Below are 144,179 nucleotides of genomic sequence, written 5' to 3'. Positions count from 1 at the left end.
TGAGAGAGAGAGAGACAAACAGTAACTATACATGTCTGAGAGAGAGAGAGAGACAAACAGTAACTATACATGTCTGAGAGAGAGAGAGAGACAAACAGTAACTATACATGTCTGAGAGAGAGAGACAAACAGTAACTATACATGTCTGAGAGAGAGAGACAAACAGTAACTATACATGTCTGAGAGAGAGAGAGAGAGAGATAAACAGTAACTATACATGTCTGAGAGAGAGAGAGACAAACAGTAACTATACATGTCTGAGAGAGAGAGACAAACAGTAACTATACATGTCTGAGAGAGAGAGACAAACAGTAACTATACATGTCTGAGAGAGAGAGAGAGATAAACAGTAACTATACATGTCTGAGAGAGAGAGAGACAAACAGTAACTATACATGTCTGAGAGAGAGAGAGACAAACAGTAACTATACATGTCTGAGAGAGAGAGAGACAAACAGTAACTTTACATGTCTGAGAGAGAGAGAGACAAACAGTAACTATACATGTCTGAGAGAGAGAGAGACAAACATTAACTATACATGTCTGAGAGAGAGAGACAAACAGTAACTATACATGTCTGAGAGAGAGAGAGAGACAAACATTAACTATACATGTCTGAGAGAGAGAGAGACAAACATTAACTATACATGTCTGAGAGAGAGAGACAAACATTAACTATACATGTCTGAGAGAGAGAGAGACAAACAGTAACTATACATGTCTGAGAGAGAGAGAGACAAACAGTAACTATACATGTCTGAGAGAGAGAGACAAACATTAACTATACATGTCTGAGAGAGAGAGACAAACAGTAACTATACATTTCTGAGAGAGAGAGAGAGACAAACAGTAACTATACATGTCTGAGAGAGAGAGAGACAAACAGTAACTATACATGTCTGAGAGAGAGAGAGAGAGAGAGAGAGACAAACAGTAACTATACATGTCTGAGAGAGAGAGACAAACAGTAACTATACATGTCTGAGAGAGAGAGAGAGAGAGAGACAAACAGTAACTATACATGTCTGAGAGAGAGAGAGACAAACAGTAACTATACATGTCTGAGAGAGAGAGAGACAAACATTAACTATACATGTCTGAGAGAGAGAGACAAACAGTAACTATACATGTCTGAGAGAGAGAGAGAGAGACAAACAGTAACTATACATGTCTGAGAGAGAGAGAGACAAACAGTAACTATACATGTCTGAGAGAGAGACACAAACAGTAACTATTCATGTCTGAGAGAGAGAGAGACAAACAGTAACTATACATGTCTGAGAGAGAGAGAGACAAACATTAACTATACATGTCTGAGAGAGAGAGACAAACAGTAACTATACATGTCTGAGAGAGAGAGAGAGAGACAAACAGTAACTATACATGTCTGAGAGAGAGAGAGACAAACAGTAACTATACATGTCTGAGAGAGAGAGACAAACATTAACTATACATGTCTGAGAGAGAGAGACAAACAGTAACTATACATGTCTGAGAGAGAGAGAGAGATAAACAGTAACTATACATGTCTGAGAGAGAGAGAGACAAACAGTAACTATACATGTCTGAGAGAGAGAGAGACAAACAGTAACTATACATGTCTGAGAGAGAGAGAGACAAACAGTAACTATACATGTCTGAGAGAGAGAGAGATAAACAGTAACTATACATGTCTGAGAGAGAGAGAGAGACAAACATTAACTATACATGTCTGAGAGAGAGAGAGAGACAAACAGTAACTATACATGTCTGAGAGAGAGAGAGACAAACAGTAACTATACATGTCTGAGAGAGAGAGAGACAAACAGTAACTATACATGTCTGAGAGAGAGAGAGACAAACAGTAACTATACATGTCTGAGAGAGAGAGAGAGACAAACAGTAACTATACATGTCTGAGAGAGAGAGACAAACAGTAACTATACATGTCTGAGAGAGAGAGAGAGACAAACAGTAACTATACATGTCTGAGAGAGAGAGAGACAAACAGTAACTATACATGTCTGAGAGAGAGAGAGACAAACAGTAACTATACATGTCTGAGAGAGAGAGAGAGACAAACAGTAACTATACATGTCTGAGAGAGAGAGAGAGACAAACAGTAACTATACATGTCTGAGAGAGAGAGACAAACAGTAACTATACATGTCTGAGAGAGAGAGACAAACAGTAACTATACATGTCTGAGAGAGAGAGAGAGATAAACAGTAACTATACATGTCTGAGAGAGAGAGAGACAAACAGTAACTATACATGTCTGAGAGAGAGAGAGACAAACAGTAACTATACATGTCTGAGAGAGAGAGAGACAAACAGTAACTTTACATGTCTGAGAGAGAGAGAGACAAACAGTAACTATACATGTCTGAGAGAGAGAGAGAGATAAACAGTAACTATACATGTCTGAGAGAGAGAGAGAGACAAACAGTAACTTTACATGTCTGAGAGAGAGAGAGAGATAAACAGTAACTATACATGTCTGAGAGAGAGAGAGACAAACAGTAACTATACATGTCTGAGAGAGAGAGACAAACAGTAACTATACATGTCTGAGAGAGAGAGAGACAAACAGTAACTATACATGTCTGAGAGAGAGAGAGAGACAAACAGTAACTATACAGGTCTGAGAGAGAGAGAGACAAACAGTAACTATACATGTCTGAGAGAGAGAGACAAACAGTAACTATACATGTCTGAGAGAGAGAGAGACAAACAGTAACTATACATGTCTGAGAGAGAGAGAGATAAACAGTAACTATACATGTCTGAGAGAGAGAGACAAACAGTAACTATACATGTCTGAGAGAGAGAGAGAGACAAACAGTAACTATACATGTCTGAGAGAGAGAGAGATAAACAGTAACTATACATGTCTGAGAGAGAGAGACAAACAGTAACTATACATGTCTGAGAGAGAGAGAGACAAACAGTAACTATACATGTCTGAGAGAGAGAGAGACAAACAGTAACTATACATGTCTGAGAGAGAGAGAGACAAACAGTAACTATACATGTCTGAGAGAGAGAGAGAGACAAACAGTAACTATACATGTCTGAGAGAGAGAGACAAACAGTAACTATACATGTCTGAGAGAGAGAGAGACAAACAGTAACTATACATGTCTGAGAGAGAGAGAGAGACAAACAGTAACTATACAGGTCTGAGAGAGAGAGAGACAAACAGTAACTATACATGTCTGAGAGAGAGAGACAAACAGTAACTATACATGTCTGAGAGAGAGAGAGACAAACAGTAACTATACATGTCTGAGAGAGAGAGAGACAAACAGTAACTATACATGTCTGAGAGAGAGAGAGACAAACAGTAACTATACATGTCTGAGAGAGAGAGAGAGACAAACAGTAACTATACATGTCTGAGAGAGAGAGACAAACAGTAACTATACATGTCTGAGAGAGAGAGAGAGATAAACAGTAACTATACATGTCTGAGAGAGAGAGAGACAAACAGTAACTATACATGTCTGAGAGAGAGAGACAAACAGTAACTATACATGTCTGAGAGAGAGAGAGACAAACAGTAACTATACATGTCTGAGAGAGAGAGAGACAAACAGTAACTATACATGTCTGAGAGAGAGAGAGAGACAAACAGTAACTATACATGTCTGAGAGAGAGAGAGACAAACAGTAACTATACATGTCTGAGAGAGAGAGAGACAAACAGTAACTATACATGTCTGAGAGAGAGAGAGAGACAAACAGTAACTATACATGTCTGAGAGAGAGAGACAAACAGTAACTATACATGTCTGAGAGAGAGAGAGATAAACAGTAACTATACATGTCTGAGAGAGAGAGACACCCCGCCCTGACTAGTGAGACACTCTCCCAGACCTACACCTAGAGGACCTACTGTACATCCAGACCACAGCACCACCAGACCCCCCCCCCCCAGACCTACACCTAGAGGACCTACTGTACATCCAGACCACAGCACCACCAGACCCCCCCCCCCCCCCCCCCCCCCCAGACCTACACCTAGAGGACCTACTGTACATCCAGACCACAGCACCACCAGACCCCCCCAGACCTACACCTAGAGGACCTACTGTACATCCAGACCACAGCACCACTAGACACATCCCCATCCACATCCCCACCCCCACCAATCAATACCCTCCAAATCAACCATGCCTACTCCCCATATAGGCCCCCTCAGATCAGACCTTTGCCCGTCCTGCCCACCCCATGCTCCCAACTCCTGCAAAGAGGGCATCAACATGAAAGTTACACATACGCCCAGGCCGTGAGCAGGCAAACAGGTCCAACCCCACTCTTACATTAGCCCAAGCCAATGTTATGTACCAGATGATCAGCAGGCTCTGCTCACACTTACTGGTCTGAGGCAAAACCACACAACTAACAACATTGGATATTTTATGGAACACAAAGCCTTCACTATCTCATCCTGGAATATCCAAGGCCTGAGGTCATCTGCCTTTGGCCTAAAGAGCAGGAACCTGGACTTCACTAAAGAAATTAGAAATACAGACGTTGTCATCCTACAAGAAACATGGTATAAAGGAGACAGACCCACTGGTTGCCCTCTAGGTTACAGAGAGCTGGTAGTCCCATCCATCAAACTACCAGGTGTGAAACAGGGAAGGGACTCAGGGGGTATGCTAATTTGGTATAAGGTAGACCTAATTCAATATATTCAATTAATCAAAACAGGAACATTTTACATTTGGCTAGAAATTCAAAAGGAAATGATCTCATCAGAGAAACATGTCCTCCTGTGGTCTACCTATATACCCCCACTAGAATCCCCATACAGTACATTAATGAAGACAGCTTCTCCATCCTAGAGGGGGAGAGCAATCATTTCCAGGCCCAGGGGCATGTACTAGTCTGGGGCAATCTAAATGCCAGAACTGGACAAGAACCTGAAACCCTCAGCACACAGTGGGACAAACACCTACCTGGAGGTGACAACATTCCCTCCCACATATGCCCCCCCCCCCCAGGCACAACTACGATAACATAACCAACATAAACAGGTCACAACTCCTGCAGCTCTGTCGGATGCTGGATATGTACATAGTCAATGGTAGGCTTTGAGGGGACTCCTACGGTAGGTGAAACACTAAAACGATACAGAAATACACTAAGAAAAAAGAAGGAACAGCATGACAGAAAACAGCTCATTGTGATAAAAGAATTCCTAGAATCAGATAAACCACTTCTCCAACCTTTTCGACCATATAACAAAGAACCAAGAGCAAAAACACATGATCATATACTAAACTTAGAATCAACTATTAAAGACTACCAGAACCCACTGGATGGATTCTCCAATTACAAAACACAAACCCTCCAACCCAAAAAGGCCTGTGGTGTTGATGTTATACTAAACAAAATGATAAAATAAGCAGACCACCAATTCAAATAGGCTATTCTTAAACTCTTCAGCATTATATTCAGCTTTGGCATCTTCCTAATATTTGGAACCAAGGCCTGATCACCCCAATCCACTTGAAACCAATACAGAGTAATATGAGCCAGCACAATCTCTGAAAAATCCTCAACAGCAGACTCCAACATTTCCTCTGTGAAAACAATGTCCTGAGCACATGTCAAATTGGCTTCTTACCAAAATACCGTACGACAGACCATGTATACACCCTGCACACCCTTATTGACAAACAAATAAAACAAAAGCAAAGTCTTCTAATGTTTAGTTGATTTCAAAAAAGCTTTATGTCTCAATTTGGCATGAGGGTCTGCTATACAAATTGATGCGGTGTTGGGGGAAAGCATATGACATTATAAAATCAATGTACACAAACAACAAGTGTGCAGTTAAAATTGGCAATAAACACGCATATTTCTTTCCTCAGGGCCATGGGGTGAGACAGGGATGGAGCTTGAGCCCCATCCTCTTCAACATTTATATCAATGAATTGGTGAGGGCACTAGAACAGTCTGCAACACCAGGCCTCACCCTACTAGAATCCGAAGTCAAATGTCTACTGTTTGCAGATGACCTGGTGCTTCTGTCCCCAACCAAGGAGGGACTAGATCTTCTGCACAGATTCTGTCAGACCTGGGCCCTGACAGTAAATCTCAGTAAGACACAAATAATGGTGTTCCAAAAAAGGTCCAGTAGCCAAGAAAAAACTACACATTTTATCAAGACACTGTGGCCCTAGAGAACACAAAGAATACCTACCTCGCCCTTAACATCAACACCACAGGTAACAGCCACAAGGCTGTGAACGATCTAAGAGACAAGGTAAGAAGGGCCTTCTATGCCATCAAAAGGAACATTGAACTCAACATCCTAATTAGGATCTGGCTAAAAATACTTAAATCAGTTATCAAACCCATTTCCCTTTATGGTTGTGAGGTCTGGGGTCCACTCACCAACCAAGAATTCACAAAATGGAGCAAACACCAAATAAAGACTCTGCAGAATTCTGCAAAAATATATTTGTGAACAATGCAAAACCCCTAACAATGCATGCAGAGTATAATTAGGAATGTACCCGCTAGTTAACAAAATCCAGAAAAGAGTAGTTCAATTCTACAACCACCTAAAAGGAAGCAATGCCCACACATTCCACCACAAAGCCATCACCTACAGAGAGATGAACCAAGAGAAGAGTCCCTTCAGCCAGCTGGTTCTGGGGCTCTGTTCACAAATACAAACAGACCCCACAGAGCCCCAGGTCAGAAACACATTTAGACCCAACCAAATTATGAGAAAGCAAAAACACAGTGGAAAGAATCAACCAAAAAACAGAGCAAATTGGAACACTATTTGGCCCTAAACAGAGAGTACACAGTGGCAGAATGCCTGACCACTGTGACTGACCCTAAATTAAGAAAATCCTCAGTGAGCATAGCCTTTCCATTGAGAGAGGCCGCCGTAGGCAGACCTGGCTCTCGAGAGATGACAGGCTACAGTATGTGCACACTTCCCACAAAATGAGGTGGAAACTAAGCTACACTTCCTAACTTCCTGCCAAATGTATGACCACATTAGATACACATATTTCCCACAGATCACACTGATCCACAAAGAATTTGAAAACAAATCAAACATTGCTAAACTCCCATATCTGTAAGGCAAAATACCACAGTGTGCAGTCACTGCAGCAACATGTGTGGCTTGTTGCCATGACAAAAGGCCAACCTGTAGAGCACAAACAACAGTGTAAATACAACCTATATTTATCTATTCATTTATTTTACCTTTCATACTCCAACTATTTGCACATTGATACAACACTGTACATTTGAAATGTCAATATTCTTTTAAAACCTTTGTGAGTTTAATGTTTACTAATATTTCCCTTGTTTATTTAGATTTTGTTTATTGTCTATTCCATTGGAACTTATGTGAGTGCAATGTTTACTGTACATTTTTTATTGTTTATATCTATTTCACTTGCTTTGGCAATGTAAACATATATTTCCCCTGCCAATAAAGCCCTTTGAATTGTGAGAGAGAGAGAGAGAGAGAGAGAGAGAGAGAGAGCGAGAGAGAGAGAGAGAGAGAGAGAGAGAAAGAGAAAGAGAGAAAGAGAGAGAGAGAAAAAGGAAGGTTAGAGAGAGAGAGAGAGAGAGAGAGAGAGAGAGAGAAGATGGGTTATTTTATTTATTTCATTTTTTATTTAACTTTTTTTAACTAGGCAGGTCAGTTAAGAACAAATTCTTATTTTCAATGATGGCCTACCTGTCATTAGAGAGAGAGAGAGAGAGAGAGAGAGAGAGAGAGAGAGAGAGAGAGAGAGAGAAACAGAGAATGGAGAGAGACAGAGAAACTACTGCAAGGAAGAGAGAAAGAGATGGGAGATGTTTCCCCCTCAGTCAGAGCAGAGCAGAGTGACATTGGCCTCTGTGAAAAGAGCATGTTGTTGTGGAGCCAGAATGTGATGAGTCAGAACTATGGGCCCTGGTCAAAAGTAGTGCACTACATCATGAATAGGGTGCCATTTGGGACGCACACTAACAGATCTCTAGTCTGACAAGCACAGCGGTAGACATTTCTAGAAAGACAACCTATCCGGAAATGTTTGCATACAGGCCTATAAATCCATCCAGGTTACTTTTGCTTGCTTGGCTTGTTACTTGACATGACCCTGCTTGACATGACCCCCATGACCCTGTCGCTGACCCTGTTGGCAGCTTATCTGTTCAAGAAAGAATGACAGACCCTGAATGGGAAGTCAACAATTGTCTCCTTCATGACATGCATTCGCCTTCCTTCACATACAATGGTAACGTCCCAAATGGCACCCTATTCCCTTTATAGTGCACTACTTTTGACCAGGGCCCATAGGGCTCTGTACAGGGAATAGGGTGCCATTTGGAAGGCATGCAATGTGTGGGCAGGAGGGGCATACATTCTCCATGCTAACAAAAGCGCCATGGTTGTTAAGGCACTAACTACTATAATGTGTCTCTTCAATCCATACGCCCTCTCAAATCCCATGTTATTCATTAGGCTAGTTAGAATGACTGGGTTGGTTGCCTGATAGATTGTGAGCTACACTGACAATATCATGGAAACTGTCATAGAGAATTTCAACCATTCCATCATTCCTTCACTCAGTTGACCACAGTAGCTCACTTGAACATTGTATACTGTGCAACATACTGTATTGTATGTGTTTTTAACTTTTCACGTGTTGGCCTCAGAGAATCTCTGATGCATTAGTGTCTGAACCACAACAGGCGAGAGAACGGAGTGAGATGGCAGTAACACTGTTAGCTGGGTGGCTCTGCACAACACTGAACACTGTGTCACTGTTAAGAGGCCTCCTAGGTTCAGTCCCAAACAGCACCCCATTCCCTACGTAGTGCACTAGGGAATAGGGTGCAATTTGGGATACTACTCTGGTGTTCTGTAAGAACAGGGCATCGGGACAATACGAAGCGCTCTGCCTCTGTGAGAGGACGGTGAAGTCACAGGAGGGGACCAGAGGCGACTGATACAGACCTCTCTACACATCATCGACCAACAACTGACGACGGACTGGGCAGGAGGCCTCCATAACCACAGGCCTCGGCTCAGGTTTCCTGGATAGTTACAAATGTAACGCCAGAGAGTTGGGTGTCACCGAAACAAGCAAACAAAAACACCACAACATGAATAATACACACAGAGGGATAAACAGTGCAGTCGGAAAGTATTCAGACCCCTTGACTTTTCCTCATTTTATCAGGTTACAGCCTTATTCTGTTTTTTTCCCCTCATCAATCTACACACAACACCTCAGAAATGTTCGCTAATTTATTTAAAAATAAAATATTTACATAAGTATTCAGACCCTTTACTCAGTATTTTGTTGAAGAACCTTTGGCAGCGATTACAGACTCAAGTCTTCTTGGGTATGACGCTACAAGCTTGGCACACCTGCATTTGGGGAGTTTCTCCCATTCCTCTCTGCAGATCCTCTCAAGCTCTGTCAGGTTGGATGCGGAGCGTTGCTGCACAGCTATTTTCAGGTCTCTCCAGAGATGATCAATCAGGTTTAAGTCTGGGCTCTGGCTGGGCCACTCAAAGAAATTCAGAGACTTGTCCCGAAGCCACTCTTGCATTGTCTTGACTGTGTGCTTAGGGTTGTTGTCCTGTTGGAAGGTGAACCTTCGCCCCAGTCTGAGGTCCTGAGCACTCTGGAGCAGGTTTTCATCAAGGATCTCTCTGTACTTTGACCTGTTCATCTTTGCCTCGATCCTGACGAGTCTCCCCGTCCTTGCCACTGAAAAACATCCCCACTGCAAGATTCTGCCAACACCCTGCTTCACTGTAGGGATGGTGCCAGGTTTCCTCCAGACGTGACGCTTGGCATTAAGGCCAAAGAGTTCAATCTTAGTTTCATTATACGAAAGAATCTTGTTTCTCATGGTCTGAGTCTTTAGGTGCATTTTGACAAACTCCAAGCGGGCTGTTATGTGCCTTTTACTGAGGAGTGCCTTCCGTCTGGCCACTCTACCATAAAGGCCTGATTGGTGTAGTGCTGCAGAGTTGGACCTTTCTGGAAGGTTCTCCCATCTCCACAGAGGAACTCTAGACCCCATTTAGAGTGACCATCGGGTTCTTGGTCACCTCCCTGACCAAGGCCCTTCTCCCCTGATTGCTCAGTTTGGTGGTTCCAAGCTTCTTCCATTTAAGCATGATGGAGGCCACTGTGTTCACCTTCAATGCTGCAAAACATTTTTTGGTACCCTTCTGTGCCTCGACACAATCCTGTTTCAGCGCTCTACGGACAATTCCTTCGATCTCATGGCTTGGTTTTTGCTCTGACATGCATTGTCAACTGTGGGACCTTATAGACAGGTGTGTGCCTTTCCAAATCATGTCCAATCAATTTCATTTACCACAGGTGGACTCCAGTCAAATTGTAGAAATATCTCAAGGACGATCAATGGAAACACGATGCATCTGAGCTCAATTTCAAGTCTCATAGCAAAGGGTCTGAATAGTTATGCAAATAAGGTCTTTCTGTTTAAAATATTTTATACATTTGCTAAACTTTCTAAAAATCTGTTTTTACTTTGTCATTATGGGGTATTGTGTGTAGATTGCTGAGGATCATTTGTTAATTTAATCAATTTTAAAATGCTGTAACGTAACAAAATGTGGAAAAATACAGATTACATTACAGACCAACACAGATTACAAATTCAGCCTCATTACAGACCAACACAGATTACATGTTCAGCCTCATCACAGACCAACACAGATTACATGTTCAGCCTCATTACAGACCAACACAGATTACATGTTCAGCCTCATTACAGACCAACACAGATTACATGTTCAGTCTCATTACAGCCCAACACAGATTACATGTTCAGCCTCATTACAGACCAACACAGATTACATGTTCAACCTCATAACAGACCAACACATATTACAAGTTCAGTCTCATTACTGACCAACACAGATTACATGTTTAGTCTCATTACAGACCAACACAGATTACATGTTTAGTCTCATTACAGACCAACACAGATTACATGTTTAGTCTCATTACAGACCAACACAGATTACATGTTTAGTCACATTACAGACCAACACAGATTACATATTCAGTCTCATTACAGACCAACACAGATTACATATTCAGTCTCATTACAGACCAACACAGATTACATATTCAGTCTCATTACAGCCCAACACAGATTACATGTTCAGTCTCATTACAGACCAACACAGATTACATATTCAGTCTCATTACAGACCAACACAGATTACATGGTCGGTCTCATTACAGCCCAACACAGATTACATGTTCAGTCTCATTACAGCCCAACACAGATTACATGTTCAGTCTCATTACAGCCCAACACAGATTACATATTCAGTCTCATTACAGCCCAACACAGATTACATATTCAGTCTCATTACAGCCCAACACAGATTACATGTTCAGTCTCATTACAGCCCAACACAGATTACATATTCAGTCTCATTACAGCCCAACACAGATTACAGATTGTTCAGTCTGACGGGAGGGAGTCACACTGCTTCACTGAGTTCAGTCAGAGGGAGGGTGGGGATGGAGAAAGAGAGAGAGGGAGAGAGAGACATTGTCATAGACCTGTATGCGATGGTTTTGTTTACACAAGAATATCACCAAAATCTCTCTGAATATTTAGAAGGGAAAACAACCTCTCAACTGTATATGAACCAAATCCTCTGTCTCTCTGTCCAAGTGAATATCAGCCTCTTCCGGAGGCTCTTTAGCCCCTATGCTATAGCCTTGTCCAGATGTGCTTTAGACAATTAATCCTCGGACTACCTTTGATAGTCTGCATTGTTGGCTCAAGTACAAACAGATCTGTAGCCAGCCTAAAGGACCTAATCCTGTTGAAAGGCTACAGTGAGGGTGCCTCCCGTGAGGGTGCCTCCCGAGTGGCACAGTGGTCTAAGGCACTGCATCACAGTGCTAGTTGTGCCACTAGAGATCCTAGTTCAAGTCCAGACTCTGTCGCAGCTGTCTGTGCCCGGGAGACCCACAATTGGCCCAGCATCGTCCAGGTTAGGGGAGGGTTTGGGCGGCAGGGTTGTTCCTGTGCCATCACGCTCTAGTGACTCTTGTGGCGGGTCAGGTGCAATGCATGCTGACATGGTCGCCAGGTGTGTGGTGTCCCTTCTGACACATTGGTGTGTCTACCTTCTGGGTTATGTGAGCAGTGTGGCTTGGCTGGGTTGTGTTACGGAGGACGCACAGCTCTCGACCTTTGCCTCTCCTGAGTCTGTACGGGAGTTGCAGCGATGGAACAAGACTGTAACTGCCAATTGCAGGGGTTAACATTAGATTTACCAAAGGTGACATTTTCAGATGATGATGTTATTTCATGGACTGTCAAATCATGTAGAGAGAGAGAGAGATAGAAAACATATTTGGTTTGAGGTGGTTGGATTCATTTGTATAGGAACGCACACTAACACCCTAAATAGACAATTCCAACCCTTTATCAGAGTCAAATGAAAACAAAGGTAGAGTACAACATAAAACTGTCCATACTCTCCGTAATGCTGACTGGTCAATAAATTCAGCCCCTCTCAGAATAGACCTACTCCTCTCCACATTGATTTAATATGCCTTTGGTTCTTCAGAGCTACATTCTTCACTACTCAGCATGTAACTGATTGAGTACAGTAGGCTAAACGGTGAGCAAAAACCCTAACGGACTAAACGCTAGCCTATTTGATGTAAGTGCAGCACAGAGAGGATACAATTACACAATCACTTCAATGTTGATTCACTAGTGCCTCTGCCAACCAGTCAGTCCTTCACATGTGCTTCATTCCATTAGAAAATCAACATGTCACAGCTGAGGCAAAAACGACTTTTCAATATTAGACACAAACGTTTCATTACAGCTGCTATAAACGCCATTCAAGTGGAGGAAGAGAGGAGGAGAGGGAAGGAATCAGAGAAAGCGAGGGACTATGTGTCCCGCACAACAGTAGGTGTGACCCACTGGGGTTGAACCAGAGTCTCCGTCAGACCACATGACTGTGGTAGCCCACTGAGCTAAAGCCTCTGTGATAGCTTGGAGATCTAACATAAGTTTCTAGGTCTCAGGCAAGGAATCTGTCACAAGAGCCAGTATTTACTAAAGGCAATAAAGAGGAGAGGGGACAGTGACAGGAAGAGAATCTCAGAAAGAGGTGGTAGAGGCCCCTGTTTGGATTACCAGTATCCTGAACAAGAGTAAATGACCATTCAATTAGAACAGACAGTTAGTTGCTACGGGTAATGTTGAAAAGTCCTTGGTGCAAAGGCACACAGTACTGTAGTTCTCTGTGTACGTATTCTGCTATTCCCCAGAATGATTAAGGGTGGATTAAGGGTGAGCTATATAGATCAAAGAATCCTAAAGCATCCCATTTTTCATGTTCTGTATTGACCATTCTAATCCTATATGATATGAACAGTGACTGTAGAACCTGGTAGCTACAGAGGGAGCTGCACAGTAACACACCAGCACAGCAGAGTCTTGAGATGTGACGTAGCCTGGCCATGTCTCCGCCCTAAATGGCACCCTATTCACATTATAGTGCACTACTGGCACCCTATTCTCTTTATAGTGCACTACTTTTGACCAAAGCCCAATGGGCCCTGGTCATAAGTAGTGCACTAAGTAGGCAAAAGGCTGACTTTTTGGATGCAGACAATGACTAGCTGAGGAGGCCATGATGCCAAGGATAAGCTGAGTGGCTGTAATGACCAGTAAGACTGATGTCCTATGTGTCAGACCCAGACCCTCCAGGAAAAGAGCCAAGCAATGTCCCTCCACACACTGACAGATAAATGGGTGTATGGAGATCGTAAGTCGGGAGGGGAAAACATCTCATCTGGTGCCTAGATATATACAATAAAAATCAATTAGTTAAACAAGCATTCTGTTTGTATAGAGCAGTATACCGGCATAAATAGATATTTCTGCATCTGTGTGCATCAATGCAGAAAGGAATAGACAAAGTGTGTTTTTATATCGCCAGCCGCCACAAGCTTACGTACCAGATTTCCCCAAGCCGCCAGCAGCCTCCAAATTGATTTTCAGATCTATTAAAGCGGGAATCAGAGGTTGAAACAACAGAAAAGCTGAGGACTGGAGCACGAGAAATGTAACCACTCTCAAACGATTAGACATGAAAAGGACTGAAAGTGAATGAAAGGACTGACCATCCATTATATCAAGATTATAGTTTTAACCATGTTTATAGTCTATATAGTGCTTGTTTACATTTACTTTGTTTACAAACATTGGCGTAAACATTTTGGGTTCTGATGGGGTATGACATGTTTTGTGTGGACCCCAGGAAGAATAGCTGCTGCTTTCACAACATCTAATGGGGATCCTAATAAAATACCAATATTAAGTAGTACTTTAAGCTCCTGAGTTATTCATAAGTTAAATTCTTCAAGAATCAATAGGTAAATATAATTCATTTATAACTCCAAAAATGAATGTAGCAACTGCAGATTGTCCCTTTAATGTTTAGAAACGGGATGTCAAGATAGATTTATCCACTTTGAGAGAGATCAAGACATATTACAAGAAGGATATATTTTTTAAAGTAAGATTAACTGACTACATCTATTCTTTTCAATGTTCTTCATTGTAAGTTTGCCTGCCTCGGGGTCAAGCGGGTCTCCTGCGTGGTCAGCCCCAGTGAAGGGCCAAGCTCAGGGAGAAATATCTTGTTCTCTTTCATGAGCCTGAACAAAAGACAGAACACTGTTTGTTCGCTGTGTGCCGAGTTGAGCGAGAGAAGGAGAGGGGAGAGAGAGAGAAGAAGAGGGGGGAGAGAGAAAAGGAGATGGGAGAGAGAGAAAAGGAGATGAGAGAGAGAGATAGAGAGGGAGAGGAGAGGGAAGAGAGAGGGAGAGGAGAGGGAAGAGAGAGAGGAGAGGGGGAAGAGAGAGAGGGGGAAGAGAGAGAGGGGGAAGAGAGAGAGGGGTAAGAGAGAGAAGGAGAGGGGAGAGAGAGGGAGAGGAGAGGGAAGAGAGAGAGGGGGAAGAGAGAGAGGGGGAAGAGAGAGAAGGAGAGGGGAGAGAGAGAGAGGAGAGGGAAGAGAGAGAGGGGGAAGAGAGAGAGGGGTGAGAGAGAGAAGGAGAGGGGAGAGAGAGGGAGAGGAGAGGGAAGAGAGAGAGGGGGAAGAGAGAGAGGGGGAAGAGAGAGAAGGAGAGGGGAGAGAGAGAGGGGGAAGAGAGAGAGGGGTAAGAGAGAGAAGGAGAGGGGAGAGAGAGAGAGGAGAGGAAGAGAGAGAGGGGGAAGAGAGAGAGGGGTGAGAGAGAGAAGGAGAGGGGAAAGAGAGAGAAGGAGAAAGAAACACTGCCTTGGTTTAATATTATATATGATTAAAGAGCAAGAGGTAATACCTTCTCTGGGAGAACAGATGTCTGGAGCTGCTTAACATTTCAACTCAACACACACACGTTTGACCATGATTGATTTTAGAGTCTCAAAACTCAATTTGAATGTTCCACAATGTGTAGTTTTTGTATTTTCTATTATTGTATCACACACTGTCTTGGAACAATAACCTCTTTGGAAATGTTTTGAGTTCTTATATTGTATATTAATAGGAGCAGTAGGAGCATGTGCCCCCCCCAAAAAAAATCTTGGTGTTTCTGTGGTCGCGGTCCCCGGCGTCGTCGCTGTCCTTCCTGCATCCTCTGCGACTCCCGCCAAGGAAGGGTCTTGTGTCCTCCCATGATCTCCTCCCATGTCCAAAACTCCTTTCCCTCATGAACACGCTGCTTGGTCCTTGTGTGGTGGGATATTCTGTCACGGTTGTTGTAAGAGACGGACCAAGGTGCAGCGTTTGTTGAGTTCCACATATTTATTTAAAGTGAAACTTTTTTAACAATAACCAAGCAACACAACGCGACTACGTGGTGACACAAACACCAACACAAACAATATCCCACAAACACAGGTGGGAAAAACGGCTACCTAAATATGATCCCCAATTAGAGCCAACGATTACCAGCTGCCTCTAATTGGGAACCATACAAAACACCAACATAGAAATATTGAACTAGAACACCCCCTAGTTACGCCCTGACCTACTACACCATAGAGAACCATGGGCTCTCTATGATCAGGGCGTGACATAACCCAATATTCATGATTTAAAAGCAGTCAATGTTTCATATTGTGATGGCTGGTTATGGTTTATTTGCATCATTATTATACATTGGGCAGCACGGCTGGCAGACCTATATACAGTATCACGTTTACAATTAGCTGGCTTATCTGAGAATAACATTTTTGCGTAGTGTGGGGATGTGATCTGATAATGGAATTCAAAGAATATGATATACTTCATACTGTACAGAAAAGTAAACCTCGCTGATCCTATCCTCTTCGGTAAGGGAAAAGCCACAGCACACACGTGTGTATATATGTGTGTGTGCTGGTGTGTGCGTTTATGTGCCTCCATTAGTGTGTGTTCCGGCTGCTCCTGTGTGTGTGTGTGTAAGATTAGCGGTCCAACATCACATATAACTGGGGTAATTGTTCTACTCCGTTACAGCATGTTAATAGGATCGATCCCCAACCTGTGGAATGTTTGTCTTAGCTAGCCTCTGATCTTGATACACACTCCCTTTACACACACACACACACACACACACACACACACACACACACACACACACACCTCCCTTCACACACACACAGTTCTTGATCAGTGTTATTGTTCATATCAGTAGCAATAACACAGACAGGGAAGTCATTGTTTTTGCAGAGAGTCAACAGATCTTCAAGAACAAGGAAATAAACCAACTGGAGGAATTTGAATCGAGACGCACCCATTATAAACTGGATGTAATCCTTTGAAAAAAGAACTGTAATAACATGAAGTTTTATATATTCTGAATAAATTTGCTGAATTCATCTCACCTGCTATGGATAAATGTGATGAAAACATATTCTAAAAATCTACATCAACGTAATTCCTTGTCCTGTTTCATATTCTCAGAAATGTACTTAACATGACTCAGCAGGATACACACGTCTAATGCACAGCTCACAATGTTACCCAATCAATCCACACCATTTCCCACTTGGAGACCTGGGTCGTATTCATTAGTGCAAACCGTAGCAAAACATTTGCAACCTAAAACCCAAAACAAGTTCAGGTAGCCCCTGCCCACTTCAGCCACTTTGCTTCCGTTTTGTGGCTAGTGAATAATACCAAGAACATTGATGAACTGACTGACTGATGGAATGGAGGTTAAAACACATCAAGGTGTCTGCCGGTGTGAAGACCGACTGGGCGCTGAGCCAGAATGATGACGAATATACGGTTAGCTTTTCATGCACACATTACCCAGAAGGCAGCAGTGTGACCCCGAATACCACATTGCTACCAGACCCCCAGGCTTTGTCTAGATAGTTCAATAAGTCTATGGCTGCTACGCTCTACTGCTCATCATCATCATCATCATCTTCATCAGAGAGGCATAGCTACTGTTGGTACTGTAGGTTGAGGAGTGTTCTATTTTCAAATCTCCAAATACAAGTTACCTGACTAATGGTATTACCTGACTAATGGTATCACCTGACTAATGGTATCACCTGACTAATGGTATCACCTGACTAATGGTATTACCTGACTAATGGTATCACCTGACTAATGGTATCACCTGACTAATGGTATCACCTGACTAATGGTATTACCTGACTAATGGTATTACCTGACTAATTGTATCACCTGACTAATGGTATCACCTGACTAATGGTATCACCTGACTAATGGTATTACCTGACTAATGGTATTACCTGACTAATTGTATCACCTGACTAATGGTATCACCTGACTAATGGTATTACCTGACTAATGGTATCACCTGACTAATGGTATCACCTGACTAATGGTATCACCTGACTAATGGTATTACCTGACTAATGGTATCACCTGACTAATGGTATCACCTGACTAATGGTATTACCTGACTAATGGTATTACCTGACTAATGGTATCACCTGACTAATGGTATCACCTGACTAATGGTATCACCTGACTAATGATATTACCTGACTAATGGTATTACCTGACTAATGGTATCACCTGACTAATGGTATCACCTGACTAATGGTATTACCTGACTAATGGTATCACCTGACTAATGGTATTACCTGACTAATGGTATCACCTGACTAATGGTATCACCTGACTAATGGTATTACCTGACTAATTGTATCACCTGACTAATGGTATCACCTGACTGATGGTATTACCTGACTAATGGTATCACCTGACTAATGGTATCACCTGACTAATGGTATCACCTGACTGATGGTATCACCTGACTGATGGTATCACCTGACTAATGGTATTACCTGACTAATGGTATCACCTGACTAATGGTATCACCTGACTAATGGTATCACCTGACTAATGGTATCACCTGACTAATGGTATCACCTGACTGATGGTATTACCTGACTAATGGTATCACCTGACTAATGGTATCACCTGACTAATGGTATCACCTGACTAATGGTATCACCTGACTAATGGTATCACCTGACTAATGGTATTACCTGACTGATGGTATTACCTGACTAATGGTATCACCTGACTAATGGTATCACCTGACTGATGGTATCACCTGACTGATGGTATCACCTGACTAATGGTATTACCTGACTAATGGTATTACCTGACTGATGGTATCACCTGACTAATGGTATCACCTGACTAATGGTATCACCTGACTAATGGTATCACCTGACTAATGGTATTACCTGACTAATGGTATCACCTGACTAATGGTATCACCTGACTAATGGTATCACCTGACTAATGGTATCACCTGACTAATGGTATCACCTGACTAATGGTATCACCTGACTGATGGTATCACCTGACTGATGGTATCACCTGACTAATGGTATCACCTGACTAATGGTATCACCTGACTGATGGTATCACCTGACTAATGGTATCACCTGACTGATGGTATTACCTGACTAATGGTATCACCTGACTAATGGTATCACCTGACTAATGGTATCACCTGACTGATGGTATCACCTGACTAATGGTATTACCTGACTAATGGTATCACCTGACTAATGGTATCACCTGACTAATGGTATTACCTGACTAATGGTATCACCTGACTAATGGTATCACCTGACTAATGGTATCACCTGACTGATGGTATCACCTGACTAATGGTATCACCTGACTAATGGTATCACCTGACTGATGGTATCACCTGACTAATGGTATCACCTGACTAATGGTATCACCTGACTAATGGTATCACCTGACTAATGGTATTACCTGACTGATGGTATCACCTGACTAATGGTATCACCTGACTAATGGTATTACCTGACTAATGGTATCACCTGACTAATTGTATCACCTGACTAATGGTATCACCTGACTGATGGTATCACCTGACTAATGGTATCACCTGACTAATGGTATCACCTGACTAATGGTATTACCTGACTAATGGTATCACCTGACTAATGGTATCACCTGACTAATGGTATCACCTGACTGATGGTATCACCTGACTAATGGTATCACCTGACTAATGGTATCACCTGACTAATGGTATCACCTGACTAATGGTATCACCTGACTAATGGTATCACCTGACTAATGGTATCACCTGACTAATGGTATCACCTGACTAATGGTATCACCTGACTAATGGTATCACCTGACTAATGGTATTACCTGACTGATGGTATCACCTGACTAATGGTATCACCTGACTAATTGTATCACCTGACTAATGGTATCACCTGACTAATGGTATCACCTGACTAATTGTATCACTTGACTAATGGTATCACCTGACTAATTGTATCACCTGACTAATGGTATTACCTGACTGATGGTATCACCTGACTAATGGTATCACCTGACTAATGGTATCACCTGACTAATTGTATCACCTGACTAATGGTATTACCTGACTGATGGTATCACCTGACTAATGGTATCACCTGACTGATGGTATTATAAATGGTATTTTGGGACATGAAGGGTGTCGGCTAAACTCAGATTATCTCATCATAATTATATGACCCAAAAAACATTCAATGTTAACAGATCTAGGATCACATTTTCCTCCATCAATCCTAACCTTAAGCATTAGTGGGGGAAATATGAAACTGACCCAGCACCTTACACCCGGAAATATTACCCAACACTGATGAGGTCAAAGGCCACAACATGAAAAAACAGACTTACCATCATGGGTTTGGTGCTGAAGCGTAGTTTCCTCTTCGGAGGGATATCCTCCTTCTCTTCCTCTGGTAGACCAGGGATCTCAGTAAGATCATTCCCGGGGTCATAGATGACGTCATCATCACCGTAAAGGTCATCCTCAGGGTCAGTACAGCTCTCCCCCCAGCCTTGGTAGCAAGCGTCTCCGTCCGCGTTAAAAATCACCCTCTCGTTCCCACTGTATTCCTCATTGGGCTCTTCTGCCTGGTCCTCTGGAGAGACCCTGGGCCTGGAGGAGGCCTTCTCCACCTCCACCTCCTCCCCACGGGCTTCTGCCTCGTCCTGGGCTTCATCCTGGGCTGGGGTAGCTGGGGTATCATAGGTGTCCTCGGAAGTCTTGTCCCCGACGGTGGCATCATTTGTGGGCCTTGAGTCCGTGCAGACTCCCGACGTCTCTCTGGAGGTGTCGGTTTCCTCTGCCTGCTTCTCCTCATACGATCCGTTCACTTCCCCTCCATTGGTGGTGGCCCCTACAGGATGTCTCTCCCTGTCCCTCTGTCCTAACTCCCCCGCTGTCTCCTCTCTCTCCTGGGGCTCCTCCTCATGCAGGAAGGGTTTTAGCTCCACCGTCTCCGACAGCGGGCTAGGGCTGAGGAGGTCTTCTGAGGATGAGGACATGGGAAGTTTGCCCCCCACGCGGTTTCTGTACCCTCCACCACGCACCGGGGATTGGCGCGAGTCATCTTCGCTGAGGTCGCCGTGCCGGTGGAAGTTATCAGGGGAGTAGAGTGCCCGGCCTCCATAGCCTCGCCGGAATGGGCCCCCTCCTCCCCCTCCCTGGTGGTCGACGTTCTCAAACACAGCGCTCAGCTGGCTTACGGTGGGTGACTGGGCTTCCGTCCTGGAACACAGCGAGTCCAGGGAGTCTGTGCTGCCCCTGTTGGAGCGCGACCCTCGCCAGTCGTCCAGGTGCTCATGGGAACCCCTCTTCTCCCGGCCATAGGAGTAGACAGGCGACTGGGACGCGTCACGTGACTGCTGCTCAAACAGCTTCCTGGTCTCTACGACCTTTGACCCTGCGCTGGTCTGGTCTGCTATAGGGTGCTGTGTGAGCTTGATGACTGAGCCGTCCACCTTGTTGATGAAGTTGGTGGGCTTGGTCATCTTCTGAGGCGACGGGTCTTCCCGCCTGGTGGAAGTACCGGAGCTCTCTGTGCCCTGCATCTGCATGAACATGTCCTTGATGCGGCTGACATGGGCACCATACTGTCGTCCCCGGCGCTGGGTGACCCGCTCGGTGTCCTTGAGCTGGGGCTCCTTGCTGTCCTGCCGGGGTGGCTGGTCGAAGGCCTTCTTTAGGGCCTGGAACTCCGTCCTGTAGGCGTTGCGGTGGGGGGAGGCGCTCCGGAGATTGCTCCTCTCCCCCGAGGCCTCCGTCTTCAGCATGATGGCGTCAGAGGTGAGGAGGCGGAGAGGATCTCAGCAGCATCGCTGGGCCTTCATCTCACATATACTACTGTAGTATCCAGCGAGCTCCCTGCCTGTGTGATTATCACTGTGATTTGATTTCACACGTCATTAGGGGCCATGGACACCTGGGAAAGAAAAGGCGATGCCTGTTAGATACAAGAGATACCAACCAAACTGTCATAATTATACTTTACACTACAATATGAGGTGGAGATCAATTGCAATCCAGCATTAGAACATTTCATAAACACCATTCCTAGCATGAATGAATCTTAACTTAAAGTGCAACGTAATCACAGACGATGCTCTATCTGTTAAAAGCTCTTAGCACAAGAAATGCACTGAATATAAAATATATTTGCCCTCTAAAAGCTAGGGCTGGGAATTGCCAGGGACCTTACGATACGTTATTATCGTGATACTTAGGTGCCAATACGATATGTATTGAGATTCTCACAATTCTATATGTATTGCAATTCAATACTGTGATTTTATTGCGATTCCGTAGACCAAACATATTGATCACCATATGTCTGCTGCAGAGGGACAAGAGAGAGCCATGAGAAAACTATTTTTTGATCAGTCATGGAAATAAAAGTGCTGAAAACAAATTGGCTCCCTATTTAAAAAGAAGATGGAGAACAATCTACGATGGAAAAAGACTGGAGTTTTGGTACAGCCAACTAGTGCCCCAAAAAATATTGCAATACTGTCAAAACGATACAATACGATATATTGTCAAAAACAATATCCCGGTATTCAACTGAATGGATTTATCCCCATCAATACTAAAACACATCCTGAAGGTAATGATGCCTCTGTTTAGAAAGCAGTGAGTTGACCCATTTATCTAATCAATACTCACTTACTCACGTGTCAGCTAAAACAAGCATTGATCAATATGGGTGATTGACATCATATGTGGGCCATCTGAAGATAGGGACTCAACTAAACATGAAACATCTTGAACATTGTTGAATACATGAATAAATGTGAACTATAGCACCTTGCAACATAAATTCTATGTTTGTGTGATAGAGACATGCCTTCTCTCTATTATGTCCCTAATGTTAATCTTTTCAGTGTAGGATAGTAGCCCATCCTAAACCTGAGGTCTGAGGCCATGTAGTTTACTGTCTCACCACCGCCCCGTCCCGAGGCATTCTGCATGATCATCTCGATTAATACAAGGACTGGAGGACAGTTCAGCTCATAAAGACAGGCAGGCAGAAAAATGCAGGCTAGACGGTTTTTGGGAAAGGGTGCAAGGGGGAGTTGTTTACACACAACACACATAACTGTGATATAATCCATTGATAAAAACGATCCAAATACACTGTGGATTCCATGTGTTTACATAATGTTTATATAATTTAGTATGAACAACGCAATTTTCATTTCAATATAAAATGCCCTTATTTCAAATGTGTTTGTATGTGTTATTACTATTACATTAATGTCATTTCATCATACCACCCTGTTTGTGAAATTCACATTTGCTAATAAAAAAAAATCCCACATGGGCTACGTAGGGTATCAGGTGGAAAACACTTAAGACACACGAGAACAAAGATACATTTTTAAATGTTACAAAGTGAAAACATATCGGATAAATTTTACAAAATGTTTTCATCATCAGCTGGTCAACAAAAATGCAAAATTGCAACGTTCTGCAAATGCACCCGTTGCTGCTATGATAAACGAGATAAACGTGCTGGAATCATTTTCGGAAAGCAGTATCCCATCCACCCAGCCATTTTATCAACGTCGGACATAAATGGTAAACTTCTAGATGCAGAAGATAAAACTCGAACGTGTAACATTGTATCAGCTCGAGCTTTATCCTACGTCGAACAGATAGACGCGCATCACCCACACAGGCATGGTTGTCAGCTCCATATGAACTCTATATATTATAATACATTCTTTCATTTCAGTAGCCCATGAAAAAGGAAAACGATAACCCTACTGCATAGTGTTGTTTATCATGTATAGAAAAAGCAGAAGTTAACTGTTTCCACCAGGCTACTCTCGATGTTTCACAAAGCACAAAACAAAAGAGTGACTTACGTTCATTGCTTCATGTGATAAATGACCGCGACATAAAATAGTCCCGTAAAAATTCACATGAAATACTCTGCTATCGTTATAAATCCCCTCCAATACGACATTTCCATTCAAGCACGTCGATAGTCCAGTATTATGTCGCCTTATTGACACTTTGACACACAAGCCGTGGTCTACACACCGATAGACAACGCCATTGCAGGCAGTGGGTGATGCTGCCGTGTGCACAATGTGGGAGCCGACGCTATTAAATATTCAATCTCAATGAAGGGTGCGCAACTGGATGTTTTCTAAGGTGAAAACATCTTATATATCTTAATCAACTAGTAACAAAAACATATTTACATTTAAGAAATATGATGTTTTGCAAATGGCATACACATGTGGCAGGTGTTTAACCTTATCGCAGTAATGGTTTGGTCCAGTAAAGTGCAGTCTGGCAGAAATACCACCACAAATAACTTCACTGGCTTTACTATGGTTGTCACTAGTTACCACAGCCGCAAAGTCAAAGTTGACTTTATCATAAAAATGAATGAAAACAAAAATGTGCTTTTTGGTCTTCATTTAAGGTTAGGGTTAGACTTAAGGTTAGCAGTGTCGTTAGGGTTAGTGTTAGGGTTAGGTTCAACTTACTTATCCTACCATTTACAGTATCTAAGGGGTTAAATGTACCACCACACACCATATGAATCTAAGAACACAATGCCATACTAGAATAAAAGTATTGCGTCAAAGGTGCCAGCCTATAGTATATGCAGCTGACTGGGCCATGTGATTAAGAATCTAGGCATCTTTGGGATCTGAAAGGGCCTCATTATTCATTTTTTAAGGTGGGGATGCCGTTTTAATAATATCAACATCATGGACACTTCACTATCACAACAAGTACTCACTGTGGTATTATTATAGCCATATTTTGTATTTAGTACACTATTAACTTGACATGATCATATTTGGGATGCAATGAAGAAAGGGGAGAGGATCAGGTTTGATGCAGTTCATTATGAGATAAATAGATTTCACATTGGCATGATGATCACCTGGATCAAAGGCTTGTCTGTTTAGAAAATGAGATCCAGGGCAGAGTAAAGGCATGTGCTAATACAGCAGAATTCTAGAAGGCTTGTATTGACCAACATGGTTTCCCCCACTGAATACAGTGTTTAGTCCTTAACTGGCCAATGAATGGGAATCCCCATATGGACTACAGTATATAGGCTATATTATGAAATACACTCACCATCTCCACCCACAATTACTAGCACCTCAAATCTCTACATGTTGCTAAGCAACCTAAAAAAAAATCTTTGAAATTGAGAGAGAAAAACATCCTGGCACTGCAGAGAATAGGAGATGCTATGCTATTCTTCACAGTGCATTGAATGCACCCAATCAAGATCATTATAAAAAAGCTCCACACATTTAATATACTACCGTATCGTTAATAACACCCAAATATATGCCGGAACAGAACCTTTCTAAAGACTTGTGGTGGAAAAAGCATTACCAGTGTGTCCTGCTGTATCTGTGCCCAGCATAATAAACTCCAAGGGAACAAGATGGAGACTTAAAGGCCCAATGCAGCTGTTTTTATATCAATAACAAATCATTTCTCGGTAACAATTAAATACCTTACTGTAATAGATTTCCATTAAAATGGGCAAAAAAAATAATTGTTGGACTGTCTGGGAGTGATCTGAGTGGGGGTGGCTGAAAATGTTCTGTTATTGGCAGAAAGGTTTGGAACTATGTTTGTTATTTGTCTATTAACTAATTTACTGCATGGGGATGTCACCATGGATAGCCGAAACCCCCGCCCATGCAAACCTACTAATTAGAAGGTCCTGTGTAGATTGGATTTTCAACCAGAAAAGAACACTGATCAAATATTTTCAGACTTTTACAGTGTTAGTTTCATCAGCTGTTTCACAATATGATCCAAAACACAGAAAAAAATGAATTTTAACTGTACTGGGCCTTTAAGAGTCTGACTGACCCTTTCTTCCTTCTTCAGGACCCTTGTCTGAGCTGAATAGCCCAAAGAGGAAAGGGGGCTGAGGGGCTGAGCATGGCCATCTGTCTGCTCTGGTTCACCACAGGGGGAGAACAGATTTTAATAGACTTCTCAGACATCTCACTGCCCTCTTTACAGCTGGACTTACACATTGCAAGGAGGGGTGGTAGGGATGGAGGGGTTGTGTTGGTCACGCAGGGTCAATATCACGTCTACATAATTTTAGAAGCAAGGCACAGAGAGAGAGAGGCAGTTAGGAAGAGCAGCTCAGTTTCCACCTCATTTTGTGCCCACTGCACACAAAATGAGGTGGAAACAGAGCTGCACTTCCTGACCTCCTGCTAAATGTGTGACCCTATTAGAGACACATATTTCCCTCAGATTACACAGACCCACAAAGAATTCGAAAACAAATCAAATTTTGATCAACTCCCATATCTATTGGCTGAAATACCACTGTGTAAAATCACAGCAGCAGGATTTGTGAGCTGTTGCCACAAGAAAAGGGCCACCAGTGAAGAACAAACACCATTGTAAATACAACCGAAATGTATGTTTATTTATTTTCCCGTTTGTACTTTAACTATTTGTATATAGACATAATATGACATTTGAAATGTCTTTATTCTTTTTGAACTTTTGCGAGTGTAATGTTTAATGTTATTTTTTTTATTGTTTATTTCACTTTTGTTTATTATCAATTTCACTTGGTTGGCAATGTAAACATATGTTTCCCATGCCAATAACACATGTTTCCCAAGCCCCTTAAATTGAAATTGAATTGAGAGAGGGAGAGAGAGGGGGGAGGAAGTGAGAGAAAGCGAGAGAGACAGACAGAAACACAGACGGACAGATCGTTGTTTTAGTGGTTCGATTATGTACATTGAAATTCTGATTATTTTTAACTTCGATGAAATTGCATCACATCCGTTTTTACGATAGGAGTTGCCCCACTGATTTGAGTAAGTTGCTATAGATTTTCATTTGACTGCTCATCTTATTTTCCAGTTTCTTTTTCTCCAGATGTTCCAACCAATGAAAGCGCTCGGGAAGGAGGAGGCGGAGGCTGGAATTTCAGGGACGCTTGTTATGGCTGTCAAACCACTAGCGATGAGAAAAACATATATTTCCATGTAACAGTCACCCGACTCCAATGAAAAATGGACACAACGGTTGTTCTCGTATGGATTTATATGGGTATGTATAGATTTAAAATGGAAATATTGGGAAATAGGCATGCTTTCTCATGTTATGAATGTTAGCTAGTAGCAAGCTATCATGGTACAGCTATGTGGTTGGTGGGTTGGTCATTTCTTCCCACTGTCATGGAACAAATAGATCAAGTTAGCTTGCTATCATGTTATTCGGGGAGAAAGGTGCCTTATCGTTTAAATCTACTTGTATTTATCTAGATTTCAAACGAGCTATTTAGGATATGGTATTGTTAGTTATTAGTAGCTACAATATAACTATTTGACCATTTGAAGTGATTATAACGTTATTTTGCAACAATGTTGCTATTCCTCCAAGGATGTGTCTGTTGTTGGTTAGCATGTTCCTCCAACATTCTGTTTCACGGACACAACGTATCACCTTATTTAGCCCAGGTGTTACACATGTATAATAAACTACCAATATTATTACACCTAGTACGTCTATGCTACAGTATGTCATCAGTCCTGCAATTCATGAGAAGATGTTACTCTTCATCTTGCATTTCTCATATCGTTAGGTTTTTTTGCATGACATGTAGCTTGGAGTGGAGTTTAGTCTGCTATATGTAGCCTAGGCTACAAAAGCCATATTGAATACTATAGTAATCACGTGTGAAAACATCTTTCCACACTACGTGAATATTATTTAATCACAGCTACAACGTTGGGAATTGATGAATTGTGCATCGTGTCTAGATGTGCTAGACATTAGAGGGAGGCATTCAGTGTTTGAATTAATATTCTAATATTTGAATTTAATGTGAATAGTAATTGTTTTGCAAACATATTCTAATCAGTTTGAGAAAAGGTTGAAAATATTACTTTTGTTTGTGTTTGTTGGCCTATTAAGTTTTCATTGTGCTTGTCTCACTTGTCACACATTATTATGATGTGATTGGAAGAAATAGCCAACTACAGGATAATCTGGGTTTGAAGCAGAGGCGGTGAGTGTGCGTGTGCAGTGGTGCATATCTTGTGACTCCCCACTGAGCCCAGCCGCTCATCATAACATGAAGATATGCTCAAGTAGTTCCCCATTAATGGACACATTTGTCTTGAATGTAACAGAGTGTGGTATAACCTCTTCTGCTTTGTTTGTAATCTGTGCTCTTCGGTTGTTTTCGATTTCTTGAGTCACAGTCTAATCCTGACTAGCCATAACTGTATTATTTAGAGAGGCAGTAAATTCAAGTTTACTGTAAATTCGAGTTTACTGTAAATTAGCCTTTGCTTGGTTACCTAACTACTGTAACATTTGTATTGTTAAGAGACTTTCAGTTGATAGTTCAAATGTTGATGCTCACTGAGTTTTTAATGCAACGATATCGTCAACCTATAGAGCCCGTCTATCGAGAGACCAAGAAAATAATAACATTTTGAAAATCCTAGACAATAGCCTACTTCTTCTTTCTTACCTTCTCCAAAAGACCCCATTCCCTGGAACGAGAAAATATGCTCATTGTTACCTTAGTCCAGAATGGTTGTGCTCCAAGTTCAGGTTAGGTACAGTAGGGACGTCTGAGTTTGCTGTGGTCCTCCCCTGCTAGCGACCACTGCCTATAGAGGCAGACACAGAGCCCAGTTTCCCCTGCTAGGGACCACTGCCTATAGAGCCAGACACAGAGCCCAGTTTCCCCTGCTAGCGACCACTGCCTATAGAGCCAGACACAGAGCCCAGTTTCCCCTGCTAGGGACCACTGCCTATAGAGCCAGACACAGAGCCCAGTTTCCCCCTGCTAGGGACCACTGCCTATAGAGCCAGACACAGAGCCCAGTTTCCCCTGCTAGGGACCACTGCCTATAGAGCCAGACACAGAGCCCAGTTTTCCCTGCTAGGGACCACTGCCTATAGAGCCAGACACAGAGCCCAGTTTCCCCTGCTAGGGACCACTGCCTATAGAGGCAGACACAGAGCCCAGTTTCCCCTGCTAGGGATCACTGCCTATAGAGCCAGACACAGAGCCCAGTTTCCCCTGCTAGGGACCACTGCCTATAGAGGCATACACAGAGCCCAGTTTCCCCTGCTAGGGACCACTGCCTATAGAGGCAGACACAGAGCCCAGTTTCCCCTGCTAGGGACCACTGCCTATAGAGCCAGACACAGAGCACAGTTTCCCCTACTAGGGACCACTGCCTATAGAGCCAGACACAGAGCCCAGTTTCCCCTGCTAGCGACCACTGCATATAGAGCCAGACACAGAGCCCAGTTTCCCCTGCTAGGGACCACTGCCTATAGAGCCAGACACAGAGCCCAGTTTCCCCTGCTAGGGACCACTGCCTATAGAGCCAGACACAGAGCCCAGTTTCCCCTGCTAGCGACCACTGCCTATAGAGCCAGACACAGAGCCCAGTTTCACTTCCAGGTAGGATCACTGCCTATAGAGCCAGACACAGAGCCCAGTTTCACTTCCAGGTAAGATCACTCCAGTCTAGAGAAAGAGACCAAAGGCTAGATCTCATCTAATAGCGCTCCCATAAGTCTGTGTAGTTTTAATGAGAACTAAATGCACATGCATTCCCGTCTGACCGGAAATGACAAACTGATCCACCTTCCTCCACCTTACACTGCTGATTGAAAAGAATAACAGGACAGAGGACATCCCCTTGCTGCCTAGCCAGGCTTTCAGGAGACAAGCTCTTTTTTTCTGTGTGGCCAATGACATTAATAAAGACTATTTTTGGCTGAGGCTGCTGTGTGCCCAAGGTCAGGTTGGTCCATAAAGGCATAAAAGAAGGGTTATCCATTCTGTTAGTGATCTGCAGCAAGGGAACATGCCAAGGTGTGTGTGTGTGTGTGTGTGTGTGTGTGTGTGTGTGTGTGTGTGTGTGTGTGTGTGTGTGTGTGTGTGTGTGTGTGTGTGTGTGTGACACTAGCCTATATGCATGTGAGTGTGTGTGTGTAAGTGTTAGTATGTTTGTCTGTGTGTGCGTGTGATGGCTCCCGCGGGATTATCTCGTGGTTAGGGAGTTTAGCATTAACCATTAATGGGTGATGTATTAGAGGAGGCTGTTGGTTCATCATCTCCAGAAGGCCTTGCTGTGCCCACAGATCCAGGTGTAAGCAGATCTGATGCTATTAGCACGGCATGTCATTAGCTTAGCCAATGATATCTGCTTTCTTTGGCTGGAGTCTCTCAAATGCGTTCCAAATGCCACCCTATTCCCAATATAGGCTACTGCACTACATTTTACCAGGGCACATGTGGCTCTGGTCAAAAGTACACTCTTAGAATAAAGGGTTCCAAAATGGTTCTTTGGCTGTTCCCATAGGAGAATCCTTTTGGGTTCCAGGTCTACATGGAACCAAAAGGGTTCTACCTGGAACCAAAATGGTTCTCCTATGGGGACAGCTAAGAACCCTTTTAGGTTCTAGATAGCACCTTTTTTTCTAAGTGTATTGTATTATGTAGGGAATAGGGTGCAATTTAGGAAGCAGCCCCTCTTGGAGCCTCTAAGAAATAGACTGTCGGCAACCTGGGGAAGGCCATCTGGGCTGACACATAGAAATTGAATTTGGAATGTTGACTTGAATGGGGATTTCCATTCTTGTAAGTCTCATTCTATGGACTGACACATCTGTGGGCAATGTGTGTTAATTAAACCGCATCAAGCGTCTCTGAAAGGAAGGGTCGATGCTTGACCTTGGCTGTTGCTGTGACCACCATGGGGTTTGTAGTGTGACGCTTAATAGAATAATATACTTAAGTGTGATTTAAGAGAGGGTCACTGAAAGACCTGGGCTGCTTCCCAAAATGTCACCCTATTCCCTATATAATGAACTACTGTTGACCAGGGCCCATAGGGACAGCGCACTATGTAAGGAATATGGTGCCATTTGGGATGCAACATTAGTTTTATGGTGTGCTGATATTGGAACATTCAGCTAGCTACAGGAGTAGCCTAGATCATAGTTCAATGTGCAGTAGTGGTTGCCGGGCAGGTTAGCGGTTGCCGGGCAGGTTAGCGGTTGCCGGGTCGGTTCTATTTCTATGGCTTTGTCACAGTCCACTGATCCCAAGCGTGTGATTATTTCAGATCTATACAACCGTTTAGATCATTGACCGCCTTTTTCTGTGACCAGGTCCCCGGGAACAAAGGACATCTGGGACACTTTAATGTTTAGTGTTTTGATTCAGATGAGGATCCTAGATCTGTTTGGTTATAGTAGTCAAAGTCCATTGAGACATTTGTTCACAGTCTGATTTTGAATGGGCTTCAGACAACTGTGTGTACTGGATAGGATGTAGGCTAGTGTAATCTGACTGTGCTGTCTGTAATCTCTTCTGTACCAGAGTGGTTTAACCCTTTATGTGGACTCTTGGTGTGTTTATTTTTGTCAGGTTTCCCGGACTCAGATTAAGCCTAGTCCTGGACTAAAAAGTATGTTCATTCTCCATTGAAAGTGATTTTTAGTCCAATTAGGACTAGGCCTAATCTGTGTCCAGGAAAGCGGCCCAAATCTCCCAGTATGTCATAACGATGATGAAGAATGAAGATGATGATGGTAACATGTTTTCCAGTAGGGAGTAGGGACCTACACTATATATACAAAAGTATGTGGACACCCCTTCAAATGAGTGGATTAGGCTATTTCAGCCATACCCATTGCTGACAGGTGTATAAAATCGAGCACACAGCCATGCAATCTCCATAGACAAACATTGGCAGCAAAATGGCCTTACTGAAAAGCTCATTGACTTTCAACATGGCACCATCATAGGATTCCACCAAGTCAGTTCGTCAAATTTCTTACCTGCTAGAGCTTCCCCGGTCAACTATAAGTGCTGTTATTGTGAAGTGGAAACGTCTAGGAGCAACAACAGCTCAGCCACAAAGTGGTAGGCCACACAAGCTCACAGAATGGGACTGCCAAGTGCTGAAGCGCGTAGCGCGTAGAAATCGTCTGTCCTCGGTTACAACACTCACTACCAAGTTCCAAACTGCCTCTGGAAGCAACGTCAGCACAATAACTGTTCATCAGGAGCGTCATGAAATGGGTTTCCATGGCAGAGCAGCTGCACACAAGACTAAGATCACCATGCACAATGTCAAGCGTCGGCTGGTTTGGCATAAAGCTCGCCACCATTGGACTCTGGAGCAGTGGAAACGCGTTCTCTGGAATGATGAATCATGCTTCACCATCTGGCAGTCCGACGGACGGATCTGGGTTTGGCGGATGCCAGGAGAACGCTACCTGCCCGAATGCATAGTGCCAACTGTGAAGTTTGGTGGAGGAGGAATAATGGTCTGGGGCTGTTTTTCATGGTTCGGGCTAGGCCCCTTAGTTCCAGTGAAGGGAAATCTTAATGCTACAGCATACAGTACAATGACATTCTAGACGATTCTTTGCTTCCAACTTTGTGGCAATAGTTTGGGGAAGGCCCTTTCCTGTTTCAGCTTGACATTGCCCCTGTGCACACAGTGAGATCCATACAGAAATGGTTTGTCGAGATCGGTGTGGAAGAACTTGACTGGCCTGCACAGAGCCCTGACCTCAACTCCATCAAACACCTTTGGGATGAATTGGAACGCCGACTGCGAGCCAGGCCTAATCGCCCAACATCAGTGCCTGACCTCACTAATGCTCTTGTGGCTGAATGGAAGCAAGTCCCCACAGCAATGTTCCAACATCTAGCGGAAATCCTTCAGAAGAGTGAAGGCTATTATAGCAGCAAAGTGGGGGACCACCTCCATATTAATGCCAATGATTTTGGAATGAGATGTTTGACAAGCAGGTGTCCACATACTTTTGGTCATGTAGTATATGTTCAGCTCTTCCAGGCTCCATTTCCTGCTAATGGAATTTAAGTTATTTGTCTGCAGTCATGAACAGTGGAGCTGTCTCTCTCTTTGACACACACACACACACGCACGCACGCACGCACACACTGTACTGCAGTTCTACCCCCTCCCTTCCTTCCCAGCGCACTCCCTTTCCCATAGTGATAAAAGCACTCCCTTTCCCATAGTGATAAAAGCACTCCCTTTCCCATAGTGATAAAAGATGTAGCTCCACTGGAGGAGGAGGGAGGGGAAAAAGAGAGAAAGAGAAACGCTCTATCAAACCAGAGAAGAAGAGGGGGAGGAGGGGGAGGTAGAGGAGGGGGAGGTAGAGGAGGGGGAGAAAGAGAAACACTCTGTCAAACCAGAGAAGAAGAGGGGGAGGAGGGGGAGGTAGAGGAGGGGGAGGTAGAGGAGGGGGAGAAGAGAAACACTCTGTCAAACCAGAGAAGAAGAGGGGGAGGAAAGAGGAGGGGGAGAAAGAGAGTAATGGCACACAACACCTCCAGCTCTATCTTGCATAAACCATCTTAAGAGCTTCCATTTACCTCTGCAACACTTCCTGAATAAAGAATACGTGTGTTTGTGTTCTAAGTGGAGTGGGTCTAAACAGTAGGTTCTGGTATAATGGAGTCAGGGAGTATGAGACAGAGAAGAAGGTACGCTAGGTTCCAAAACAGTCTTGGATTGGGATAATTATTTTACTTTAAAATGAATTATATATAGCCATTCATTATTGTGGAACATAACTTATAAATGAGCTGAGCAAAACTGTCTTACCCTTTCAGAACCCCCATCCGACAGCTGTTTACCAAAATAAGAGGTGGGCGGCTGTTTGGTTGTTGGAATCCCAGACTGTAGCTTTAAGAGGCTGACTGAGTCGCAGTACTACAGTAGCTTTAAGAGGCTGACTGAGTCCCAGTACTACAGTAGTGTTAAGAGGCTGACTGAGTCCCAGTACTACAGTAGCTTTAAGAGGCTGACTGAGTCCCAGTACTACAGTAGCTTTAAGAGGCTGACTGAGCCCCAGTACTACAGTAGCTTTAAGAGGCTGACTGAGTCCCAGTACTACAGTAGCTGTTAAGAGGCTGACTGAGTCCCAGTACTGCAGTAGCTTTAAGAGGCTGACTGAGTCCCAGTACTACAGTAGCTTTAAGAGGCTGACTGAGTCCCAGTACTGCAGTAGCTTTAAGAGGCTGACTGAGTCCCAGTACTGCAGTAGCTTTAAGAGGCTGACTGAGTCCCAGTACTACAGTAGCTTTAAGAGGCTGACTGAGTCCCAGTACTGCAGTAGCTTTAAGAGGCTGACTGAGCCCCAGTACTACAGTAGCTTTAAGAGGCTGACTGAGTCCCAGTACTGCAGTAGCTTTAAGAGGCTGACTGAGTCCCAGTACTGCAGTAGCTTTAAGAGGCTGACTGAGCCCCAGTACTACAGTAGCTTTAAGAGGCTGACTGAGTCCCAGTACTGCAGTAGCTTTAAGAGGCTGACTGAGTCCCAGTACTACAGTAGCTGTTAAGAGGCTGACTGAGTCCCAGTACTACTGTAGCTTTAAGAGGCTGACTGAGTCCCAGTACTGCAGTAGCTTTAAGAGGCTGACTGAGCCCCAGTACTACAGTAGCTTTAAGAGGCTGACTGAGTCCCAGTACTGCAGTAGCTTTAAGAGGCTGACTGAGTCCCAGTACTACAGTAGCTGTTAAGAGGCTGACTGAGCCCCAGTACTACAGTAGCTTTAAGAGGCTGACTGAGTCCCAGTACTGCAGTAGCTTTAATAGGCTGACTGAGTCCCAGTACTGCAGTAGCTTTAAGAGGCTGACTGAGTCCCAGTACTACAGTAGCTTTAAGAGGCTGACTGAGTCCCAGTACTGCAGTAGCTTTAAGAGGCTGACTGAGTCCCGGTACTGCAGTAGCTTTAAGAGGCTGACTGAGTCCCAGTACTACAGTAGCTTTAAGAGGCTGACTGAGTCCCAGTACTGCAGTAGCTTTAAGAGGCTGACTGAGTCCCAGTACTGCAGTAGCTTTAAGAGGCTGACTGAGTCCCAGTACTACAGTAGCTTTAAGAGGCTGACTGAGTCTCAGTACTACAGTAGCTTTAAGAGGCTGACTGAGTCCCAGTACTGCAGTAGCTTTAAGAGGCTGACTGAGCCCCAGTACTACAGTAGCTTTAAGAGGCTGACTGAGTCCCAGTACTACAGTAGCTTTAAGAGGCTGACTGAGCCCCAGTACTACAGTAGCTTTAAGAGGCTGACTGAGTCCCAGTACTGCAGTATCTTTAAGAGGCTGACTGAGTCCCAGTACTACAGTAGCTTTAAGAGGCTGACTGAGCCCCAGTACTACAGTAGCTTTAAGAGGCTGACTGAGTCCCAGTACTACAGTAGCTTTAAGAGGCTGACTGAGCCCCAGTACTACAGTAGCTTTAAGAGGCTGACTGAGTCCCAGTACTGCAGTATCTTTAAGAGGCTGACTGAGTCCCAGTACTACAGTAGCTTTAAGAGGCTGACTGAGCCCCAGTACTACAGTAGCTTTAAGAGGCTGACTGAGTCCCAGTACTGCAGTATCTTTAAGAGGCTGACTGAGTCCCAGTACGGCAGTAGCTTTAAGAGGCTGACTGAGTCCCAGTACTACAGTAGCTTTAAGAGGCTGACTGAGTCCCAGTACTGCAGTAGCTTTAAGAGGCTGACTGAGTCCCAGCACTGCAGCTCCCTACTGCTGTTGACAACCATTCACTACTCTGGCCCTCTGACGCTCTGGTTCCTGATATCAGAGGCCTTTAAAAACTACTGACAAGTCGACTGTTCCTGCACTCATCAACACTAGGCTAGGCCTATATCAAAGACGAGACTGAATAGCTTAAACTTCTCTGGCTATATACTACTGGCCTGGTTTGGCAAGGAAACAAAACGTATGTACCAGCTCTCACCATTTAGCCAGCAGCCTCCAAATAGATTTCTAGATCAATTAAAGTGGGAATCAGGGGTTGAAACAACAAAAAAGCTGAGGAATGGGGCTGGGGAAATATAACCACTCTCAAATGAATCGACAGAGGTATGGATGAAAGGACTGACAATCCATTACATCAAGATTATACTTTTAATCATGTTTTGAGGCTATACAGTGTTTGTTTAAATGTACATTGTTGACAAACATTTGGGTTCTGATGGGGTACGACAGTTGAACTAAGCTCATAGACTACCGTTCAAAAGTTTGATCCTGTGATCGAACGCACAAATGCTGATGCTCCAGATACTCAACTAGTTTAAAGAAGGCCAGTTGTATTGCTCCTTTAATCAGGACAACAGTTTTCAGCTGTGCTAACATTATTGCAACATTTCTAATGATCAATTAGCCTTTTAAAATGGTAAACTTGGATTAGCTAACACAACGTGCCATTGGAACACAGGAGTGATGGTTGCTGATAATGGGCCTCTGTAGATATTCCATAAAAAATCTGCTGTTTCCAGCTACAATAGTCATTTACAACATTAACAATGTCTACACTGTATTTCTGATCAATTTGATGTTATTTTAATGGACAAAAAATGTGTTTTTCTTTCAAAAACAAGGACATTTCTAAGTGACCCCAAACTTTTGAACGGAAGTGTAAGTTATATTCTCAAGAATCAATGGGTATTTATGAATTTAAGTCTACAAATGCATGTAGCAACATCAGATTGCCACTTTAGAAACAGACTGTCACCCAGGTTATATTGACTTATCTGTCATGAGTCCAAATGGTTTTAAAACAATAGGGTAGTCTTACTATAGTACTTTCCCCTGTTTTCATGGAGATTTTCACCTTGGAAAGGGCCATTTTCTCCCTCCTGAATGCAGTTGGTAGGGGCTGTAATGATGAAGACACACACACACACACACACATTGCCTCCCCCACACACAGGACCCCCAGCTAATTACCTCGGTGTCCTCTCTCTCTGTGCTCCAGTGGTCACCATCCTGCCGACGTTGCACGCTGACCGGAACGTTTACCCGTCTGCAGGTGTGCTGTTTGTGCACGTCCTGGAGAGAGAGCACTTCAAAGGAGAGTTTCCCCCCTATCCCAAACCTGGTCTGTGTTCCTCATTGGATTACTCATTTTACTATTACTACTAGTACCTATTTATTATTAATAATAATAATAAATACTCATCTATAATAATAACATATATTTAGCTAAGCTACAATACAGTAAATGCATAGATGAATGCATAGATGTCAGTGTCAGAGTAGCATTTAGATCTCACACTGTCAGGGCCTAGTTGACTAACTACTAGGCTGGGCGTGTTTATTGTACATGTACCAACGTCTGTCCGTACAGCGGATTGTACATGTACCAACGTCTGTCCGTACAGCGGATTGTACATTTACCAACCTCTGTCCATACAGGGGATTGTACATTTACCAACGTCTGTCTGTACAGGGGATTGTACATTTACCAACGTCTGTCCATACAGGGGATTCCAGCAACGACCCCATCACCTTCAACACCAACCTGATGGGCTACCCAGACCGGCCAGGCTGGCTGCGTTACATCCAGAGAACCTCACACAGCGATGGGGTGCTCTACGGATCCCCCACTGCCGAACACGTGGGCAAGGCCACCATCATAGAGGTGTGTGGCTCCATTTACTGTTAATGCAGCTGGAGTATATTGTCTACAGAGCTCTCTCTCTCTCGCAATTCAATTTCAGTTCAATTTAAGGGTCTGTGTTGGCATGGGAAACATACAGTTGAAGTCGGAAGTTTACATACACTTAGGTTGAAGTCATTAAAACTCGTTTTTTTAACCACTCCACAATTTTCTTAGTAACAAACTATAGTTTTGACAAGTCAGTTAGGACATCTACTTTGTGGATGACACAAGCAGTTTTTCCAACAATTGTTTGCAGACAGATTATTTCACTTATAATTCACTGTATCACAATTCCAGTGGGTCAGAAGTTTACATACACTAAGTTGACTGTGCCTTTAAACAGCTTGGAAAATTCCAGAAAATGATGTCATGGCTTTAGAAGCTTCTAATTGACATAATTTGAGTCAATTGGAGGTGTACCTGTGGATGTATTTCAAGGCCTACCTTCAAACTCAGTGCCTCTGCTTGACATCATGGGAAAATCAAAAGAAATCAGCCAAGACCTCAGAAAATACATTTTAGACCTCCACAAGTCTGGTTCATCCTTGGGAGCAATTTCCAAACGCCTGAAGGTGCCACGTTCATCTGTACAAACAATAGTACGCAAGTATAAACACCATGGGACCACGCACCCGTCATACCGCTCAGGAAGGAGACGCGTTCTGTCTCCTAGAGATGAACGTACTTTGGTGCGAAAAGTGCAAATCAATCCCAGAACAACAGCAAAGGACCTTGTGAAGATGCTGGAGAAAACGGGTACAAAAGTATCTACATCCACAGTAAAACGAGTCCTATATCGACATAACCTGAAAGGCCACTCAGCAAGGAAGAAGCCACTGCTCCAAAACCGCCATAAAAAGCCAGACTCCGGTTTGCAACTGCACATGGGGACAAAGATCATACTTTTTGGAGAAATGTCCTCTGATCTGATGAAACAAAAATAGAACTGTTTGGCCATAATGACCATTGTTATGTTTGGAGGAAAAAGGGGGAGGCTTGCAAGCTGAAGAACACCATCCCAACCGTGAAGCATGGGGGTGGCAGCATCATGTTGTGGGGGTGCTTTGATGCAGGAGGGACTGGTGCACTTCACAAAATAGATGGCATCGTGAAGAAGGAAAATTATGTGGATATATTGAAGCAACATCTCAAGACATCAGTCAGGAAGTTAAAGCTTGGTCACAAATGGGTCTTCCAAATAGACAATGACCCCAAGCATACTTCCAAAGTTGTGGCAAAATGGCTTAAGGACAACAAAGTCAAGGTATTGGAGTGGCCATCACAAAGCCCAGACCTCAATCCTATAGAAAATGTGTGGGCAGAACTGAAAAAGCGTGTGTGAGCAAGGAGGTCTACAAACCTGACTCAGTTACATCAGCTCTGTCAGGAGGAATGGGCCAAAATTCACCCAACTTATTGTGGAAGCTTGTGGAAGGCTACCCAAAACATTTGACCCAAGTTAAACAATTTAAAGGCAATGCTACCAAATACTAATTGAGTGTATGTAAATTTCTGACCCACTGGGAATGTGATGAAAGAAATAAAAGCTGAAATAAATCATTCTCTCTACTATTATTCAGACATTTCACTTTCTTAAAATAACGTGGTGGTCCTAACTGACCTAATACAGGGAATTTTTACTCGGATTAAATGTCAGGAATTGTGAAATACTGAGTTTAAATGTATTTGGCTAAGGTGTATGTAAACTTCCGACTTCAACTGTATGTTTACATTGCCAAAGCAAGTGAAATAGATAACAAACAAAAGTGAAATAAACAACAAAAAATGTACAGTAAACATTACACTCACAAAAATTCAGAAAGAATAAAGACATTTCAAATGTCATATTATGTCTATATACAGTGTTGTAATGATGCCAAGAGTGCGCAAAGCTACCATCAAGGCAAAGGGTGGCTACTTTGAAGAATCAAATATAGAATATAAACTCAGCAAAAAAAGAAACGTCCTCTCTCTGTCAACTGCGTTTACTTTCAGCAAACTTAACATGTGTAAATATTTGTATGAACATGACAAGATTCAACAACTAAGACATAAACTGAACAAGTTCCACAGACATGTGACTAACAGAAATGGAATAATGTGTCAGTCCTGTCTAGTCCAGCGACGGTGGTCCAGCGACGGTGGGTTTGTTCCCATAGGCGACGTTGTTGCCAGTGATTTCTGGTGAGGACCTGCCTTACAACAGGCCTACAAGCCCTCAGTCCTGCCTCTCTCAGCCTTTTGCGGACAGTCTGAGCACTGATGGAGGGATTGTGCGTTCCTGGTGTAACTCGGGCAGTTGTTGTTGCCATCCTCTACCTGTCCCACAGGTGTGATGTTCGGATGTACCGATCCTGTGCAGGTGTTGTTACACGTGGTCTGCCACTGCGAGAACGATCAGCTGTGCGTCCTGTCTCCCTGCAGCGCTGTCTTAGGCGTCTCACAGTACGGACCTTGCAATTTATTGCCCTGGCCACATCTGCAGTTTTCATGCCTCCTTGCTGCATGCCTAAGGCACGTTCACGCAGATGAGCAGGGACTCTAGGCATCTTTCTTTTGGTGTTTTTCAGAGTCAGTAGAAAGACCTCTTTAGTGTCCTAAGTTTTCATAACTGTGGCCTTAATTGCCTACCATCTGTAAGCTGTTAGTGTCTTAACGACTGTTCCACAGGTGCATGTTCATTAATTGTTTATGGTTCATTGAACAAGCATGGGAAACAGTGTTTAAACCCTTTACAATGAAGATCTGTGAAGTTATTTGGATTTTTACAAATTATCTTTGAACGACAGGGTCCTGAAAAAGAGATGTTTCTATTTTCGCTGAGTTTATTTAGATTCGTTTAAAACTTTTTGGGTTACTACATGATTCCATATGTGTTATTTCATAGTTTTGATGTCTTCACTATTATTCTACAATGTAGAAAATAGTAAAATATAAAGAAAAACCCTGGAATGAGTAGGTGTGTCCAAACTTCTGACTGGTATTGTATGTCGGCACAACCTGTAATAATCATATTAGTGGTTAGTTATTATTTACAGTAGATAGTCCAACAGGTAGAACAATGTGTTTTTTGCTCATAGTAGCTGTCATATGGTTGTGATATAGCTTTTTCCTAGGGTTTTAGACATGTCTAGTCTGTAAGGCACAGGCAGGCTTAGACCATTATCTGTTTCAGGCTTATCTGTACCTAACCTACTGTAGCATTTTCCCAAAGGCTTTATGTTCCTTGTAGGAATGTTCCTATAGGATGGCAGTGCCCCAAGTCGCGCTTTCCTCTGAGCCTTCTACTATGGTATATGTTTGCATCTGGCTCAGACCTCGCCAGCGAGCCTCAGCCTGGGGCGTAAACTGCACTGATCTGGGCTTAAACTTTTCCCCTTATGTGTTCCAGATTATTGCCTATAACAGACGCACTTTCGAAACGGCGCGGCACAACTTGGTCATAAACGTCATGTCCACAGAAGGTAAGAAAAAGAGAGAGAGACAAAGGACCGGCTTAGTGAGGAGATGATTAAGCAGGATGTTCTTTATTGAAATCTAAAGGGTCACCTTCAATGATGACACCCCCATGAATCCTTATTAGGGTTGTTACGGTGACCGTATTACTGCCACACCGGCGGTCATGAGTCATGATGGCAGTCAAATTCCATGTGACCATTTAGTCACAGTAATCAGGCTTCTCCAAGCTCTGATGCCGCTGATGGTCATTAGTAGCCTACCAAACTTGCTAACTGCCTGGTACTCAGCACTCTATTGTCCCTCTAATCACTCTGACATCAATGCAAATATAATTAAAAATCTAATCAAACACTTCATTAGAGCCATGAGTTCATGTTGCGCAACATTTCTATAGGCTATGCAATTGTGTGACAAAAAACAGAGTTTCGATGGCCTCTATTAAAAAGAGGAGGAGCCCATCAGCTTCTATAGGCTAGATCTACTATATTTATTTCTCAACTTTCCTAACATTAAGCACGTTGCTTCTCTTTAAAACAGCAGTATAGCCTACCTGGCTGGCATGAATGTCCTCCATTCCCTATTTAAGTGCATAGATCACATGTATTTTTTCCCCTGTCCTTGTTCCGAGACTGGTGCATGATAACAGTCCATTCTAAATCAAAACAAATTTCAAACATATATTATTTAATGTATGTTAAGACAAGATTAAATCAAGAATAGTCTGATGGGTGACAATATTAATTCATCACTTGTGAATGATGCCCAGCTTGTGTGCAGTAAACCTTTTTTTGCGACTTTTTCAAATCATAGGGAAAGGGGGATACCTAGTCAGTTGTACAACTGAATGCATTCAACTGAAATGTGTCTTCCGCATTTAACCCAACCCCTCTGAATCAGGGAGGTGCTGGGGGCTGCCATAATCGACATCCACGTCTTCGGCAGACAGAGGATTAACTGCCTTGCTCAGGAGCAGAACAACAGATGTTTACCTTGTCAGCTCAGGGATTCAATCCAGAAACCTTTCGGTTACTGGCCCAACTCTCTAACCACTAGGCTACCTGCCATCTAGGCTACCATAGTTGCACACCTCATGTAGCCTAGCCAATAGGCCTATATGTTTTGATAAGGTTTGTATCACAACCCCAAAAAAATCTTAAAATTAAGCACTTTAATCCGCTTTACAACGAGTGTAGAGCCTAACTGGCATACATAAACAGCGCGTGAGTTTCAAGTTTGGGGAAGATCATTTTCACCATAAAAATGCACCTTTTTAATAAAATCATAATCACATTTGAGGTCACTTTTGAGAATGGTGTTTTCCTGCTAATTGATTGCATTTTGGAACATTTGTGCTTATAGCCTGCATTGCTGCGCTTAATGTGAGGAAATAGCCTAATAGTTTAGCATCATTTTAAGCTAAACGTTCTGACCTGTTGCGTCAACCTAATTGATTTTAACAGGGTTTTTTTATGCTAGTGGTTGTATTCATTTGGGATCTATCGCATCCCACAACTGTCCCAGACTATGTTTGGAATATTTATTTCTTGCACAGAATAGAATAGGTCAACTTTTGTACTATGGGGGATAGTAGATTGACATAGGCTCGTGCTTTTGCTGTTCGTTAGGCTTACTCATCTTGTTGGCTGATGAAAAGTAAATGTGGACAGTTCTTCCAACATCTTCAACATGCACCTCGGAATTCGATAAGGACGCACACGTCCCCGATGTGTCTGTCTTCACTTGTAGCCTGTGAGAAGGACCCAATCACGCGACAGGCATTGATTAATAAGAACTTAGATTTCTGAGAGAGCCATGTGAGTGCTTCGGAGCATGCAGCCGGGAGAAGGGAATTATAATTATTATATTCAGCCAAAGTGCACAACGGCCACTGGCCTCACAAGGCATGGATTATTTTAGGGGGCATTGTGGCCACAGAAAGGGGATGCCACTGGGAAATTTGAGTCCTTAAGTGTGTGAAGCCTGCACAAGAAACAAAGCAGAGCTCATGCCTTTCATGCAACTGTTTTCAAATCATCATTAGTCTCATCATGCAGCCTTAGAATGTATTAAAATCCAAACATATAGCCCAACATTTGTACCACAACTAAAGTTACATAAATAACCCTAAATTAAGCATATAGGAGAACCAGTTTCTTCGTTAACCACTCAACACAAAATAGCCACGTGCGCACTCCCTCAAATTGTTTGGAGAAAATATCCTTTCTATTTTATTCAGATTTGTTCAATTGTATTCTTCATACTATAAATTAATGCCATGGAATTCTAAGCAAATCTTGTCTGCTAAATGAATTTGTGTAGTCTACAGCCATATCAGGGTCTAACATCTACAAGCGCCATTGCAAGCGCCATGCTCTACCAACTGAGCTACATGGGACTACATTAGAGTAAGAACAACTCAAAGTATGCAATTATTTTCTTCTGAAATAGACTGCATTTTCTTCATATCATGTTTCTTTAGACTGGTCTAAAATAAATAATGGATTTATTGTGATGGTGTAGACTATATTAAATGGATTTATAAGACATTTTAAAATGTAGAGGTCTGTATCAGTGGCTTGTAGGCTATGTGTGGAAGCCAGGAGATGCTAAACGTGTTTATGTTCATTAACGGCCAATTACCGTGAGACCGGCAGTTATTTGCTTGACAATCACCAGCTGACAACATGTCATGACCGCCACAGTCCTAAATTCCTGATAAAGACTAAAAGGCCCAAAAGCTCCTATTTAAATTTCTTTCAAGAGTGGCTGAATATCATTCACATATCCATAATGACATCCCCTAAAAGGGTAACACCACACACTCAACCAAACCGACAATTTCTAAATCAAGTCAACACCTTATAATACGGTACTCACTTCTGTGTAAATTAATAAACACAGATCTGAAAATGAACAGATTCTGTATCTGTAATCTCTCTCTTCCCCTCTCTCCCTCTCTCTCGCTCTCGCTCTCTCTGTCTCCCTCCGTCCCTGCGTCCCTTGCTCCCTTACTCACTCCCTCCCTCTCTCAGAGTACCCACTGCCGTACCAGGCAGAGTTCTACATAAAGAACATGAATGTGGAGGAGATGTTGGCAAGCGAGGTTCTGGGAGACTTCCTGGGGGCAGTGAAGAACGTGTGGCAGCCTGAACGCCTCAACGCCGTCAACATCACCTCAGCCCTGGACAGGGGCGGACGCGTTCCCCTGCCCATAAACAACCTAAAAGAGGGGTGAGGGCATAGAAATAGAATTAGAAACACCTCTCTATGGGTGAGAGTGACCCTCTTTTGCGCAGTTCAAAACATGGTTTAACCGAGTATGAGGATGAATTTACATATCAACATCACCTCAGCCCTGGACAGGGGCCGGCACGTTCCCCTGCCCATCAACAACCTCAGAGGGGTGAGGGACAGAGTCACCCTCTGCAGCTCTTACAGGACCTGAGCAGTTTGATACATAGTTTGATAGGGGATGATGAATTCAAGTATCTTCAGTTGATAGAGGATGATTAATTCAAGTATCTTCAGTTGATAGAGGATGATTAATTCAAGTATCTTCAGTTGATAGAGGATGATTAATTCAAGTATCTTCAGTTGATAGAGGATGATGAATTCAAGTATCTTCAGTTGATAGAGGATGATGAATTCAAGTATCTTCAGTTGATAGAGGATGATTAATTCAAGTATCTTCAGTTGATAGAGGATGATTAATTCAAGTATCTTCAGTTGATAGAGGATGATTAATTCAAGTATCTTCAGTTGATAGAGGATGATTAATTCAAGTATCTTCAGTTGATAGAGGATGATTAATTCAAGTATCTTCAGTTGATAGAGGATGATTAATTCAAGTATCTTCAGTTGATAGCAGGATGATGAATTCAAGTACAGTATCTTCAGCCCTTACAGAAACAAGAGAGAGGTTGATGATGAATTTAAATATTGCCTGATGCCTAAGACATAACATCATCCTCAGAAAGTACTATAGCAGCTTTAGAATGCCTTGTCTACAGTCAAGTCTAAGTCTTGTATTTTGAATAAGCACGTTCATAACATTTTGTGCATCAGTTGCAACACAAACATGTGCATGACCTTACAGTAACCTTACCAATGTAAAAACTCCCATCCTTTCTTCTCACTGTCGCATCCTGCTGAGGTTTCCTTTAATTGGAATGCAGAGAGAGTGTGTGTGTGAGAGAGAGAGAGGAGTTCGAGAGTGAGAGAGTGAGAGGCAGAGCAGAGAGGGAGGAGAGTGGGAGAGTGAGAGAGGGAGAGTGAGAGAGGGAGAGTGAGAGGCAGAGAGAGAGAGGGAGAGTGAGAGAGGGAGAGGGAGAGGCAGCGAGGGAGAGTGAAAGAGGGAGCGTGAGAGAGGGAGAGTGAGAGAGGGAGAGTGAGAGGCAGAGCAGAGAGGGAGAATGAGAGTGAGAGAGGGAGAGTGAGAGAGGGAGAGTGAGAGGCAGAGAGAGAGAGAGGGAGAGTGAGAGAGGGAGAGGGAGAGGCAGCGAGGGAGAGTGAAAGAGGGAGCGTGAGAGAGGGAGAGTGAGAGAGGGGAGAGTGAGAGGCAGAGCAGAGAGGGAGAGAGAGAGGGAGAGAGAGAGAGAGAGTGAGAGGCAGAGCAGAGAGGGAGAGGCAGAAAAAGAGAGAGAGAGGGAGAGGCAGCGAGGGAGAGTGAAAGAGGGAGCGTGAGAGAGGGAGAGTGAGAGAGGGAGAGAGGGAGAGTGAGAGGCAGAGCAGAGAGGGAGAGTGAGTGAGTGAGAGGGAGAGAGAGAGGCAGAGAGGGAGAGGCAGAGAGAGAGAGAGAGAGAGAGAGTGAGAGGCAGAGCAGAGAGGGAGAGTGAGAGAGAGAGGCAGAGAGGGAGAGGCAGAGAGAGAGAGGGAGAGAGAGGCAGAGAGGGAGAGGCAGAGAGAGAGGGAGAGAGAGAGAGAGAGAGAGAGAGAGAGAGAGAGGGAGAGAGAGAGAGAGAGGGAGCGATCCAGATCAACACACTGAGTGTATTAGACATTACATCCTCAGAGAGACACTGGCAGGCAGTTTGTAGCAGTCAGAAAATGAATCCCCACATGAATTGTCATGTTGTTCATATACTGTAACATGCATGGCCCTGTTTAGGAAGATAAAAGGTAGAGGAGAGCCCCATAGAAAGACTTGGCCAGTAGGGCTAAGATTCCCTGACAGTATAATATCAGGAAGCTCTCCATGCTGACTGAGACAGGAGGAGGAAAACACTATGTGGTTCACATTGGAAGTCAGTCTGAATGGGATTATGAAAGTGTATGTGAGTGGTTAGCAAGATATGACTGTAATCTAGCTGTTAAATCGTCCTCTCCTCTACCTCTAATGCGCTTGCGTGTTTGTGTGTAGATTAAGGTGTTAAAATCCTTCCTCCCAGTGTGTGTGTGTGTGTCTGCACGTGTGTGCACATGTGAGTGTGCATGCACATCTACATCTTGGCCTTAAGATTCACCTAGTCATAACAATATTATCAGATATACCACTAACTGTCTGTCTGTCATTATACCTGTATTATCAGATATAACACTAACTGTCTGTCTGTCATTATACCTGTATTATCAGATATACCACTAACTGTCTGTCTGTCATTATACCTGTATTATCAGATATACCACTAACTGTCTGTCTGTCATTATACCTGTATTATCAGATATACCACTAACTGTCTGTCTGTCATTATACCTGTATTATCAGATATACCACTAACTGTCTGTCTGTCATTATACCTGTATTATCAGATATACCACTAACTGTCTGTCTGTCATTATACCTGTATTATCAGATATACCACTAACTGTCTGTCTGTCATTATACCTGTATTATCAGATATACCACTAACTGTCTGTCTGTCATTATACCTGTATTATCAGATATACCACTAACTGTCTGTCTGTCATTATACCTGTATTATCAGATATACCACTAACTGTCTGTCTGTCATTATACCTGTATTATCAGATATACCACTAACTGTCTGTCTGTCATTATACCTGTATTATCAGATATACCACTAACTGTCTGTCTGCCATTATACCTGTATTATCAGATATACCACTAACTGTCTGTCTGTCATTATACCTGTATTATCAGATATACCACTAACTGTCTGTCTGTCATTATACCTGTATTATCAGATATACCACTAACTGTCTGTCTGTCATTATACCTGTATTATCAGATATACCACTAACTGTCTGTCTGTCATTATACCTGTATTATCAGATATACCACTAACTGTCTGTCTGTCATTATACCTGTATTATCAGATATACCACTAACTGTCTGTCTGTCATTATACCTGTATTATCAGATATACCACTAACTGTCTGTCTGTCATTGTACCTGTATTATCAGATATACCACTAACTGTCTGTCTGTCATTATACCTGTATTATCAGATATACCACTAACTGTCTGTCATTATACCTGTACACCACAGGAGGCTGCTGAGGGGAGGACGGCTCATAATAATAGCTGGAATGGAGTCAATGGAATGGTATCAAACACCTTGAAACCACATTGTTGATTGGCTTGGTACCATTCCATTTATTCCGTTCCAGCCATTAAAATGAGCCCGTCCTCCTCAATTAAGGGGCCACCAGCCACCTGTATTATAAGCCAGTGTCTAAGTCCCTGCCTCCCTCTTCAGTGTGTATGTGATGGTGGGGGCCGACGTGCAGTTCTCTTCCTGCCTGAGGGAGGTGGAGAACCCCCACAACCAGCTCCGCTGCAGCCAGGAGATGGAGCCTGTCATCAGCTGTGACAAGAAGTTCAGAGCCCAGTTCGACATCGACTGGTGTAAGATCAATCTGGTGAGGACTGGACAGGACCCTGGAGCCATGGCTTGACCTCTTGACCTGTTCTCTGACCATGCCTTTCAAAAATTGTAGTGTGTTTGTGTAGTGTCATATGCACACATGCACGAACCTACACAAAACTATGCCAAACAGTCAAACAATGTCAAACACACACACACACACATTTTTATAGACCAGAGATTCTGAGGTGTTGTTGATTGTTGTTCGCAAGCTATGTGCTTTTTTACATTGACAGTAGCATCATGTATTTGGACAAGCCATTCCACAATCTTCATAAGAAAAATTACATTTAGGTATATTTGAACATGTATTTGGCTGAAATCTGGAGGGAATAAGAAGGAAATGGGAATCCTCCAACTGGGATTTCTGGAAAACGTCTCCATTTTGGGGAAATGACCAGAATTGACCAGCCTAATATCTATAGTAAATGAAGTGCTGATTGAACCTCTTGTCTTGTCCAGGTGGACATCACCAAGATGATCATGGTCCACAGTAACCGTCTGGACCCAGGGACGGGGGTTCTGCCTGACATCGGGGGGTACAACCCCCCGCCAGAGTCTCTGAAGAGCAGGGACTTCTTTGCCGACTTCCTCATCACGTTGGCGGTGCCCTCGGCCGTGGCCATGGTCCTCTTCAGCGTCCTGGGTTACTCCATGTGCTGCCGGCGGGAAGGGGTGTAAGTGTGCTGCTTTCACTTCTGACAGAAAGAGACACACAGACTAAAACACACACACACACTTTTCTTTCTAGTTGTCACGTAGGGGTTCTCAGATCCTGAGGGATAGACTGATTACTCTGAGAGCAGTGTCACAGGCCCAGTCAGTTAAGGGATGTTTAGTTGTGCTAGTTAGTCACTATAGATGGAAACACAGCTTGTCAATGACCATCCAGTCTTATGGCCCATGTATGTTCTCCATACGTTACACTGTTCTGTCTCAGCTTTGATTTCTCATATTCATCTTGATGGTTATTAGCATAATCATTATGGCGTTGATGGTCAATCAACCATATATTGCTCCTCCAACCCTCATTTACAGGCTGGGAGAGACTGTGTCCTTCCACCCACCACTCAGTGTGTCCATGAAGTACTGTTTGTTCCTTCGCCCGCACCATTCATCCATCCATCCAACATCACGTGCTCTCCATTCGCTTCTGTGTGGATGTCTTTTAACTATTAATATTACTATTTAATTCATTCATTTTGTTTTGTTTCTAGGGATAAAAGAAACATGCAAACACCAGAGTAAGTGTTTATTCTCTCCTGTGTTTTTTTTCTTTTGAGTTTTGGTTCCTCTTAGTTTGGATCCCCCCTTCAAATAATTTGCCCTTTCACCTTTTGCTTTCGAATTGCCATGGTGACATCCTCATGTCCATCCATACTGTCATCTGTGTGTTTACATCCCGTCATCCAATGAGCTGCTCAAAGCTGCAGGGAGGTGTTAGAATGGAAGTTGACCTTAACTGATCCAGGGCCAGATATTGGTTCACCACCTCTAATGGTGGAGGATTGGGGGATACAGTAATCTTATCCTACATCTGTGGTTAAGGAGAACTTATATAGTTCTGTACCTGAAGCAGAGAAATATCAGACCAGTGTTGTTTACAGAGACAGAGAGAGGGAGGGGGGAGACAGAGAAGGGGAGAGAGGAGGTGAGAGCAACAAGAGAGGGAGGCAGAGACAGAGAGACACCGAGAGAGGGGGAGAGACACCGAGAGAGGGGGAGAGACACAGAGAGAGGGGGAAAGGGGGAGAGAGAGAGGAGGAGAGAGAGAGACAGAGATAGGGAGGGTGGAGAGATAGGGGGGAAGGGAGAGAGACATAGGGGGAGAGAGAGAGTGATAGGGGTAGACAGAGAGAGAGGGGGAGAGACAGAGAGAGAGGGAGAGGTGGAGAGAGAGAGGGGAGAGGTGGAGAGAGCGTGAGGGGGGAGAGAGAAAAGAGAGTGAGTATGACAGCATGAGAGGGAGTGGAGAAACTCTCTCATACAAACTCCATTAGACTCAGCAGCCAAATAACCAATAGTAACAACAAAACAGTTCCCTCCTGTCAAAGAGAAACACTACTTAGGCTGTTGGTCTACAAAATATTTCCTATATTATAATACATACCTTAATGCATGTGTGTACAGTACACTACAGTGTGCGTGTTGACTGCGATGTTAAGGATACAACAATGTTATGGATACAATGAGTCCGGATATCTACTTCCCCAGGGTCAGATGAACTCACGGTTACCATTTGTATGTCTCTGTGTCTAGTAGTTAGAGGTAGTTTCACGAGTCAATGCTAATTAGTGTTAGCGCAAAGACTGGAAGTGTATGGGTGCCTACTGAATGCTATCAGATACCCATAGACTTATAGTCTTTGCACTAACACTAGTTAGCATTGGCTTGCGAAACTACCTCTAACTTCCTTCATACTGGACACAGAGACATACAAATGGTATCCATGAGTTCATCTGACTGCCGAAGTACCACTTTAAGACTTAAGATCTATTTCTGTATTATTTATGTATGATTTATTTATTTTCTGTCGGTCTCTGTCCTCTCCTCAGTATCCAGTTAGTGCATCACAGCTCCATACAGAAGTCGACCAAGGAGCTGCGGAGCATGTCTAAGAACAGGGAGATCTCCTGGCCCCTCTCCACCCTGCCTGTCTTCAGCCAAAGTGGGGAGGTGGTGCCCCCCATACACCCAGACAACTACGAGACAACCAGCATGCCCCTGATGCAGACACAGACGTGAGTCCTGGCTGAGTGGCTGGGGTGTCAAAGCACACCGAGTGGCTGGGGTGTCCAAGCACACCGAGTGGCTGGGGTGTCCAAGCACACCGAGTGGCTGGGGTGTCCAAGCACACCGAGTGGCTGAGGTGTCCAAGCACACCGAGTGGCTGGGGTGTCCAAGCACACCGAGTGGCTGAGGTGTCCAAGCACACCGAGAGGCTGGGGTGTCCAAGCACACCGAGTGGATGGGGTGTCCAAGCACACCGAGAGGCTGGGGTGTCCAAACACACTGGGACACTGGAGTGTCCAAACACACACATGCAGGGAAACATGTAGAAATACCCACATACAAGGACAGATACACACATTATATTTCCTCTGCACCTCTCTCTCTCTCTCACACACACACACACACACACACACACGTGCGTTCACAATGTTGTCCTAACACAGTACGTATTGAGCTATACCATGTTTTCAACCAGCATAGTGAGACTTTTGTCGAAGCGCTCAGATTGAAACTGGTTTAAACTCTAAACGGTAAATCTGTCATATGATTTCTAGTATGGCATGGCTCAGGAAAACCAGAGCAAAGGGGTCCTGTTAATAGTTTCAAGTAAAAATGCTTTCCCATGATAATTATAGAACACACATTCTATACATGCTATACAAATCAAATCAAACTTTATTTGTCACATGCGCTGAATACAGCATGTGTACAGTGGTGGCCAAAAGTTTGGAGAATGACACAAATATTAATTTTCACAAAGTCTGCTGCCTCAATTTGTAATATGGCAATTTGCATATACTCCAGAATGTTATGAAGAGTGATCAGATGAACTGCAATGCAAATGAACTGAATACCAAAAAATAATTTACACTGCATTTCATCCCTGCCACAAAAGGACCATTCCGATTCTCTCGTTAACACAGGTGTGAGTGTTGACGAGGACAAGGCTGGAGATCATTCTGTCATGCTGATTGAGTTCGAATAACAGACTGGAAGCTTCAAAAGGAGGGTGGTGCTTGGAATCATTGTTCTTCCTCTGTCAACCATGGTTACCTGCAAGGAAACACGTGCCGTCATCATTGCTTTGCACAAAAAGGGCTTCACAGGCAAGGATATTGTTGCCAGTAAGATTGCACCTAAATCAACCATTTAATCGGATCATCAAGAACTTCAAGGAGAGAGGTTCAAATGTTGTGAAGAAGGCTTCATGGTGCCCAAGAAAGTCCAGTAAGCGCATGGACCGTCTCCTAAAGTTGATTCATCTGCGGGATCGGGGCACCACCAGTACAGAACTGGCTCAGGAATGGCAGCAGGCAGGTGTGAGCGCATCTGCATGCACAGTGAGGCGAAGACTTTTGGAGGTTAGGCCTGGTGTCAAGAAGGGCAGCAAAGAAGCAACTTCTCTCCAGGAAAAACATCAGGGACAGACTGATATTCTGCAAAAGGTACAGGGATCGGACTGCTGAGGACTGGGGTAAAGCCATTTTCTCTGATGAATCCCCTTTCCGATTGTTTGGGGCATCTGGAAAAAAAGCTTGTCCGGAGAAGACAAGGTGAGCGCTACCATCAGTCCTGTGTCATGCCAACAGTAAAGCATCATGAGACCATTCATGTGTGGGGTTGCTTCTCAGCCAAGGGAGTGGGCTCACTCACAATTTTGCCTAAGAACACAGCCATGAATAAAGAATGGTACCAACACATCCTCCGAGAGCAACTTCTCCCAACCATCCAGGAACAGTTTGGTGACGAACAATGCCTTTTCCAGCATGATGGAGCACCTTGCCATAAAGCAAAAGTGATAACTAAGTGGCTCTGGGAACAAAACATCGATATTTTGGGTCCATGGCCAGGAAACTCCCCAGACCTTAATCCCATTGAGAACTTGTGGTCAATCCTCAAGAGGCGGGTGGACAAACAAAAACCCACAAATTCTGACAAACTCCAAGCATTGATTATGCAAGAATGGGCTGCCATCAGTCAGGATGTGGCCCAGAAGTTAATTGACAGCATGCCAGGGCGGATTGCAGAGGTCTTGAAAAAGAAGGGTCAACACTGCAAATATTGACTCTTTGTATCAACTTCATGTAATTGTCAATAAAAGCCTTTGACACTTATGAAATGCTTGTAATTATACTTCAGTATTCCATAGTAACATCTGACAAAAATATCTAAAGACATTGAAGCAGCAAACTTTGTGGAAATTAATATTTGTCATTCTCAAAACTTTTGGCCACGACTGTAGACTTTACCGTGAAATGCTTACTTACAAGCCCTTAAACAACAGTGCAGTTCAAGAAGAGTTAAGAAAATATTTACAAAATAAACTAAAGTAAAAAATTATAAAAACGAACACAATAACATAACAATAACGAGGCTATATACACGGGCTACCAGTACCGAGCCAATATGTGGGGGTACAGGTTAGAGGTAATTTGTACATGTAGGTAGGGGTGAAGTGACTATGCATAGATAATAAACAGCGAGTAGCAGCAGTGTAAAAACAAATTGGGGGGGGGGGGGGGGGGTGTCAATGTAAATAGTCCAGTGGCCATTTGATTAGTTGTTCAGCAGTCTTATGGCTTGGGGGTAGAAGCTGTTAAGGAGCCTTTTGGTCATAGACTTATAATCTGTTGACCTCTAATTTCAGAAACCTGCAGAACCAGATTCAGATACCACAGCAACAGCCATCAGGTTGGTATTGAGTCCTGCTTTAGTACGATTGGTCTATTATCTCATGGACCAATGAAAATGTATACAGTAAAGCCCTCACTAAGTAACATAACAACCTTGGCCATAGATTAATTATGGTCATCCTCAATCATCTAACCGATCACATTTTAGATGAAATAACATGGAGGCTCAGTTCTGATAACATAGTTAATGTTGACTGCAATAGTTTTCTTTCCTGATTTTTCCTTTTTATTCACCTCGACCAAATACATTCTTCCAACCACCTACTGTTCTGTAGTGACTGTGTCTAACTAGAATATGGCTCCCCCTTGTGTGCATGTCAATGAACTACAAGAGGGCCCTCTAAATACTCTAAGTACTCTGTCTAAACCACTGCTCTAACTAACTGCTCTGTCTAAACCACTGCTCTAACTAACTGTTCTGTCTAAATCACTGCTCTAACTAACTGCTGTTTCTAACTAACTGCTCTGTCTAACTAACTACTCTGTCTAACTAACTGCTCTTTCTAAACCACTGTTCTTTCTAAACCACTGCTCTGTCTAACTAACTGCTCTGTCTAACTAACTGTTGTTTCTAACTAACTGCTCTGTCTAAGTGTTGTTTCTAACTAACTGCTCTTTCTAAACCACTGCTCTGTCTAACTAACTGCTCTTTCTAACTAACTACTCCGTCTCAACCACTGCTCTGTCTAACTACTCTGTCTAAACCACTGTTCTGTCTAAATAACTGCTCTTTCTAAACCACTGCTCTGTCTAACTAGCTACTCTGTCTAAACCACTGCTCTGTCTAACTAGCTACTCTTTCTAAACCACTGCTCTGTCTAAACCACTGCTCTGTCTAACTAGCTACTGTGTCTAAACCACTGCTCCGTCTAAATAACTGCTCTTTCTAAACCACTGCTCTGTCTAACTAGCTACTGTGTCTAAACCACTGCTCTGTCTAAATATCTGTTCTTTCTAAACCACTGCTCTGTCTAACTAGCTACTGTGTCTAAACCACTGCTCTGTCTAAATATCTGTTCTTTCTAAACCACTGCTCTGTCTAAACCACTGCTCTGTCTCAACCACTGCTCTGTCTAAATAAATGCTCTGTCTAAATTTTACATTTTTACATTTACGTCATTTAGCAGACGCTCTTATCCAGAGCGACTTACAAATTGGAATAACTGCTCTTTCTAAACCACTGCTCTGTCTCAACCACTGCTCTATCTAAACCACTGCTCTGTCTAAATAACTACTCTGTCTAAATATCTGTTCTTTCTAAACCACTACTCTGTCTAAATCACTACTCTGTCTAAATATCTGTTCTTTCTAAACCACTGCTCTGTCTAAACCACTGCTCTGTCTAAATATCTGTTCTTTCTAAACCACTGCTCTGTCTAAACCACTGCTCTGTCTAAACCACTACTCTGTCTAAATAACTGTTCTTTCTAAATCACTGCTCTGTCTAACTAACTGCTCTGTCTAAACCACTGCTCTGTCTAACTGCTCTGTCTAAATCACTGCTCTGCCTAAATCAATGCTCTGCCTAAATCAATGCTCTGTTCTTTTTACTGCTAACAAAGGAGATAGAGATAATTATTGTATGTCGACATTTCGGAGACTGGAGGCAAGTATACTGGTCTGCTTTTGCTTAAATGAATCATTCTCAACTATAGGAGAGAATATTTTATTTTGCACTTAATATAACAGTAGTAGACTAGTTGAAAAGGAGAAGGCGCTACGCTCGCTCAGCATTCAAATCATATTATTTTACTTAAACAGCTATTATGAGTTGGACGTTTTGGCCTTCACTCAATGATCACATTTTTGGTTTGCACCTCGACTCAAGTAGTTTGAGTGCCCTCATCTTTCCACAGTTACAATATAGTGACCATATTCCCATGAAGTTACAATATTCCCTCTCAGAACCTGTAAACAATCTATATTTCTCTTATATCCCAATAAATGATATTATGCAATATATTGATTAATGTATTTTATTCTCCATTCTAGGTAAATGGTATTCCTGAGGAGAGGAAAGTGGCTGAAGCAGTGAATTTGTGATGAGAGAGAACCCCCAGAGTGCTGGAGCTGCTGTCTTGTCTGTCTCTATCCCTTTTAGCCAAGTGTTTTTCTATGTTTACGTCCCAAATAGCACACTATTTCCTATATAGTGCACACTTCTGACCAGGGCCCATAGAGTAGTGCACTATGTAGGGAATAGGATGCCATTTGGAACAAACACTACGTCTGTGCCAATCTGCATGCCTAAGCAGTGCTTTCATACTTGACGCTATTGTCTTTCCGTGTGCACTTATATATGTGAGCAAGTGTTGCAGAGTACAGTAGACTCCTGATAAGGGCACATAGTATTGGTTAAAAAGACAACCAATTAATTGGGCCTGAAAAAAAATTACACTTCAGAACTTGCTTTGAAGTGGGGCGGCAGGTAGCCTAGCAGTTAGAGTGTTGGGACCAGTAACCGAAAGGTTGCTGGGTCGAATACCTGAGCTGACAAGGTGAAAAATCTATTGATGTGCCCGTGAATAAGGCACTTAACCCTACTTTATAATACATATTTTTGTGTGCACACTTACCACAATCCCAAGCAGTTGCATTTATCAGTAGTCAACTGTGCATGTTTGAGTGTATGAATGTGTGTATTCAAGCTTAATAATAAATATTAAAATGCTATGTTTATACGATATTTTTAAAATATTTTGTTCTAGAAATGACATGCCCTTAACGATATATTTGTATTTTTTAACTGGCACTCTTCAGATGAGAGACAGAGATGCTTTTATGTTTAATGTCTGACCATGTATGTGTAAATGCTAATTCTCTAAAAATACATTTGGTTTAAATTTGCTGTTTGGTGTCAATTGTAGAACCAGGCCTGTGGCAGGCCAGGAGGGCCCACTCTCTCCGTCTTTCTCCAGCATGTTGTATTAATTAGGTACTTCCTTAATCCTCTTCGTCCCGGGTCAGACATAAGGCACAGCGACTATCTTCTGCCACTGGAATCTGTCTTTTGCCACAGCTTGTGTCCTGTTCTATGAGAGACCCGTCTCTTCTAGCTCAGCCACCACTGTCCCGTTCTGAGAGACCCGTCTCTTCTAGCTGAGCCACCACTGTCCCGTTCTGAGAGACCCATCTCTTCTAGCTCAGCCACCACTGTCCCGTTCTGAGACCCGTCTCTTCTAGCTGAGCCACCACTGTCCCGTTCTGAGAACCGTCTCTTCTAGCTGAGCCACCACTGTCCCGTTCTGAGAGACCCATCTCTTCTAGCTCAGCCACCACTGTCCCGTTCTGAGAGACCCATCTCTTCCAGCTCAGCCACCGCTGTCCTGTACTAGGAGAGACCCATTTCTTCCAGCTCAGCCACCACTGTCCTGTACTAAGAGATACCCATCTCTTCCAGCTCAGACACCACTGTTCTATTCTAAGATCTGTCTCTTCTAGCTCAGCCACCACTGTCCCGTTCTGAGAGACCCATCTCTTCCAGCTCAGCCACCGCTGTCCTGTACTAGGAGAGACCCATTTCTTCCAGCTCAGCCACCACTGTCCTGTACTAAGAGATACCCATCTCTTCCAGCTCAGCCACCACTGTTCTAAGATCTGTCTCTTCCAGCTCAGCCACCACTGTCCTGTTTTAAGAGAGAACCATCTCTTATAGCTCAGCCACCATTGCCATGGCGTTTTTAGTCTGCCTCGCTTGCACTTTCTTGCTGGTGTCCACCTGAGGGCCATTTTAGTAGTGTTAACATAAAGACCAAAAATGAAACATTCTGGGCCGGCTTCCCGGACACAGATTAAGCGTAGTGATTAACCTCACAGTGTTCACAAGGAAGGGACAAAGAAGTCAGACAATATTTTTATGAAGGTATGTATTATTGACAACGTACAACAGAATAAAGGCATTTATAAATAAAATGGGTACATTTCACATTTTTAAGACGTCACAAAATAATTTACATAAAACTTCTCTGGGTATACATAGTTGCTTCTTTTAATTTGACCAAAACTCATTTAAAACAGAAACATCTCAAATTGTGAATAACATACTGTAATATACTTTATATCAAGGTAGATTTGCCGTCCATTTACAGTCGGTGCAATTTTGTCAACCTCCTTGATCAATCAATCAAATGATCAAAATGTGTAATGTTTTGACTTTCATGCAAATCGTAACAAACAAATGGCACCCTATTCCCTACAAAGTGTACTACTTTTGATCAGAGCCCTATGGGCCAGGGATTAAGAGGTTTGCATTACATAGGAAATAGGGTGCCATTTGGGATACAAGCCTTCTGAATAGGCCTCAGTGCCAAGACCTGTTGGACCAAGCTATGGTATTGAATTCATTTAATTGAGAAGCTACATGAACCTGTAGTAATTCTACAGTGTACACCCCATTCAGTTACCTTTCCACGGCACAGAAAATATACAGATAAAATTCCTATGCGATTAAACTAAAATAACTAACTAATTTGCAGTCTTCTTAATGTACACTTACAATATCTGCTAAGTTGCCTTAACATCCAGCTTTAAGCAGGTGATTTACACATTGTGAAGGGTGTTAAATAATGGGCACTATAACCAATGGATCAAAGTGGTATCTAAATGATTCAACAACTGGATATGAAGCGATTCAGTGTTTCCTTAAATCCATACAATTTTGGCCGTTGTATTTAGGCTACCTCCAAGGTGAGGTACAAAATGGATGAAGTAGCAGATATACAAAAATCTTAGTTTTACTATGCCATTAAATAAATAAAAAAAAACCTTCCTTTGTAAAAACCTTACAAGGCAGAATTGGAAAATACACACAAAGAACATGGGTTTGCCTAGTTGGCTGAAAGAAGGCTTGACTGTTGGTGTATATTATCCATCTGTAGGTAAATGACAGGCTCAACATGAAGTACTGCTTTTTATTCTTTAGCAATACTTTCCATTCACTCACCTTCTTTAAAATACATCATGAAGTATCACGACCAAGGATGGAAATTAAGCTAGCCCCGATGCTAGCACTTTTCAGACTGGGCTATTAGAAAACGTGCTTAACTGGCCCGGCGGCGAGTGAAATTTGGTGTTTTACAATATAGCACAGAATACCAACCGGGATAGTAGAAATTACGGTTTACTAGCCCAGCTGGCCACTGCCCAAAATCCTTAAATTCCATCCTTGATCACGACGCGTCAGATTTCAATGCAAACTTGGCACTGATGCCGTGTGGCAACTGAGGAGAAAACCGTAGGGAGTAGAACGAAGGCATTCAGTCAGGTGCATGTCAGCCATCCACTCATCCATTCATTAGCAGTGGCTTCGCTATAGTGGTAACTAATGTTGTACATGAAAGTATGCTTTGACGGATCTCCTGCCACGGTATGTTAGATGTATTTACAAAGCAGTGCCTGTTCTATTGTAGCTCTGAGAAGCCTGCTCTGAGAAGCCTGCTCTGAGAAGCCTGCTCTGAGAAGCCTGCTTTAAGATGACTAACAAACAACACAGAAACAACATCCACACTTCTCCTTTAACATACTAGTATGAATTGGTGAAACAACTGAACCTGCACAAACGGATGCACGCATACACCAGAGTGGTTGTTTACCCCCGATAGGATAGGCTCGTGTCAGACCCAGAATGCAACAGGATTCTGCAATGAAAATTCATTACTGCATCTTCTGCCTGGCCTGGCTGTGGTCTTTGAGGTGGTGACAAAATAAACTGAAAATATCTAGGCAATACTTCATTCACAAACAAACAGCAGTCATGGGCACACACACAACAAATGGAAAAACAAAAGCAACAACCAAAAATAACCCTGTATAAAATAGACGCTTAATTTAAATAATGTGCATAAAACAAAGATTTCAGAGCTAGGTGACTGCTGACCTCACCTTTCAGCACAAGGCAAACGTTACTTGTTTCTACATGCATCCCAAATAGCACCCTTCTCTATATAGTGCACTACTTTAGACCAGAGCCCAGTCAAAACTAGTACACTGCATAGGGAGCCATCTGGGGCGCAATTAGTTAAAAAAAATCCACACATCATCAAACCCACCATTACCCCCGATCCTCCACCCCAACCTCACCCTTCTTCCATTGTAAACGTCTATAGTATGAGTCAGTACCTTATTCATGTGGTGTTCAGTGATGTGTGGGCCCAAGTTGGGACCTCGTCCTCTTCAGTGTACGACTTTCCCCCCAGTACTCAGATCAGAGCAGTCAAGATAGACAGACAGCCATGACATATCCTTGACTTGGCCCGTGTCTGTTCAACTCCGTCATATTCATTGATGCAAACCGTAGCAAAAGGTTTTCAATGGAACACATCTATCAGTCAATTTTTCAGTTTGGTGCCAAATGAATACGACCCTGGGGTCATGGAAGACTAACCAGTCAGTCAGTCTCATTAGTCTAGAAATCAGTCTACCTCTCCCCCACAGTGGTACCCCCTCCTCCCCTCAGTGGCCTTCTCCCTGGTTCCCTTCAGCGCTCTTGGACATCAGAAGTAGACCCAGGGTGAAGACCCCGGCAACCAGCAGCCTCTTGAGCAGGGTGCCCCCGTCCTTGGGGATGGCCACCTGGGCCAGGTCGTTGGTGATCAGGGAGATCTCATGGGCCACACACACAAAGATGAAGGTGCTGAGGATAATGTTGAGCGAGGGGTTGCCTGGGATCAGCACCAGGATGCCCTTGGTGTCTGCCGCCAGCCAGATGTGGTACTGGCAGATGAACAGCTGGGGGTCGGAAAGAGAGAGGGAAAGGCAGGGAGTTCAATGCAATAAACGAAATTCACAGGTATCATACAGAGATTCTGCTGATGAACAGGGAGTGCAGCATCCCTGCAAGTGGCATGCATCTTACCTCTAGGGAGATCTTCCCGAACCATGCGAAGAATGAGCTGTATAAAGAGCGGGCGTATCCAGGAATGTTTCTGATTAGGATGAAGGCTAGGATCTGAAAGGAGGAGGAGGAGCAGAAAGACATTCCAGCCAGTCAGGGCATGGCATGGACCAACTGTATTAAGGGGGGGGGGGGGGGTAAGCACATCACAATGCTGACAGGGGCTGGACCAAAAAGACGATCCAATACATAGAAACAAGAAAATGTCAGTTTCATTTGGGAACAGCAAAACACGTTCTTTATTCTTCTTTAGCTGAGCTACAGTAAACTACACCCCTCCTGTTATTGTAGAAGGCAACTAATTCCTTTGTCATTTTGGGCTATGTATCGTAAACTCAACAAAAAAATAAATGTCCTCTCACTGTCAACTGTGTTCATTTTCAGCCAACTTAACATGTGTAAATATTTGCATGAACATAACAAGATTCAACAACTGAGACATAAACTGAACAAGTTCCACAGACATGTGACTAACAGAAATGGAATAATGTGTCCCTGAACAAAGGGGGGGGGGGGGTCAAAATAAGAAGTAATAGTCAGTATTAAGTACTGCAATGCATCTCCTCCTCATGGCCTGCACCAGATTTGCCAGTTCTTGCTATGAGATGTTACCCCACTCTTCCACCAAGGCTCCAGCAAGTTCCTGGACATTTCTGGGGGGTGGTGGCCCTAGCCCTCACCCTCCGATCCAACAGGTCCCAGACGTGCTCAATGGGATTGAGATCCGGGCTCTTCGCTGGCCATGGCCGAACACTGACATTCCTGTCTTGCATGAAATCACGCACAGAACGAGCAGTATGGATGGTGGCATTGTCATGCTGCAGGGTCATGTCAGGATGAGCCTGCAGGAAGGGTACCACATGAGGGAGGAGGATGTCTTCCCTGTAACGCACAGCATTGAGATTGCCTGCAATGACAACAAGCTCAGTCTGATGATGCTGTGAGACACCGCCCCAGACCATGACGGACCCTCCACCTCCAAATCGATTCCGCTCCAGAGTACAGGCCTCGGTGTAACGCTCATTCCTTCGACGATAAACGCGAATCCGACCATCACCCCTGGTGAGACAAAACCACGACTAGTCAGTGAAGAGCACTTTTTGCCAGTCCTGTCTGGTCCAGCGACTGGTGGGTTTGTACCCATTGACGACGTTGTTGCCGTGATTTCTGATGAGGACCTGCCTTACAACAGCCTACAAGCCCTCAGTCCAGCCTCTCTCAGCCTATTGCGGACAGTCTGAGCACTGATGGAGGGATTGTGTGTTCCTGGTGTAACTCGGGCAATTGTTGTTGCTGCCATCCTGTACGTGTCCCGCAGGTGTGATGTTCGGATGTACCGATCCTGTGCAGGTGTTGTTATACGTGGTCTGCCACTGCGAGGACGATCGAGCTGTCCTTCCTGTCTCCCTGTAGCGCTGTCTTAGGCGTCTCACAGTACGGACATTGCAATTTATTGCCCTGGCCACATCTGCAGTCCTCATGCCTCCTTGCAGCATGCCTAAGGCACTTTCACGCAAATGAGCAGGGACCCTGGGCATCTTTCTTTTGGTGTTTTTCAGAGTCAGTAGAAAGGCCTCTTTAGTGTCCTACGTTTTCATAACTGTGACCTTATTTGCCTACCGTCTGTAAGCGTCTTAACGAACGTTCCACAGGTGCATGTTCATTAATTGTTTATGGTTCATTGAACAAGCATGGTAAACAGTGTCTAAACCCTGTACAATGAAGATCTGTGAAGTTATTTGGATTTTTACGAATTATCTTTGAAAGACAGGGTCCTGAAAAATGGACATTTCTTCTTTTGCTGAGTTTATATCACAGTGTCGTGTTCGAGACCACCTAAAGCAAGACCGAATCAAGCCCAATACCAGAGCAAATCAAGTCCGAGTCAAGACCAAGACCGGAAGGGAGACCCGAGTCAAAACCAAGACCAGAAAAATGCCAGTCCAATTCAAGACCATGATTGTAATTTTGTCAAATCACCACCATAAGAGTTGAAAATGTCCAGTATTTCTGTGTTCATATTTCAGAACAACGTCTGGATTCTTTAGACATTCAGAACAGTGAATAAATGCTGCTGAGGAAAAATAGAGACACTCTACAAATGATTACTAACCCAAACACAGTGGGGAACAATGGGCCTTCTATGCCTTCAGAGTATGGCTAAGGATTTATAAAATAATAAATAATGAAATCCATGTCTGTGTCAACTACAGTAGGTTTCGTAGAAGGTGTGCATTAACTGTTTAAAGATGTTCACTAACTCCTTAGCTTAGGGGTAACTACTTGACAAGTAACAGAACTTACATCTGTGTATGGGAAAACTACTGTGAGCATGGCTTTGTCTGTGAGACCAACAGTAAGCAAGGCCTGACTTCCTATTGTGTTTACCTGGAGCCCTGAGATGTAGGGATGCATCTCGTTGCACTCGGTCTTGTTTTTACAGCTGCTGGCCCATATGGAGTAGGTCTGGAACAGATGAAACAAGGAGAGGTTAGGAAAGTGTTGTTCAAAGAGTACAAGGTAAAAGCTGAGGTTAGTAACAAGGAGCACAATGTGCATCAGATAGGGATAGAAGGGACATCTTCCATCTGAGATTTGCATTGACCTCAGAGTGTGAATGTTTACTAATAAAAAATAAATGATGAGGTTAACTTTATAAGAATAGGTGCTCAATATACTCACCTGACTGGTTAAAATGAATACTACAAAAACACACCATGACTGTTTTTACACTTCAAAACTGGACTGCTGACAAGCACAATGGTTTGGAGATTGATGGACTAATAAAGTAAATACTAGAATATGGTTTTAGAGTGTAGAATTAGTAATGGTTAAATAAATACCATGAATGAGACTACAGAGATGAGGAGTAGGATGTTAGAGATTCTTGTGGAGAAGAGAGGCTCTCCTTTCCCCTCAGAGAGGACCTGGAACTTCTGCAGCACCAGGTAGACAAAGGCAAACAGCATCCCGTGGATAATGGCCTGAACGACACACACACACAAAGTCAAAACACACACATTCAGATACTAATATGTATAATAATAACAATAATAAATGCCATTTCACAGATGCTTTTATGCTAAACAACTTAGTAGTGTGTGTATATATTTTGTATGGGTGGCTCCAGTGGGAATCAAACCCACACTCTTGATGTTACAAGCACCCTGCTCTACCGACTGAACCACACAGTACCACTTACTCACACTGACCAACCAATAGAACCATCTAGATCACTAACATTAAACAAACATCGACCAACAGATTCATCTGGGGCGGCTGTTAGCTTAGCGGTTAGAGTGTTGGGCCAGTAACCGAAAGGTCGCTGGTTCTAATACCAGCAACACCAAGTTGAAATGTACCAATATGGCTGACCCTACAAAACAGCACATCACGTGTATGTGACAATAAAAAACATGTTTGACAAGTTATTGGTGCAACTTCCTAAAGAGATGTGATACTGTGATATTTTGATACCGTATTAAGAAAATCTGATAGGAGAGAGCCACTTAAAGGGTGTCAAAACATGTTCAAATATCTACTTACAAATCGATCCAGCTTCCACCTAAACCACCACTCGTGAATGCTTCCGTTCAGCTCAAAGAGCTTGGAGACAGGCCAGACTGAGAAAATGTTCTCAAACAACCCCTGGAAGAGATAGACAGTTAAACATCTGCTGATTTAGGATCAGTTTAGCCTTTTAGATAAAATAAGATTACATGGACAGGGGGGCCTGATCCTAGATCACTATTCCTGCTCTGAGACGCTTTATGAATACAGCCATTGGTCTTAAACAGTGGCCCATACCAGTAGAGAACTTTTTAGTTCCATTCAAAATCTCAAGAGAATTAAAGCCTCTAAATGTGTGAATAAACCAGATGATGAACTCACCTGTGAATATGCAAAGAAGCAGATGAACAGGAGTAGCCCAAGCAGCTTCACTAAAATTCCAATGTGCCACATCCCACTACCTGTAAAAAAGACAAATGACTAAACACTCACTGTGCTGGACTGAATTTCTTCACAAATCAACACTAGTATGAATCACTTCTGAATTAAACACTTTTAAAAAGAAAACATTTCTTAGCTTTTAAAATCACTGGTTTATTTGCTATCTTTACTTCTACAGTACAATGGCTGACCCATACGGACCGTTGGCTTTCTTCTGCAGTATCTGGGGCCACATGGCCATGGTGGCGTAGATTATGACGAACCAGAAAGTGACCAGAGGCACAAAGTAGTAGAACTGGTACGGCCGATCCATCACCAGACACAAAACTATGACCAGGAAGTTGAGACGGAATAGGACCTGGAGACAGACAGGAATACAGTGAAGTTGCACCTAAACGCTGATCTGGGGTCAGTTTTGCATTTCCCCCACTAACGGTAAATGTTATTATTGGGGGAAGGGAAGCTAATCCTTGTTCTGTACCTAGGGGAATCTTCACCCCGGAGCGGACAGATACAGGAAATGGCTATTCTCACTTTTAACAAAGCATTCTAAAGAACAGACATGGAACGTGCTTAAAAATGATGATATTTATCTAAATGAACTAGAAATAGTTTGGCATGGTTGAACAGACATTGCTTTTAACAATGACACACAGAGGGTGACTTGAGATAAGGAACTTGATACTGCAGCATAACCAAAGTACAAGCTGTGTGAAGTAAGCTTGGACCAGACCATACGGATCCCTCTTATCAAGGGGTTCCTTATCAATACCTCTACATATGTGATCAATACAGTTGTTGCTAACTATCCATGTTTTGGTTTTTGATAAAAAATGTCATTGTTTCTATGGCATATGGTAGCACATGTCAGCAGTTGTGTATTTTACATTACATTTAGTCCCTTAGGAAAGGTAGAGCAGCTAAAACCAGTACCGCAGTAACATTTTATTAACTCTAATAAAACCTAGTAGTTACCTGGCACACTCTGTAGAGTCCAAAGTCCCCTTTGAGCCAGAAGAAGGAGAAGTGTCCGTATCCTGTCTGGAAGAGGTATGCTGCCACCAGGACCCGAACATGCATGTACACAGGGATGAACTGGGAAGGAAGGTGTACTTTTAAAAACACACCGCCCTTCACTTCATCACACATCGCAGTAAATAAAAAATACAAAAAATGAAATAGGTTACATGGATACTCACACGACACATGCTTTGTTTCAGCACTTTGAAAATAAATATAAATGGTAAATGCTTTCTAATGCAATTATACATGTGGTCATTTAGTTTATATTCAAAGCAACAGAGTTAACACATCATTATAAATCAAAGGTAATGGTAAAACTCACGGCGCTGGCTCCAGATATGTGGTAGATGAGGATGACCAGCTGCATCCAGCCCTTCCACTCGTCGGTCTGCTCCCTGTTCAGCAGCTTGGTCTGTGTGGGAAATAGAAAATCACTGAGATAGAGGAAAGAACCTTCTATCAGGTCAGACATGGACCATTGAGTTTAGCAGTCAACGACAACTCATTTAAAACAGAAACATCTCTGAATTCATGTAGGCCTAAGCTTCCACCTCCAAGAAACAACTCTGCAAAAAAATACCACTTTTTCAACTCCCTTAAACATTCCATCCCAAACCCTCTCACCTCCTTGCTGTTCTCGCTGTAGAAGATCCCCAGGACAAACATATAGATGAGGGGGATGAAGAAGGTGGTGTGGGTGTAGAACTTCTGCTCCTTCATGAAGATGTCGGCCCGGTCACACAGGTAGAAGTAAGCCATGATGAGGCCCATCTTACACATGGCCTGGAACGGAGCCTTGTGGCTGAGAGGCGGCGCCGCCGTGGCCGGCTTCTTCTCCTCGCCACTCTCCACGTCGGGGGGAGTGGGCCGGGACTTCCAGTACCTGTTAATATGTTTAAACTTCACTGCTTGACATGCATGATGAAATCCTTGGTGAGAATGAAATGACTGAACAAATGAACAACGAAATGGCACGGCAGCAAGTAAGTGAAAGAAATAGGCCTTGACTATGTTTTACTAGTAATGGGGACATACGTAAATGCCAAGAAAATAACTTTTTGGTCAGTGTGTGTGTGTGTGTCTCTGTGAGAGAGACGCGTTGTATTTTCATTTTCTGTTACTACATCAGCCAACATTTGCCAATGTTGATCTATGCCTAATGATCCTTTGGAATGCAAGAATAATGCAATATGTTGTATTAAATGTACTAACCCCCCCTTCCCTTTCCCTTTATCTGCAGATCCTAGGATACCTGACAGAACCTACTATTCCCAGGAATGAAGATGTACTTATCTACAGATCCTAGGATACCTGACAGAACCTACTATTCCCAGGAATGAAGATGAACTTATCTACAGATCCTAGGATACCTTACAGGACCTACTATTCCCAGGAATGAAGATGTACTTATCTACAGATCCTAGGATACCTGACAGAACCTACTATTCCCAGGAATGAAGATGTACTTATCTACAGATCCTAGGATACCTGACAGGACCTACTATTCCCAGGAATGAAGATGTACTTATCTACAGATCGTAGGATACCTGACAGGACCTACTATTCCCAGGAATGAAGATGTACTTATCTACAGATCCTAGGATACCTGACAGGACCTACTATTCCCAGGAATGAAGATGTACTTATCTACAGATCCTAGGATACCTGACAGGACCTACTATTCCCAGGAATGAAGATGAACTTGGATACTGGAGAAGTAACAAGCACCGTTTCCCCCATCCTAGCTAAAGCTGCGCACAAGTATCTTGGTTCTCCCTGTACTAGTGTGGACAGTGAGCGCTTTTTCAGTGCAGCTTCACACATTGTAGACAAAAAAAGAAACAGACTCTTGTGACAAAGCCGAGGCAGTCGTTTTGTAACCCAGCCATCTAATGGCACTGGGGAAAAAATGGACTAAGCCCTGTGGCTTTTCTGTTGTTTATTCATGGCTGGTATGGGTCAAGATTTTAATTTAATTTAAAACAAAGCCGTTTTGTTCTTTCGTAAAAAATAATAATTTCCTAAATGAAAGATGAGATGTGTTGTAAATTCCGCATTTGCTAGTCAAGTCAGTTAAGCACATTTGAAAAGTTGAAGCCATTTATAGCAGTTTATGACAGCCTAGAGACAGTACTTTTATCAAGCAGTTAAAGCTAAAATGATTAACTGCATTTTAGTTTCAACCAATATTTATTTTTTTTAGTTTCTCCACAGTCAAGATTGGATAGTAAGAAGAGCCACCAACAACTTAACCATCTTTGTAATACGGGGCAGCTAAAATAATTGTGTCATGAATAACTGTTGTGCGATTAAATACATTCATGGAATTGTCATTTTTCTCATTTACAAGTTATTAAGCAATCTGTTCCTAACTGAACAAATGAACATGTGACACCTTGTTTCAACTATTTAGATGTACTAGAATGCTTAAAAGGCCGATACCTTTTTAAATATCTCTATCTGTATCTGTTTTTTCGGGAAGGAAAATATTGGATATCGGTATCGGCCAACAATGTCATATCGGTGCATCCCGATCACAAACCTGACGTTTTTTAAAGAGACAGTGAACAAATTTGAATGTAATGCATCTCAATCGGAAAATAGTGCTTTTACACAATGTAGGAACCTAATATTCTACAAATGACTTTCATTTTAATGACAGGAATTCGTATCAACAATTTAGTTTTTATAACAAACTCATGTGTTTACAGTGTTACATATTTTCTAGGGCACAACGTGCTTCAAAAGCAGCTAGAATTCATATAGGCTCAATGTAGGCTGTATCTCGATCAATAAAAAAACATTTTTCTGGTGCGACTAAATTTCATGGGGTGCTCCTAACATTTTTTACGCTGGGAGCCCTGGCTCTGAACAACACAAAATAGTCTAGGTGCATATGTTTCAGTATATCTGGCCCCAGTGGGAATAGAACCCATGACCCTCTAACCGACTGAGCCACAAGGGAGCGTGTACCTGTTGTGGCCCAGAGCATGAAGCACCAGGAATACCAGTGCTGAGCCCAGGAAGACGCAGCCCGTCAGTTTCTGGAGGAGGTTGGGGGCCGGCAGGGACTGGCAGCAGGAGCCGTCGATGGGCCGCAGGACCTTGTTGCACACAGCGTTCATCAGGATCATGGCACCCTGGTGGAGGGTAGAGAGACATTTTTATAGAGCGGAAGACTCCAGCACAGTGCAAGCCTTGTCCTGGCTCCGGATGAAGGGTAACAGTTAGGTTTACTGTGACAGGGTTATCAGGTGTAGGGTGAAGTTGCCCTTAGACGTGGATCTTGCGTCAGTTTTGCATTTTCCCCACTAACGGTTAGGATTAGGGGGAGGAGAAGCTGATCCTAGACCTGTACCTTTGGGAAATTTCATACCCGGGGCAGGTTAGAATGAGCCATGCGCAGCTCGTGCTGTAACAGACTCGCAGGTTACCGCAGTCTTAAGGTATGTAACCTTATACGTACGGCCCAGTACATCGCTGGGGCTAAGCTCCTGCCTGCCATCCAGGACCTCTACACCAGGAGGTGCCAAAGGTCCTAAAATTGTCAAAGACTCCAGCCACCCCAGTCATAGACTGTTCTCTCTACTACCACATGGCAAGCGGTACCAGAGTGCCAAGTCTAGGACCAAAAGGCTTCTCAACAGCTTTTATCCGGACTATTTGCATTGTGTGTGTGTGTCCAACGCCTCTTTTACGCTGCTGCTACTCTCTGTTTATCATATATGCATAGTCACTTTCTTTCATGTACATACTACCATAATTAGCCCGACTAACCGGTGCTCCCGCACATTGGCAACCCGGACTATCTGCACTGTGTCCCGCCACTCCCTCTTTTACGCTACTGCTACTCTCTGTTAAACATATATGCATAGTCAATTTAACCATATCGACATGTACATACTAGCTCAATTAGTCCGTCTAACCGGTGCCTGTATACAGCCTCGCTACTGTATATAGTCTCGCTACTGTTATTACTCGCTGTCTTTTTACTGTAGTTTTTTTATTTCCTTACTTATCTATTGTTCACCTAATACCTATTTTTTACTTAAAAATTACACTGTTGGTTAGGGCATTTCACTGCAAGGTCTACACCGGTTGAATTCGGCGCAGGTGACAAATAAATTTGATTTCTGTTTGTACTTTGAACCCTGTCCTCAAAGACTCTGTTTCTATAAAAGGGGAGAACACCAATCATCTACTAACTAGGCAAATGCAGGTGAACATAGAAGCTGTCAAATGTTCAATGAATTAAAGTGCAAGGTATACGGGATGGACAGTGTAATTTGACATGGTGCTGGTTAAGAGAGTCATAGAGCCTGATGGTTTTTCAGCACTAAACTGTTTCAAACCATACATATTTCATTTTTGTTTCTTTATTAGCCTTAAGCCAGCTGTTATTTGATCATACAGATGCAGGAGGAGGTGCCGGCCAGATCACCTAAACACCTACCACGTTCCGGGTGTTCTCGGGCAGGTGCAGGCCATCAGCTGATTGGGCAATGGTTTCCATGGCAGCCTGGCGCGAGGCGCCCAAGAACCTGACTCTGGTCTTGGCGTTCTTCTTGTTGCTGTTCAGAGTGCCGAGCGCCGCCTCGTTGTACAGCTCCAACTGCTCGTTAGTAATCATCTTCCTGTTAACACTCAGAATTTCCTCATGGACAGGGTCTGGAGGAGAGAGAGAGGGGGCATGAGAGAGGGGAGGTTGAAAGAGAGCGATGGAGGGGGAGGAGGACAGTGAGATTGGAAAGAGACGGAAGAAGAGAGAAAATAAAGAAAGATGGAGCGAGGGAAGAGAGCGAGAGAGAAATGCTTAATCAATATAAATTCCTCACTTTCAAAGCACTCATTGATTGACTATTTTATTTATTTCACCTTTATTAGTAGATGAACAGTAAAGCACTAACCCTGTAAAACCCAGTAGACCTCCCCATCCTCAGCCAGCTGTTCCAGAGGCAAGGAGATGGCTGTGAGGTTGGCCCTGTACTGCTGCAGCGCCTCGCTGCTGCCACTACGCAACTTGATGGACCACTATGGGAAAGATTGAAATCTCTATGATGAAATGCATCTAAACTATGCAGGAGGAAATGTGATAAATATGTGGTTAACAGAGTTGAGAGTGAGCATATTTCACTAACAGTGGCAGCTCCGATGATGACGACATCTGGTTTTACAGAAGGATCCTGAAACACAGTCAAGAAGTCATATTAAATCATGCCTTGTTACTATTTTGGAATGATCTTAAAATCGCAGTAAACTGTTGCCATGTATGGTGTGCTTACGGGCAACAGAAATAGCCTAATGCTGAGGGCTCTTCCAATTCAATCAAACCTAAATAAATCACAGTATTTATACAGTAACACTTAAATATAAATTCTCTTGCATATTGCATATGCATTGTCAAACAAAAAATACATTGTAAATATCTCTCATTAAGTACACACTTTCACAAATAAGATGCGGATGTTTGAGGACAGAAGAGGTATAACCAAAGATGTGATTCCGAATTTGTTGGATTAGATCAGTGCTTCAAACTTTTTATAGTCCCGTACCCCTTCAAAACATTCAACCTCCACCTGCGTACCCCCTCTAGCACCAGGGTCAGCGCACTCTCAAATGTTGTTTTTTGGCATCATTGTAAGCCTGCCACACACACACATTATACGATACATTTATTAAACATAAGAATGAGTAGGAGTTTGTCACAACCCGGCTTGTGGGAAGTGACAAAGAACTCTTATAGGACCAGGGCACAAATAATAATCAATAATTACATATAACATTTTATTTGTTCATCAAAAATGGTGAATAACTCACCACAGGTTAATGAGAAGGGTGTGCTTGAAAGGATGCCCATAACTCTGCAATGTTGGGTTGTATTGGACAGTCTCAGTCTTAAAATCATTTTCCACACACAGTCTGTGCCTGTATTTAGTTGTCATGCTAGTGAGGGCCGAGAATCCTCTCACATAGGTACGTGGTTGCAGAAGGCATCAGTGTCTTAACAGCGAGATTTGCCAAGGCAGGATACTCTGAGCGCAGCCCAATCCAGAAATCAGTCAGTTGCTTCTGATTAAATTCAATTTTCACAGAACCGTTTGAAATTTCGATGAGGCTCTCCTGTTCAGATATCGGTAAGTGGACTGGAGGAAGGTCCTTGTTAATGCAGACAGAAGAGCTCTTACTTCTTAATCATAGCCTCAATTTTATCCAGCACTTTGAATATAGTTGCATAGTCCCTGTAATCCTAGATTCAGATCATTCAGGCGAGAAAAAAACTTCACCCAGATAGGCCAATCGTGTGAGAAACTCATCATCATGCAAGCGGTCAGACAAGTGAAAATTATGGTCAGTAAAGAACTTTAAGCTTGTGTCTCAATTAAAAAAAACGTGTCAATACTTTGCCCCTTGATAACCGGCACACATCTTCTGTATGTTGTAAAAGCATTACATGGTCGCTGCCCATATCAATGCATAGTGCAGAAAATACACGAGAGTTCAGGGGCCTTGCTTTAACAAAGTTAACCATTTTCACTGTAGTGTCCAAAACGTCTTTCAAGCGGTCAGGCATTCCCTTGGCAGCAAGAGCCTCTCGGTTGAAGCTGCAGTTTACCCAAGTGGCGTCGGGAGCAACTGCTTGCACGCGCGTTACCACTCCACTATGTCTCCCTGTCATGGCTTTTTGCGCCATCAGTACAGATACCAACACATCTTGACCACCAAAGTCCATTTAATGTTACAAAGCTGTCCAGTACTTTAAAAATATCCTCTCCTGTTTTCCTGGATTCTAGAAGATGTCTTCCTTAATTGACCCCCCATAAACGTAACGGACATATACCAGGCCCGCCAAGTCTGTTGACTCATCCAGCTGTAACGCATAGAACTCACTAGCTTGTATGCGAAGCAGTAATTGTTTCAAAACATCTCCTGCCATGTCACTGATGCATCGTGAAACAGTGTTGTTTGATGAAGACATTGTCTGTATAGTTTTTGTTGGCCTTTTCCCCCAGCATTGTCCCAGCCATATCCGCGTCAGCAGGAAGAATTAAGTCCTCCACAATAGTATGGGGCTTGCCTGTCCCATCCACTCGGTAGCTCACCATATAAGACGCTTCTAGACCCTTCTTATTAATGGTATCTGTTGCTTTTATACATCTTACTACTCAAAATAAATCTTAATTCTCGCTCAAAAAACTAAACTGGCTTATTTTTCAAATTGTCCGTTTTTTTTTTTTTTTAAATGTCTGTGCAAGAGTGAATGTTTCATCGAGTTGTGAGATAGTACTTTTGCACATATAACACACTGTGGCTGAGGAAAGGCACTACTCCCAATATAAGTGAACCCCAAATCAATGTAGTTCTCATATTTGCGCCTCTTCGATGGTCCAACGTCTGTTGTTCTGTGCTTTCCCAGGTAAGTAAGCAGTAACTCTTCGGCTGCATAATATTCACAACTGTCAGTGTCCATGCTAGCTGCACTAACAACAAATGTAGAATTACTGATGCTAGCATTGGATGTGCTCGTGGAAGCAGAACAACTTGTGTCGTCGACAGATGCAGGTATAGTATTGCTGCTAGTTGATAAGTCATTGAAAATGGATGTCACTTTTTAAATGATTAAATTGGAATTACAGCTTACTTTTTGAATTGACCCCAAACCTGTGTTAGATACAGTGGCTTGCAAAATAATTTACCCCCCTTGGCATTTTTCCTATTTTGTTGCCTTACAACCTGGAATTAAAATAGATTTTTTGAGGGTTTGAATCATTTGATTTACACAACCTGCCTACCACTTTGAAGATGCAAAATATTTTTATTATTATGGAACAAACATGAAATTAGATAAAGTGTGCAAAACTATTCACCCCCCCAAAGTCAATACCTTGTAGAGCCCCCTTTTGCAGCAATTACAGCTGCAAGTCTCTTGGGGTGTCTCTATAAGCTTGGCACATCTAGCCACTGGTATTTTTGCCCATTCTTCAAGGCAAAACTGCTCCTGCTATTTCAAGTTGGATGGGTTCCACTGGTGTACAGCAATCTTTAAGTTGAGACTGGAACCTCCGTCCCAGTCTCAAATCTCTGGAACAGGTTTCCCTAAAGAATTTCCCTGTATTTAGCGCCATCCATCATTCCTTCAATTCTGACCAGTTTCCCAGTCCCTGCCGATGAAAAACATCCCCACAGCATGATGCTGCCACCACCATGCTTCACTGCAGGGATGTTGTTCTCGGGGTGATGGGTTTGCGCCAGACTTAGCGTTTTCCTTGATGGCCAAAAAGCTAAATTTCAGTCTCATCTGACCAGAGTACCTTCTTCCATATGTTTGGGGAGTCTCCCACATGCCTTTTGGTGAAGACCAAACGCGTTTTCTTTTCTTTTTTTCTTTAAGGAATGGCTTTTTTTCTGGCCACTCTTCTGTAAAGCCCAGCTCTGTGAAGTGTACGGCTTAAAGTGGTCCTATGGACAGATATTCCATTCTCCGCTGCGGAGCTTTGCAGCTCCTTCAGCATTATCTTTGGTCTCTTTGTTGCCTCTCTGATTAATGCCCTCCTTGCCTGGTCCGTGAGTTTTGGTGGGCAGCCCTCTCTTGGCAGGGTTGTTGTGATGCCATATTCTTTACATTTTGTTAATAATGGATTTAATGGTGCTCTGTGGGATGTTCAAAGTTTCTGATATTTTTTATAACCCAACCCTGATCTGCATTTCTCCACAACTTTGTCCTTGACCTGTTTGGAGAGTTCCTTGGTCTTCATGGTGCCGCTTGCTTGGTGGTGCCCCTTGCTTAGTGGTGTTGTAGACTCTGGGGCCATTCAGAACAGATGTATATACAGTTGAAGTCGGAAGTTTACATACACTTAGGTTAGGTTGGAGTCATTAAAACTCATTTTTCAACCACTCCACAAATTTCTTGTTAACAAACTATAGTTTTGGCAAGTCGGTTAGGACACCTACTTTGTGCATGACAAGTAATTTTTCCATCAATTGTTTACAGATAGATTATTTCACTTATAATTCACTATCACAATTCCAGTTGGTCAGAAGTTTACATACACTAAGTTGACTGTGCATTTAAACAGCTTGGAAAATTCCAGAAATGTATGTCATGGCTTTAGAAGCTTTTGATAGGCTAATTGACATAATTGGAGTCAATTGGAGGTGTACCTGTGGATGTATTTCAAGGCCCACCTTCAAACTCAGAGCCTCTTTGCTTGACATCATGGGAAAATCAAAAGTACTCAGCCAAGACCTCAGAAAAAAGATTGTAGACCACAAGTCTGGTCCATCCTTGGGAGCAATTTCCAAACGCCTGAAGGTACCATGTTCATCTGTACAAACAATAGTACGCAAGTATAAACACCATGGGTCCACGCAGCCGTCATACCGCTCAGGAAGGAGACGTGTTCTGTCTCCTAGAGATGAACGTACTTCGGTGCGAAAAGTGGAAATCAATCCCAGAACAAAAATAGAACTGTTTGGCCATACCGACCATCATTATGTTTGGAGGAAAAAGGGGGACGCTTGCAAGCCGAAGAACACCATCCCAACCGTGAAGCACAGGGGTGGCAGCATCATATTGTGGGGGTGCTTTGCTGCAGGAGGGGCTGGTGCACTTCACAAAATAGATTGCATCATGAGGTAGGAAAATTATGTGGATATATTGAAGCAACATCTCAAGACATCAGTCAGGAAGTTAAAGCTTGGTTGCAAATGGGTCTTCTAAATGGACAATGACCCCAAGCATACTTCCAAATGGCTTAAGGACAACAAAGTCAAGGTATTGGAGTGGCCATCACAAAGCCCTGACCTCAATCCTATAGCAAATGTGAGGGCAGAACTGAAAAAGCGTGTACGAGCAAGGAGGCCTACAAAACTGACTCAGTTACACCAGCTCTGTCAGGAGGAACGGGCCAAAATTCACCCAACTTATTGTGGGAAGCTTGTGGAAGGCTACCCGAAACATTTGGCCCAAGTTAAACAATTTAAAGGCAATGCTACCAAATAGTAATTGAGTGCATGTAAACTTCTGACCCACTGGGATTGTGATAAAACATACTCTATTATTCTGACATTTCACGTTCTTAAAATGAAGTGGTGATCCTACCTGACCTAAGACAGGGAATTTTTACTAGGATTAAATGTCAAGAATTGTGAAAAACTGAGTTTAAATGTATTTGGCTAAGGTGTATGTAAACTTCCGACTTAAACTGTATACTGAGATCATGTGACAGATCATGTGACACTTAAATAAAGTCTACCTGTGTGCAATCAAACTAATTATGTGACCTCTGAAGGTAATTAGTTGCACCAGATCTTATTTAGGGACTTCATAGCAAAGGGGGTGAATACATATGCACACACCACTTTTCCGTTTGTATTTTTTGAAACAAGTAATTTTTTTCATTTCACTTCACCAATTTTAACTATTTTGTGTATGTCCATTACATGAAATCCAAATAAAAATCAATTTGAATTACAGGTTGTAATGCAACAAAATAGGAAAAAAATATTTTGCAAGGCACAGTACATGTACTTGCCTTTACCTCTGTCCACGACATCAAGCGCTCCTTCAGAGAGTTATTCACCTCTGCATACCACAGGAAGTCCTAACAACAAAACAGGAAACAATCGATCTTATCGGGACAATCCCCAAAATAAACATGCTGTTTGCCTTGAAAGAAAAATAAATAATTGGGAGGCGAATCTACATTTACGTCATTTAGCAGACGCTCTTATCCAGAGCGACTTACAAATTGGTGCATTCACCTTATGATATCCAGTGGAACAACCACTTTACAATAGTACAACTATATCTTTTTTTTTGGGGGGGGGGGGGATCTACATCATCAAATTAAAAAAAGCACATTGTTATTGTTGACTGAGACAGAGGAGATGTGAAAAGAGAGATACACAAATAGCTCACCACATTGACTGAAGAGCTCCTATCTTCAAAGGGAATGTTCTCGTGCTGGTGGACAGACATCACAACAGGGGATAAAACAGTCACTGTCCCCATTTCTCTACTCAAGATTAGAGCATTGACTGAGTGCAGCAACTACCCATCTTATTTTAGGAATACCATGGCTAAAAATCATATATATACACACACACACACACACACACACACACACACACACACACACACATATATATGATAGACACACAGACACTTACATTTGAGCAATTCAGCATACGCTCTTATCCAGAACAACCTCCAGGAGTAATAACAGTTACGCACTTAAGAGGTGAATCCTAATTTAACTGACTTTTGAATAATTCTGCATTGATGTCAATGGGAGCTTTGAGAGTCACTCAAGGGCAGAGATCTCAAGTTAAGATTCAGCCATAAGCTCAGAGATTCATGTTTGTGTGTGCTTTATGCCAGGGGGATTTAGCTTACCTTCCTTCCATTCTCTCTTTGTGTAGGATCGATTATTTGTATGTATGAATAGAATAGCTGCCGTATTCTGGAATCACCAATGAAGGCCACCCTTTTCTCAGCAAGGCAAGTCTTTGCTTCACTGTGGGAAAAAACAACAACTAATGACTCACTCGCACATAGTAACAACAACTGACAAACAATTTGATAATTGTGTAGTTGTGGGCTTGGTTAAAATGCTATCAAAAGTATGTAACATTTTACACACACACCACACTTACATACATTCCCCCCATTGGTGTGACTCACATGCTTTTATATTTGTGCATCATACAGCCATAGGGCTGCCATACGTTTTCTCCTAAGAACCGACCACTGGACAGCAACCACTCACATGTGTCTCCGCCTGAGGGGAAGACAGAGAGAACATTCCAGTAAGCCATACCAAAAACACACACACAATGAAACCTGCTGCCTCTACACAGTTTTCAACACTACAAATGCAGCAGTCCGGGCAATGCAAGGTTCAGCCAAGACACCATTGCAGCACAAATTAAGCCATCAACATTTTCCACTAAATCACACACATCTCATGGCGTTCACTGGTGTTCTAATTGAATAGAACCATCTGGCAATTAATCAATGCAAACGAGCAAAAGATGTGGGGTGACAAGAAAAGGCGTCAAGAGCAGCCAATGTCAACACCAGCCAGACAACAGCAGCAGCTGTTCTCAGTGTACACACAGAGAGCCCACTGTGTCCTATGCCTTCCATAAACAAAGATCACTATATGCAAGCCATCATCCGGGAGGCGAACGCTTGCCTCCCAGATACAAACAATCATTTATAAATGGCCAGCTAGGCTCCTGCCTCCTCTGTGGCTGTATGAGCATAATTGCCAATCATAAGACATACATTAGATTCCACAGTTAGCCACAGACTGCTATGGCTTTATTATCCCCACTATCAAATAAACAGTGATGTCAAATTTGAGCTTCCCGTAAAAATAAAAAATAAATGACGCTCTACCGTAACTAGCAAGCGTTAGCTAGTTATTACCACGCGCATGCGCAGTAGGTCACTCACGTTAACTTGTAAAGAGTTCATTAGCTAACGTTAACTGACCAGTTAACTAACGTTTGCTTAGGTTGATGACAGATAAGAGACATATTAACTAACAAGCTAGTTGCAATCAGCTAATACAGTAGGCTAGTTTGCCAGTAAGAGCGTAACGTTACTAGCTAGCTACTACAATGATGTAATTAAACATGGGTTAACTCGCGACGATGCCACTAGGATACTTTACACATTGTGCTTGACTGTCTCTTGGTTGAATGCATCACAGCTATGCACCAAATATGTTATATATCATTGTTCTATCTATGCTAAAACGATGTAGCTAACGTTAGTTAGCTAATTCAGGCTCCTGCAAGTGTATTCATGCTTCCTTGCAATTGCTTAGCTGTAGCTAAGTCCTTGCGGTTTTATTATTATGTTTTCTCAATTTGCAAATACCATATTGTTGTAACTAGTAAGATTGTGTTAGCAAACGCCCTAACAGCGAGAAAAATGGGCCAAAGGGGAGCTAACGTTAGCTAGCTACAAGTTCCCCGAACACATTTGAGTCAAGTGTCTGTTAGCCAGGTAACGTTACGTTAGTTATCTAACAAACATATTTAAGCCAGTCGCTTACCTCCATAATACCGAGAAGCTGTGTGAAACACGGTGAGTAGAATGACGGCAGCGAGAGATAATAATTTAGCATTTTTAATGCAAAAATACTGATTTATTTCCCGTTTGCCTAGGCTATAGGCCAGGACCGCCATCTTGGCTCCTCCATGACAACAAGTAGACAAATAGGATTCCACGGGGTGGTCGGGGGCTGAGTACACCCGCGCGTCCACGCATCCGCCGTCTGGCACTGTTGTGTGGGGCATAGCCGGTGCGCGATTTCTGACGCTGTTCGTAAACCTGCGGCTGGTTCAGACACCTGCTTTTCACCTTCCGTCGTCAATGCAAACATGATTTAAATAAATCAACAGTACAATTAAAGGATCCTGAAAACGTATGCTGCAAAATCGTATCAGTTGTTTGAATTGTATTCATTGTGTTGTCATCAGGGGCTCCAGAGTGGCGCAGCGTCGTCCGGGTTTGACCGGGGTAGGCCATCATTGTAAATAAGTATTTGTTCTTAACCAAGAGGTTAACCTTGACTTGCCTAGTTAAATTCAAAAATCATTCAGTTCCTGGAACGATAGAAATTGATATCAACTGATGGTACAATGATCTGCAAGACAAAGCAATTAGCTGCAGCTGCTCCAATGAAGATTAAATCAAATTGCGGGTGTTAATGGGGGATGTAGCGAAATTCTTGTGCTTCTAGCTCCGACAGTGCAGTAATATCTAACAAGTAATATCTAACAAATTACACAACATATACCCAATACACACAAATCTAAGTAGGAATTAATTAAATATGGACGAGGATGTCAGAGCAGAACGGACTAAGATACAGTAGAATAGTATAGAAAAACAGTATATACATATGAGATGAGTAATGCAAAATATGTAAGCATTATTAAGTGAATGAGATACCATAGAAAAGTCTAGAAAACAGTATATACACATGAGATGAGTAATGCCAGATATGTAAACATTAAGTGACTAAGATACTGTAGAATAGTATAGAATACAGTATATACATATGAGATGAGTAATGCAAGATATGTAAACATTATTAAGTGACAAAGATACCGTAGAATAGTATAGAATACAGTAGATACATATGAGATGAGTAATGCAAGATATGTAAACATTATTAAGTGACAAAGATACCGTAGAATAGTATAGAATACAGTAGATACATATGAGAGGAGTAATGCCAGATAGGTAAAACATTAAAGTGACTAGTGTTCCATTCATTAAAGTGGCCAGTAATTCCTAGTCTATGCCTATTGGCAGCAGCCTCTAATGTGCTAGTGATGGCTGTTTAACAGTCTGATGGCCTTGAGATAGAAGCTGTTTTTCAGTCTCTCGGTCCCCGCTTTGATGCACCTGTACTGACTTCGCCTTCTGGATGATAGCGGGGTGAACAGGCAGTGGCTCGGGTGGTTGTTGTCCTTGATGATCTTTTTGGCCTTCCTGTGACATCGGCTGGTGTAGGTGTCCTGGAGGGCAGGTAGTTTGCCCCCGGTGATGCGTTGTGCAGACCTCACTACCCTCTGGAGAGCCTTCCGGTTGTGGGCGGAGCAGTTGCCGTACCAGGCTGTGATACAGCCCAACAGGATGCTCTCGATTGTGCATCTGTAAAAGTTTGTGAGTGTTTTTGGTGACAAGCCGAATTTCTTCAGCCTCCTGAGGTTGAAGAGGCGCTGCTGTGCCTTCTTCACCACAATGTCTGTGTGGGTGGACCATGTCAGTTTGTCCGTGATGTGTATGCCGAGGAACTTAAAACTTTCCATCATCTCCACTACTGTCCCATCAATGTGGATAGGGGGCTGTTGTTTCCTGAAGTCCACGATCATCTCCTATGTTTTGTTGACATTGAGTGTGAGGTTATTTTCCTGACACCACACTCCGAGGGCCCTCACCTCCTCCCTGTAGGCCGTCTCGTCGTTGGTAATCAAGCCTACCACTGTAGTGACGTCTGCAAACTTGATTGAGTTGGAGGCATGCATGGCCACGCAGTTGTGGGTGAACGGGGAGTACAGGAGAGGGCTGAGAACGCACCCTTGTGGGGCCCCAGTGTTGAGGATCAGCGGGGTGGAGATGTTGTTACCTACCCTCACCACCTGGAGGCGGCCTGTCAGGAAGTCCAGGACCCAGTTGCACATGGCGGGGTTGAGACCCAGGGTCTCGAGCTTAATGACGAGTTTGGAGGGTACTATGGTGTTAAATGCTGAGCTGTAATCGAGGAACAGCATTCTTACATAGGTATTCCTCTTGTCCAGATGGGTTAGGGCAGTGTGCAGTGTGATTGCGATTGCGTCGTCTGTGGACCTATTGGAGCGGTAAGCAAATTGGAGTGGGTCTAGGGTGTCAGGTAGGGTGGAGGTGATATGGTCCTTGACTAGTGATAAGGGAATTTATATGCTTAAAGGTAATGACTAAACAATTCCACCCTGTCACGTAATTATGACATTATGTAACCGATATAATGAATAATTAGACAAACTTAACTACCATAAATTCCGGACTATAAGCCGCAACATTTTTCCCACGCTTTGAACCCCGCGGCTTAAACAATGACGCGGCTAATATATGGATTTTTCCCGCTTTCAATGTTTTTTTTTTTTTTTTAAACACATTCTGTGACGTGCTCAGTTTTTTGGCGGCATGAAGCTTTCATTAGACCAATGAAATTGCCGAACGGGTTAAGGTCAAACAACTTTTTTGTTTACTGTTTAGATTAAATCGAGCGCTCTCAAACTTCCCATCATTCTGATTACGGTAGTCATTTTGTCACCCTCATCATGGCAAAGAAATACATATGAAATGCATATGATGCAGCTTTCAAGTTGAAGGCGATTGATCTGGCCGTTGGAAAAGGAAATAGAGCTGCTGCACGGGAGCTTGGTCTTAATAAGTCGATGATAAGACGTTGGAAACAGCAGCGTGAGGAATTGACTCAGTGCAAAAAGACAACTAAAGCTTACTGCTCATTTTATATTTTTTGTTACAAGCCGTGTTTCGTTAAAGCCTATTTATTTTTGTTACAAGCCGTGTTTCGTTAAAGCCTATTTATTTTTGTTACAAGCCGTGTTTCGTTAAAGCCTGTGTAAAGTTAATTTGTTTCAATGTACCGGTAGGCACCTGCGGCTTATAGACATGTGCTGCTTATTTATGTTCAAAATATTATTATTTTTTAAATTCAGTGCGTGCGGCTTATATTCAGGTGCGCTTAATAGTCAAGAAATTACTGTATAAGTAATTATTAGATTCTGTAACATGTATAATGAATTAGAATGATAAACTTCAGTCTTATAAGGTTTGGTCGAGACAAGTAGAAATGTGTGTGTGACTAAGAAGATACCGAGAACAATTAAACTGTGTATGACCTGACCTGGCTAGAACTCTGAAAAACCTACAGCAGGACAGGGAGTCCTGTCAAGGTTCTTCTAATCTCTGGGGAATGGAACTGCCAGTTTGGTAGTGATAAACAGTGGTGAGAACCATGGGGAAGGATACATTCCACCTACTGTTCATGTGTATGTATGTGCGTAGGCTATCTACTGTTTGTGTGGAGGTATGTGCGTAAGTAGGGAGTGAGTTATAAAATGGCATGTCTTTGTATTGTGGACTTTAGAACGTTCTCGTGAATCAATTGTATGAACCTTTTGCATAAGCTGGGTCTTTGCCTAATTATTATTAAACCCAGGGTCTTACAAACCTTGGGGATTGGTCAAAGCTTAATTGATTGTTAGTTATTATCATTGGGATTGAAAATTCTCGTGACAACTAGTATCTCAAAGCACTTCATGATGACGGAAGTGAGTGCTACGGGGCGGTAGTCATTTAGCTCAGTTACCTTAGGTAATAGGTAAAATGTATCGGTGCTCATCGGCCATTGGACATAAACATTACACAACAAGTTGGAAATCGCAAATTCAACAATGAGTGGTTTGGAAGGAATCAGTGACAGTGGCTAACTGCAAGCATTGCAAAGCAATCTCTAGACTGCTATTCAGTGGAGTGGCTGTGTGGTCCCAAATCTGGGATTAAGTGTCTCTTTTCCAAGTTTAAAATGATAAACATTCAACATGGGCCATGCTGTCAATGAAGCATGATTTGTGCCGCGCTCAAGACTACTGTTAACTCGGAACTGCAAAAAACTTGACTTCAGTGAGTTCAAGACAACTGGGAATTCCGGAAAAACGAGCTCCAGCAGGGAAATACGTTTTGAACGGTCATCCAACTCGGAATTGTAAGTCGGAAACACGGGCCTCTTTCTAGAGCTACGACCTGAAGATCAATCACGTCATCATGATTCAACTCTTTCTCGTGCACTGCTCGGTGATGTAAGCGATACCGATTTAATAAGAACTGTCTACCGATTACCTTCCGAGGGACAAGTGCTGCTAAAAAGGGACAGTCATTTGAGGGTGACTTATCTTGAATGCTTCTCCTGTGTTATACACTGAGACGGTAGGCCTAATCAATAATGCCGTCAAACTTGGGGGGCAACTTGGTCTAGTGCTATTGTCTGGATCAGGCGGCCTGCAGGCCAAATGAGCACTCTGCTGCGTTTCATTCAATTAATTAGGTTTAGTGACCTTTGTATCACATTACCATTCTATGTGTGAAGAATTGGCCATTTTTTTTTACTCCTTTCCCAAATAAATGATTCTATGTAATATATTAACAAAACTGTAAGTGCTATTGTGTTTATTTTTTATAAAAAGAACACACCATCATGTTGATGTAGCAAGTGACACTTTGCTTCTTGAAAATACTATATCCTGAAAACTTGACTGCTGACATATAAAATATTTTGGGACTGTATCAACAGTGGGCTAATGAAAACAATTCCTAAATGAAAAAATTTGAGTGGATTTTTCCTTTAACCCCTCCACATTAGGCTTAGGCTAGTTGCTTTACATTTGTACACACATATTTTACTTTTTACAACAAATAAACACAATAGCATAGCACTTGCAGTTTTGTTAATATACACTGCTCAAAAAAATAAAGGGAACACTTAAACAACACAATGTAACTCCAAGTCAGTCACACTTGTGTGAAATCAAACTGTCCACTTAGGAAGCAACACTGATTGACAATAAATTTCACATGCTGTTGTGCAAATGGAATAGACAACAGGTGGAAATTATAGGCAATTAGCAAGACACCCCCAATAAAGGAGTGGTTCTGCAGGTGGGGACCACAGACCACTTCTCAGTTCCTATGCTTCCTGGCTGATGTTTTGGTCACTTTTGAATGCTGGCGGTGCTTTCACTCTAGTGGTAGCATGAAACGGAGTCTACAACCCACACAAGTGGCTCAGGTAGTGCAGCTCATCCAGGATGGCACATCAATGCGAGCTGTGGCAAGAAGGTTTGCTGTGTCTGTCAGCGTAGTGTCCAGAGCATGGAGGCGCTACCAGGAGACAGGCCAGTACATCAGGAGACGTGGAGGAGGCCGTAGGAGGGCAACAACCCAGCAGCAGGACCGCTACCTCCACCTTTGTGCAAGGAGGAGCAGGAGAAGCACTGCCAGAGCCCTGCAAAATGACCTCCAGCAGGCCACAAATGTGCATGTGTCTGCTCAAACGGTCAGAAACAGACTCCATGAGGGTGGTATGAGGGCCCGACGTCCACAGGTGGGGGTTGTGCTTACAGCCCAACACCGTGCAGGACGTTTGGCATTTGCCAGAGAACACCAAGATTGGCAAATTCGCCACTGGCGCCCTGTGCTCTTCACAGATGAAAGCAGGTTCACACTGAGCACGTGACAGACGTGACAGAGTCATGAGACGCCGTGGAGAACGTTCTGCTGCCTGCAACATCCTCCAGCATGACCGGTTTGGTGGTGGGTCAGTCATGGTGTGGGGTGGCATTTCTTTGGGGGGCCGCACAGCCCTCCATGTGCTCGCCAGAGGTAGCCTGACTGCCATTAGGTACCGAGATGAGATCCTCAGACCCCTTGTGAGACCATATGCTGGTGCGGTTGGCCCTGGGTTCCTCCTAATGCAAGACAATGCTAGACCTCATGTGGCTGGAGTGTGTCAGCAGTTCCTGCAAGAGGAAGGCATTGATGCTATGGACTGGCTCGCACGTTCCCCAGACCTGAATCCAATTGAGCACATCTGGGACATCATGTCTCGCTCCATCCACCAACGCCACGTTGCACCACAGACAGTCCAGGAGTTGGCGGATGCTTTAGTCCAGGTCTGGGAGGAGATCCCTCAGGAGACCATCCGCCACCTCATCAGGAGCATGCCCAGGCGTTGTAGGGAGGTCATACAGGCACGTGGAGGCCACACACACTACTGAGCCTCATTTTGACTTGTTTTAAGGACATTACATCAAAGTTGGATCAGCCTGTAGTGTGGTTTTCCACTTTAATTTTGAGTGTGACTCCAAATCCAGACCTCCATGGGTTGATAAATTGGATTTCCATTTATTATTTTTGTGTGATTTTGTTGTCAGCACATTCAACTATGTAAAGAAAAAAGTATTTAATAAGATTATTTCTTTCATTCAGATCTAGGATGTGTTGTTTAAGTGTTCCCTTTATTTTTTTGAGCAGTATATTATATACAATCACTTCCATCCTCTATTGTAGACCTACTAATGGTGCTGTATGTATGACTGAGTATGTGCTTCACAGCTCTTTTATTCCCAGCTGATTCATGTTCATAACCAACGAATGCACACTAATCACCCTGAAATATACATGTAGTTTCACCTTTCAGCTTGCTCTGCCTCTGTGTGTTGCTGGGTGCTCTGTATTGTTTCATGGCTCTTTTGACCAGTTGTTCTGGGTTCACAGGTGTTGTGGATGTCGTAGTGTAATGTAATAGGAATTTCCAGGTGATGGAAAGAGAAGAGCAGTGTCAGATAAGCAGTCGCTCCATCCATTATCACGAGCCCGGGTGCCACCAACCTCTTGTGGTGCACAAATAGGGCTCTACCCATTTGAGCACATGCGCATTTGCTCTTACAGTATCTAAAGTGCCATTTTGGCCGACGGTATAATCCCCCCCGCCACCCCACAATATATTTTTGCTATACATTTTTTGTCATTGTTCAGAGCCCGCAAGTTGTCATGACATCATCATCAAGTTCACCAACCCCCACCCCGTCCGTTGGTTGCGCCTGTTGTTCTGCCCTGTACAGAGCTTGCACGCCCAGTTGCGCCTGTTTCCCAGTCTTCCCGTGCACAGAGATTGCATGAGCCTGGTATCCAAACATGAATGGCTTGAGAGATGTGGCCACCGGGAGAGTGTGTGTAGGTAGCTACCTAGTTTAAATATCAACAGTACTGCCACAGCAGCATACCATTTGATCAACACTTGATAACACTTGATTTAGCCTACATCATCAGTAAAATCACTGGGGAATCCAAAGCCAGGGAAAAAAGCCATATGGCAACCTATGTGTTGTGATAATTGCATTGTTTGCTCTATAACCTGTTAGTTCTTATGCCTTGCCACCGTAATATATAGGCCAAAGGTCGAGACAATAAGAAGACACAGTGGCAAAATACATTCAACCACACCTTTTTTTCATCACAAAACAGGAGAGCAACATCTGTCCGGTGAAGTCCACAAAGTATAACAAACAGTTACATACAGGGGCGCAACTTTGGTTTTAGAAGTGTTTTTTAAACACTTCAAACAGCCTACCCGACTGCTCGGAGGCGTCCACATGGTCCTAAAGCACACCGTTGGCTCGTTTTGTATCACATGCCAATGACAAAACTTGGGGGGACAAAAATGCAATTTCAGAATATGGGGGGGGGGGGGGGGGGGGACGGACATGTCCCCCCACCATCAATGAAAGTTGCACCCCTGGTTACATGACCTACAGCATGGCCAAGCAAATTCATGTTTCTGACGTTTTCGGACTACCAAACAACCATTGATTTAGAACCACGGAGTCAAAGAGAAAACAGTAGCTGCCTACACTATTCCAGCACCATTTCAACTTACACATTTCAACATCATCAAATCACCTATGCTTAGTTTAATACAGTGACATTTTCTTGATTGCTTATGGCCTTAAACAGCTTGTTCAGTGCGGGCTTAGTGCCAGCTTCGGTTTGTGGTGGCAAATAGATGGCTACAAAAAATGTAGTTTTCATCTATATTTTTCGTAGCCGTCTATTTACCACCGCAAACCGACACTGGCACTAAGACCGCACTCAACGAGCTGAATAAAGCCATAAGCAAACAATAAAATGCTCATCCAGAAGCAGCACTCCTAGTGGCCAGAGACTTTAATGCAGGCAAACATAAATCTTTGTTACCTAATTTCTACCAGCATGTCACATTTGCAACCAGAGGGGAAAAAAAACTCTAGACCACCTTTACTCCACACACAGAGACGTGTAGAAAGCTCTCCCTCGCCCTCCATTTGGAAAATCTGACCATAACTCTATCTTCCTGATTCCTGCTTACAAGCAAAAACTAAAGCAGGAAGCACCAGTGACTCGGTCAATAAAAAAGTGGTCAGATGAAGCACATGCTAAGCTACAGGACTGTTTTGCAAGCACAGACTGGAATATGTTCCGGGATTCATCCAATGGCATTGAGGAGTATACCTCCTCAGTCACCGGCTTTATCAATAAGTGCATCCACGACATCGTCCCCACAGTGACTGTGCGTACATATCCCAACCAGAAGCCATGGATTACAGGCAACATCCACACCGAGCTAAAGGCTAGAGCTGCCGCTTTCAAGGAGCAGGACACCAATCTGGACGTTTCTAAGAAATCCCGCAATGCCCTCCGACGAACCATCAAACAGGTAAAGCATCAATACAGGACTAAGATTGAATCTTACTACACCAGCTCTGATACTCGTCAGATGTGGCATGGCTTGCAAACTATTACAGACTACAAAGGGAAGCACAGTCGCGAGCTGCCTAGTGACACAAGCCTACCAGACAAGCTAAATTACTTCTATGCTTGCTTCGAGGCAAGTAACACTGAAACATGCATGAGAGCATCAGCTGTGATCAAGCTCTCCATAGCCGATGTGAGTAAGACCTTTAAACAGGTCAACATTCACAAGGCCGCAGGGCCAGACGGATTACCAGGACATGTACTCCGAGCATGCGCTGACCATCTATCAAGTGTCTTCCCAGACATTTTCAATCTGTCCCTGACTGAGTCTTTAATACCAACATGTTTCAAGCAGACCACCATAGGCCCTGTGCCCAAGAACACTAAGGTAACCTGACTATATGACTACCGATCCGTAGCACTCACGTCTGTAGCCATGAAATGCTTTGAAAGGCTGGTCATGGCTCACATCAACATCATTATCCCAGAAACCCTAGACCTACTCCAATTTGCATACCGCCCTAACAGATCCACAGATGACGCAATCTCTATTGCATTCCACACTGCCATTTCCCACCTGGATAAAATTAACACCTATGTGAGATTGCTGTTCATTGACTACAGCTCAGCGTTCAACACCATAGTGCCCTCCAAGCTCATCACTAATCTAAGGACCCTGTTCACCCACAACTGCGTGGCCACACATTACTAAAACACCATCATTAAGTTTGCTGACGACATGACAGTTGTAGGCCTGATCACAGATGACAATGAGGCAGCCTATAGGGAGGAGGTCAGAGACCTGGCAGTGTGGAGCCAGGACAACAAACCACCTTTATTTTTTTATTTAACCTTTATTAACTAGGCAAGTCAGTTAACAACAAATTCTTATTTACAATGACGGCCAACTCCAGCCAAACCCAGACAATGCTGGGCCAATTGTGCGGTGCCCTATGTTATTTTAATTTATTTTACCTTTATTTAACTGGGCAAGTCAGTTAAGAACAAATTCTTATTTTCAATGACGGCCTAGGAACTTTTCGGTTACAAGTCCAACGCTCTAACCACTAGGCTACCTGCCGCCCCTATGGGACTCCCAATCACGGCCGGATGTGATACAGCCTGGATTCAAACCAGGGACTGTAGTGACACCTCTTGCACTGAGATGCAGTGCTTTAGACTGCTACGCCACTCGGGAGCACCTATCCCTCAACGTCAGCAAGACAAAGGAGCTGATTGTGGACTACAGGAAACAGAGGGCTGAGCACGCCCCCATTCACATCGACAAGGCTGTAGTGGAGTGGGTCGAGAGCTTCAAGTTCCTCGGTGTCCACATCACTAAGGACCTATCATGGTCCAACACACCAACATAGTTGTGAAAAGGGCACGACAACACCTCTTCCCCTTCAGGAGGCTGAAAAGATTCTGCATGGGCCCTCAGATCCTCAAGAAGTTCTACAGATGCACCATTTAGAGCATCTTGACTGGCTGTATCACCGCTTGGTATGACAACTGCTTTGGCATCTGACTGCAAGGCGCTACAGAGGGTAATGCATACGGCCCAGTACGTCACTGGGGCCGAGCTCCCTGCCATCCAGGATCTCTATACCAAGTCATAGACTATTCTCTCTGCTACCGCACGGCAAGCGGTACCGATACACCAAGTCTGGGACCAACAGGATCCTGAACAGCTTCTACCCCCAAGCCATAACACTGCTAAATAGTTAGTTAAATAATTAACCAAATAGCTACCCGGACTATCTGCATTGACCCTTTTTGCACTAACTTTGACTCATCACATACGCTGCTCCTACTGTTTACTATCTGTCACTTTATTCCAAGTTATATGTACATATCTACCACGGTCAGCTCGTACCCCTGCATATCAACTCGGTAACGGTACCCTGTGTATATAGTCAATTTATCGTTACTCATTGTGTATCTATTATTACTTTTATTACGTGTTACTACTTTTCTATTATTCTCTATTTTCTTTCTCTCTGCATTGTTGGGATGGGCCCTTAAGTAAGCATTTCACTGTTAGTTCACACATGCTTATGAAACATGTGACAAATACATTTAAAAAAAAATAGTTATGTGGGTGTATGGTATATACCTGCGTATACCTGTAACGGCTGTCTTCAGAAATGAACCAAGGCGCAGCAGGTATGTGAATACTCATATTTAATTACCCAAACAAAGGAGTAAAGCATCGACAGGAAACAATAAACATGACAGCAGCAACAGTTTGCAGGCTAATAAACGCAGTGCAAAACAACCACCCACAACCCCAAAGAAAAACACACACACCTATATAGGACTTCCAATCAAAGGCAACTCAACACACCTGCCTTCAATTGGAAGTCCCAATCAACAACACAAACATTTAACAAACACAAACCACCTGCCACATCCTGACCAAGACTAACACAATCACGCCTCTGCTGGTCAGGACGTGACAGTACCCCCCCCCCCTCAAGGTGCAGACCCCGGAATGCACCTAAAAAAAGAAAACACAAGAAAATCCCCAATACCCCAACAAAACCAACAAACATTAACCCCTAAACAATAAGGGAGGGAAGGGAGGGTGGCTGCCGTCACCGACGGCACTGTGCTACACCCTCCCTCCCCAACCCACCTATCCTGGAGGTGGCTCAGGTGCAGGACGTGGACCTCGCTCCACCTTCGGCGTCGCCCACTTTGGTGGCGCCGATAGCTGCACCGGGCAGACGGGCCACTCGGGCTGACCCTGGCAGACGGACCACTCGGGCTGGGTCGGAAGGCATGCGGGCCACTCGTGCTGGGCCGGAGGGCAGGAGGGCAGTCGGGCTGGGCCGGAGGGCAGGAGGGCCACTCGGGCTGGGCTGGAGGGCAGGAGGGCCACTCGGGCTGGGCCGGAGGGCAGGCAGGGCACCCTGGCAGATCCGGGCAGGCGGGCACCTCTGGCAGAACCGGGCAGCCGGGCCACTCTGGCGGTTCCGGGCAGCCTGGCCACTCTGGCGGTTCCGGGCAGCCGGGCCACTCTGGCGGTTCCGGGCAGCCGGGCCACTCTGGCGGTTCCGGGCAGCCGGGCCACTCTGGCGGTTCCGGGCAGCCGGGCCACTCTGGCGGTTCCGGGCAGCCGGGCGGCTCTGGCGACTTACGACTGGCGGGCGGCTCTGGCGACTTACGACTGGCGGGCTGCTCTGGCGACTTACGACTGGCGGGCGGCTCTGGCGACTTACGACTGGCGGGCGGCTCTGGCGACTTACGACTGGCGGGCGGCTCTGGCGACTTACGACTGGCGAGGCTGGGCTGACACACTAGACTCCTGATGCGTGGGGCTGGAGACACGCCTGGAGACACGCACCTCCATGCTAGTGCGTCTAGCGGGAAACACCGGACCGATAGGGCGCGCTGGCGGTCTTGATTGCAGGGTTGGCATCACCCCTTCCGGCTCGATGCTCACCTTGCCCTGGCACCTGCGGGGCGCTGGTACTGGGCGAACTGGGCTGTGCGTCCGTATAGGCGAGATGGTGCGTACCTCAGCGTAACATGGCGCCCTCCACCTCATACGCACCTCCCTGGCCTGGCCAAGCTACCCGTGTGCCCCCCAAAATTTTTTTATTGGGGGTGCCTCTCGGGTTTCCTTAGCTCCCTTAACTTGTCCTCCCAGAATTGTCTTTCGTCCTGCCAGGTCCATTCCTCCATTTTCTTCTCCTGTGGCTTCCTCCTCTTCTGCTGCTTGGTCCTTTGGTGGGTGGTTCTGTAACGGCTGTCTTCAGAAATGAACCAAGGCGCAGCAGGTATGTGAATACTCATATTTAATTACCCAAACAAAGGAGTAAAGCATCCACAGGAAACAATAAACACGACAGCAGCAACAGTTTGCAGGCTAATAAACGCAGTGCAAAACAACCACCCACAACCCCAAAGAAAAACACACACACACCTATATAGGACTTCCAATCAAAGGCAACTCAACACACCTGCCTTCAATTGGAAGTCCCAATCAACAACACAAACATTTAACAAACACAAACCACCTGCCACATCCTGACCAAGACTAACACAATTACGCCCTCTGCTGGTCAGGACGTGACAATACCCTCCATTACACCACTGTTCTTGACCCTACAGGTGATTACAGTAGTGTTTTTGCTTTCAGAAAGCCCACCAATAAGTATACTCTTACAAAAAAAAGAGTCCTATCTAGAACCTTAGTGTTCTTCAGCTGTCCCCCATATGAGAACCCTTTGAAGAACCCTTTTGGTTGCAGGTGTCATGACATTGGCCTGATGGGGGAGGTTTATGACCCCCATAAATACCTTCCCCCGTTTCTCTCTACTCTATAGAGTTGACTCTGGAAAAGCCCTTTGTTAACATAGAGATTCTGGGGACATCAAAAGGTGGGAAACGGAACCATATTTCGGTAATCCAACCAGTTGAAAATATGCGTTGGGACTTAATGAATATGATGTCAGTTCAGTTGGCGTCTGAGACAAGATTACTGATGATAGGACGACATAAACTGTATCTTGGAAAGTCTACACATTCTAGCTATCAGATTCACATGAAATTGTTGTGCAATTTAAATGTTTAAATATGAAACTATCTGTGAAAAGATTAAATGTAATTTTAGCTTCTAAATGAGAGAATTGGTTTGTCACAGAGAAACTCTGCTCACTCAGAGGCCCAAGTGAACAGACACTGGTTGTAAACTATGAAACACGGCCCTCTCCCAACCCTATATAAGCCCCTTTACGAAAATGTAACTTCTTGTTCCAAGGACGTGTGGACTTGAGGTCCCCACGTTGAAAGGACAAAGACCACCTACAGAACTAAGCCAACCTCAGCGAGACCCTAACAAAATTAGCATCGAATTTCAATGTGAAGGTGACGACCTACACTCCGGAAGGATGAATTTCGACTATACCAGCCAGAATATAGCATGAGCATATAGCATGGCAACTTGGTATGAACTTTGAACTCTTATTCACTAAAGAAGTGATACCTCCTAGCTGTTGCGTTAGCGCAGCAACTGTAGACGTGGGCTAGCAGAGGACGGACAGAGTATCTCTTCTACCACACAAAGACGGTACTACCAAGTACCCGTTCTACCACCAGACATTCTTCAAAAGACAAACCGGCCTTCCATCTACGACCAACCGATCGAAGCGCAGCTCAGAGTAAATATTTATTGCATTTTCCTTTTCCAAATGGGCGGTTATTTGGAATGCATAAGATTCTGTATTTACGATAGAGTAGCTGCCTATGGCCTGATAGCATAGCTTCTCCCTTTGTTACTCAGTCTTCCCGCTCTTTCATTTAAAACCCAACCCCCTTTCTTTGTGTAACCAGCCGTCATATCTGTCCCGTCCGCTAGGGACGTTTTCCTTTATGACATCATTTGTAATCAATGTATGATCCATTCTGTGTAGATGTAATTCTGTGTGATTATTTAGGTATTTAGTAAATAAATAATTAAACCAAATTTTGTATTGCTGATTCAACTTGTTAGCCAGGGTTCGTGAATTTACAACTTTCAGATGAGACTGAATAAGGCGACGATTAAATATTGACTGCTGTTGATGTAAAAGATTACCAGGTCTTTAAGAGTTTATTCGGAAGATAACAGCTCTATAAACATTATTTCACATTCTAGTTAATTACATTTACATGATTAGCTTAATCAGGTAATATTAATTACAGAGAAATGATTTTACAGAATAGCATGTCATATCACTTAATCCGGCATAGCCAAAGACATGACACAGGTATAGCCCTTTTGGGTTCCATGTTGAACCCTTTCTACAGAGGGTTCCACATAGAACCCAAAATGGTTCTACCTGAACCCAAAAAGTGTTCTACCTGGAACCAAAATGGGTTCTGCTATGGGGACAGCCAAAGAACACTTTTTTTCTGAGTGTATGCAAGACAGTCACATTAATAACAATAAGCGGAACAGACTCCAAAAGACACTCATATAACTCACTGCCCTGCTCACGCCAGACAGTGTAGCATAAGCACACATTTTTGACAAATATATAGAAAACTGTTCTTATAAGGACTAACATGACCAAGCATTATCAATTCCCTACTCTAGTGATGTGAGCAGAGCGCAGACATTTTCTTTAATCTGTGATGTAGTGAGGTTGGACCCAGGTATAGAGAAGAGACCAGATGAGGAAATCAGTGGTTAAGGATAAATGTAATACTTTAATGAGAAACAGTACCCACAGGGTCACAGTACACTTGAAAAACAACAAACACCACATCTCAAAAACCCACTCAAGAAACAACCACACACAGTAAACATTTCAAGCTTCTGCAAAGGACTACAGAAAACACACCTCTTTTAACAGGGAAATCATAATGCGAAAACGGCATTCACCTGAGTGTCGTTAATGTCTCTAGGACGGTCTCTGCCGCCCTCTGGTGACAGGTGGAACCATGACATAATAATCATTGTCCAATGGCAATCCATAGTTGAGTTCATTGTAACCATATTACTGTTAGCTGTGGTGGATGTTTTAGGCCTGTGTTAGCTGTGGTGGATGTTTTAGCCTACTGAAGGCCTGCGTTAGCTGTGGTGGATGTTGTAACCTACTGTAGACCTGTGTTAGCTGTGGTGGACATTGTAGCCTAATGTAGCGCTGTGTTCGCTGTGGTGGATGTTGTAGCCTAATGTAGCGCTGTGTTAGCTGTGGTGGATGTTTTAGCCTACTGTAGGCCTTTGTTAGCTGTGGTGGATGTTGTAGGCCTGTGTTAGCTATGGTGGATGTTGTAGCCTGCTGTTGGCCTGTACTAGCTGTGGTGGATGTTGTAGCCTACTGTAGACCTGTGTTAGCTGTGGTGGACGTTGTAGCCTAATGTAGCGCTGTGGTGGATGTTGTAGCCTAATGTAGCCCTGTGTTAGCTGTGGTGGATGTTGTAGCCTAATGTAGCCCTGTGTTAGCTGTGGTGGATGTTTTAGCCTAGTGTAGGCCTTTGTTAGCCGTGGTGGATGTTGTAGGCCTGTGTTAGCTATGGTGGATGTTGTAGCCTACTGTAGGTATGTGTTAGCTGTGGTGGATGTTGTAGGCCTGTGTTAGCTATGGTGGATGTTGTAGCCTACTGTTGGCCTGTATTAGCTGTGGTGGATGTTGTAGCCTAATGTAGCCCTGTGTTAGCTGTGGTGGATGTTTTAGCCTACTGTAGGCCTTTGTTAGCCGTGGTGGATGTTGTAGGCCTGTGTTAGCTATGGTGGATGTTGTAGCCTACTGTAGGTATGTGTTAGCTGTGGTGGATGTTGTAGGCCTGTGTTAGCTATGGTGGATGTTGTAGCCTACTGTTGGCCTGTATTAGCTGTGGTGGATGTTGTAGCCTACTGTAGACCTGTGTTAGCTGTGGTGGACGTTGAAGCCTAATGTAGCCCTGTGTTAGCTGTGGTGGACGTTGTAGCCTAATGTAGCGCTGTGTTAGCTGTGGTGGATGTTGTAGCCTAATGTAGCGCTGTGGTAGCTGTGGTGGATGTTTTAGCCTACTGTAGGCCTTTGTTTGCTGTGGTGGATGTTGTAGGCCTGTGTTAGCTGTGGTGGATGTTATAGGCCTGTGTTAGCTATGGTGGATGTTGTAGCCTACTGTTGGCCTGTATTAGCTGTGGTGGATGTTGTAGCCTACTGTAGACCTGTGTTAGCTGTGGTGGACGTTGAAGCCTAATGTAGACCTGTGTTAGCTGTGGTGGACGTTGTAGCCTAATGTAGCGCTGTGTTAGCTGTGGTGGATGTTGTAGCCTAATGTAGCGCTGTGGTAGCTGTGGTGGATGTTTTAGACTACTGTAGGCCTTTGTTAGCTGTGGTGGATGTTGTAGGCCTGTGTTAGCTATGGTGGAAGTTGTAGCCTACTGTAGGCCTGTGTTAGCTGTGGTGGATGTTGTAGGCCTGTGTTAGCTATGGTGGATGTTGTAGCCTACTGTTGGCCTGTATTAGCTGTGGTGGATGTTGTAGCCTAATGTAGCCCTGTGTTAGCTGTGGTGGATGTTTTAGCCTACTGTAGGCCTTTGTTAGCCGTGGTGGATGTTGTAGGCCTGTGTTAGCTATGGTGGATGTTGTAGCCTACTGTAGGCATGTGTTAGCTGTGGTGGATGTTGTAGGCCTGTGTTAGCTATGGTGGATGTTGTAGCCTACTGTTGGCCTGTATTAGCTGTGGTGGATGTTGTAGCCTACTGTAGACCTGTGTTAGCTGTGGTGGACGTTGTAGCCTAATGTAGCGCTGTGTTAGCTGTGGTGGATGTTGTAGCCTAATGTAGCGCTGTGGTAGCTGTGGTGGATGTTTTAGACTACTGTAGGACTTTGTTAGCTGTGGTGGATGTTGTAGGCCTGTGTTAGCTATGGTGGATGTTGTAGCCTACTGTAGGCCTGTGTTAGCTGTGGTGGATGTTGTAGCCTAATGTAGCCCTGTGTTAGCTGTGGTGGATGTTGTAGCCTAATGTAGCCCTGTGTTAGCTGTGGTGGATGTTGTAGCCTAATGTAGCCCTGTGTTAGCTGTGGTGGATGTTGTAGCCTAATGTAGCCCTGTGTTAGCTGTGGTGAATGTTGTAGCCTAGTGTAGGCCTGTGTTAGCTGTGGTGAATGCTACATTTGTAAACAGACATCTGTTTTCATGTACTTGTTGGGCTATTTGATTCTTAATCTATTGAAAAAAGGTGTTTGGTTTACTGATAGGTGTTTGGTTTACTGATAGAAAATACATAATGATGATTAAAGAAGTTACTTGCATACTGGCAGGGTCTTTGTATTCTCCTCTCGGTCGTGAAGATGATATGTGGAAGGAAGAGTTAAGTTCTATATATCACCAAAAACACAAAACAATCTTTCAACTCCAACCTCATTTAATAATATCATCATCTTAAAACATGAAAGTACTTTAGTCATTGAATGGTGTCGTTTTGGAACATTGGACATGCTTTATTTCAGAACTTTCACACTTTATTTAAACATCTCACATATACAAAATAGGTACAATAAACTTTGTGGTTTCGTTTTGAGAGAGAGGCCGCCTAAAATCCATTAAAAATGGATAAAATAATGTGCATGGACACTGCATTGATGGGGGGAATTGACGGAGTAAAATGTCTGAACAAAAAGAAAACAAAACTTTGAGACCAAAAAAATAATATTAAAACAAAACCAGAAACAAAGTCAAAACCAGACAAACATCAGACCAGATTTAGGAAAATTCCACCTGCTTAAAATGGGGTTTATCAGGGGGACCTGTACAAGACTCGTCAAAGTCAATACAAAGTAACACAATGAGAATGAGTGGTTTCCTGCTTTTCCACAGCTGCATGTTTAGCACCATAGATCTCTGCTTCAAGTAATTCAGCACCTTTGATACAGGACAGAGCTTGAAGCCGTAGAATTCGTAACATCTACGTTGTGGATCAGACAGCTTCTCAATAGTATTTTCTAAAACACAGGCATGAGGTAGCTTCAACCTTTTTTTTTTTTTATAAAAAAAAAAAAAATTGTGGTTTTAAACCTCCTCTTTGGAAGATATACAAAGACCACAAAGTGATGCATACTTTCAGCGTTTTTATTACACTTATTAGATTTTTTACAAAATGTTGACATGTTCCACAACATGGTGTTTTCCCGCGTCTCTTTGGGCTGCTGTATTAATTTGCATTGCACAACGCTCCGTTCAGTCCATTGGTCCTCTCCGATAGAGCCCAGCTTAAGCAAGTGGATGCGCAGAGGAAATGAGCATTCAGTATAAAAAAAAAACACACAAAGAAGGGCAGAGATTTTCTTTTTTTCTTTCTTTCTCCCTTTTTTTTAATTTATCATGAGTCTATTTATTTGAAACAGACTGGGCCAATGTCCAAACCAAACTCTTGATCAGCTTCACCAATGTCCAAAGGTGCAATGTCGAGGATGGGCAGGCGAGATGGTTTATTTGTTCTGTATTCAATGACTGTCTTGCTCCACTGGCCAGTGTGTCTCTGCAGAGGTAGGACAAAAGGAGAAACCATGTATCAAAATAGTGCACTCAGTATATCATATCTTGAAAACGTACAATAATACCCTACAGTAGAAACCTATGATACTTTAAATAAAGAGTCAGGTTCCCAAACTCTTTCACTAACCAGGAAGTTACAGAAAACTACCCTGAGCCTGAGTTCACCCTTCTACCATGCACTGTATCTACTTGTGGGAGTGAGCCCAGATAAGGAACCAACAAAGCTATTGTTCCAGACATTGCAGTATAAAAGAAAGGGGACTTACAGTGCAGCCATCCTCCAGAACGTTGAAAGTGAAGCGGCTGTTGCCCTCGGCCCTCAGCTCCACGTCGTTGGAACCCTGCAGGAGCACAGCCTTCTTCAGGTTGCCGTTCTCTCCGTCCATGTACGCCACGCTGTTCTTGCAGTGGTATGTGATGTTCTGGGTGGCCTGGTTGGCCAGGAGACGCATGAAGGCCAGTTGTGTGGCCATGCTCTGAGGGCTCAGGGTCTCGTCGTTGTAAGCAAACTGAGAAACAACATAGGAGGAATTAAGACAGGATCAGTGTCAAGATGCAGTAATCAAGCATTTAGAGAAAAACCTGGGTGAAGAATCTGATATCTGATGATCTCTTTCAAATGGAACCAATGCAATCAGGTTTATGGTGCTGGAGATGAATGTAAGCCAATAACATGGGCCTATACAATACTACTAAAATATGCCTAGAATCAAACTGGTGTCCCAATCAAATCGATATATCTTCCTCTCAGATGTTCAAACTGTCCGCTCTTGTCATTCGAAATAGTGCAGGTTCAGTCCGCTCACCTCAGTACCACCGTTAATGGTCTCTCCGAACCAGACGTGCTTCTTGTTCTCAGAGCTCCTGTACCAGTTCTTGCGGGCGATGCTCTCGGGGTGAGGGTGGATGCAGGTGTGTCCGGTGGAGAAGTCGCAGTAGGCCTTGATGGCGTCAGCAATGCAGCCCTGGTTGGGGTCGATCCAGTAGAAACCTGCAGGGGAGTACAAGAAAGAATGACATTGATTAGCACTGATAATGTTATTATCACTATTATTAATACTTCACTGGGGTTTTGCTGTGTTTAGGTGTTGTTTACGTTTTGAGTTTCATGTTTGATCGCTCAAGGAGAGTATTGATAGTGACATGTAGGGCGATAGATAAAGATATGGAAAGTTAGTTAGTCTGTGTTGAGACTAGAATGAACAAGATATTTTAGTGGTTAAGAGTTTACAAAGAGAGTGTGAGGGTTCTAAGGCACCTCGGTGAGTCAACCAATCAATGAAGAGAAAGACAGATGTTTCTGTTCCACCAACTCACCGCTGCTCCATTCGGGGTGGCTGAGTCTGATGTCTCTGCAGGTGCGGGCGGGGTTCTTCTTGGAGCCCTCGGGGGTGAGCAGGTTCTCGATCTGGGAGTTCAGGGACTTGATGGTGGCATCCACCTCATAGTCCTTGGCCCTGAGAGAGGGCTGATCGGCTCTGTACTCATCGTAACCACCAGACTGATCGTATCCACCACCAGCGGGACCTGCGGGTCCGGGAAGTCCAGGAGAGCCGGGTGGACCCTGTGGGCGAGAGAAGAGCGTTAACAAGCTCAACCTTAGTAAGGTGGGTCACTGCTGCTGATGCTGCTGCTGCAGAGAAGTATCTCATTCGCACTTTCTCATGCTAAAAGCTTAACTTGTATCAGTGAAGTACTTTTTAAGCAAATTATATGTCAACCTAGATCCATTATGTGTTGCTATGTTAACAGCTAGTGTCTGCCTTCACACCTTAAACAATCAGTCCGCTTCATCACCAATTCTGTGGCATTTGGCTGACTGACTGAGTGGCTGACTGGCTGACTGACTGGCTGACTGATTGAGGCAGTTATGCGAGTACTAGATATACTCACAGCAGGTCCAAGATGTCCAGGGGAACCACGGTGTCCAACAGGTCCGATAGCACCATGACCTCCAGCTCTACCATCCTTACCAGGGGGACCATGGGGTCCGGCGGGGCCCTAGAGACAAGGAGAGGAGGAGGACAAGGAGAGGTGTCAAATACATTTATCTGTCTAGTTGGAAGAAGATACAATGGAGAGAGCGTTTGATGTGGATAGTAATAGTTACTTACTCTGGGTCCAGCAGGTCCAGTGATACCAGCAGAGCCAGTCTCACCAGATGGTCCCTGTAGGGGAGAGATATGATTAGACAGGAGAGCTCAGGGGTAGCTAAAGTTGGTCCCTGTAGGGGAGAGATATGATTAGACAGGAGAGCTCAGAGGTAGCTAAAGTTGGTCTCTGTAGGGGAGAAATAGGATTAGACAGGAGAGCTCAGGGGTAGCTAAAGTTGGTCTCTGTAGGGGAGAGATATGATTAGACAGGAGAGCTCAGGGGTAGCTAAAGTTGGTCTCTGTAGGGGAGAGATATGATTAGACAGGAGAGCTCAGGGGTAGCTAAAGTTGGTCCCTGTAGGGGAGAGATATGATTAGACAGGAGAGCTCAGGGGTAGCTAAAGTTGGTCTCTGTAGGGGAGAGATACAGTTAGCTCAGGAGTAGCTACAGCATAAGAACATTGTCGTACTGTAAATGATTCTGATATTTACAAGAAGTGGCTATAAGGCGTCTATAAATAAAATGGTGATGCTAATACAAACTTGGGCATATGGGATATTTCAGGATATGAGATTCGATCATATTGAATTGATCTTGATGGATGGAGGATGGATGGTCACAGCAGTCATCATGACTTACATTAGGTCCGGGCATTCCCTGGAGACCACCATGTCCACGCAGACCCTTCATGCCTCTGTCTCCCTTCTCTCCAGCGCCACCCTTCTCTCCACGGGGACCAGCGGGGCCCTACAACACAAGGAGACACAGAACCATAACACAGGTGTGTTATTTCACATTTAGTATAGGCACAACTAGGCTACGGTGATGCACTAAGATAGTTGAAATGATTAGTGGAGTTCTAATTCAGCAGTCCGAGTCAAGATGAGTTTAGACAGGGTACTCACGGGGGCACCACGGGCACCAGCAGCACCGACAGGACCACCATTTCCAGTGGGGCCCTATAGAGGCAGAGAGGGAGAAGATATATCCACATCAGCATGCTAGAGTTAGAACCACAGGAACCATTCTTCTGTGTAGAGTAGAAGTTTCATGTGAATGCTTTTTTTCTAGAAATATTGTAGTATTTATTTAATCCTTATTTTACCAGGTAAGTTGACTGAGAACACATTCTCATTTACATTTACAGTAACGACCTGGGGAATAGTTACAGGGGTTATATGGGTATATGAAGAAGGAGCCTCTCATGGGAAAGCTAGGGGAAATACTGTAACATCATGCCATTGCTAACATGGACTCTACCGTCCTTCTAGAAACCAGGTAAAAAGTGCCCTTTGTCAACCCTGTTCAGGGGGGTCCAATTCGGGTAGGGGGGGCACTTACAGACTCTCCACGGTTTCCAGGTCTGCCAGCGGAGCCAGCGGGTCCGTTGGGTCCAGGTTGACCAGAGCTTCCAAGGGCTCCAGGAGAACCAGGCTCACCACGGTCACCCTGCGAGGGGGCAAAGTTCAAGATTCAAAGTTGAAAGTTCAAGACATTATAGTTTTAACTGATATTCATATGAATTTAACATGTTCCTGAGATGAAGTTTGTAAAATGGAAGCCAAAAGGAACATTTCCACTGAATTCAGCTCAGGTGAATGGTGTCGTCAGTACTGTGAGGTATAAATTACGCTCCGGGGTGAAGTTTTCCCAAGGTAAAAATCTAGGATCAGCTTCCCCTCTACCAATCGTAACCTTAACCATTAGAGGGGAAAATGCTAAACTGACCCCAGATTAGCGTCTAGGGGCAACTTCACCCTACAGCATAACTGACAGAGAGCATTGTACCTTGAAGCCAGCAGCTCCGGGACGGCCGGGAGGTCCATCGTTGCCAGGGTTACCCTGTGGGGTGACACAATAGCACGTTAATTGTGTTGTCATGGGAACTGTGGGTGAACTAAAATGTAGGATTTGGGCCATGTGTCTAGAATACATGCTCTGAGTACTTGTTTAACACATCAATCAATCCTTACCTCACGTCCAGCTTCTCCCTGGGTACCAGTCATACCGGGCATGCCAATGTTACCAGAGGGACCACGGGGTCCAGAGGCACCAGCAGGTCCAAGTCTACCAGGCTCACCCTGAATGGTACAGAGTATCACAGGGTCAACACAGTACAAACACATACCATAGTAAGTAACTATGTACTGTATCCATAACTCATCAATGGATTGCAGCGCAAACAAATCTGGTTGTCTGGGCTCCACCTGTCTGGAATAGAACTGTGATTTGCCCCATTTGATCAAAATCATTCCCATAAAATATGACAAATTGCTATTTTTACAGAGCCTTTTTGTTTGTTCTGTGGTCGGATGTGTCTGCTAGGGCAGTTTGAATAATGTTTTGAAACAACAGAAGGTATGATGCTCTCACCACAGCACCAGGACCGCCAGGAAGACCCTTGTCACCACGGGAACCAGGCAGACCAACGAAGCCAGCGTGTCCGAGCACACCTTGGGGTCCAGCGGTACCAGGAGGACCCTGAACAGGGACAGGTGATCAGGAGGTGAGAGTGGAGAAAAGCAGAGAACAGAGAAAGAAACACAATCACTTTCCCCCCCATCGCCATTAGTGGTGAATGGGGGTGTTTTGTTATGCAGCCCAAACAATGTAAAATGCTTTGAGACCTAATGAAAAGCTAGCCTGGTCCCAGAAGGGTTCTGTGCTGTTTTGCCAACTCCTATGGTCCTATGGCAAAACAGCACAAACAGATCTGAAACCAGGCTAGTGAAATCCACAGCATAAATCCTTTATTGAGGAGAAGCTTACTGAGAGGCCTCAATGGGAGTTATGATGACTTACGGGAGGACCGCTCTCTCCACTGGGTCCCTTGTCTCCAGTGATACCAGCGGGTCCAACAGCTCCCGGCTCTCCCTGAGGTCCACCGGGGCCAGGATCACCACGGAGACCACGAGGGCCATCCTTGCCAGCGGGACCGGCGGAGCCAGGGGGCCCAGCAATACCCTGTGTGTAGGGAAGAGGACAGGACAGGTGGTTGTTGAGGATAAAAAGTGGGAGGAGTATCTGTGTATGTTTGTTCAGAATCAGCCAGGATGTTGTTCTCTTTGATAAGAGACTGACATGAGTGAAATATGAACACAAGGGGTTTGAATAACTACATGATGTCTAGCCAGCATGATATTGCTTCTAAGTACAGATGTAGGCTCTTAATTCGAGCCAATTTGCTATAGCAAGAAAATAAACCTGCAGCAACAGGAAATGTGGATTTTTATGAATGCGCATTTTTGTAGGGGTTGATAATTTCTTTGTAAGGGAATGTCAAAGTCTAAATGAAAACTTAAGAAGCATTTTTAAACCTCAAACACACCACACGTTTTAAATGTGTAAAAGTTATCCTGCAACAGGGTGATCAAATTAAGATCCTACATCTGTACAAAATGGCACCTCCGTTTGTTTGTTTGTGTGTGTTAACACTACTGCCGCACTTACAGCGGGACCGGGGCCTCCAACTCTACCGGCAGCACCAGGGAAACCGGTCAGACCCTGAAGAGAAAGAACACACAACGGTCAAAGGTTAGAAAGCAGCCAAGGTCACTGGGTCACAGAGATATGGGGTGTCGTTGTGTGTGTGTGATATCAGTGACAGTACTTACAGAAGGTCCAGCATCACCACGACCACCAGGAGGGCCAGCGGGTCCACTAGCACCCTAGACAAGCACAGGAAGTCAGTTTACATCATCTTCACAAGTAGAGGATATCATTCCCAGTGAGGATGTATATCTTGTAATAATAACATTTGCCACTTAGCATAGGCTTTTATCCAAAGCGACTTAGTCATGCCTGCATGCATTATACATATTGGTGGTCCCGGCTATCAAACCCACAACCCTGGCAGTGCAAGCACCATTCTCTACCACCTAAGCCAAACAGGACCATGTACTGCATATAACTGTCTGTGTGAATGATTCAGTGGATTCCCATTGAAGTAGGTGGTAAGAATGAGCAGTGTGTCACACATTGGAATTAAGAGGACCAACTAAGTAAGTGACTTACAGAAGGTCCAGATTGGCCAGCAGGTCCAGCAGGGCCGGCGGGGCCGACATCTCCCTTTCCACCAGCGGGTCCCTTCTCTCCTCTAGGGCCAGACTGACCATCAGAACCCTGCATGGGATGCACAGACATGGGTCAGAACAGAATCCACAGAACAAAGGCTGCAGAAACACAAGGTAGTGTGTGTGTTTGTGTGTAAACGTGTGTGCACACAAGTTTGTGTATGTGTGTGTATGAGTCTGTCAGTCAGAGAGTGAGTTTGTGTATGTGTGTGTATTAGTCTGTCAGACAGTGAATTAGTGTGTGTGTTTGCGTGTGTGTTTCCATGCATCGGTCAGTGAAGGAGTGAGTTTGTGTGTATGTCTCCATGTTAAAGAACATCACTATATTTTGATGCATACGTGTATGTGACGTGTTTGTGTGTGGTTTCAGGGTATCATCCGAATGAGTACTTACAGGGGGTCCGGCGAAGCCGGGAGGTCCAGCAGGTCCACCCTCTCCACGCTCTCCCTAAATCAGAGCAGGAACACAGAGACAAATGGTCAGAAGAGCCCATCCATGTGCAGTAGAGATATACACATCCATCCAACCATCCGATCATCCATCTAACCATCCATCCATCTAACCATCCGATCATCCATCCAACCATCCGATCGTCCATCCAACCATCCATCCAACCAGACAGATAATCAAGCATCAACTAGACACTGATATAACATGACATTGTTGGATTCTATCTTGAAATATACTTATTCCTGTCACCATACTAGAATGTATTGATTACTTTACATCTATAAGAAATCTATATGTTGGGGTCAATGAAGGGTGAATAGGAACTCTGTGTACAGAAAGTTACAGTGTGAGACAAGGGACAGTACAGAAAGTTTCTGACTGTTCAAACATTTTATTGCTGAATATGAATATTTCTATGGAAGGAGGTAAAGAGCAACAGTCTAGACTCAGTTCCTGATAAAGGCAGGCCAGTTTCTGTAGAACTAGGAGAAGGAGAGATGTGGAACTCAACTCGACATAAGGTCAACAGTTGAAGAGAGAAGAAACCTCTGGGAGGGGGGCCAAAGGGGTCCTCCCCGAAGCCCACCTAACTACAGTCCTATCACACACACACACACACGCAGGGCTATGACAACACCAGTAAGAGGAACAGGCTGAGTTCCTGCCTAGCAACAGAGACAGATTGTTTATCTTAGACATACTAGGAGGTGACTCCGCCTAGTCAGAAGGTATAAATATGCTTGTGTGACTTGTATGTTGTGTTTATAGCTGAAGCACCCAGTGGGTTGAATGAACTTGGTTTGAGCTTTTTCTAGTCGTCCGTTTGAGTTTTTACTATGTTTGTTTAGAACCTAACATGATAGTGTTGACTGATATAGCGTCTATATTGGGTAGACATTCTGAATACTAGATCATGTTAGTCCTTAATTCCTTTGATGAGGGGTGATGAGCAGACATGTTATGTGTTATAGATGTGTTATATGTGTTATAATGTGTTATATAAGTGTTTGTAGGTACTTACACTGGGTCCACGGAGACCAGCAGGTCCGGCAGGGCCGAAGGAGCCAGACTCACCCTGAAAGAGAGCAAAGATGAGAATGTGTGGGCTGAATCAATCCAAAATATCAATCCAGTCTGTGATTAGTCAACACTAGACCTTCAAGTTCCACAGAATGTCCAGTATTTGAAGGTATTGACTATTTGTTTCCAAAAAAAAGGCAAAATAGTTGTTACTATGACTACCATCATCAACTGCCATATGCTGGTAGATGAGTTTGAAGTATGATGATGTATAATGGAGCAGGTGTCCAGGCAGTGTGCTTTCTGCCAGGTTCATGTCCAGCGTTAGGAGAAAACGTTTTGAAACAGGGTGGTGCTTGTCCAATTAGAAATGCTACTTTCTGTTTTCCGATGCAAAATGTTTCAAATATATGGGTGAGCGGTATGGTGTACCCTCCTGAACATGACCCTGGTTTCCATCCTTTGGAGATGGTTGTGACCTCGGCAGTGTGCAACTGCAAACTGCCCAGCAGATGGCGAGGTTGAGATTCTGGCTTCACAAGCTGTGGCAGGGGGTGTACTCATAGTCCTTCTCTTTGGTCTGGAGTAGACAGGCATTTGTTGTTGTCCAAATATTCAGAATGACCACACTCAACAATATGGTCCAGTCCATATCTTGATCACTTGTGGAGAGCCAAAGAGTCTTGAAATGGCCATTGACATCATTGCTCCTCTGAAGGTCAAGCCAAAGAGTCTTACTCCTCTGTAGGTCAGTGAACATTAGGCCTACTCCATCTTGGATCTCTTGGATATGCACAATCGTTGACAAATCTTCCCTAAGTGAGCCCCACAATATTTCTCATCATCTGAACCAACGTATTTCCTTTGTCCTTAGATATCCTTTCATGTGTTGAGGTTAAAGGAGCCGATATTCAGGCTGTTTACCTTTTCACCATTAGCACCGGAAGGTCCAGGGGGTCCACTTGGTCCGGGGGCACCCTAGAAAGAGACACAAGGTACAAAGTCAGACTAAAACACTAGAGACAGAATAACAATGAATTAGATGTTGTTTTCATTGTGAAAGTGACCACATTAGATGAGAGAGGAACTTACACGGGCGCCATCTCTTCCCATGTTACCCTCAAGTCCTCTGTGTCCACCCTCACCCTAGATCGGAAAGGGGGAAAAGACATGTTAGTCACTCATTTAAAATAGCCATTATATAGAGTTGTTTTTAGTCTAGGTCTATCAGATAAAATCAGTATTTCAAATTCTCCCAGTGTTTGTACTGTAGGATAACTTTATCAAGCACTGCATTTCACATCAGCATATCAGAAATTATAATTGACATCAATTATAGCTTTTATGCAACTTTTCACATGATTTCTGTTTTTCTTGTGAAATGTAACTTTTTTATATGTTTACAGGCAGCATATTCTGGGGGGACTTACCTTCTCACCCTTGGGTCCGGGAGTACCACCGGCACCGCGCTCACCGGGCATACCACCGGGTCCTTGGTGTCCGGCGGCACCAACAATGCCGACAGAACCAGGCTCTCCCTGAAACAGAGACATTGGTCAAGTATGGTTCCACCTATAAGTTATCCGTCTCATGGAGCAACCCCATGAGCGGTTAGGAGATTCATCTGACTACAATGCTTAAAAGAACAGTGGTGTATTTCTCATACAGAATACACCAGTACTATCAGATCTATCGTTCATATATTTTGGTTATACCGACTGTAGGGCCAGGAGGATTTCCAGACCACATGACCTGACCAGGTGAACAGGACAAACTCTAAGCCCTTAATAGAGCTGTGCTCACCTTGCCACCATCGGGGCCAGGAGTTCCAGCAGGTCCACGAGCACCGATGGCTCCCTGAGATCCGGCAGAGCCAGCAGGACCGGAGTTTCCACGCTCTCCCTAGGAACAGACATAGAGAGAGAGGGCAACAGTCAGCACCAGGGTTCTGTCATGGGCACACCACAGTATGTATACACTACAAGTGTGTGGATGTAAATTGTATATAAAAATAGGGTCTAGTTAAGGCCTATATAGGGCCTTCGTCCTACTTAAGAGTACAGGTAAATGGGTGAACAGCAACATGTGTATGGTTGACCAGCTTTTAGAAGATCATACTTAATGTTCTGTGAGAGGGATTCATGAGTGGATATACCTTGACACCAGCGGGTCCTGGGAGTCCCTGGTCTCCGGGCATACCCTGTTGAGAGATGAATGCTTTGTTAGTTAAAAATATTACAAAACAATGCTTTGTTAGTGCAAAATATTACATAGTGAGAATACTATTCAAATAAAATAAAATATACTGAAATGAACATTAAGTGGTAACATTTCTATAAACAAAAATATGTTTTGCAGTTAATGATTTTGTGGAAATATATATGTGCGTTTGTGGATGTTGGTTTGTTATGGCTTTGCGGATGTAGGTTTATTCTAGGTTTGTGGATGTACACTGGGTTTGTGTTACAGATCAAGGTTCTAGGTTTGTGTTACAGATCAAGGTTCTAGGTTTGTGGATGTATAATGGGTTTGTGTTACAGATCAAGGTTCTAGGTTTGTGGATGTACACTGGGTTTGTGTTACAGGTCAAGGTTCTAGGTTTGTGGATGTATAATGGGTTTGTGTTACAGGTCAAGGTTCTAGGTTTGTGGATGTATAATGGGTTTGTGTTACAGGTCAAGGTTCTAGGTTTGTGGATGTATAATGGCTTTGTGTTACAGATCAAGGTTCTAGGTTTGTGGATGTACACTGGGTTTGTGTTACAGGTCAAGGTTCTAGGTTTGTGGATGTATAATGGCTTTGTGTTACAGATCAAGGTTCTAGGTTTGTGGATGTATAATGGGTTTGTGTTACAGATCAAGGTTCTAGGTTTGTGGATGTATAATGGGTTTGTGTTACAGGTTTTAGGTTTGGTTACTCACTTGGTTGCCAGCTTTGCCAGCCTCACCGGCAGGTCCAGCGGGGCCGGGCAGACCCTGGAAACCAGGAGCACCAGAAGGTCCCTGCTCTCCCTTCTCACCAGCATTACCCTGTAGAAGAGGATGGCATCAAGTTCAATCAAATCAAATACAGTTCACTGTAAGATAAGATTCTAGTTATTACATGTGTGTATTTAAATGAAATAGTGCAGACTACTTACAACGACACCAGCTGGGCCGGGAGCTCCATTGTTGCCATCAGCGCCGGGGCCGCCCTAAGCAGAGACAGGGAGAGAGAGGTAGGTGAATGATCAATGATCCATTATAGTTTTTTCAGAGTTTATCCTGGAACTCATGATTTGAGGAAACACAACTCTATTGTAATGAATGACTATAAATCTAGAGTAAGTAATACATTTGTTTGGACTGTTTGGCTCTGTCCTGTCAGTCCTACAAGGTCACAGATTTAGGATACTCAGCTTTACCAACCGTCAATTTGAGAAATATCTACCATAATAGTAAATGAATGCCCTTTTACAGTAGAGGGTTGATAATGTAGTGAATGTTGTCTAATGCGGGGGTACTTACTCTCAGACCAGTTGCACCAGTAGGTCCCTTATCACCCCCCTTGCCAGCCTCACCCTGGAGGGCGAAAGGGAAGAAGAGACCATGGAAATGTCAGATGAACATTATGTTGATGTACAGACCATCATCAAGATAAGTACAACTCTTTCAACTCCTAAAATCACATTCTGTGCATATTTTATTTTATCCTTCAATATCACTTCCTTTTTACTCTTTAGATCATAATCTGTCCATAGTGAAGTGCAACAAGACCCTAGCTGTCTCTCTCATGATCCAATCTCATGCTAACAAGTCATCCTCTAGCAGATCTCCTTCCTGGTTTTACTTGCTGGTTCTACTTACTCCAGGTCCCTTGGGGCCGGGGAATCCGATGTTACCGGGCTGGCCTCTGGGTCCAGTTGGGCCGGGGGGACCAGTGCGGCCATCCAGACCAGCAGCACCCTGGAAGAGGACACACACAAAACAACGTGGATCAGATATGACACAACACCACCAGGTGGGTGTTAACATTGGTGGTGGATGGGGTGGGTAACCGTGCCACCAACACAATGGGACTGCTTTGAACCAATCCATTATCATGTCACCAGTTTTATTGTATACTTTTTTTTATGATGTAGAGCGTTTGAAAGGATCAATATTGGAGATGACGTGTTTGATCACTTACAGATGGGCCTTCCTTGCCTGGGGGTCCACCCTGACCAGAGTTTCCGGGGAGGCCCTATAAACAGACAGAACTTGTTAGTCATTCAGCATCACGGCTAGAGAACACATGCTATATTTGGTTCAGAGATTAGACAATCAGAGAATCCATTACACATCTGATACAAACATTTTGATTGACAGGTGTGTGTGACACTTACTCTGGCTCCAGTCAGACCAGACTCGCCAGCACGACCGGCATCACCAGGGGCTCCACGGATACCAGCAGGGCCGGTGGCTCCACGAGCTCCGGGCATACCCTGTCAGAGAGAGGAGGAGGAAGAGCAACCCATGAGTACAAAACAGTCACTAAATTACAAGGTAAAAGTCACCGTTTTTTTTTCTGCCTTTGAACATTTGTCATCATGGTAAATCATATTTTTGGTAACTTACAATGGGACCACCTCTTCCTTCCAGACCAGGCAGACCACGAGTTCCAGCACCTCCCTACAACACACACAGAGAGAGAGACAAGATTCAACCATAACCCCTCATCTGCAACTTATATCAAACACACCACAAAATATATCCCTAGCCTGGGTCTAGTAAACTGGGTCTGGGATAATATACTCACTCTAGCTCCACGCAGACCAGCGGGCCCGGTGGCACCAGCCTCGCCAGTCGAGCCTCTCTTGCCCTCCTCACCAGCGGGACCAGCGGGACCCTGGACACCAGAGTGACCCTGAAGGAGAAAGCAGAGACATTAGAGACCGCCACAAACACACACCATGTACTGACATAATGCTAGAGCATACCTATACTGCTAAACAGCAGTAGTATGGATACTCACAGGCTCTCCCTTAGCACCAGAATCTCCCTTTTGTCCAGAGGGTCCAGGGTCACCCTGCAGTCAAAGAAACACAGATACATGATCAAATCACTCAATATTCATACCGATTGTGTGAATAAAGTAAATGTTCTGTGAATAAAGTTAAGTGTTGTTGCATTGGTTTTTAGGTCCAGCGGTACTCACACCAAGGCCTCTAGCTCCAGTGGATCCTTGGGGGCCCTGGGGGCCGGGACCTCCTCTTGGGCCAGGGAAACCAGGGGCTCCAGCAACACCGGGGAGACCCTAGAACACACACACACACGAATGGAAGAAATGGTGAGTAAGAAGACAGCTGAAGGACCTACTGCATAAACATTACCATACCATTACCTAATCACATTACACAATATCCAATGGTTTCACTACAACAGTTACTTATGGCTAATATCACATGTATGTAATAACTGAACAACTGTAACAACTGAAATAAGTTCTGTACATCATGAATTCCAAAGCTGAAGTGATTCATTGTTGATGTTATTTGAGTGATATTTACTGTTGTGCTACATTCATAACTCATATCATACCTACACAAGTTCAAGGATCAAGTGAACAAGCTTTTCCATCTTGACCCTTGTCTGGCCCTAAATAACCATTGAACTGTCAATCTAGTCTACCCACAATGCAACTATGGCCAGAATACTTACAGCAGCTCCCTTGGCGCCGTTGATACCGTTGTTACCAGGGTTACCCTACAAGGAGGGGAAAAGGAAAGAGAGTGTTGCAGACAAGTGTGTGGAGGTGCCAAGATAACAAGAAACCATGATTCATGATGCAAAATAATGACGGTACATACAGTACATCAGGAAAAGATAACCAGAAAACAAGAGAGAGCCTTCAATGTGACATGTTTCACACTGAGAATGTTGTGGTTTGTTGGTATCTGTGTATACTTACAACGGGACCGACGGGGCCAACAGCTCCATTGATACCGGGCTCTCCTCTGCCTCCCTGAGGTCCGGATGGGCCATTGGATCCAACACCTCCAATCTCTCCCTGTTACAGAGTCACACTATCCAGTCAGATGGGTAGTGGGCTGTTTTAGGATGCTATATAGATGTTTTATGGTATATAAATCCTCATGGGAATACTATGCATGGAATCAGTAGTTTGATCAATGTGATTGGTCCCTTTACAGTAAACCAATCAGATTACAGGATAGTGATAACCAATTAGAGAGTCATGATGTTTTGGGTGTGGAGAAAGCTTCTTAGATGTGCCTTTACAGTTCCCAGAACTGGGTATTTGGGAATCTTCCTTGGTGTCCACACTAATAATGTCCATGATATTCTACAGATGACATTCTACAGATGATATTCCAAGGATGATATACTAAAGATTGTGATAATGAAGAACTGCACTGGAGATGACCATGATGACATCACACTTACCTTGGGGCCAGGGGCACCAGGGAAACCAGGGGGGCCAGCTGCTCCAAGAGGACCCTGGGAAACAGGATATAGAGAGAGGACATAGTGAAATAGAGGTCAAGGGTTACAGTAAAGGGTTGTTAGATGAAGCTACCCCTAGAAGCAGACAATCTAACTTCAGTTTTAGCATTTCCACCTGTAATGATTTAGGTTAGGATTAGGTTAGGATTAGGTTAGGATTAGGGGAGGGATCAGATCTGGGCCTAAAGGCACAGTGACTTCTATCTGGCATTATATTACACAACAGAGGGGTCACATGTATGTGATCCATTAGGTTAAGGGGTCAGAGGTTATTGGGTCAAAGGGGGAGCCGGACTCACAGCAGGGCCGGCGGGTCCAGTGCTTCCATCAGCACCACGGGCACCAGCAGGTCCAGCAGGGCCGGCACGCCCTCTCTCACCATTCAGACCACGAGAACCCTGGGGTGGGCGAGAGAGAGAGAGAGAGAGAGAGAGAGAGAGAGAGGAGAGAGAGAGAGAGAGAGAGAGAGAGAGAGAAAGAGAGAGAATGGTTGAGGACAAGTGCACTGAGATTTTGTAAAGTGTGTATGTACTGAGAATGTGTTGTATATAATCTATTCCTGGTTGTACAATTGATGTCCTCATCTCCACTGTGTGTGTCCTTTGCAATCAGCTATGTGAATGCAATGTCTTTTGAATGTGACAAATGGTAAAGAATCATCGTGAGGTACATTCAGACTATGCAGGTGACATCATGTTTCATTAGTGATACATGTACATATGCTTTGCCTGGCACCTGACAACATGCTGATGCTGACATTTCCCTCTAGGGAACAATACGAGGGAAAAGACAAGGGTGACATCATGTGTGAACTTACAGCTGGTCCGGGGTTTCCGTTAGCTCCGTGGGCACCTGTCTCACCCTATGGGAGAAGCAGAAGAACACATATTCAGATGACAGGCACTCATAGGAGGTACAAAGTTACGATGAGTTTGAACTCTGGGACATATCTAGATTGGTAAGCATGAGTGTCCTAAAAAATGTATTCTCTGAGATTTAGAAAAAATATGTAGTACTATGTATGTTAGTGGTAAAACAAGAACTGACCTTTGAGTAACTGCTATCAATGTAGACTGATCGCGACTAAACGTGCACTAAAATGTGCTACTGTATGTGAAACTCACTTTACTTTTAGGTGTTACAGGGCCTGTTTCCTGGACCCAGATTCATCTTATACGTGGAATAAAAAGCTTGCACAATGGATCTCTCCATTGAAAATGTTTCCTAGTTCAGGACTAGGCCTAATCTGTGTCTGGGAAACCAGCCCACAAAGATGAAAGCTAAATCTCTGTTACACCTCTGTATTAGGCCTCTTGTGAAATATGTTAGATTTGCCAGCAGTAAGAGAATAAATTGTGATTGAGGAACGTGTGGCTACAACGTTACCTTAGCACCAGCGGTACCAGACTCTCCCTTGCGTCCATCCAGACCATTGTAACCCTGGAGCACAACGAGAACAGGTTAGCATCCTGAGACAATACACAAATATTATAGTCTAAAATCAATTAAAACAGTAAAATATGTATATAAAATGATATTTTTCCCCATATCATTCAGAGCATTTTGATTATCTGGTGAGGGAGTTGTTTGTTTGATCATTATCTAGAGATCTCTGCTTCTTGTTGTTTGTTTGATCATTATCTAGAGATCTCTGCTTCTTGTTGTTTGTTTGATCATTATCTAGAGATCTCTGCTTCTTGTTGTTTGTTTGATCATTATCTAGAGATCTCTGCTTCTTGTTGTTTGTTTGATCATTATCTAGAGATCTCTGCTTCTTGTTGTTTGTTTGATCATTATCTAGAGATCTCTGCTTCTTGTTGTTTGTTTGATCATTATCTAGAGATCTCTGCTTCTTGTTGTTTGTTTGATCATTATCTAGAGATCTCTGCTTCTTGTTGTTTGTTTGATCATTATCTAGAGATCTCTGCTTCTTGTTGTTTGTTTGATCATTATCTAGAGATCTCTGCTTCTTGTTGTTTGTTTGATCATTATCTAGAGATCTCTGCTTCTTGCATTCTATTTGATATGGGATGCATTTTCGCTCAGCTTCATCGGATACAACTCCTCCTAATTTCCCATAATCACCACAGTTTTACCTTCATATCACAAGCTATTCCCTTCATAGTGCACTTGACTGGAGCCACATAGGTCAGAAGTAGTGCTCTAAATAGGGAATAGGGTGTCATTTGAAATGAGGGATATGTGTGCAAGAGGAAGCAGGAGGAGATGTGTGGGATACCGTGATATATCGTGAGATACATCTTTTCAGAACATGACAGGGTCACATTCAGTGAGGTGCAACATTACAGAACATCCAGATAGAAATGTATTATGTAGAATAGACACGCTTCTCTGTCATGTGGAATAGGGAATCACATCAGCTCTATATAAGTCATCTCTATCTGTAACCTTCAGAGCATTGCACCCTCCTGAAGGAGTTGGGAAGACGTTAGGAGTGGCAGGGCCTGGCAGGTATTTATGTAAATACTCACTCTGTGTCCCTTCATTCCAGGAAGTCCAGGAGTTCCGGGGAATCCACGAGCACCCTACAGAGGAGGGAGAGAAGAGGTTAGAAAAACTGTGTCTCTTTCTCTGCATGTTTTAAGTGATAACACTTAGTGGGTTCATGCATATTTAGTGTCAAATGTAATTTAGTTAACAAATCTGTCAGCTCTGGACATTGCCCTTACCTGAGTTCCGGGGCCACCTCTGTCACCAGGCTTGCCAGGTCTGCCGTTGTTACCCTACAAGTGAACAGACAAGCTGCATTAGATGTGTATACTGTAGGTCCACTATCATGAAAGAATTTGTAGCATGTAGATTTTCCACATTCACTTATCGCCCCAGTAGGCAAGTAGTGCCACAGTTAATTATTTAAAAAGTTAGACCAAAATAACGCAGATGATTTTAACTGTTTACTTACGTCCTCACCAGGCTTGCCAGCGGATCCAGGGGGTCCACGAGCACCAATGGCGCCCTTGGATGAGAGAGAGGTCTCAGGTCAGAGGTCAGGGTTCAGGGTTAAGGTCACAGTCACATTCTAAGTTCTGGGTTCTAAGTTATAGATTGCCTTTCTGTGTAGTAGTGTCAATTAGTAAAAGGCTTGATGATTAGTTGACTAATGGAATTAGGTGTGCCAGTTTAGGTTAGAGTTTCCATGAGAGAGTTATCTTACAGTCTGTCCGGGTTCTCCAGGCTCTCCAGCGTGTCCTGTGAATCCTTGGGGTCCCTGTTGATGGGAAGACACATCAGTGAGCCATTTTGTCCAAATGAGACATAGAAATAAAACAACAATATCAGTTAGGTGTAAGGAGCAGAACCAGGAGTTATTCCATCCTGACCATGTGACCTGACCAGGGAAAACAGGGGATTTTTACTGATCAGGTCACTTAGTCAAGAAGTCCTCCTGGCCTTTGTGTTGAGTTTATATGAGAGAAAGACACAACATTGAGTCATTTGACATATTACATTAGTGAACTACTTACAGGGGATCCGGGAGGTCCGTTGGGTCCTCTAGATCCCATTAAACCCTGAGGAGAGAAAGACAAATCACATTCAAATAAGATCAAACAAAAGCACCTACATCATTTCAATACTGTTCAATGGAAGTGCACATCCAATTTAGATATAAATCAGTGTATGGGGGAATGCAATTGGAAATATGGCAACCCAAAAACGTTTGCATAAAATCGGGGAACGCATGCCTATAAAAATCGAGAAATGTATGAGATCTGAAATGAAATGTATGAGATCTTATCTGAAATGAAATGTATGAGATCTTATCTGAAATGAAATGTATGAGATCTTATCTGAAATTAAATCTTAAAGGATTTGGGAGGAAGGGGAATACAATTTGAAGAGAATAAAAGGGTAATACAACTATTCATGTTTACCCAATTGGTATTCTATTAGTAAACACTTAGCTATGTATCTATTGGTAAACACTTAGCTATGAGAGGGGTCACAGCAACAGATGAAGAAATAACTGCAGTGCACCTATCATGTCCAGAGTTTGGTGTAATATTCTGGCAGCTGCTCCATGCAGGACGATGAAGAGGTTATGATCAGTGCATGATCTACAATGATCTATTCCACAACGTTGTTTCTGGCTGAATTCCAATATAGACCCATAGGCACTGAGAAGATTAGGAATAGGTAGAAGCCTTACGGTTATAACTCTACCTTGCCCTCTCATAGGCCAGGTGGAATTTTCACAACATTACTTGCTTACATCCATCTTATCAGATCCACACAAGTGCCTAGGGGCCAGGGGCTAGGCAAGGGCTAGTGCCAAGGGTATATGCCTATGGGCTAAGCAGGGACAGTGCCAAGGGGTTAGGGGTGAGGGTTTAATTTGGGGTTAATTCATGGTCACACTCTCCCTCTTGAATTTGGGGCCTCACCATTGGTCCAGGTCCGGGGTCACTGCCCTTTCCTCCATCAAACTGAGCAGCAAAGTTCTGGCAAAAGAAAAAAGGGACACAAATCATTAGCACACACATTAACAAGGAATAAAAGCCATGTTCAGGTAATTATGATAATATACATGTATTGTGACAAATAATAATTGCACAGTAGTCATAAATTCCATTGGTTAATCCCATATATTCGGTTGAGGGTCTTGAGACATGAGAGTAGTAGTCCTTAGTGTCAACCATGATGAACCACACTGAACAATACTAACAAACTGTACCAGTATTGAACATTTATTTTTGGTCTAAAACAAAATAATCTCATAATATAAACTCACTGGAACCTACATTCACCATGTCATGTGTGTAATAACATGGTAGTAACTATGTAACAACAGCACTGGCAGCCATGTTTATGTTTTACTGTGTCACAGGGTCATCGTGGGGTCAAAGGGTCATAGGCCACAGGGTCAAAGGTCAACAGGGTATCAGTTCATCAGGGCATGAGGTCATGGGGTCAAGACCACCCAATTGAACCCATCCCTAGTGAGTAAGGCACACTTTGAACACTTAACATGGCTGATTTGAAAGAGGAACCAAGTGCCATGCCTGATAAACACACCAGAGCAGATGGGTGTTGTTGGGTGAAAAATGTCTGCCATATAGGTGAACTTACTCCTCCAAGTCCAGGGGGACCAGGGGGGCCGGCAACCCCGGGGAGTCCAGGTTTACCATCTCTTCCATTAGGACCTTGGGGACCCTATCAGACAGAGAGAGAGAGACAGAGAAATACTTATTATTAAAGAAAGTCTGAGCTAAAATACTTTATATTCTATACATATTTCTGTTATTGTTGATGTTGTTTATGATGACTTTCTATTTCAGTTTTGTTTTCTGTTTTGTTTTCTGGTGTGATTGCACTGTCCTGCACTGTCCTGTGACATACTGTAAGTGCCATACCGTACACTATAGACAAACAGGAAAACATATTACATAAGCACAATTATTACAAAATTGGTATGATTTACATAATGATGTATAATTTATTTAAAATCATATAAAATATGTAATTGCTAATATGTTCAGAATATATCTGGGTAAAAATACATCCAATAATATTGTTGTCAACATCGAGGATCTAGGTCTCTGTGCCATGACAACAAGTGGGGAGGCAATGTAGCCCTCTCAGAAATTTGCATTTAAACAAGTGTAGTGACTTACAGACACATAACATACAACCTCTACACACCAAAGGAAAATTACAATAATTATTGAACAAGGAAAATGTCAAAGCATTTTAAAGTTCACACAAAACAGCTGTGTTTTCTTTGCTTACCCTGTCACCTCGAGGCCCCTTAGCTCCTCTTGGGCCCTATGGTGGGAAAATATCTCAATCAGACAAACATACAAGACAGATGACTCAAATATACATTTTAAAAGCTTATCAGTGCCTCTAGCAAAGCAGGTCATAGACCCTAATCTCAAATGAATGATTGCATCAATGTTAATAAATGTATAGCATTTGAAGGTAGTATCACATTATGTGTCATAATGTATACGTATGTGTACATAATGTGTACATAAACTTGACCTTACGGTTTAAGGACAAGCATATCCACACATTAACTTTACTGTATGAGTCAACAGTGCATGCTGACTAGGCCTCAACATTTGATCTTTGACCTTTGAGCCTGAGCCTCAAAGTTCAGATATGCCACACTTTTCTATACTAGTAAATGACACATAAGAACATGTTGTTTGCTCACCTTGAGTCCCCCCTAGATAGAAAATAAGATAAATAAATATAAGATTTATTTATTCAGTCTTTTCCCCCACATTTCTTATGTCATTCAACGTGTAGGCTATATCAACTGAATATCAGCTTTTTTCATCCCTCTTATTTGCCAACAAAGCATATTAGTTGCCAGTGTCATTAAACATTATTGCATGCATACATGTATATTATAAGCCACATGCTCGTGCAGATAACTACAACAAATATCAAACACATAACATCACATACAGATCTAATGTTATCTTATTCACAATTGCAGAGAGATGTTTAAAAGAGCAGTATGGAGCTGGTTAACTAGCTGAATGCCAAATCCAGATTGATGTTGGATGACAGTAGGCTATGTAGGTGGATAGGCCAATCAGTCAATCAATCACTCCTAATCTATCATAATCAATTCACCTTATAGATCCACTGCTCCTTTAAAACATCAGAATGCCAATATAACTGCTGAGATACAATTTGTGAGCAATTTGTAGCAATCTCAACTATACCAGGCAATTCTGAACAGGCCAAACTTACTTCATACTGTAAAAAATGTCTGATAAAATAAACATGACCATGGTCCATTCCAAATCGAGTTATCATAGAAGGAGTTCTGATCTAGGATCAGGTCCCCCTTGTCCAATAATATTTTTTGTTAGGATTTAAAAGGATAGACTGATCCTAGATCAGCACTTCTCTGAGTCTTAGTGAATACGGGCCTGGAATGTATCTGCAATGTTTAGCTTTCAAACCTTTTCCTGATTCTATTAAAGGACATCTTGTGCCCAGTGGCCCCATGGGTAAACCAGCACCAGCACAGGCGGTTTTAACTTTCACTGACACTACCCCTGACCAATAGGACCCTCACCTATTCATTGGCAGAAAGTGAAGTAAAAAGGGAGAGCCTAAAATGAAACTGTAACAGTCTGCTATAGTTGAGATGGCTCAAATTGCCAACAGAGGGAACTTTCCACCGAATATCAGCTGGAATTTGGAACAGACAAGAGGCAAAAGGTAAAATATCTTCTAAAAGCGGTTTGATAGATAATATCATGCACATGTACTAACCGCTGTGATGTTGCAATAAGGAGGAGGAAGAGGAGGAGGAGAGGAGGAAGAGGAGGAGAGGGAAAAAGGGATACTCAGTTAGAACATGATAACTTTAGGAAAAACAAATGTCTAAAATTTGAAGTACAATCGTTTTTTTGTTGTTGAAGCAATCTACATTTTTTATCCACTTTCTATATTCCAACCATTTGTTCAATTCAAGTTGCCCTCTTCTTTTCCTTCAGAGCAAATTACTGTTATGAATTCTATGATTATATAATATACACTGAACTGGATCTAATCAATGAAATGCAAGGGAGCTGACATTAGCCTATATCAAAATGTATGAATAAATGAATAAAGATTAGCATTAGATGCATCTAAAATCCTATCTGACAACAAAAAAAGTGAAAGTGATATCGAAGCTGGCCATATACATGTTCTAATCGAGTTAGTCAACACATTTGGGTTTCAGAAGGCCTGAGGTTTTCTTTAGGGCCCATAGTACTGTAAGCATTGGCTCAATACACACACTGCTAATAAACTAGCTTCTACAGTTAAGCAGCAGTTGTCTCTCAGGAATGTGTCTAAAAACCATTATAATCTTCTACATTGTTCACAACATCCCACTGACTGTTCATTTCAGTGTGAATCGAACACTAGCTAATGAGGCAAGCAGTCAGGTGAATACAGGTCTGTACTGCCACATCCCATAAGGACAACAACTTGGCATTGTGGTGGAGAGGAGATCAGAAATAAGTATTTTGTTTTTAGGTATGTGGATGCACAACTATAACTCAAGTGACAAGTTTTTTTACAATACCTGAGCAAATTATATCGTGTGCTATGCCATCCTATTCTGTTTCATTCCATCCTTCCCAATTTTATCCTATAAATGGCAACTTCATTTTTAGGAGTTCAATTTGGTCTAAATGACTAAATGAGTTGAATAAAGATTTAATCCAAGAACCTACGGGTGTGAGATCCAAGAACCTACGGGTGTGAGGATGTTAGAAGAACTATCATCTTATGTCGCTGGTGATGACCAATGATGAACTAAGCTTTTCCTGTATAAGCCTCAGTGGTGTCCTCAATCTGATGTGGCATAACAACTGGTTATTTACTCTACATTTGGTCCTGCCCTGCCGATGATGGAGTGGCATTGCACCTCCTCTGAAATACTGCGGTGTCAGGCCCTCACCACTAGAAGGCGCCTTTGGACACTAAAAATAATATAATCATGGAAAATATTGTTTCAATTTATAGTACTTGTAAATATAAATCAAATGTCATGTGTATTGCTTGAAACTAATGCTTTATATTCTTATAATACTGATAATAACTTTTTTTTACGAAATAGCCCTAGCCCTAACTATGCAAAACATTATCTTCCACAATGCCCAGAAAATAAGCCCTACATTGCACTAAGTAACTTCAATAATATGTAGAAATAATTATGGGATCGAAAATCAATTTTTTTGTTAAGATCTGTATGTATTTCTATAGAAAATAAATCGAAGAGGGTTGATGCCAAAAGGGATCCTGTTCAATATGACCACTGGGGGGCGGCCTTTCAATTCCCTATAATAAAAGTTAATTCCCTGGACTCCTGAAACAGTATGTACAACGCCCCAAACTTTTCATACTAGGAGTTTACAGATACATTCCATTTGTAGTCTAAATGTTGGTAGTTCCACTGGGCTAAAATCTATTCAAAATCACTAAATTAACAACTTCCTTCAAGGCCGTTAATTATTTTCATCAGGGCGTTTCTCTCTCTCTCTGAGACTAATCAAATTGACAATTGTATCCACGGAAGAATAATGAAGAATCCACCGAAATGACCAGGATCCGGTCGGTTTTATACGGGATAGCCAGAGGGAAGCACTCAAAATAACTTTTAGCTGTCCTCGGGTTGATTTCCAAGTAAGTTCCAAATAAAAACCGACCGGAGCATAAGAGTCCTCCCGAACTCTTAAAACGGGACCAAAAATCCTCGGTAAAACACAAAAAGCAGATATCAAACTTACATTGGCATGATGCTAGCAATGAAGTTACTGCAAGCAGCAACAGAATCCGGTTATCCACAAAGCTGAGCATGTCTAAGCAGACATGCAGACTCCTTGTGCTGCAGTGCCCTGTTTTAACTACTTCAAGCAGGCATACAGTTGTGGTGACTAGAATAACTCCAAGCTTGGAAACCTACTGCCGTGATGCTAGAATAATAAAGACTAATCAGTCCTATTTATATGGCAGGAGGTTCCTTTGTCTGCGTGTCAAGAGTTAGCCCCTGGACCAATAGGAGAAGTGAAATCCTATGACTCCCATCCCATCCCAGCCCCAATAAGTCATGTGGTCCTACATCTCCAGCCTTCCCTCAGAAACGTTGGCAATGCTTCGGCGATGATGACGAGTGCAACCGTTTAATTAGATCCATTCTTGAGGACGTGGACAATGTAGACGTTTTAAAAGGAGCAAGACCTGCATTTTTTTCAGACTTTTTGTAAGGTGGTTCATCACACTGGACGTGTAGCCGAGAGGGAAGCGGTAGTCCAGTCAGTGCGTCGGGGCTGAGTGAGGGCGCGTTGGGCATCAGACTGTCACCTTGCGCTTTGCCCGGTTCGGGTCTGGTGCGTAATATGTCCAGTGCGGTGCGCGCAGTAATGCATGGGCACCGGGGACTTGCATCTCTTTCAATAGGATTTAAAGAAGCAAGTGCCATACAGGGAGAGGATGCAAGAGATGTTTCTTTTTTTATAACTCATTTCATTTCGAAGTGTCTGTTTGTACTTCAAGTTGTACTTTACCGCGGATTTAGCTTATATTTGACTTATTTTCCACAAAAGCCATCTGTATTCACTTTATTTAATGAAATTATGCTTTGTTTATTATAATCATTATTTACTGTTTGCACAATCATTTAACTGACTTAACACACAGGCCTCTGCCTGACAACATTGTAAAGCTTCCCTAAATGGTCTAAATTACTCCTAGCTAAAACACAGCAATTTCATCTAATCAAAGCAGAACATTTATGAATAGCATTTAGTTTCCAAACATTTGACATGTCTATCTGAGTGAATAAAATCCCACATTTAATGACAGATCACCCCCAAGCAACATTCATTACAGTAGAGTGTATGAGTTTTGCTGCTATAAATGATAACACATCTGTTAATGAATGAATACATTATAACACAGGTGTTGGTGGATCCGGTACTCAAAAGGTACTAAGCCCTATATTTAGGAAGAGCCTGTGCATTACCATGGAATGAAAAGGAGGTAGTCGACACCTTAGATGGGAGTAAACAAAGGGCAGGTGAGAGGGATCTAATTTCAGATGGCCACATGACCAGACATGTCAGTAGTCACATTACTACCTCAATATTGCTATCTGTACCTCTCACAGTCACTTGGCCTCTTTAAAGATTTAGCACATTAAAGATGTTGATATTATCTTACATTGAATAGTAAATACATGGTTACTATAAAGACTGACATGTCCTTTCCACATCAAAGTTGTGAAAGTCTATATATGTATATCATTTATGGAAGCTGCATGCCCTGTAAAGTAAAACAGACATAGTTTAATGTAGTTTGGAAAGAATCAAAAGTAGGCTAGAAAGACTGTTCTCTCTGAGAAGAAGAGTGAATCACACATCACAGACACTCCAAAGACACACACTCCTACAATAGGACTTTATATGTCCCCTTAGAGAAATGAGGGTCTGCTTCGTATGGCTGTCGTGTTCAACTTCACCAGAGAGGAAAATGATTACAGTAACATCTATACAGATTCTCATATCAGAAATACTCATATGTTCTAACTTGATCAAACTTACCACAGTTGCCAACGGTTTGGCAGTTATATGTTTTACAAGTGTCGGCCCATATCCTGACTCTCTCTTGATGACATTCGTGGCCTTTCTCCACCCTGACAATATTCCACTTGTATTGTCATGTGCTGGTTTATTAATTGTGTTCATGTATTGATTCTTGCATTTAAACCGTTATTCAACCAGAAGTCAAACAAGAACACAGTTATTTGCAACGAAGCAGATATCATTTACAAGATGCCCTATTTTCAATTAGGAATACCACCTCTGATATCTGTGCTATCCCGAATAAGCCCAGGCAGTGCTAACAATATAGGAAGATGTGGACCATGCACTGTAATGATGCCAACAGTCTTAAAACAGAGAAAATTAATTGGGTATGAGTGTTGGGGCCCTAATCTAGTTAGTAATGTAGCCTAGTCTGCCTCAAAATGCCCGAAGCACTGCTCTTCTTTTTCCATGGGCCTCCCCTCTCCTCCCTGAGCAGTGCCAGAAAAAAATGAGTCATCACTGGAATAGCCAGACAACCCATACTCAACTCTCTCCCAGAGTGAAAGGAGAGGAGAGATCAGAGAGGGGAGGGCGAGTGCTGCTGGGATGAAATGTGTTTGAAAGATGGCTGCACGCCCAATGCACTGCAGCTGAACATGGCTCATGTTCTCTGACTGAGACGCTGGAAATCTTGATCTACTTTGAGATCAGCCTGCAGCCATGAATATGAAATGAAAGATCCTCCCTGCCTGCAAGACTCCAGTATCTTTTCATTATGACAGACACAACAATAGTGGCTACGACTCTACTGTAGTTGACAACAATTACAGGACTACGTGTAAAAACATTACTCCTTGTTTGAGTAGTATTTAGAACAAGAGTTCTGTTGATATCTGTGTGTAGTGTTTGACCCGTCTGAACATCAAGCATCAACAACCAGGAGTTGAATCAAAAGATGCTCATAAAGGCCAAAGTCAAGTCAAGACCTAATACAGAGGAAGAGACACACGGGAGACACTGGGGCCACAGTGTCTCCCGACCACTCCTGTCTCAGCATCCAGTACTTATGCTGCAGTAGTTTATGTGTCGGGGGGCTAGGGCCAGTCTGTTATATCTGGAGTATTTCTCCTGTCTTATCCGGTGTCCTGTGTGAATTTAAGTATGCTCTTTCTTTCTTTCTTTCTTTCTTTCTTTCTTTCTTTCTTTCTTTCTTTCTTTCTTTCTTTCTTTCTTTCTTTCTTTCTTTCTTTCTTTCTTTCTTTCTTTCTTTCTTTCTTTCTTTCTTTCTTTCTTTCTATCTTTCTTTCTTTCTTTCTTTCTTTCTTTCTTTCTTTCGGAGGAGGAGGAGGACCTGAGCCCTAGGACCATGCCTCAGAACTATCTGGCCTGATGACTCCTTGCTGTCCCCAGTCCACCTGGCCGTGCTGCTGCTCCAGTTTCATCTGTTCTGCCTGCAGCTATGGCATCCTGACCTGTTCACTGGACATGCTACCTGTCCCAGACCTGCTGTTTTCAACTCTCTATAGACAGCAGGAGCGGTAGAGATGCTCTGAATGATCGGCTATGAAAAGCCAACTAACATTTACTCCTGAGATGCTGACCTGTTGCGCCCTTGACATCCACTGTGATTATTATTATTTGACCCTGCTGGTCACCTATGAACATTTGAACATCTTGGCCATGTTCTGTTATAATCTCCACCCGGCACAGCCAGAAGAGGACTGGCCACCCCTCATAGCCTGGTTCCTCTCTAGGTTTCTTCCTAGGTTCTGGCCTTTCTATGGAGTTTTTCCTAGCCACCGTGCTTCTACACTTGCATTGCTTGCTTTTTGGGCTTTTAGGCTGGGTTTCTGTACAGCACTTTGAGATATCAGCTGATGTAAGAAGGGCTTTATAAATACATTTGATTTGATGTACTGTATATGAGTCACCATAGGTGGTAATGCACCTTAGACATTGACTTTCACCAATAGTGAAATTCGAATAGTGAGTCACCATAGGTGGTAATGCACTTTAAACATTGATTTTCACCAATAGTGAAATTCGAATAGTGAGTCACCATAGGTGGTAATGCACTTTAAACATTGATTTTCACCAATAGTGAAATTCGAATAGTGAGTCACCATGTCTTGATAGTTGTTCAGACAAAAGTCTTTCTCAGAGGACTAGTGGATAAGACTTGTGTTCAAGTACTATTTAAAATAATTTCAAATACCTTATCTGGTTTTCCTGGCTTAATGGACCAATAGAATAGTCCCAAAATAGTAAACCCCGCACATCTGGCACATCCAGGCAGCCAAAGCAAACGCTGAAAGAATTTGAAAGATTTTAAATCGAATTTGAGTCCAGGTCTCTATTGGATAGTGGATAGTGGTTGTCTGGTCCAGCCTAAAGCACTGGAATGTGAGGTTTCCTAAGGGCCAGAGAGTTTATCACACAGTTGAAAATCTCCCCAGGATTCCCAACTGTTTCCCTTCAAACATTAATGCAACAATCAGTCATCACTCAACTATGTCCGGTCTGTGTTTGAGGACTATGTGAAGATTTCTCTGACCTATAAAAACTAAACATTGCGTTTAATTCCTGAGTGTGGTACATGTTGGTCACAGATGGGAATTAAATGTCCACAGTATAAATTATATATTTTAAAGTATATATTTTGCCCTTTCATTTGAGTGGGTGAAACATTCCCTCTGATTTTCATCCCCTTGTAGCACATAATTGATCACTTTAATGTAATTGATTAGCTAAAGAGTTCCAGTCTAAACTCCACATTCTCTCCTACTATAAGTTAACATCGAGAATTCCCTCATTCTATTCTTCTTGCTGTCGGCCATTTTGCTGAAAGGTTTCTTTTTCTTTTCCACTGTTGCCTCCAACCTCTATCTCTGTGTCAGGCTTGCCAGAACTGCCTGTAGTCAGATTCCAGATGTTCTGTGTTCTGATTGGCTAGCATCAGCGTCTCGTCTCGCTGGCCCCTATCACGGTGTCTCATATTTCCTACAGATCCAGAAGCAGGCGCTGAGGATTATGGGATGGATGAATACCTCTAAGCCACCTGCCAGCTGGTACACGAGAAAAAAGCTAGAGAAAATCTTATAAGACATGACTTTCATCAGTTTTAAATGATGTAGCTTGGATGCCAAAACTACAAAATAAATTATACTCAAAGTATACATAGGACTCGTTGATATGCATCTACTAAAACAACCTGGTTAATTGGGTAGGAACATTTCTTCTGCAGCCTCAAACTTTCATTAGTAAAAGGAAACAAGACATCAACCTATGATCTGTTTTAAAGCACATTCTGTTTGACAATGGATACAATAGTGTGTGTTGAAACACCAATACGTTTTCATACACACAAGACATACTCACAAAGGATGCCTGCAGGGGGCCTATTTAAGACCGCCAGTAGAGCTGATTCTTAGTTCCTGAACCTGACTGTGTTGTTAGAGTGAATATTTAGCCTGGGGTATCCCCTGTATACTCCCTCACACTCCTTCCTCTAAGCACTGGGGCTGACACTCATTGACACACCCTAAGGAGGCATGCCTAATGAACCCATGAACCATTCTCCGCTGCTCCTCTCTCAGACTTATAGGGAGGGGCTGGGTGGGGTTATCTTGTTACCTTCCACAGGTAACAAAAACACTGTTTAACTGGTGTGTTTAAGACACTCTAAGAAAAAATAGTTCCAAAAGGGTTCCATATGACAACCCTTTTTGGTTCCAGGCGGAAATCTTTCGTGTTCCATGTAGAACCCTCTGGGGAAAGGGTTCATCATGGAACCCTATAAACACACCAGTTAAACTGTTTTTGTTACCTGTGGAAGGTAACAAGATAACCCCACCCAGCCCCTCCCTTCCTATAAGTCTGAGAGAGGAGCAGCTGGAATCAAAAGGGTTCTATCTGGAACCAAAAGGGTTCTTCAAAGGGTTCTCCTATGGGGACAGCCAAAGTACCCTTTAAGGTTCTAGACAAGAGTGTATAGCAGTGACTTTGTGAGATCATGTTGGTTTAAGATTGATTTCACATTGGGGGAAATTAGAATTTCACATTGGGGGAAATGTGTGATGCATAGAACACAATGTTCAAAAGAAATGGATGGCATAAGAAAGCATGAACAGTTATTTTGATTGTGTGATTGATTTCTTCCTTTGAGCCAACATTGTTTGACATTTCAAGAACTTGAGACTATAAGGTTCTATCTGCATTTCTGTCAAAATCTGCATTTCTGTCAAAATGTAGTTATTAGCTGTCACGATCGTCTAAAGGAGTAGACCAAGGCGCAGCATACTTAGAGTTCCACATGTTTAATAAATATGAAACTCACCAAAACAATACAGATGAAAACGAAGCGTGACGTTCTGGGCTGCTTACAGGCAGCTACACAAACACAAGATCCCACAAAGCACAGGTGGGAAAAGGCTGCCTAAGTATGATTCCTAATCAGAGACAATGATAGACAGCTGCCTCTGATTAGGAACCATACTCGGCCCAAAACAAAGAAATACAAAAACATAGAAAAAGGAACATAGAACGCCCACCCTAGTCACACCCTGGCCTAACCAAAATAGAGAACAAAACCCTCTCTATGGCCAGGGCGTGACAGTACCCCCCCCAAAGGTGCGGACTCCGGCCGCAAAACCTGACTCTAAGGGGAGGGTCCGGGTGGGCCTTCCTTACGGCGACGGCTCTGGTGCGGGACGTGGACCCCGCTCCACCTTCGGCTTGGCCCACTTAGGTGGCGCCTCTGGAGTTGGGACCCTCGCCGCTGACCCCGGACAGGCGGGTGACTCTGGCGGCTCCGGACAGGCGGGCGACTCTGGACAGGCGGGCGACTCTGGCAGCTCCGGACAGGCGGGCGACTCTGGACAGGCGGGCGACTCTGGCGGCTCCGGACAGGCGGGCGACTCTGGCGGCTCCGGACAGGCGGGCGACTCTGGCGGCTCCGGACAGGCGGGCGACTCTGGCGGCTCCGGACAGGCGGGCGACTCCGGATTGGCGGGCGGCTCCGGACTGGTGGGCGGCTCTGGCAGCTCCGGACTGGCGCTGGGCGCAGGCACAGGATTCACCAGGCTGGGGAGACATGCAGGAGGCCTGGCTCTGGGCGCAGGCACAGGACTCACCAGGCTGGGGAGACATGCAGGAGGCCTGGCTCTGGGAGCAGGCACAGGCTTCACCAGGCTGGGGAGACATGCAGGAAGCCTGGCTCTGGGCGCAGGCACAGGACTCACCAGGCTGGGGAGTACATGCAGGAGGCCTGGTTCTGGGCGCAGGCACAGGACTCACCAGGCTGGGGAGACATGCAGGAGGCCTGGCTCTGGGAGCAGGCACAGGATTCACCAGACTGGGGAGACATGCAGGAGGCCTGGCTCTGGGAGCAGGCACAGGACTTGCAGGAGGCCTGGCTCTGGGCGCAGGCACAGGACTCACCAGGCTGGTGAGACATGCAGGAGGCCTGGCTCTGGGAACAGGCACAGGACGCACCAGGCTGGGGAGACTTGCAGGAGGCCTGGCTCTGGGAGCAGGCACCGGACTCACCAGGCTGGGGAGACTTGCAGGAAGCCTGGCTCTGAGCGCAAGCACAGGACTCACCAGGCTGGGGAGTACATGCAGGAGGCCTGGTTCTGGGCGCAGGCACAGGACTCACCAGGCTGGTGAGACATGCAGGAGGCCTGGCTCTGGGAACAGGCACAGGACGCACCAGGCTGGGGAGACTTGCAGGAGGCCTGGCTCTGGGAGCAGGCACCGGACTCACCAGGCTGGGGAGACTTGCAGGAAGCCTGGCTCTGAGCGCAGGCACAGGACTCACCAGGCTGGGGAGTACATGCAGGAGGCCTGGTTCTGGGCGCAGGCACAGGACTCACCAGGCTGGGGAGACATGCAGGAGGCCTGGCTCTGGGAGCAGGCACAGGCTTCACCAGGCTGGGGAGACATGCAGGAGGCCTGGATCTGGGAGTAGGCACAGGACGCACCAGGCTGGGGAGACATGCAGGAGGCCTGGCTCTGGGAGCAGGCACAGGACTCACCAGACTGGGGAGACATGCAGGAGGCCTGGCTCTGGGAGCAGGCACAGGACTTGCAGGAGGCCTGGCTCTGGGCGCAGGCACAGGACTCACCAGGCTGGTGAGACATGCAGGAGGCCTGGCTCTGGGAACAGGCACAGGACGCACCAGGCTGGGGAGACTTGCAGGAGGCCTGGCTCTGGGAGCAGGCACCGGACTCACCAGGCTGGGGAGACTTGCAGGAAGCCTGGCTCTGAGCGCAGGCACAGGACTCACCAGGCTGAGGAGACATGCAGGAGGCCTGGGTCTGGGAGCAGGCACAGGATAGACCGGGTCCTGGAGACGCATTGGAGGTCTGGAGCGCACGGCCTGCACAACCCGTCCTGGCTCGATGCCCACTCTAGCATGACACTTGCGGGGGGCTGGCCTATAGCGCACCGGGCTATGAGTGCGCACTGGAGACACCGTGCGCTTCACAGCATAACATGGTGCCTGACCAGTACCACGCTGCTTCCGGTAAGCACGGGGAGCTGGCTCAGTTCTCCAACCTGACTCTGCCACACTCCCCGTGTGCCCCCCCCCAAATTTTTTGGGGGAGATGCCTCTCGGGCTTCCTTGCCAGCCGTGTTCCCTCATACCGTTGCCGTCGGTCCTTTTCTCTTGCTGCCTCCGCTCTTCTGAGTGCCTCTACCTGTTCCCATGGGAGGCGATCCCTTCCGACCAGGATCTCTTCCCAAGTGTAGGATCCCTTGCCGTCCAGGATGTCCTCCCATGTCCAGTCCTTTCTCTCCCTGGCCCAGGATCCTTGCTCCTCCTGGGCACGCTGCTTGGTCCTTCTTTGGTGGGATCTTCTGTCACGACCGTCTAAAGGAGTAGACTAAGGCGCAGCATACTTTGAGTTCCACATGTTTAATAAATATGAAACTCACCAAAACAATACAGACGAAAACGAAGCGTGACGTTCTGGGCTGCTCACAGGCAGCTACACAAACACAAGATCCCACAAAGCACAGGTGGGAAAAGGCTGCCTAAGTATGATTCCTAATCAGAGACAACGATAGACAGCTGCCTCTGATTAGGAACCATACTCGGCCCAAAACAAAGAAATACAAAAACATAGAAAAAGGAACATAGAACGCCCACCCTAGTCACACCCTGGCCTAACCAAAATAGAGAACAAAACCCTCTCTATGGCCAGGGCGTGACATTAGCCTTGTTCTGTTCAATGTTCTCTACCCATAGAGTACTCTAAATACCCCCAATTGATGTTGTTAAGTTGAAAAGAATACAAGATAACAATTGCTGGCACCATTCAAACCAATGAGGGTTCGGAACTTTAACGCCAATGATCCAATAATCCTGTTTTTGCAGATATAACCTTATTAGTCTTAAACTCTTGATTTTATATGTGTAGATGCACGTAGGCAAAGTCAGGGTCACAAACAGCAGACAGGTCCAGAGCAGGGCCGTAACCAGGGTCTGAGTTTTTGTGAGATTTTTAGAAAGTTGAAGCTCATTTACTGCATTTCTATACAGTTTAAAAACTGTAAAATGCTTTTTGGAGAACAGAAAAAACAACCCCAGCCATTATCACATTGGTTGCTGTAGCTTCCTTCACCTCAGTCCATCTACAAACTCACAGCCTGTTAGCTATACCATTAGCTGCTATACAGTAACTTACATTAATGTGTAGCAGTAAAAACTAGAATTTAATACCTACAGTACAGAAGGATCTGTTAGCAAAAAAAATATTTTATTAACAAAAAGTGAACCTGTTTGGGATAGGGGGCAGTATTTTCATGGCCGGATAAAAAACGTACCCGATTTAATCTGGTTACTACTCCTGCCCAGAAACTAGAATATGCATATAATTAGTAGATTTGGATAGAAAACACTCTAAAGTTTCTAAAACTGTTTGAATGGTGTCTGTGAGTATAACAGAACTCATATGGCAGGCCAAAACCTGAGAAGATTCCATACAGGAAGTGCCCTGTCTGACAATTTGTTCTCCTTCTGGGGTATCTCTATCAAAAATACAGCATCTCTGCTGTATAACGTGACATTTTCTAAGGCTTCCATTGGCTCTCAGAAGGCGCCAGAAAGTGGAATGACGTCTCTGCAGTCTCTGGGCGAAAAACAGCAGGAGTTTTTGTGAGTGGTCAGGCAGGGAACAATGACACTGGAGATGCGCGTCCACGAGATGACTCCATGTTTTTCTTTCAGTCTTTGAATGAATATAACGTCACCCGGTTGGAATATTATCGCTATTTTACGAGAAAAATAGCATAAAAATTGATTTTAAACAGCGTTTGACATGCTTCGAAGTACGGTAATGGAATATTTTGAATTTTTTTGTCACGAAATGCGCCCGCGCGTCACCCTTCGGATAGTGACCTCAACGCATGGACAAAACGGAGCTATTTCAATATAACTATGGATTATTTCGAACCAAAACAACATTTGTTGTTGAAGTAGAAGTCCTGGGAGTGCATTCTGATGAAGAATAGCAAAGGTAATCAAATTTTTCTTATAGTAATTCTGGGTTTAGTGAGCACCAAACTTGGTGGGTGTCAAATTAGCTAGCCTGTGATGGCCGAGCTATCTACTCAGAATATTGCAAAATGTGCTTTCGCCGAAAAGCTATTTTAAAATCTGACACCGCGATTGCATAAAGGAGTTCTGTATCTATAATTCTTAAAATAATTGTTATGTTTTTTGTAAACGTTTATCGTGACTAATTTAGTAAATTCACCGGAAGTTTGCGGTGGGTATGCTAGTTCTGAACATCACATGCTAAAAAGCAGTTTTTTGATATAAATATGAACTTGATTGAACAAAACATGCATATATTGTATAACATCATGTCCTAGGAGTGTCATCTGATGAAGATCATCAAAGGTTAGTGCTGCATTTAGCTGTGGTTTTGGTTTTTGTGACATATATGCTTGCTTTGAAAATGGCTGTGTGATTATTTTTGGCAGGGTACTCTCCTGACATAATCTAATGTTTTGCTTTCGCTGTAAGGCCTTTTTGAAATCGGACAATGTGGTTAGATTAACGAGAATCTTGTCTTTAAAATGGTGCTAAATAGTCATATGTTTGAGAAATTGAAGTTATAGCATTTTTAAGGTATTTGTATTTCGCGCCATGCTCTACCATTGGATATTGGTGAGGCGTTCCGCTAGCGGAATGTCTGTCCCTAACAGATTTAACAAATGAATTTGCTTGACAGATTTTTTTGTTGTTGTTGCAGGTTTACAGTTAATTTCCCACAATTCTACACATTTTGCCATGGGGTTTGGATAATATTTTGAAGTTAATGCTAATTTCCAAAATTTCTATACATTTTGTCATTGGGTTTGGATAATTTTTTGAAGTTAATGCTAATTTCCTACATTTCTACACATTTTGCCATGGGGTTTGATGTTTTGGCGGTGTCGAAGGTGTAACTGAGCTGGAGCTGTCAAATCGGTGAGCAGTTTCTCTTGATCATTGTCACAAAGCCACACGTTAGAGATTCAGAACAAGAAAGTGTAGGCTATGCAGAATTAACAACGCTCAAATAAAAAAAATATTAAACTAAATACTGAGGATTTCTATCAGCCTAATCGAGGTGTAGATTACATCTCACATTCCAGTGTTCGAACTTGTAAACAAGGCTGCATGGGATTTATCTTAATGCGTCTCAGTGCAGCCAATGGCAATTTCCGCTTTAGATATAATGCCGGGAGCTGCTTGTGGATTTGACAGCTCTAACGCAGTTCCACCTCAGACACCGTCAAAACATCACCTATGCAGATGACGGCTAAAGTGGATCTGATTGAATCGGACCCTAATTTACCATTCTACAAAAAAATACTGAAATGGGCTAATTGAGTGGCTGTCAGTTAGTGAGTTACAGTACAGTGTAACAAGAGGAAAACAGCTGATGCAAAACTAAGTTTCAAAATTGAACCATGTTTATTCTACTATTCTAACTCTCAACAGCAAGTTGAGACCCTGACTGAGTCCCTAAAAACATGTTTTATTATTACCGAGGTCCGGACCTCATATGTAGTTATGGCCCTGAAAAGAAGTTCGCTATAGGGGGAGGGTGATGAGAGAGACACAGGGCAGAGAGAGAGTCAGTGATTAAAGAGGAGGAGCACACACTCCCATAATGATGGACTTATTTCACTGACTGGAGAGGGAGAGAGAGAGGAAAGAGCGAGAGAGAGAACTGGAGCGATAGAGAGAGAGAGGGGGGGGGGGGGGGGGAAACTGAGGAGAGAATAAAGCACAGCAGCAGTAAACAACAACCAGGGCGCCTGGGGTTTATAAATGCCAGGCTATGCTCCAAGACAGATATTATCTTTCTCAGCTCTGGACACTGTAGTGATGAACTTTCAATATGATATATTGAAGACAAGAATCTGCAAGGAAACGTCTACCGTGAAACTGTACTGAAGCAATATTCCTTCAAATTTCTGCTGGCAGCACCTTTTTGGCATTACTTGGATGCACTGTAGAATGCATGACATTTCAACAAGATGCAACTTTAGGTACTTAAGTCTACTATATAACAGTTATACTGTACCATCCTGTAAAAATTACTTGTTGCCTTTGCCCAAGATAGACCAAAAGTCAGTAATAGATTAGCAGCTGTACAATATTCCCCTGCATTCCTTTGATATCAGCGCAGTAGGTTCTCTGATAACGTACCTACTGTACTGTAGGAGGTTGCTGGCACATGCACCATCAAACAGTGTGTCAAAGAATTCAACGCATTAGACCAACAGGCCTGAGCACATATCAGAATGCTGGGGCCACTGCCATTCTGTTCCCAGCTCTACCTATATAGACCAGGAAGGAAGGAACCAGGGTTAAAAACTAGTAAAAAAACACCACACATTTTAAAGAGCGCTCATTTACTTTATATTCTTCAAATTACACAACTCCAAGTCCATAAGTGGCCTCTTCTACCTCCCCAATTCTCTCTCTCTCTCTCTCTCTCTCTCTCTCTCTCTCTCTCTCTCTCTCTCTCTCTCTCTCTCTCTCGCTCGCTCGCTCGCTGTCTCTCTCTCTCTCTCACTCTCTCTCAATCTCTTTCTCTCTCTCGCTGTCTCTCTCTCTTTCTCTCTCTCGCTGTCTCTCTCTCACTCTCTCTCAATCTCTTTCTCTCCCCTCTCCCTACCCCCCCCTCTCTCTCTCTCTCTCTCTCTCTCTCTCTCTCACTCTGTCTCTCTCTCCTCTTTCCCTCCCCCTCTCTCTCTCCCCCTCTCTCTGCTGCTTGTGGCTACCACATCTGCAGGCTGTTCCAATGGAACATATTTCTCTAAAATGCTTCAGAGCGCTGTTTCTAAGTGAGTGAGGGGGTTGGGGTTATTGAGGAGTTATTACCGTAGGATGAGGTGGGGGTAGGGCCTGTGAGTATAAAAATTAGTCAACATACATAAACATGGGTGAGAGCGGACTGGGAACACTTGATTGTCCTGTTGGAAGCTCAGAACACAGTTGTTTTTCGTCTCCAATGTTCTATGTTAAAAGGGCTCTTGGAGCCCTGCAGCTGTCTGAATTTTTGCTCATTGCATTGCTTGCTTTTCTGTAAGCTCACAGTCAAAGAAAATCGTTCACTTTGATTGGGAAAAATACCACCCAGGGTATCCAATGTTGATCCAACAACAAAATGCTAGCTATCCCTATCCCTGTCTGTGAGAGTTGAATTTTAGTGAGAGAACGTGTATGTCGTGAAAGAAAATCAAAGTTGGGAACCACCCTTGGTTCTGCCTAACACGTAGTTATCTTCCTCTGCGTCCACATGACTCATGGTCTGGTCAGCAAAGGCATAATAAACGTGACAGAAATATCCCCACACAATGTCACTGGAGTCCAGAGCAACAGGCAAATTGGTGGATAGCTCTGTCTGTGGTTTCAGAGAGAAAACCTGCAACGCATAATAGGATTGTCCAATAAAATATGCATTTATAAAAGTCTAGCGGTCATGAACAAATACAAAAAGGGCGTCTCAGTTCAAGTTCAAAGAATGTCAATGATTTTACAAGGGTTCAAGCCTTGCTATTGTCTTGCTGGACATCCAAAGACATGAGGTTCACATACTCTTTGGATATAAGGGTAGTTGGGGCAAGTTTGCTTGGATTGTTCCCACACTAGAGAGAATGTTTGCATTTTATCTATCCAAATTCTTACAGGTTGTGAGGATGTCTAAGTCAAAAACATAAATTAGCATGTCAGTGTCACTTATAGCCTCAGCCAGGTTGCTCAAGATTCACTTCGAAAATGCACGTCCATCCATATCCCGAGGACTTCGGGAGATGCCTTCAAAAGTGGCCACTAGGGGCAACATTGAGCGCTATTACATTTTTACATTTACATTTTAGTCATTTAGCAGACGCTCTTATCCAGAGCGACTTACAGTAGTGAATGCATACATTTCATACATTTTTTTTTTGTTGCTCTGTCACTTTTTTTTGGTACTGGCCCCCCGTGGGAAACAAACCCACAACCCTGGCGTTGCAAACACCATGCTCTACCACTGAGCCACAGAGAGTATTCACACCCCCTGACTTTTTCCACATTTTGTTGTGTTACAAAGTGGGATTAAAATAGATTTTATTGTCATTTGTTTCAACAATCTACGCAAAATACTCTGTAATGTCAAAGTGGAAGAAAAACTCTTAACATGTTTTATTTTTATTAATGCAAAATAAAACAAGAATATATATTTTAATTAGATAAGTATTCAACCCCTTGAGTCAATACACTACAGCTGTCTTTCTGAGTATGTCTGTAAGAGCTTTGCAAACCTGGATTGTACAATATTTGCCCATTCCTTTTTAAATTCTTCAAGCTCTGTCAAGTTGGTTGTTGATCATTGCTAGACAGCAATTTTCAAGTCTTGCCATAGATGTTCAAGATGATTTAAGTCAAAACTGTAACTAGGCCCACCATGAACATTCAATTTCATATTGGCAAGTAATTGGCCTTGCGTTTTAGGTTATTGTCCTGCTGAAAGGTGAATTAATTTCCCAGTGTCTGTTAGAAAGCAGACTGAACCAGGTTTTGCTCTAGGACTTTGCCTGTGCTTAGCACTATTCATTTTATTTTTATCCTCGTCCTTGCCAATGACAAGCATACCCATAACATGAAAGCATACCCATAACATGATGCAGCCACCACAATGCTTGAAAATATGAAGACTGGTACTCAGTGATGTGTTGTATTTGCCCCAAACATAATGCTTTGTATCAGTGGTGTAAAGTACTTAAGTAAAAATACTTTTTGGTGTATCTGTACTTTACTATTTATACTTGTGACACTTTTACTTTTACTCCACTACATTCCTAAATAAAATAATGTACATTTTATTCCATACATTTTCCCTGACACCCAAAAGTACTTGTTACATTTCGAATGTTTAGCAGGACAGGAAAATGGTCCAATTCACACACTTGGTCATCCCTACTGCCTCTGATCTGGAGGACTCACTAAACAGAGAACATCCCTGGTCATCCCTACTGCCTCTGATCTGGAGGACTCACTAAACAGAGAACGTCCCTGGTCATCCCTACTGCCTCTGATCTGGAGGACTCACTAAACAGAGAACATCCCTGGTCATCCCTGTTGCCTCTGATCTGGCAGACTCACTTATTAACACAAATGCTTTGTTTGTAAATGATGTCTGAGTGTTGGAGTGTGCACCTAGCTATCCGTAATTTAAAAAAACAAGAAAACTGTGCTGTCTGGTTTGCTTAATATAAGGAATATTAAATGATTTATACTTTTACTTTTGATACTTAAGTATATTTTAGCAATAACATTTACTTTTGATCTAAAGTATATTTAAAACCAAATACTTTTTAACTTTTACTCAAGTAGTATTTTCCCACGTGACACGTCATTTTCTATAAAAGTATGATACTTTTTACACCACTGCTTTGTGTTCAGGGAAAAAGTTAATTTCTTAGCCAAATTTGTTGCAGTATTACTTTAGTGCCTAATTGCAAACAGGATGAAAGTTTTAGAATATTTTTATTCTGTACAGGCTTCGTTCTTTTCACTCTGTCATTTAGGTTAGTATTGTGGAGTAACTACAATGTTGTTGATCCATCCACAGTTTTCCTATCACAGCCATTTAACTATGTAACTGGTTTAAAATCACCATTGGCCTCATGGTGAAATCCCTGTGCGGTTTCCTTCCTCTCTGGCAACTGAGTTAGGAAGGACGCCTGTATCTTTGTAGTGACTGGGTGTATTGATACACCATCCAAAGTGTAATTAATAACTTCACCATCATAAAAGGGATACTCAGCGTCTGCTTTTTTTTTTACCCATCTACCAATACTTTAGCATTACCATCAAGTAGGCTTGGATTTTGCTAGTGCTTTGTGGATGGGGATAGCGGATGGGTGTAAGCTGCAAGCTCTGGCTCCGAGGGTTGCGTGTTCAATCCCAGTGCTACAGTAGACAGTCGTTTCTTTTGTTTAAACCTTTCCCAAACTTCAAATGCCAATTCCGTCACTTTCAACCTTATATTCATTATCTCCAGCACAATACCTAGTGTCTACATATGTGAAAACAGTGCATTTCTTTGATCTGTGGTTAAAAAGATAAAGTCCTAAAAAGTGCTTCTCGGTGACATCACAGGGTAGGATTAAAAGTACTAAAAACCGTGGACCTGCAGTGAGTTTCTAGCCAGATGGAGGGTATTTTCTTGCTCCCCACGTCATCCCAAATCTCATAGTGTTTGAAAATCATTGTTTTTTGTCATCAGGTAGAACTTTTAACTTTATATTTTTTTCTACAAAACGTAGAAATGTGAACGTTTTCACATATGTAGACACTGGTATTATGCTGGAGATGATGATGATGAGGATGAAAGTGGTGGGGTTGCCCTTTAAACCTTAACTTAACCATTCAGAATGAATGGTTATCCCAAACCTTAACTCTTAACTTAACCATTTGGAATGAGTGACAGAAGCGGTGCAACCCAGGGGGCAGCTGCAACAAGAGGAGCAACCCAGCGTGTCTAAAACAATTCACATTTTTACATTTGCAGCAACTTCAAAATGTGACTTTTGGATAAACATGTAAAAAACGTCTGGATCTGAAGTCAAATTGGTTAAACCGTGAAATCTTGTTGGCCTACCGTTTAAGTTGCGGTTCAAGTTCATGTCAATGATACAGTTTAAGTTCATGGAAAATTTGATGTAAAACTTGCTGCTTGAAACAAATTGCTACTTTTACCTTCATATAGGCTATGCAAAAAAAAATCTAACAATTTTACCAGTTGTTGTCCCCCATTAATTACTACACACATGATATTGCCAGCTGGCAGAGAAGAAATAACTATTGGATATAGCCAGCTGGCAGAGAAGAAATAACTATTGGATATAGCCAGCTGGCAGAGAAGAAATAACTATTGGATATAGCCAGCTGGCAGAGAATAAATAACTATTGGATATAGCCAGCTGGCAGAGAGGAAATAACTATTGGATATAGCCAGCTGGCAGAGAGGAAATAACTATTGGATATTGCCAGCTGGCAGAGAAGAAATAACTATTGGATATAGCCAGCTGGCAGAGAAGAAATAACTATTGGATATAGCCAGCTGGCAGAGAAGAAATAACTATTGGATATAGCCAGCTGGCAGAGAGAGAAATAACTATTGGATATAGCCAGCTGGCAGAGAGGAAATAACTATTGGATATTGCCAGCTGGCAGAGAAGAAATAACTATTGGATATAGCCAGCTGGCAGAGAAGAAATAACTATTGGATATTGCCAGCTGGCAGAGAAGAAATAACTATTGGATATTGCCAGCTGGCAGAGAAGAAATAACTATTGGATATAGCCAGCTGGCAGAGAGGAAATAACTATTGGATATTGCCAGCTGGCAGAGAAGAAATAACTATTGGATATAGCCAGCTGGCAGAGAAGAAATAACTATTGGATATAGCCAGCTGGCAGAGGAAATAACTATTGGATATAGCCAGCTGGCAGAGAAGAAATAACTATTGGATATTGCCAGCTGGCAGAGAAGAAATAACTATTGGATATTGCCAGCTGGCAGAGAAGAAATAACTATTGGATATAGCCAGCTGGCAGAGAAGAAATAACTATTGGATATAGCCAGCTGGCAGAGAGGAAATAACTATTGGATATAGCCAGCTGGCAGAGAAGAAATAACTATTGGATATAGCCAGCTGGCAGAGAAGAAATAACTATTGGATATAGCCAGCTGGCAGAGAGGAAATAACTATTGGATATAGCCAGCTGGCAGAGAGGAAATAACTATTGGATATAGCCAGCTGGCAGAGGAAATAACTATTGGATATAGCCAGCTAGCAGAGAAGAAATAACTATTGTATATTGCCAGCTGGCAGAGGAAATAACTATTGGATATAGCCAGCTGGCAGAGAGGAAATAACTATTGGATATAGCCAGCTGGCAGAGAGGAAATAACTATTGGAGGAATACTGGCAATTGGGAGAATATTAGGAGTCTGTTCATGAGTCAATTTATAATGGACGGTCAAATGAATGTAGGTTACAGTAGGATGTACTTACTGTACATAGGGCTCAGTATGGAATAGGTGTATGTGTCTGCAGTACCATGAAAGGGTTAAGTCAAGCCAAGGCAGTATGAGAGAAGTTGAACGCTGACATTTTTTCCATATTACGGCACACATGAGGAACAGATTTAAGTGAGTCCAGCTGTCTGGAGCGTCTCTCTGTATGCGCCTCAAATGGCACCCTATTCACTATGTAGTGCATTACCTTTGACCAAGACCCATAGCACTACATAGGGTGCCATTTGGATCACGGACTCTCTCACTGGCAATAGGGGGCAAGAAACACATTGACTGAAAGGCAGTCTGGACTGGGCTGGAAGATACAGGAGAGAGAAGAGACAATGTGCTCTATCCGTAACCAGCTTTATGAAAAAGAATTTAGAGCTGAAAAGATAAGTCCAATAGACATAGAACAGTAAAGTAAAGTAGATGGTTGTAAACGAGTGACTAATACTGTATTGAACTCCATAAACTTGCTAAATTACATCCATTTGTGATCCAATATTATGTGGGCGGTAGTGAGAGCTGGTGAGGTTGTTAAGGGGGTTAGGATGAGTCATAAGGGCCTGTTCTCATTGGTTGTGTCACAGCAACCGTGCTGTCTTTTTTAAAAGGTGGGAGGGAGGTTGCCATCAGGCTCCGCCTTCTTCGTCTGTACGCAAAAAAATCATGAGAGGGAAAGATGGCGTCATCATTAATATTAATGTTGATGGGAATCTGAGAACCTGCTCTTTGCCTCCTCCTATTCATTCTCTTTGATAACTCCTCCCCCTTTAAGTGGTTGCCTTGGTTTCTCCGCTCTCTTTTCATGTGTCTGGAATAGATGTTCATTGGCTCATTTTTCATGGAGTTGAGGTATTTTTCCCTCTATTTTTTACAATATGGAAAATGTTGTTGCCTGCCTGTCTCAGCGTCACATACCACAATAATATCCTTTCCACAACTTCAACTGCAGTGCTGCTGACCCTTCAGGGAAAGGCTCAGCCTTTAGGAAAGGGGGATACCTAGTCAGTTGTCCAACTGAATGTATTCAACTGAAATGTGTCTTCTGCATTTACCCCAACCCCTCTGAATCGGAGAGGTGCACAGGGCTGCCATAATTGACATCCACGTCTTCACCACCCTTGGAACAGTGGGTTAATTGCCTTGCTCAGGGGCAGAACGACACATTTTTACCTTGTCAGCTCAGGAAATCGATCTTGCAACCTTCTGGTTACTGGCCCAACGCTCTAACTGCCGCCCCATATTTACTTCAGACAATGTTGGAATATGGTGAAAATGTACCTTCATGAAAAAATAGAAAGCAGTGGGATGTTTCAGGATCATCCCCTTTCAAAGCCTTATCTTTTCTCACTCCCCAACACACACACACACACACACGCAAGCAAGCATGCACACGTTAAACACACCAAATCTGCTCCCCACCCCCACAGAGGGTCTCTTCTCTGCACCCAGATGTAAACAGCTGGAGAGGGTGGGTCACTGTCAAGAGTTATGGAGGGGAGGTCAGAGATGAGAAAAAACAACAACAACAAACCCCTGCATCAGCTCATGTTCCGCACCCATGCCTGACTTTAATTTCAACTTCCTGTTCACAACTGAAGGGTTCGTGGAGCCCGTGGAGACCCTAAAAGAAACTTCCTCATCTTGCACTTTCTTGTTGCCTCTCTCTCTCTCTCTCTATTTCCCCCTCTTTCTTTTTCTCTCTCTCTTTCTCTTGGTTGAGCAACCAATCCCATCTAGAGAAAATTCTTCCTTTTCACTCAGATGTCATTTAATCAATTGTCCCACAATCTAACAGCATGTCAAACTTTTCTCCTCCAACTTTCAACACAAGTACTGCATTATTGCATTGATGGACTCAGAGAAGAAACTCTATTGTCTGTTGCGATCTTATTTCATTGGAATGGACAGGAGCACATCACCCTTCACTCCTATTCTACCAAAGGAAACATTATAGAAAAGTCAAGTATAATTTGTGGCTTAGACTGGAAAGACCACAGTTGAGAGAATTCTACTTCTTTTCCACCAGCTCCATCTGAAAGTGCTGAGAGTGATATCCAACATCACCTCAAATTCACCAATGTTGTTAAGTTTTGATTATGAGGTAGGTGAAGGAGTCAAGCGCAGGAGAGCAGAGATGTCCAAGGAGCGTCTTTTAATAGGCAAGTCCACAACAAAAAGACAGGTACAATACCAAGAACAACGCCCACACCAAAAAGAGAATACAGTTACTCATGGAAGGGAAAAAACAACGCTCCTCAAACTTATACACAATCGGTATATACGTGAAATAAACTGAGGCACAACCTCAACGAGCAACCTGAGACAAATAGTCCCGCACAAACCTAAGCAGGCAACAGGGGTAAAATATACACACAGAAATTAAAGCAAATGAAACCAGGTGTGAAAAAACCAAAGACAAAACAAACGGAAAAAGAAAAATGGATCGGTGACGGCTAGTAGGCCGGCAACGCCGACCGCCGAGCACCGCCCGACAACGGAGAGGAACCACCCTCGGTGGAAGTCGTGACAAATGTATCCAATTAAAGTAATTCAGACATAGATTTGTTTGAACACAATCTATCTTATATGTATATTTTCTAACTATTATTAATGTTAACAATTCCAGGTTTCCTGTTGCAGTCTGTGTGTATCCCTCCCCGAGGGGGGAGGATCCAGTCTCCTGCTTTAAGGCTGCTGTAGCCACCTACGTCCCAGGAACTAAATGACTCTTCCAGGCCTCTCTCTCTGTGTGAGTAGTTTTACAGATGGAGATGGGGGAAAGAAAATGGCCTCTCAAGAATGAGATATAAACGGGAAAGACCCCTGGTAGTACCACTCACTCTCCTTATGTCTGGTTGAAGTGCCAGATGGGTGGGGTTGGCAGTTTTGGAACAGGCACAGATTTTTTGGTAAACCCAGGTCTGTACTGATTGTATGATGATCAAATTGTTGTTATATTACTATGACATATGGAGTGTAGTTGGGTTAAGTTAACCATCTAATTGGAATGCATATGCCTCTCCATTTCAGGGTTATGGGCTGAAACTAGAAGCTCCAACGTCTTTAACCTGTTTAAAATCAAACCCTCACCTGCTAGCTATATAAAACCTGTGAGGGCACTTGTTAAGGACACTCTGGTTTTAAACATCTCTGAGCTTGTGGTAAAGTTATCACTTAGACAGATCTAGTGCAGACTTATGTAGTACCATGGAACCCCAAAAGGTTCTACCTGTAACCAAAAAGTGTTATCCTATGGGGAGAGTCGAAGAACCCTTTTGGAACCCTTTTTCTAATAGTGTATTGTTATTAGCATTGCTACTGTTGTTAGCAAGTTGTTGTTAGCTTTTTTTTAGCTACTGTACCTGTTTGATATAAGTATGAGAAATGCCTTGCACAGGTATGTTGGTGTCAAGATAGTGATAACCAAATGATTGGTAAACATACAGGGGCAGTTTCCTGGACAGAGATTATTCCTAGTCCTCGACTAAAAACCACATTCAATGGAGATTACAGGAGTAATCTCTCTACAGGAAACTGCCCCACAGGGTGCATAGCTAAAGCTCCTACCTAAACCTAGTATGGAAAAAATATATTTGACTCAGATCAAGTCTGTTCACATGTAATCCCAAACGTTGTCCTCCTCAGTCATTAGCTTTCACACACTGCTAATTCACTGGATCACTTTGTAATCGTGACCCCATTTCTTTGATACAATAATCTTCTTCCATTGAATAATGTGCTGTTCCCAAAGACAGGCTTGGCATGTGTGGTTGTATCTGCATCTGTTTCAATACAGGAGGAAGTTCAGCTCCCATCTGTCTGTCTTAGTTTGTCTTTACGCCTGCAGGTTCGTCTGAACGTTTTGGTTTCACAGTCAAGGATGTGATTCTTTATTTATCCTTCACATCTCTGTTCTCTGTCTCAGACTGGAGAGGAAGTGTAGAGGCATTCAAACAAAATCCTCAGGCCTAGAAAGAAAACTATGTACTGTAGGGTTTAAAAACACGTTCAAGTGTCAACAATGCCTTTTAAAAGTCTAGATTTAATGCACAGTTTATTTGTATTAGGAGGTATATATGAGTTTAGTTCTGTAAAGAGGCCTGACCTACAGGGCTGGAAGAAAAACTGTGTGGGGCATAAAAAAAATGTCAGTAATGCTTTTTCAATTTCAGTGTTTTAATGTACTGTTAATGCTGTTTAAGGATTGCTGTACGTAGTCTATGAGTATCAGAGTCTCTGAAGTGATGTCTGTGAGGAGTTACCATCAGTGTCAGCTCTGCTGCTCTGTCATTTTTTCCAGCCTGTAAGCCAGATGGAAGAGGAGGGTTTGAGTTGAGGGTTGAAGCTGTGGGTGCATGTAGGGTTACTGCTATCATCTGCCTCATACGCACTCTTTCTTTCTCTTTCTTTTCTCTTTTCTCTTTTTCTTTTCTCCTCTCTCTCTCCCTCTCCCTCTCCCTCTCTCCCTCTCTCTCTCTCGCTCTCTCCCTCTCTCTCTCCCTCTCTCCCTCTCTCCCCCCTCTCTCGCTCTTTCTCTCTCTCTCGCTCGCTCTCTTCCTCTCTCTCCCCCTCTCTCTTTCTCTATCCTCTCTCTCATTGATTTCCTTGGTGTCTTTCTCACCCCATAAATATAGCATTTAATTTTTTCAAAGATGCTAGTTTAAAATCATAACCATCTATCCTCCTCTCTCCGTTTCCTTTGTCTTTCTTCTTTCCCTACTGCTCAATGTGTCTGAATCTTTAGCTTTTGGAGAGCCAGTCCAAATGTTAGAGTTTGGCTTCCAGAGAAAAACAACCTACAGAGCCAAGGCTAGCAGAGGGATGAAAAAGATTGAATGAGGCACTGGCAGAGAAGTCTGTTCCCACCTCTACACTGTATAGTTTGAGGTGCAGATTGAAGACTAAACTTTGTTGCACTTAGTAAGAGTATACAGTGCTTTGTTTCAAGGCAGAAACACGTGGCATGCTATGTGGGTACCATCCATTTATAGCATGTGTGGGAAGAGAAGAAGAGAAGGAGAGCTGCTGCTTTTTCTTCTAAATAACATGGGATTGGGCCAATCAGATATGGGGCCTGTAGTCCCTCCCCTCTTAGGTTTGAGAGGAAACAAATGGTCAGCTAATTACAGCATCCCCAAATAAATCATCCCCAAATAAAAAGTGCAGCAGCTTTTGGTCTCTTTTACCATTTAAACTCCCTGCTTGGGATCTGTGGCACAACAGGACAGTCGTCCTTGCTTGATGGGATAGTTTAGATAAATACATTTTGTAAAAGATATGAGTTCATAGCTGGATGCTCTCAGCTGTAAGGACATTTTGTTTGGCGACTTTGGGTCTTTTGAGCGTCATGCTGCACTGTTTAAATGTCAGCAACCAGTGCTGGCCATAACCCTGTATAGGCCACCAAAGTGCTGCCACCCTTTCTTTACTGATTTATCTGAACTATTCAAAAATCATTGTGTTGGGTGATTTTAATATTCATGTTGACAAAGAGACTGATTCCAAGGCCACTGAATTGGACTCTTTTGAGCTCTATGGACTTTATCCAACATGTTACTAGGCCCATGTCACGCTCTGACCTAGGCGAGCTG

General features: G+C 43.4%; 4 protein-coding genes across 14 annotated transcripts in view; 1 reads left to right on the top strand and 3 right to left on the bottom strand.

Moving 5' to 3' along the window:
- Positions 1–23,978, bottom strand: part of LOC106570463 (neurabin-1) — a 149,525-nt gene extending 125,547 nt beyond the window's left edge. For all 5 annotated transcript variants that reach the window (XM_014142825.3, XM_014142829.3, XM_014142830.3 and 2 more), the window contains exons 1-2: positions 23,744–23,978; positions 20,228–21,798 (exon numbers count right to left, since the gene is read on the bottom strand). In XM_014142825.3, the coding sequence (XP_013998300.2) occupies positions 20,228–21,649 (1,422 nt within the window). In that variant the 5' untranslated portion in view covers positions 21,650–21,798; positions 23,744–23,978. The remainder of the gene's footprint in view (positions 1–20,227; positions 21,799–23,743) is intronic.
- A 2,622-nt stretch (positions 23,979–26,600) lies between these two features.
- LOC100380447 (sarcoglycan, epsilon) lies at positions 26,601–55,935 on the top strand. Of its 5 annotated transcripts, XM_014142809.3 has the most exons (12): positions 26,602–26,954; positions 36,691–36,813; positions 37,199–37,356; positions 40,769–40,841; positions 43,869–44,067; positions 47,496–47,658; positions 48,126–48,340; positions 48,881–48,907; positions 50,219–50,404; positions 53,044–53,087; positions 54,652–54,695; positions 55,082–55,935. In XM_014142809.3, the coding sequence occupies exons 1-12, from the start codon at positions 26,918–26,920 to the stop codon at positions 55,130–55,132; spliced, it is 1,320 nt and encodes a 439-aa protein (XP_013998284.1). In that variant the 5' UTR covers positions 26,602–26,917; the 3' UTR covers positions 55,133–55,935.
- Positions 55,936–56,930: 995 nt separating this feature from the next.
- LOC106570464 (N-acetylneuraminate (7)9-O-acetyltransferase) lies at positions 56,931–78,510 on the bottom strand. 2 transcript variants are annotated; one of them, XM_014142833.3, is made up of 19 exons: positions 78,026–78,510; positions 76,642–76,738; positions 76,354–76,474; positions 75,877–75,921; positions 75,497–75,559; positions 70,094–70,138; positions 69,863–69,986; positions 69,409–69,623; positions 67,929–68,095; positions 65,580–65,838; positions 65,278–65,367; positions 64,908–65,027; positions 64,134–64,290; positions 63,873–63,952; positions 63,528–63,629; positions 62,825–62,965; positions 62,370–62,447; positions 59,943–60,035; positions 56,931–59,815 (listed from the first exon to the last, which is right to left on the bottom strand). In XM_014142833.3, exons 1-19 carry the CDS (start codon positions 78,267–78,269, stop codon positions 59,540–59,542), a joined length of 2,517 nt encoding a protein of 838 aa, XP_013998308.1. In that variant the 5' UTR covers positions 78,270–78,510; the 3' UTR covers positions 56,931–59,539. The 2 variants fall into 2 exon arrangements, with proteins under 2 accessions (XP_013998308.1, XP_013998307.1); XM_014142832.3 differs by having other exon boundaries at positions 75,491–75,559; positions 78,026–78,508.
- Positions 78,511–95,671: 17,161 nt separating this feature from the next.
- Positions 95,672–120,411, bottom strand: LOC106570460 (uncharacterized). 2 transcript variants are annotated; one of them, XM_082961270.1, is made up of 49 exons: positions 120,206–120,411; positions 118,710–118,711; positions 116,688–116,723; positions 116,028–116,111; positions 115,343–115,399; positions 114,425–114,469; positions 114,115–114,168; positions 113,863–113,916; positions 113,630–113,683; positions 113,432–113,485; positions 112,326–112,379; positions 111,757–111,801; positions 111,239–111,337; positions 110,880–110,933; positions 110,386–110,484; positions 110,136–110,180; positions 109,633–109,731; positions 109,450–109,503; positions 109,234–109,341; positions 109,053–109,106; positions 108,821–108,919; positions 108,625–108,678; positions 108,303–108,401; positions 107,964–108,017; positions 107,597–107,650; positions 107,379–107,486; positions 106,613–106,657; positions 106,261–106,359; positions 105,888–105,995; positions 105,550–105,603; positions 105,382–105,435; positions 104,459–104,512; positions 103,381–103,434; positions 102,928–103,035; positions 102,528–102,581; positions 102,364–102,417; positions 101,716–101,877; positions 101,287–101,394; positions 100,887–100,994; positions 100,702–100,755; positions 100,255–100,362; positions 99,819–99,872; positions 99,553–99,660; positions 98,934–98,987; positions 98,713–98,820; positions 98,137–98,383; positions 97,626–97,810; positions 97,086–97,328; positions 95,672–96,802 (listed from the first exon to the last, which is right to left on the bottom strand). In XM_082961270.1, exons 1-49 carry the CDS (start codon positions 120,273–120,275, stop codon positions 96,656–96,658), a joined length of 4,059 nt encoding a protein of 1,352 aa, XP_082817396.1. In that variant the 5' UTR covers positions 120,276–120,411; the 3' UTR covers positions 95,672–96,655. The 2 variants fall into 2 exon arrangements, with proteins under 2 accessions (XP_082817396.1, XP_013998297.2); XM_014142822.3 differs by lacking the exons at positions 118,710–118,711; positions 120,206–120,411 and adding an exon at positions 117,118–117,139.
- Positions 120,412–144,179: the final 23,768 nt, after the last annotated feature.

This window comes from Salmo salar, chromosome 14, assembly GCF_965601325.2.
Source record: "Salmo salar chromosome 14, fSalSal1, whole genome shotgun sequence".
NCBI lineage: Eukaryota > Metazoa > Chordata > Actinopteri > Salmoniformes > Salmonidae > Salmo > Salmo salar.
Note: the sequence above shows the minus strand (reverse complement) of the source record. Positions and strands in the feature narration are given on the sequence as shown.

Bases quoted from the DNA above. Each gene is read 5' to 3' on its own strand.
- LOC100380447 (XM_014142809.3), top strand. From the start codon at position 26,918: ATGGACACAACGGTTGTTCTCGTATGGATTTATATGG. The intron at 40,842-43,868 runs GTAAGAAAAAGA...TCCCTCTCTCAG, and splicing joins AAACGTCATGTCCACAGAAG to AGTACCCACTGCCGTACCAG. The intron at 50,405-53,043 runs GTGAGTCCTGGC...CTCTAATTTCAG, and splicing joins CCCCTGATGCAGACACAGAC to AAACCTGCAGAACCAGATTC.
- LOC106570464 (XM_014142832.3), bottom strand. From the start codon at position 78,269: ATGCCCCACACAACAGTGCCAGACGGCGGATGCGTGGACGCGCGGGTG. The intron at 69,987-70,093 runs GTTAGTGAAATA...TCTTTCCCATAG, and splicing joins TCATCATCGGAGCTGCCACT to TGGTCCATCAAGTTGCGTAG. The intron at 62,966-63,527 runs GTAAGTAGATAT...TGTGTCGTTCAG, and splicing joins GGTGGAAGCTGGATCGATTT to GCCATTATCCACGGGATGCT.
- LOC106570460 (XM_082961270.1), bottom strand. From the start codon at position 120,275: ATGCTCAGCTTTGTGGATAACCGGATTCTGTTGCTGCTTGCAGTAACT. The intron at 109,342-109,449 runs GTGAGTATCCAT...TTTCTCCTTCAG, and splicing joins CTGGTGCTAAGGGAGAGCCT to GGTCACTCTGGTGTCCAGGG. The intron at 99,873-100,254 runs GTAAGTGCCCCC...CTGCCTCTATAG, and splicing joins CTGGAAACCGTGGAGAGTCT to GGCCCCACTGGAAATGGTGG.